Raw genomic sequence first — 115,174 nt, forward strand, 5'->3', positions numbered from 1 at the left:
GGCCCAAAGTGTAGGAGATAATTAACAGCTTTTCTATGCTCTACTGAGCTACAACACTAATGCTGGCTTTTCCCAAAGCTCCAGAGTGGCAGATTTTTTGAACTCTGAACATCCAGCAAGAAACTAGTCATTTTTTCCCTTGCATCAGTTGTTAGAGATAATAAAAAAGGCTAATACTAAACTTCAGTGCTGCAAGTTAAGACTGGATGAAATTTAGTGGTTCTTTATTAAAGGATAAATGAAAAATCAGGATGCTTTACATGGGCAGATTAACCACTGCAGACTTTTCCCCTATAGAAATTTACAGAGGACTGTTGAAACAGGCTGATAAACATGGAGAGGCAGGATGCCTTCCTCTCAGACAGCAAGTACTTCCCCTGAAGCCAGGGCAGGATGCAAACCTAGAACAATGCTCACTGTGCACATTTAGATTCTTGGAGATACAGGCACACACAGGGCAGCTGCGGAAAGATTTCCTATTTAAAACATGGCAAATTTCAAGTTTCCTTCTCATACTACTACTTACCAGAAAACCTGCTGTCCTTTTAAATCAATTCCCTTCCCTGACCATTTCAAACATGCTCATTAGTCCTAGATATGTTCTGGGACCAGTATGCATCATGCCACAGTATCACCAGTTTTTGCAGAGCCGATGAAACATGCCACTCTCAAGATGGAGCACAATGATCTGAAGCACTAGGATTTGGAAGTGGATCTTAGGACCTGGCACCATTGAACCTGTACTGTTAGCATCCACCAGCCCTTGCAGAAATTAGACGGTTCTTATCTTTCTGTAGGAGGAAGCAACTTTTGTCATTCACTCTCCAGAACAAGCTCTGACATTTGAAAACATGGATTATGTCACATTAAATGCCTCATTCATTGTTAAGTGGGCTCATCCATGCCTTTTTGCAAAAGAATGAAACGTCTCTTATCTACACCGGTTAAGAACAAAAGCCACATACTGAGTACCTGGCTCCTACAGTAAACCTCAAAGCACTTAATAAAAGCAATCCGTATCATCATTCATCTTTTACAGAGGGAGAAAACTTGAGGCAGAGAGAGGTGAAATGATTAGCCCGAGGTCACACAACAGCCCAGTGGCAACTGATCCTCCAATATGAGTAAGCAAAGACAGGTGACTAGGGGTTAGAATGGCTTCTTTACTATTCATTCCATCCAGGAAGAGTACACACCAACTACAGATGCTTCCTCAGTCCAACAAAGGGTTTTTAAACCTGAAAGCTTGCTAAGTAAAGTTTTTTCAACTATTTAAGTTGTCTAATAAAAGATACCAGATTCACCCAAAGAACCTCGTCTACAGGTTAGAATCACACCCATCAAGAACAAGAACAAGACATGCTAAAATTGGCAAGCAAACCAATATGACATCAAACTACAAGTCCTAGCTTTTCTTTTACTACTGACTATAATCAAGTGTTCGAAAGTAAGTTTCCATGCAGCCTTTATCCTGAATACTTGCCAAAGTCCAATGTATAACCAATTTGTAAAACTTTTCTATGAAGCTAAAGGCAGGCAAAGTTCTTTGGGTAAATCCAATATCTTTTATTAGACAAATAATAAAAACTCTTCAATAAAATAGTTGGACATTTTTTTCCTACTATTATAGTTGGTCTAATAAAAGATATCGGATTTACTCAAAGAATCTTGTATGCCTATGTTCTTAGACCAGCATGCCTACAACCTATCCCTCTGAAACTATGAAGCTAAAGGCATTCAGATACATGGTTAATTTTTGTGCTTATTGGTAGATTAGATGCCACGTACAAGTTAAAGACCCATTTCTAACATAGACATTACACAAAACACTAACATCATAAAGAACTAAAAAAATCCTACCAAGTTTTCACTGTTCAGATAATGCAATGGAAGTGAGAGCAAGAGAGAATAAATTGTGGCAACTTTCATAGTGAAGTTAGTTAAACATCCACTGCCCCCCAAACTGAAGCCAAAACCAACACTTATACTAATCCAATACTCCAGAACCCACCCCTGTCTAGCAGACTTTGCCCCAAATCAGTGACACCTTCTTGCTCTGACTACAAAGGATCTGGAGACTGGATCACAATTTGCAGGTGGTTTGGGATCTCAAGTAAAGAAAGAATGAGAACAGCTTCTCTGGTGATTATTGCACTGAATGACTAGTAAAGTTAAAATGAGGCTTGAAAGGTCTTAGGCAGACAAGGTTCTTTGGGTGAATCTGACACATTTTATTCACCCAAAAAACCTTGTCTGCCTATGCCCTTAGACCAACATGGCTACAATCTACACCCCTGCTTGAAAGGTCTGATTCCCCCCCCCCCAGGTAAAACTATGAAAGATACACTTCTGTAAATCCTCATACTTATTCAAGTATAGTAAATTTAAATGTTCTGTATGGTTTTCAGGGATTCTGTATGTGCTTTGATAAGGGCAGATTCACCAGATTGACTATAAAACAACACGTTTGAATAATTTCTCTTGTCTACTATGTGAACTCAAGCAATTGATGCCACCTCAAATTCCTAAGATGAGTAAAGAATGCAGACTAGACCCCCCTTTTGGTATTTAATGCAACTACTAGCTTGTGCAAGACTGTGCACATAGCTTTGTTTTCTATATATGCCATATCTTGAAATTTCCAATCTGCTTCTACAGTCAGCATTCTGTTCTCAGTTCCTGCAGCCTGCACACAGGTTCAACATGTTTAGACTCAGAAGGATCCTCTCAGACATGGGCAACTGGTGCTGCCTTAGTCGGGGGGGGGGGATGTGCCCCCCCTGCAACCAGCCCTGCTGACCGGGGGAGAGTCCCTCTGTGGCCTATCCTGCTGACTAGGGGGTGGGGTGTTCACCCACAGCCAGTCACTGCGGGAGCCATTCCAGGAGTGGCTGCAGCTATTGGCCAACGCTTGCAGGGGGGCACCAGTGCTCCCGTCTGCCCCCCCTGCCCATCACCTAAGTGGCAAGAGTGGCCAGACAGGGGGCGCACCAGTGCTCTCAGGGGTGCATGTGCACTCCCATGCATCCCCTATGTGTTGCCACTGCTCTCAAAAAATCCTCTCTCCTCAGGATCCTTTCAGAAAATCCCCAGAAGATCCTTTTAGACCTCTCAGAAAATGCCAGCTCTTATTTTTCACTCATTTTTTTACTACAGAAAAATAATACAGCATTTTTTCTGACAGCAGGTTAAAACAGTCTTAATGCTACGGATCCTTATTCATCTTCTACGCCATGTTTGCAAACCTAACAGTGCTAACATTGCGTGACGTCCCATGATGCCCCTGAAAGGACCTTAAGTCCTGAAGCACCCTGGGATGCCTTAAGCTGAGAATCACTGCCCTATGCTACAAGTTTTTCATTCATCTGAAGTTGCTTATTTTAGATTATGCATCGCTGATACTAATAGTAATTGCCATTCTGTGTATGGAAAAAATGTCACTACCTTGCTTTTAACTTTCTAGCACACCAATGCTCTCATTATTTCCCCACAAAATACACAACTGAGGCTATGTCTGATATCACAATGTCATTCAGAATCAGGCTCAGTCAAATCTAGGATACTACCAGTATGTTAGAGTCTATAAACAACCCTTGGCCACCCAAGATCCCCTTTCAGCATGGTCATTTGACTATAGATCAACAAGCAGCACTCCCTAGGCAGCCCAAAGTATGTAGCCCTCTCACCTCCACTGTAGCCCCCGGTTAGAGTTCTGCATCCTAAACTGGATGAACTACGCTTGCATCACCAGGCCCTTCTGCAGGTCTCCAGGGCAGTATTATTTTAATTCCCCATGCAGCAAGGTATTTTGAATTGTTAAAATAGTTTTGATCCTCCTAAATGCCCAGCCAAGCATTTAAGCACATGCCTTAAAGTCTTCTACTCTTTGTACTTCAGGTGCCCTCATGGCAACAAGGTGGGTGATATTAACAGCAATTAGGCAAGAGAATGAACTCTCACAGAAAAAAAAAAAAAAGATAAGGATGGGGACATATACTCACCAGTAGGAGCACATTCCTCACAGAGCCACCACTCCCTCCCTGACCTCATTATCCTTGCTCAAGGGAAATCTACTGAACACCTTCAAAAAGCAAACTTGGGAACAAAACTTCACAAGCTCACTGGACACCAAGAGCCAAGAACTAAACATTGATATTGGATTTATGGCCCATTATAGCTGATCCAAGTCCTGAATTCTTTCCACAAAAGGAAGGTGAGATCGACTCCTCAGAGAATCTCTCTCAGCTCAGCCCCTCCCCTATCTTGCACTTCACTTGCTGCACCTGGTTTCCTGTGATCAGAGACCTGACTGATACCTTGTATTTGGAAGCTTGTCAAACTTTATCCCAACTACATAGTTGGTCCAATAGAACATACAGAAATCCTTGCTTCTCACATACTTAGGTGACTTGCTTGGCTTGGCACAACAGAATGATCTATGGAGTATTTCGTGTACTTACATTGGGACAAAGAGGGAAAACAGTGTTTTATGAATATCAAGTGTGGCTGTTTCCTTATCCAGTGGCGTACTGCTGTTTGTCTGCACACATATTTAAATCAAAGGAGGATGAAAAGTGCTTCTATAACAAGGTAACAGGAACGGTTAAATGATAGCATAGGTAAGACAGCCCTGGGGACCCAGGCACAAATACTTTAAAATTGCAGTGGCTGGGAGACATCAGCTGGGAGTGGGGAAAAGTCACCTGGCTGGGTCTATTCAGCTTGGGATCAAAGGAGACCTAAAATTTCAAAGAGGCCTAAGGCAGCCAAAAGAGATAACATCTAACCAAAGAACTTTATTAGACCAACTGAGTAGTTGGAAAAAAGTGCTTAGCAAGCTTAAGTTTTTCTAATTTCTACCTTTTTATATTTTCACTAACATCCTGTCACTTTTTTAGCTTCTCCCATTCCTGGTTTCCTGATCTCCAATTATTCCCTTTTTCACAGACTTTTCCATCTTGTATTTTATCAGTTGTCTCTCTCCAAAGCTTTTTTTTCCCTGTTTTTTTCACCTGCTTTACCTTTTGTCTTGCTTACCCCTACCTACTTACATTTTCATTGACGCCCTACCACACTTTTAGCTTCTCTCATTCCTTGGAGTCTCAGACCAGCAGAGACTCCCTATTACTGATGAAGGGTGACTGCACCCAAAAGCTTGCCAAGAACATTTTTTCCAACTACTCAGTTGGTCTAATAAAAAGATATCACATCTAACCAATGAACCTTGCCTGCCTGTGCCCTTAGACCAACACAGTTACAACCAAAAAAAAAGGCCTGTGAAAAAAAGGGAGCTAGAGTGAGTTAAGAGAAGGCTGCCTAGGCTAGGGTGTTTCAGTAAAAAAAAAAGACCTGACAGGCTAGGAAGATACACAGAGAACAACTAGTAACTGGACAGATTCTCCCAATTCACGTAGGGAAAAGCAAGGCCTGCCTTAGCTAGTGATAAATAGGTTAAAGGCTGAGTAGGATTAGTATGCTATTCCTTTAAAATGCCCTTGTTTAACACAATGTTTTTGGGAAAAAAAATCATGGCCGGTTCTGAAGAAGTTGTCTTCAAGTCCTTTTAGTCAGCATCCATCACAGACTCCCAAAGAAAACCCTTGCAGGACCGGACTTCAGTGGAAGGAATTACAGGTGCTACCCAGTGAGTGGGCCAGTACCCCAGACCAGAACTCGGAACACGTGTAGGAGTGCATGGGCTAAAACCCTGAGGAGGGGTAGCAAATAAAGCTAGCCTAAGTGACCATAGCATTTTGGTAGTAGAGGTGGGAGACTGAAGTAGGAGCCTTGCAACAAGAGACAAACTACAGTAAAAACCAGCATTAGCAGAAGAAAAACAAGTGAGTTAAGTGTCAGGAATGCAGGATGGGGGCGAGGGGGAAGAGTTATGCAGAGCTTCTTAAAAGTCTGCTAGTACAGACTTGCTCAGAAAGAGCATTACATCCCCTAAAGATAAAGCAAGGCCCAAGTGATGCATTTGATATGCTTTCAACATCACCAGGCCAGTTCCAAATGACGACTCGGGACAGAAACCCAAATTACCTGAAGAGGCCGGGGAAGTGAAGGAGAGGTAGAATGGGATCTGGGACACTGGAGAAGGTCAAGTTCCTTGGAGACAGTTTGAGGATAGTCAGCTCCAAAAGCACAACATCCAGAGTATATGTTCTAAACAGAGCTGTGGATAAGTCTAGTCTAGATCATGTTTCTTGAGGTAGCAGAGACCTGGAAACAGGGACTTCAGGAGTTTGAGCTGAAGCATCAGATGCATGGTATTTGGTACAGGGTTTTCCTCTAGGCAGGCTTTATTGCCTCACTTCTGGGGCCCAAAGCTGGAGAGATGTACTGTCAGGTGGGCAAGGCAGATGATTTTGTACCCTAGACAACTGTGAATGTGCCACAATTTATGTTCATGCAAACAGTCCCAACTGATTCCCAGTAGAAGTTAATGACAAGTTATACACATACTTTATGATCCCACAATGCACCAGAGATGTGCTGCTTCAGAGCAGACTTGAGTCTGCTCTGCATGCAAACTGACACGCTGCGCTGTGTTATATGTAGTTGTGTAAGTGGCAAAATGTGCATCAGAGCGCACAAAATGGCAGCGTTGCGCTTGTGGACTAAAGCATCTTCTATGCATTTCAGTTCAAAAGCACACCACCGCCATTTTCACAGCACTGACGTGCATTTCACCACCTACACAACTGGAAGCATTGCAGCACTGGTTGCTTTTCAAAGTGCCTGGTGCTGCAGCACTTACACGTGTAAAAGTGCCCAGTGAGGGGATATTCAGGGAGTGACAGGTCAAGTATAAACTCAAAGGTTCTGGGGCAACCAGGAATGCAGGGATTCCTGAAAACTTCCCCATGTAACCCAGGTGTGTAACCAAGAGGGAGAGCTAAATGATACCTCTCAAAACCGCTTTGTAAGCTTCTACATCCAAACGTGTAACTGTGATGATACCGCACAAAGCACAGGAGACTGTTCTCCCACCAAAAATGTGGGTTCTCTGTACTAGCTCTATGTTAGCCTGATGAAGTGCCAGGAGGGGGAGGATGAAGGACCTCCCCAAGTAACCCCACTAAGAACTTCTTTCAGTGGGGGGTGGGGATCCCACAAACTGGTAAATGTCTGGATTATATAGTTAAAGAAAGAGGAAACTAAAGGAAACTAACAGAGCCTTACAAGAGAAGTAGAGCAGAAATAAAGATAAGATAGCCTCAAGAAGCATCCTAATCAAAGGAGTTGGATAACAACATATGATCCACCAGCTTGGGAGAGGAGTTATCTGGCTGGTTCCAGCATAGGATCCAAGGAGCCCTAACACCTAAAAGACCCTGAGGAACTGGAGGAGGAAGTTGCAGGTGGCAGTGCATTAGATCAAGCTAGGGGACTGCCTTGACTGCATCAGTGAAGAAAAACCCTCACAGACCTGGACTCATAAGTCACAGAGCAGGCTGCAAGCAATGTAGGATGTTTCTCCCAATTCAGGAGGAGAGTCATTCAGACACCCAAGAACAGCATTTTCCCCAATGTTACACCTTCACAAGGGCTAGGCTGAGAAAGATTCAATACAGGGACAACTGGTTTCAGGTTGGACAACTCTGTGACCAGCAAGACCTAGAAAAAGGGTTTATGCCATTGCCAAGCGCCCATGCACCGCTCCCCAGCCTCACCAGTTAAATAAAAGCATGTATAAAACTATACAGATAAAACACGTGTGTATCACCCTGGTAGCAAAAGAGGTCTTAAATCAAGACTAAGTTTCTTTAACATTTAAAATCTTCCTCTGAGAGTTAAGATCCCTAGTGCAAAAGGAGCTTTATAAGCACAAACACCAACAAGTGTGAAACAAAGTTGTTCTTTCAGCAAAAAAGGGGCATTTCCAGGAAACATGATGCTGGGAGGACAGGACAGATTTTATTTGCACCTGTCAGCATCTGAAGACAATCTTTCTGAGCAAATTGTGAAACTAAGTTCATCCTAAACTCAGTTGACTAAAATCCCAATGCATAGCAACAGCTGTACCATAAATTGGTACTTAGGCTGCAATCTGCTCCCTCTCCTCCATTTCCTGCCTCTAGCCCTAGACAGGGAACCTGTTTTCAAAGCGTATGTTTGGAACTGGTCATGGGTGTCACCAGAAGGTCTTTTGTTGGGATGGAGAAAGGTTGGTAGTAAAGCAGGAGGGAAAAAGTGATACACCTTCCAGCTAGGAATGAAAAAAAACCTTTGTGCATTAGGAAATGAAGGGCAGGGCATTTATCATCGTGTCCATTTTACATTTTGCTTTTCTGTCCCCAACTTCCCCTATACATCCAGATTTTATGCTACAGGTTCTCCTAGGAAATTACTCCATTACCCTTCTGCAACTCCCTCCCCACTGAAGATCCTTCAGGCCACCTTAGCTATCCTGCCTCAACTCAGTCAGCCCTCTGCTGTTGAAAAATGCTGTCCTATTCAACCTAAGATTGAGAATGTTTCCCACTTCATTTCTACACAGCTTTCCACTCCAAACTCTCCCATCCAAATAGTCCCATGATGCTTTCCCTCATGTCTCTACACCACACTTGATCATTTTGTTGCACATACTTGTGCTTGTTTATTGTACTTGGCAAGATTTTTCATTGTACATATGTCTTCAAGTAGCAGGCATTGCAGGAGGCATTGCATAATCTGAGGCTCTGTGCCACACTCACAGGTGTTTGAACCAATGGTATAGCCCCACTTCTTCACTAGTTCCTTGGAACATCCGACTCTGATAATTAGGCAGTTAAGACATCGCCACCTTTGCCATGGCTCATTAGCCCAATGGTAGGGACTCAGCTGCAGGAATGTCCATTTTTTTGCTGTCAGGTATTTTCTTCCCATGCTAAGGATGTGCCAGGATGCATCTCTACCCAACCACACACCTCCAACAGCCTCAGAAGTCTCTTCTCCCACTTTACTATCCATTTGTCTAATCTGAAAAAATAGGAACAAAGCTAACAAAGCACGTGAAGCTGGCTCTGCCATCCTGCTTTGAGGATTAGCCCCACAGAGGCTGGCATCCCCTGTTCTGTGTCCTTTGCTCTCAGAACTCTACTTGCGGTAAGGCTGGAAGTGGCTCAGCAGCAGCCAGGTGCTCCACAATGGCAGCCAGTGGCAGCAGGTGATACAAAAGAATAGAAAACCCAGATGGCACTTTGAGTCCATATGAACCAGTCACCCCTATAGCTGTGTATGAAGGAATAAAGGTGCAAGGCCCGCTTACAATTCCCAGCCTTACCTTCCTTTTATTTAACTGTATTAAATGAGGGGGAAATGCCCACAATTTAAAGGCTTGTTATGGCCTGCTTTTTGCCTAGATATATGCAAATAATTTTCTAAACAGACTGTGTACCATACAGCTGAGTTCAGTATCCAAAGCACCCTCAGTCACCACCTTTGACATCTCTCTTCTGAGAGGTTTACAAGGAAACAGACTTGCTGAAACTCAGCTTGTTAAAATGCTGCCAAGCCTGTAAAAAATAAATCATGCTTGATGGAAGTAGAATTGGTTTTGTTTAACTAATAAGTTTAGCATCCTATCAGGCCAAGGATAAAGCTCTGAACAAATCACAACAAGTGAAAATACTGTTAGCAGTTTCATAATTTAATGAAAAAGTACTTGTAAAAAGGGGATATCTGAAAAAGACTGAGTCCATCTTGGAAAACTGAATTCAATTTATATATATATAAATTACACATATATAAATTTAATTTATATATATATAAATAAAAAACAAAATGGAAAACAAAAAAATTAACAAATAAGGTTAAGAGGTAATACTTCAAACAGTTAGCCACCAAACACACAGTAAAAACTAGCAAATGCACTTTGGGGACAGTACTTGAGAACTACATAACCAAGAACTCCTTCATGTATCTATTAACATCTTGTAAATGTCTACAAGATAATTGCCCCAGCTGGAAACAATTGAGTGAGCATCCCCCAAACAGCAGAGACTCTGGAGTTGCTGAAGCACCATTTTCCCCCACCTTTGACAGATGTAACTACTGGGCATGAAAGAGCATACTGTTCTGCTGGCGTCTGAGATAAATATATTCCCAAGATGAGCTCCATACAATTTCATGACCAGTAAAGGACTAATAATAAATATTGAAGGAGAACTAAGAGAATCAGAGTTGGAGTACAAATGAACAGACATTTGCTTACTCATTCTGAATTACCCATGGCTTAGGAACACAAAGCATTTCCAATTAAAATAAAATATAAGGAAGCCTAAAAATGCTACTGCATATTTACACCAAAAGAAATATTTTGAAAATACACCTCTAGAAAGACAATTACACAGATATACAGAAAATCAAGAAGTGAAAGAAAACAATCATAAGGATGCATGAAGGAGAGAGCGCAGAACTGCCAAGTATATGTTTTTTATTTCATTAATGAAGTGTCCTTCAGACCCAGGTAGATAACTATTGCAGTTGGGAAAATTTCCAGTTCAAATAATCCAAAAAAGGTTTTGCTGTGCTTTCCCAAACTAAAATCCACAAAATGAATTAGGACTATGAAGGGAAAAAAAAGAAGAAAAATGAAGCTGCAATTTGCATTCTGTAGACTTCTTTACATTGGGTGTTAAATATCTGTCTTTGGGGTGAAATTTACTACAAGGCAAAGGAGCTTTATGTGGAGCTCTATGCAACATACGTCCCATTCCAGCCCCTGATGTGGGACAGGGCTTTACACATTTATGACTGAAAAATATATAGCATTTCAGCAGAACAATGCAAGTAATCTCTTGGTTAACACAATATCTGAAAAACATAAGTTTATTTTTATTCAAAAAACAAAGCCGGGTACAGTAATGAACAAAACAGGATATTTTCTGTGGTTGGTTGACTGTCTCCACATTAGTTTACAATTTTCATTGGCAAATTTTAGGACTGGCACACTGCATTTTAGTTTGGGAAGGAGCAACTAACTGGAGATTGATAAGCATCTTAACTGTAATTTAGTTTAGGCCACTAGTAATAAAAAATGTACTTTCAACTAACAGCTGGCTACATTTTTTCAGACCGAGATGCCAGAAGTTAAGGTTCCTAAACTTGTACTTCAGCAGCTAAGTTTGAAAATTTTGGCCTGTACAAAAAGATTTCTAGTTCAGCTTATTTAAAATATACCAGGTATATATGCCTCCAGATATGAAATCTCAGTTTCAAGAGGGACCTGGCACCATCCATGATCGCCTAAATTTAGGTGTCAAATAGCATTCTTCTTTGAAGTAGTACATCTACTTTTGTAAACACTATTCACAAAATTATCCATCTGTACTTGTTAGCTGGGTAAAATATTTACAAGTGCATCCCACAACAAGCAGTTATATACAGAGATTTAAAAAATTGAAGCACTAGAAGTTGTATATTTACAAAATAAGCAAATTATTGTAAAGGGAAACACAACCTTTAGCATGAGCAAAGAATGGGGGCATATTTAGAGGTCAGTAAGTTTGGCAGCATTGGTGATGTTTGCTTCCACCCTGAGAAAGGGTTCACAAATATCACTGGAGTTCTAAACATTCTGCTCAACAAGATCTCCATTTAGTAGTCACTTCGACCCCAATCCAGCCAAGAGCTTAAACAAGGGCTTTAAATTTAAGTGTCCAAGTATTACCGCTGAACTCTACGGGCATTTGTACACATGCCTGTGCTGCAGCACCAGGCATCTTTAAAAGCGCCCGCTGCTGAGGCACATACATTTATACAAATGGCGAAATGCACATCAGTGTAGAGAGATGGCGGCAGCATGCTTCTGAACTAAAACACATTGAAAGTGTTTTAGTTCAAAAGCGCGCCGCCATTTTCTTCATGCTGACACGCATTTCGCTACTTATACACAGCACCAAAAAAGCATGTGTATAAATGCCCTATGGGATTATTCACATGCTAAGTGCTCTGCTGGATCAAGGCCACACTGCAGGTGCAATGGGAATGCAGCTTCAGTGTCCACATTAGTCTCTTGCAGCATGTTACACATTAATGCAAGGACTCCTTTAATAGCTGTCTCCAACACAAAGCTGTCATCATTTATTGTAAGCACTGCCTTACACAAAAGCTGGCAAAAAGGAAGCAGTTCCCTGCTTCAACCTTTCCCAGATGTTAACCCTGATAAAACTCGTTGGATTTCCATAAGACCTTGCAGAAAAACTTGATTAACCACCTTAAAATGACAAGCCAATTCACAGCTGTAACACTACTCCAGTTGCTCTTTCCCTCTTTCCTACTGCATGTCTTCCTAACATGGTCTTGTGCTGTAGTCTGAAACCCTTTTGCACCAGCACACTGGGTTATGCCAAGGTTGAGTTACCCCCATAGAAGGTTCTAATCACCTTTGAACTGAACTGTGAGAAATCATATTTTTTTTGTTTCTACTGTGACAATCTCGACCAAAATCTTTACTTGGGCTTCCCCTCTCTGAGCTGCTTCTCCTTAATCTGACTTGTTCTTTATTCTCATCACTTTCAGCTTCAGAGTCACTCAGTTCCAAATCGGGGCAATACCCATCATTGTCCTGGTAAGGAGCTCCTTCAAGAACCTGCTTGTTCCACAAACGTTCTTTAGTTGAAAGCCTTCTTGTTGGCTTTTCACAGCATCGGAGATCTTCTGTGGTCCTCACCAAGCTGTTGGTTGCCTCTTTAAAGGACCTGCTAAAATGTTCTATGGTGGATTTTCTAAAGCTGCTCTGACTAGCCAAATGAGCAGTGAGCAGAGAATCGTGTTCATATGGCGTCTGGCTGGAGCTGTCTCTCTGAATAACATCCCCTGACCTTCCCATTAAACCATTGGATTTGACTAGTCTTGCATTCTCTTGCTGCATTTTTCCATTGCCAATTGAAGACTGTCCATGCAAAGCAGCTTGAAGTGCTAATGGTTTACCAGATGATTGCCCACGAGTAAACTCTGGTAACTGTACAGGTCCTAAATCCTTGGTTTCATTCCTAGACTTGCTGATTCCTCCCAGCAGCCCGTTACTTCGGTTGTCATGCTGGTACCTTGAGTAAGATTTCATTTTAATTTCAAATGACTCCTTTGACAGCTGCAAACTCCTTTTGTTGTAAACAGTGGTATTGTTGTCAGGAGAAAGGGATCTGTTGCCAGGTTTCAGCGAGTTATTTTTGCAATCCCCCAATGCTGATTTAGGCATTTTTAACTTCAGGGTGATTCTGGGAGGTGGGTAAAACAGTGCGTTTTCCAGTGCACTTGTCAGAGTATGGCCTGAGACAGGGAAAACAGAAAGTACATCATTTAAATAAAACAGAAAAAAGAACAAGAGTTATATTAAGGTCAGCTAGTTCCCCTGCTTACAAGAGATACATGCATTAAGAACTTTCAGACTAGAAGTTAATACAAAACTTCTACTATTAAGGAGAAGCCAATAAACTAAAATATTCCAAAGTATCCATCAAAGTAGAACTTATGTAGAAGCTTTAAAAGTTCTATTAAAAATATTGTACCCACCTTTTATATCTTTTAATCATACAATTGTATATTCCTGAAAAATGTCTTTACCCAGCAAACTACATTAGAGGCTGCCTGATATTAAAGAGATGCACACATCCACTAGAATCACTCCATAACTGTGTCAACAAGCTCTTCTAACTTGACAGAAGTAGTCAGATATTATTAAAAAAACCTTCAAAATTTATTTAACAGGAATTTTCAACATAAAAATACTCCAAGTACTTTTATTCTCTTATGACTTTTTTCTGACTTAATTGGCTGGAGGGGGCAGAGGGAGGAAAGGGAGGAAGGAGAAGAACCTTCTATATTAAATTAAACTTCTTCAAAGTTTGAGGGGAGATGGAAGAATTTTTTTAATGGTTATAGGATACCTTAGGAATCTTAACATTAAAACAATTCCCATAATATGAAAATTCCCAATTTTTTATTGTATACTGCAGGCATGACTTACTTTTCAATTCAAAATCATCAAACCAAATGACATACTCTAACTCAGTTCAAATGTAATGTTCATTATTTCATGAAAAATAAAGCAGCAAAGGTGGATTGTGGTACATCAGTGTTCCGGGACAGCAACTACCCATTACTACAAGTCAGAGTCCTTCACAGTATTCAGGAGTCCAAGAGAAAGGGTTAAGGAAACCATATTAAAAAGGCACAAGAGCAAGCTATCCCAATGCTAAGAAAGGACAGAAAGTATAGGAGGCTGGCCTGGCTAAATAGTGAACTATTCAGTAAGCTGAAAATTAAAAGGGAAAGCCTAGAAAAAGTTGAAATGTGGTCACATTACTAGGGAAGAGTACAGGAGTGACACAGACATACAGGCTGAAAATCAGGATGGCCAAGGCATAAACTGGGTTGCAGTTAGCAAAAGGGATAACAGGCAAAAACCCTCCAAATTCTACCAAGGGAAGTACAGACCCTTTATTGAATGGAGAAGGCAATCTAGTAACGGGTGATATAGAGAAGGCTGAAGTACTTAATGCTCTTTTTACTCCAGTCTTCAGGAATAAGGTCTACTATCCACTGACAAATGCAGTTAGATGCAAGGACAGAGGAGGACATAATCAGCTTAGTATAGTGGAAGAACATGTCTGGGATAATTTAGAGAAGCTGAATGTTGTTTTTAAGTCAGCAGGCCTGATGCATCTTAAAATACTGAAGGAGCTGGCTGAGTATTTCAGAACCACTGGCTACCTTCTCTGTAAAATTCTTGCTGAGAGGTTTGAGAATTCACAGAACTTGTGTTTGGTCCCAGATGACTGGAAAAGGACAAATATATGCCCACCTTTAAAGGAGGGGAAGGAGGAAGATTCAGACCACTCAGTCTGACCTTGATATCTGGAAAGATTATTGAGCAGGTCTTCAAGGAACCTACTTCTAAGCACCTGGAAAAGAACAAGAATCAGAAACAGCCAACATGGATTCTTCAGTACATCATGCCTGGCCAACCTGATTTCCTTCTATGATAAGAGAGAGAGGTTCTGTGGACAGAGGTAGAGCAGTGGATACGATACACCTTAATCTCAGGAAGGCTTTTGAAACCATTTCCCATAATAGTCTCATTTGTACACTAAAAGAAACACAGTCTATGTGGAAGTATTGTAAGGTGGATAGATAACTGGTTGGATCACCATGCTCAATGAGTAATCGTTAACAACTCAGTATCTATTCAGGGAGGAGGTAATGAGCAGCATTCCCCCGGTGTCTCTCCGGAGTCCAGTATTGTTTAATATCCTCATTAATAACTTGGAAGATGGGACTGAGTGGACCCTTAGCAAAACTGCAGATGACACCAAGTTGGGTGGAGTTGCAGGCACTCTGGAGGGAAGGCCTAGTATTCAAAATGACCAATAACTTGGGAGAAATGGTAAAAAATTAATTAGATGTGATTTAATAAAAAGGACAAGTGCAAAGTCCTCCACTTAGAACTAAACAAAACTGCATACACAAATGCAGACTGGGGAATGACCAGCTAGGCTGTTGTCCTGCAGAAAAGAACCTGGAGATAGTACAGGACAATAAGATGGTCTTCTTATAAAGACAGCCAATAGCATACTAGGCTGTATTAACAGGGGTATCACTTGCAAGTCAAGGGAAGTGACTCTTCTACTCTATTCAACAGTGATGAGGCCTCACCTCGAATGCTGTGCCTAACTTTTGGCACTGAACTTCAAATAGGCAGACAAACGGCTAAGAGTCCAGCGAGGAACAAAAACTATTAAGTCATGTTTCCAAGACCTCTAAAAGGAGACGCTGAAAGAACTGGGATTATATAGTCTGGAGAAGATTGAGCAGAGATTTGATAACAGTTTTCAAATACCCGAAGGGGGGTTATGCAGAGGTTTTGACTACCTCTGTGGCTGCAAGAGACTGCAAGAAGCAGTGGTCTTAAATTGCAGTAAGGGAAGTTTTTATTATAAGAGTAGTAAAGCACTGGAACTGGCTACCCAGAGAGGTTCTGGAATCTCCATCCTTGGAAGTTTTTAAGAATGGAGTACACAGGCACTTGACTGAAGTGGTTTAGTCAGAGATGATCCTGCTTTGAGCAGGGGGTTGGACTAAATGATCTCCTGAGGTCTCTTCCAGCTCTACTTTTCTATGATTCTATAGATAAGACATGTAGAAAGAAGAAAGTAAATTGCAAGTCTCAAGTTGAGAAACATTTATGAGTATGAGAATATTGTGGCTGTTGCACACTCCCTTCAAGCTAAAAACCTGTCTTCACTTGAAGAGAGAGACAAGAGGGCGCAGGATATGTTGGGGTGGGGTGGGGGTGGGGGTAGGGGGAGAGGGAATATAGAGCAGTATCCCTAACTGACAGACATGGCTGTGGTGCCTAGTTACTCTAGGGACTGATATCTACTGTAAACATAAAACCCCAAAACAATACTTATAAGAACTCCCTAAGCATGCTGATTTGAAGTTTTTAATGCATTAAGTGTCATGGGACATAGTGAAAGTATAGAATCTTTAGCAGATATGATTCTACTGTTACACTGTATTTATAAATTACCTGCAGCAATCTCCTGGTTAGTGAGCTGAGCTTGCAAGTTGAAGACTTGTTCGTGTACTTTACTATGAGACAATTTTAGTTTCTCTCTTCTGCTTACCATGTAGCATAGATTCCTTACCTACAAAGAATGAGACATTTTAGAATGCTTTCTTTAAGATGCAATTAAGACAGTTTAAGAATATTATGTTCAAGTTAGAATTGACAAAACATTTTCACTCATGCAAGAGTACAGACAGGAGCAATGACTGTAGCAATATCAAATGATGAGCCAATTGCAAAAACCATTGCAACTTTGTTACAGTGGGTTGACTAACTTCTCTTCAAGATACTACTATTTTTTGTCTGTCTTCCTGGCACATGCTACCAAGCAGCCACACCCCTTCCCTTTGTAAAGCAATGAAAAGTACATTTATCTGTAGCCTAGAACTCAACAGTTAATTTCTCAGAAGTTATTTAATACTTAAGAATCATAGGAAACTGTAAACCAAGATTATATAACTGCCTGGATGTTTTAGGAAATCATTTCCTTTAAAGATACCCTGAAAGTAATCTGCAAGTCCTGTAGTCCTATTTACATCTCTATAAGCAATAATCAAAGAAACAAATATGTTTAAAATTCAAATGTTTCTCCCTCCCCACCCCAAATTGCAGCATTTAAAACAAGGACCTAGCTCACCTGCAGATAGACATTCAAGCCTTTACCATTCAAGTGCTTACCCTCTCTAGATCCTGTCTCAAGTGCATAAACATTCGCATGCGGGTATGAATGCTATCTTCTTTTGGCTGCACCAACCCGTTTTCTTCATCCTCCTTGGGAGGAAACAATGGTTTATTAAAGTTACTTTTCCGCTTTAATTTCCAGTAATTATAGATGAAGTCCACAGCAAGCTTAGGAAGGGCCAGTTCTGCTGCAACATCTTCTACTTTAACTAGTGTGTAGAACTCCTCTTCCAGCTCTCTAAGTTTCTGAGCACGCAAACTGGTTTTCTCACTTTCTGTGTGCTTCTGGTCTGCCATGCTCTTAGGGTTCTCATCAACATCAGGCAGTGCATTCTGCTTATTTTTGCTATGTTTTAGGCAATATGACTTGAACTTGACCTCATCCCCATCGTCCAAAATGGTCTTCATCTCTAAGCTATGCTCAAAGGCACAGGTGACATGAAAGGCAGTAATGCAACTTTTTACAGAGCACTAGGAGTGAAAGAAAGGAGTCTGTCAGTTAACAGTAACACAGAAAAACAATTACATACAGCCCACATCCAGAAATAATTTATTTCTGTGATATAATTACCTTAAAAAAGGCACACCAGATTTTCAAAAATTTGTATTGCTCCTGAATTGAGAATCTCAGTGGTAAGTCAATTGTGCAAAATTAAAATCCCTCCAAGAGATGAGCTACTGTAGAAACTGCCATTTTTGTTTAAGGCATAGCAACTAAATCTCCTAGTATTTCATACCTCTTATTTGAGTCCAGACAAAACCAAATGTGAGGGAAATTAAGTTCCTGGGCTATTGATCCAGTATTTTCTACCTTTATGGCTGGTCAGAATTGCCTTTCCATTTGATACATTGCTTCAACAGGAATTTATAAGGTTCAGAAGTAAATTTTCTTCTTTTGTCTGGAAAGTGTTAAACGTCTGCGGCCATTGTGGATGAACTAAATATCTAAGGGCTTTTACCTTAGAACACAACGCAGGGGACACAACGGTGGGAGTCTACTACAGACCTCCAACCCAAAGTCAAGAGCTTGACCAAGAGTTCCCCCAGGAACTGGATGAGGCCACATGCTCCAGGACCATGGCAGTCATGGGTGACTTCAATTACCCGGACATCTCGTGGGAAGATCACTCAGCAAAATCCGAGCGGACCTCTACCTGACTCAAGAAGTCTATGGGCCAATGACAGGTAAAGCGCTGCTCGACCTGGTACTGACTAGTGGGGATGACCTAACTGGCAACCTAGTGATCAATGGGAAGCTGGGTGACAGCAACCATGAGCTGATCACCTTCACCATCCGCTGTAAAGCTGGCAAGTCAGTCAGCAACACAGAAGTTCTTGACTTCAGGAAAGCCAACTTGGACAAGCTCAGGAGGCTTGTCAGTAAGGCCCTAAGGGACCTCGACCCCAGGGGGAGGGGAGTTCAAGAAGACTGGTTGCTCCTCAAGGGAGCAATCCTCAATGCACAAGCTAATTCAATTCCATCTCGGAGGAAAGGCAGCAAGAGGGCACAGCAGCCCCCTTGGCTCTCCAGGGATCTAGCAGACCTCCTCAGGCTAAAAAGAAAGACCTATAAAAGATGGAGGAAGGGATTCACCTCCAAGGAGGAATATTCTGCACTGGTCCGGTCCTGCATGAAGCAAACCAGGAAAGCCAAGGCTGCAACTGAACTCCAACTAGCTTTGAGTATCAAGGACAATAAAAAAGTCCTTTTTCAGATATGTGGGGAGCCAGAGGAAAAGCAAGGGCAATGTTGGACCCCTGCTGAACCACATGGGACAGCTGACAACTGACGCCCAAAAAAGAGCCAACCTATTAAATGAGTACTTTGTGTCAGTCTTTCTTCAGTCCCATGGGATGCCCATGCCCACTATGGGACAGGGAGGTCTGGGTGAGGAAAATCCCCTGCCCTCCATTAATGCTAACCTTGTGAAGGAACACCTTGAGATGTTGGATACCTTCAAGTCAGCCGGCCCTGACAATCTACACCCCAGGGTACTCAAGGAGCTGGCAAGCATCATTGCCCAGCCTCTAGCACAAATCTTTGAGAACTCCTGGTGCTCTGGTGTAGTGCCCGAAGACTGGAAGAAGGCCAATGTGGTGCCTATCTTCAAGAAAGGGAGGAAAGTGAATCTGGCAAACTATAAGCCCATCAGCCTGACTTCTATCCCAGGGAAGGTCTTAGAAAAGTTTATGAAAGAGGCCATCCTTAATGGACTGGCCAATGCCAACATCCTGAGGGACAGTCAGCACGGGTTTGTTGCAGGTAGGTCTTGCTTGACCAATGTCATTTCCTTCTATAACCAGGTGACCTATCAACAACAAGACAAGACAGAAGAGATTGATGTCATATATCTTGACTTAAAAAAAAGCCTTCAATCGGGTATCCCATGATCACCTCTTGGCAAAACTGGCCTTGGGCCCACCACGATCTGCTGGCTGGGAAATTGGCTTTGTGGTCGGACCCAGAGGGCGGTCTTTGACAGAAGTCACTCGTCACAGGGCACCCTCAAGGCTCTGTCCTTGGACCCATATTGTTCAATATCTTCATTACTGATGTGGACACTGGAGTCAGAAGTGGACTGGCCAAGTTCGCTGATGACACCAAACTCTGGGGCAAAGCATCCACACCTGAAGACAGGAGGGCGATCCAGGCTGACCTGGACAGGCTCAGCAAATGGGTGGACGAGAACCTCATGGTGTTTAACACTGAAAAATGCAAGGTTCTCCACCTTGGGAGGCAAAACCTGCAGCATCCTTATAGGCTCGGCAGTGCTACACTGGTTAGCACTACAGAAGAAAGAGACTTAGGGGTCATCATTGACCACAAAATGAACATGAGCCTGCAGTGCGATGCTACGGTTAGTAAAGCCACCAAAACGCTGGCTTGCATCCATAGATGCTTCTCAAGCAAATCCTGGGACATAATTCTCCTGTTGTACTTGGCCTTGGTGAGGCCGTAGCTGGAGTACTGCATCCAGTTTTGGGCTCCACAATTCAAAAAGGAGGTGGAGAAGCTTGAGAGAGTCCAGAGAAGAGACACATGCACGATCAGAGGTCAGGAAAACAGACCTTACAATGACAGGCTGAGAGCTATGGGGCTCTTTAGCCTGGAAAAGCGCAGGCTCAGGGGTGATCTGATGGCCATCTATAAATTTATCACGGGTGACCTCCAGTATCTGGGGGAACGTTTGTTTATGACAGCGCCCCAAGGGGTGACAAGGTCAAACAGTTATAGTTATAAACTACTGCAAGACTGTTTCAGGCTGGACATAAGAAAGAATTTCTTTACTGTCCAAGCCCCCAAGCTCTGGAACAGCCTGCCATCGGAGGTGGTTCAAGCACCTACATTGAACACCTTCAAGAGAAAATTGGATGCTTATCTTGCTGGGATCCTATGACCCCAGCTGACTTCCTGCCCTTCGGGCAGAGGGCTGGACTCGATCTTCCCAGGTCCCTTCCAGCCCTAATGTCTATGAAATCTATAAAACCTTAAAGAAGGCAATCAAAGCTGTTCAGTGGGCTGCTAAGAGGGAGGTGTCAAAATACTAAACCAGTGGCTCCCAACCTTTTTTTTGCTGCGACCCTAAATCTGGGTCGTGACCCCTGCCCCCACCTCACTCATGCCCAGTGGCGCCAGCAGAGTCCGGGCCAGGCCAGGATTGCAGGAGCGGTGGTGAGAGCTGCATGGACAATGGAGTTCTGCAGGCAGGAAGGTCTGAGCGAGGGGCAGACGCCTCACAACCCCGATTTGGGTCATGACCCAAGGTTGGGAGCCACTGTACTAAACCATAACTACAGTGCCAGTTTTGGATTCATTACGAAGCACTTTGAAAATGAGGAGAACATTTGTTTACAAACACTGTTTTTCAGGCTGAGACACAAGAGGCATTACATAATTGGTTCATACCTGAATACAAGCACCAGTTTTCAGTTTGCATAAGCTACAGACCAAAGCCCATCGACTTGGTGGAATGTGAGACACTTTTGTGATCGGTTCCATCCTTTCTGGGCAAGCAATGCTCACCTGTAAGCAGAAAACAAAACAAAGCAGCATATAAAGCTTTGATTGAGACACTTCCCTCTAGTACATTAATGAAAAAAAAAGAACTGTTACCCAGATATCACAAAGACACTGCGAATGCACATATTCCAAAGCAAAAATCCTACTACGCTGCCAGGATAAACAGTCAGAGAAGCAGAAGTGGGAAAGAGGGCTTGGAGGGATTCAGAGAGCTTGGGAAATCTCCTCTCAATGAGGCTTATTAAAAAGCTGGGATGAAGCTCTCAATGATGGTTCTGCAGAACCCAGCAAGGAGGATGGTACACTGAGCTTAGCTTGTAGTTCAAGATTCAACTCTGCCAGTCTTTCTGCATGGCAGAGTACACTGCACCTCATAGAATAACCAAAGTGTACATGTGCATCTCATCTACCTACTTATAGTCTAAATGTCTTTAATCAAGAGATTTGGGTATTCTGAAATGCACTATGTAAAGACAGCTAGAAATTATTATTTCTCATTGTACTGCAGCACCTAAGAACCGTCATCATCACATGCTACAAGACTCTGGGCTAATTTTTTTGCATAAATGATCTACTGTATTTAGTATTACACCTTCTTACCAGTTTTCAAAAAATTAATATCTACAAGAAATTATACAGAAATGGAAGTGACACAAAATAAAGCACGAACATTTATCTGTGCTTATCTGGAAATACTCTCTGCAAGTAATGCTCGTCGATCCTTTACAATGGGCACGGCCTGCTTTAAGGCTGGGGCAGAACTAGACCTCTCAAGTCCCTGGCAGCAGTGAAACCTGGGCCTCCTGAAGTTCACTTAATTTGTGAAAACTTCTGTAAGGGGATAGACCAAATCTATTCACCCAAATTACAGATTATAATTTAATATACTTTAATATATTTTGAAGGAAAAAGCACAATTTTTCTTACTGAAGATCATTGTAAAACTTCACCCAAAATCTTGAATGTCAATTTTCATCCCTATTCTAGATGATCCATTTTTGTCCAGGATGGGCCAGACCAGCAGATATTACTACCAGAAGGAAAGGGAAAATTCTGATGAGACCAGAACAATTTTCTGGCTCTTTGTGCTCAGAACCGCAGATCCATTGCAACAGCATTTTCACAGCAGGCTGCCTCCATGCTGGGAAGAAAGATCATCTTTAAATTCAAGCCAGGGTAGGTTATCTCCTCCACCTCTTCAAAGGCAGTAAGGATGGAAACAGATGTCACCTTTGTGTCGCCATAAGATTTTTTTACTGCAGCCCACATCTGTTTGCTTATTGAAAAGAAACCCAGGCAGCATCACGCTACCCAGGCTCTTCAGCCTCCCTACAGCAGGGACTCCAGACTCAGGAGAGCCTGGCCCTTCCCCCCCAACCACAACAGGATTCCTGGGCAGGATCGGCCTACTCAGGCCTTCAAAGCACCTGCCTTACTTTCAGATTTGGCCAAGAAAAGGAAAATAGCATTAGTTAAGAATGAATGACTGTAACAGAGTGCATGGCTCAGAGGCTGGAGTGCAGCTGCAGGGGGTTAGCATGGGACAGCCTGCCTACTTAGGAGCCCTCGGCCAGCTGACAGAGACTACTGGCAGGCCCCAGGGAAAGTAAAAAGCTCCCAGGGAGGGTAGTTGAGGGAGAGGAAGAGGACGAGAGGAGGCTGGTATGCTGAGGGAAAAGCACCTTTCTTTCTCTCTTTCCTAGTTGGAGGAAAAACCCGAGGTTTTATTTTTGTTTGTTATTTATACATTTGTTAATGTTATCACTTGCTTTGTTTGATGAGGTGATAAGCCTTTTGCATGTAAAAATCAGACTGGAAACAGGACCCACGTGCTACCTAACATTTATGAGGAAGTTGACTCCTGGGTCAGCCTAATAGAGGGACACCCTACTACAGTGACCAAAATGGAGAACTTATCAACTTAAACATTGATGGCCAGGTGGCTGCCTAGAAAATTAAATACAAAAAACAGGACTTCTTTACCCTACTTCTGAAGACCAGACTCTGATGCCTTAACAAAGGAAGAATATTTCTTGAATTTACTTAGGAAATGAATGGCATGACAGTTATGAGGACTTCCTATTTCAAAGTGCAATACTGTGTCTTAAAAGAAAAGGGTCTTAACTTCAAATAAAAAAACCTTCTGATTAAAGCAGACTTCACTATTGCTACTAGCTGAGATGGATGAGTCATTTAGTGACACCTGCCAGTGGTTTGCTGTGTCCTTCTGTACACATCTCAATGGGGCTTATTTTAAGCCTGACTGGTTCTGCAGTATCTGACCTCTTCCCTGAAACAGAGACAACCAAAGATCCATTATTAAGTTAACCAAACCAGATTACTATCACCCATACAGTCAGCAAGGCATTGACAGTATTAGAACCACTCTTGTTCCTATCTTTCATATTGTTTTATGGAAGAACAACCATGGAAAAAGCACTAAGATACTATTTTATTTTTAAAGATACGAGATGATTGATCACCAGCTCTACAACTTGATTTGCAGTCAGGTAATTATTTCTGTATATAAAGAGCCACTCTGCTCATGTGACTTCTATCATGTAAACCATGCACCCACAGAATGAACCTCTCCCAGGGAAAAGTTGATCAGGTTCTTCCTTGTGAAAATCCCATCAGACACACTGACAGCTGCCTGACATTCTTCTAGACAATGCCTGGAAGAAGTGGTGTCCTGACGTCTCAGCAAGTCTAGCTGTTGATGAAGGCTGTTTTCTCTTTTTCTAGTAACTATTCTTTAAAGTGAATCAAAAAGATTTCTTAAAAATTGCCTGCATTCAGCAGTTGTGAGCAGAGAGAACAGACAACTGGTGCTAGATACTTAACAATGTATGAAAGAAGGAAAATGCATTAGGGATGCCCAGAATTACTGAAGAGGTACCAGAAACTCTGAATTAGAATTCCCAATAAGCAACAATATTTTTTTTTGTTTATTTTTAAGTTACACCACTTTCTTTTCATTATGGCTAGCTTCATTTTCTGTTAATATTTTTCTAAGATGCGCACTCACAGTGGACAACATCCATTCTGGATTAGGACTATGTCTAAATCCATTCCCCATAACTCTATGCCTGTGGTTGTACCAAGTCCCAGACACTCCAAAACCTGCACAGCAAATTTAGTTCCCCACTCTCCATACAGAAGCTTTATCAGGAAAATTGTTTAGGAATAAATAAGTTAAAAACCCATAGTATTGCTACTGTATTCCTTGAAAAGTCCTGGGAGCACGTAAAAGCTCAAATGGCAAAGATACAGGCTCTTACCCACTTGAAGAGCATAAGAATTTTTTCTGATAATGGTAAAATAGGAATATACCTGAAAACATAAGTAGGGGTTCACAGATACAGATTTTCTCAGCTGATACCAATAGCTGATTCTTAACCAGGCATATCAGCTGATACCGATCCGATAGCTGATTTACAGGAATGCATCAGGGCAGAACAGCACCCTGTCAGTAAGTCTGTGGGTGGAAAGGGGTGTGGGGGAAGCAAGGGGCACTGCGGGGGGAGGCGGGGCAGATCAAGGCCCCCATGGTGAGGGAGGGAGTGGGGCAGCAGCAGGAGCAGGAGCTGCCCAGCTAGGGCAGTAAATGCACCCCTGGGGCCAGGAGTGGGACAGAATCTCAGGTGGCTAGTCCAGGCAGCATGATGGGGGTGGGGGGTAGCTCCCTGTTGCTGTGCACACCCCCGGGGGAGACATAGGGGTCATGTGCACTTCCAGATTTCTGCATGAGGTGAGGGAAGAGACGCTCTAGTAAATCAGGAAATATATATTTTTTAATAAAATTTAAATAAGTTATAGTAGATGTTTGATTTTTTTTTAGTATGTGATGATTATTTTCCAGTTTCAAGATGGCAACCCCCACCCATGGGTGCATAGTGCGGAACCTTCTCACATTACATAATGGAGAGGGAGACGGAAATGGGAAAAAAAGCAAGAATTAAATCATGGGTCAAAAGGTCCATCACTACTTGCCAATTATTCTGTATCTGGCCCTCTCCAACCTACCTTCTGATAGCAGATGATGATGGCAGGGCATAACCTTCCGACAACAGCCTTGACTATAGTTAATACTTGTAGCAAACAGGAGTGACAATCCAATATCCTGTGTAAGGCACCCCACAACAGCAGCAGCAGCTGGTGGTAACGCTTGAAGACATGTCCCCCACCCCCCACCTGCCACTTGCAGCTGTAGCAGGAATCTCATCACATCTTACAAGGGTATGCAAAGTCCGACCCAAGTGCAGTTCCACAATGCTCAATACACTCTTGCTTGAAAGTTTAGGCTGAAAATAAGAAGAGCTTCAAACCAGAGAAGTGGGGGTCTGGAACAGTCTTCCAGTAAAACAAGAAATGATGGCCCTCTCCAGGAAGATGCTGGGGTGGGGCTCAAGGATAGGCTTTTTAAATACTGCTTTTTTCTACTAGATAGACCCAGGTGGGCCTGTGCTTTTCCTGGAGGTTTCAGTGTGAGATGAGAAAGGCTGGATGGTAATTACGACAGAAGTGGCAGCAAAAGGATGGTGGTTGGACCCAACAGCCATTTTCTATACATACAGGTGCTGGAGGCCTTTCTGTTTCGTCTCCACAACCCAGTCACCAGCTAGTTTGTTGGTACAGATGATTAGGACTCAGCCCTGGCATGCTGCCCTTCTGGCTTCACTTCTTATGATGGAGAGGAGAGGGTGGCTGCTGGGCCAGGAGCCAACTCTTCTTGAAGCCTGCTTTCTTTCCTGCTAAAGAAAGGGCAGCCAGGGCAACCTCCCCCATGAAGGGCCTGCAAGGCAAGCCATACTGCACACAAAACCTGATAAGCTACCAATGAGAGATTTAATAAACAGAGGAAGGGGAAGGAGAGATAGCCCCTTCCTTTTGGGCCTGGCTTTTTTTGGACTTAGCTCTCTCCCCAACAGCTACAGGGTTATGAGCCACAACAAAAAAAACCTCAAACAAGCGTGAGGGAACAGAGTTAAGTGGACAGCTATCCTTAACCACAGCTGGAAATTATACAGACAAGCCGCAACTCAGCCTGTTTTGGGAAAAAATCCAAACCTTCCAATTTTTAGACCAAGTCCCACAATAGAGAGGACTAGCTGGGGCACCAACTGCTTTGAAGTCAGAAAAAAAATGGAGGAACCGTCAAGGACATCAAGTCATTTCAATGCTGACCCAATAACCAGCTCAGCTACCTGCAGAACTTGGCACAAAGCAAGGGACACACTATTTCAAAAGCTATGCACTCTACATGTTTAGGAAACAAATACAACCCATAACTGAGACCACATTAGACTAAAAAAGTACTGTGACAGTCTTATACCCTCACTCTGTGGTGAAAAACTACTGCATCAGTGACTGAGCAGTAGTGTAAAATGCAGGACATCTCAAAACACTATACTAAAAACAGATGGAAAACTTCTAACCACAGTGCTCAGAAAAAATACACTTTACATATGCTCCTTTTATTACAGAGATGTACTCATTTCAGAGCCAACCACCTCCACATGAACATGCAACACAATGAAGTCAGAGAAGGATTGCAGCAGCTGTTAAAGACAGAATATAGCTCAGAGCACCTGCTATCATTGAAACCAGACACTTGATAAAATGGTTGGTGAATCCTCAATCAAGTAAACAAGAAGGAAGGAAACTGAAATAACTATTCAAGAACTGTAGCTGTATTGGCACAGGTCAGTAGCTTGCATCCGTAAACTTCCCTTGTAAGCCAGTCAGAATCAGTATGTCTGGAAAGATCTTATTACAATAAGTGAAAAGGACAGTTTAATTAATCACCAGTATGTTCCTCTAAGAAAAACATCCAAAGTTGGACTCTTCAAATCATACAAATCCCAGCAGAACTATATCCAGTATCAAGTTGCACTACTCAGTAAAATATGGCAGAAAAGAAGGTAAGGACAATGACAGGAAAGAAACTGTAAATTGAGCTTTACCTCCGGAATCCAGAGGGCACAACTCACATGTGCCCACTTTGTCCCTGTCCTGGTAGCTTTCATGGCACCTCCTCTCTTTGGACACAAGAGACACTGAGGATGTATTCCCAAAACACAAGTACGACACAGCCAGCTTCCTTCTGGAACCTTTAAGATTCCATAACATGCCTTGGAATAAAAGAAATTTGGGGATTATGATTATTTTTAAAAACTTACACACTATAAACTGCCAAACCACTTTTTCCCTGCACTCTGATGTAAATCAGTATGGCCCTTTATCAAAAACATAGGCCCTGGAGTGTACCAGTTTCCATATACAAACGTTTTTGCATCTAAATGTAACTGCTAATTTTAATGCCATAGAATGGCTTCAAAATGCAAAAAAAGCAACTTTGATTCCCAACTGTGATTAAAAATTGACAAAGATGGGCACCCAACTGTCCTTTGTACTCTTGAAAAATGTAATACTATAATTAAAGTAGTCAGGTGACAAGAGTTGTTTCCTACAACTTTTTAATGCCTTCTTCTTCTTAAAAGATGTACTATCATATTTACTTACTAAACATATGTGCACAAAACATAAAAACCTGGTTATAAAACACAGTATTATAAGTTCCCTAATTTTTGCATTTATTGACTTTCTAAAATTGTAGCTTAGAAATGTAACACTAAATTTAAAATTACCAATTCCCTGCTATTAATAAAGTTATAATTTGACATGATTCTGGTTAAAGTTTTGAAGGGCATGGAAGGCACATTTTTCCTTCATGTCTTTGCTGCAGATATTTTGTTCAAGATAGTTCTAAAAAATGCTTGCTGCCTTCTTTATACAACCAGATACAATACAGATAGCTATGTTGGCTGTTTCTTGACAACGGAAATAACTTTTGTTGTATTCTGGTAATAACAAGCATTCACTTTAAAAGAAAATTAGGTAAACCAACCAAAACACAAGATATGCTCTTTAGATTTTCACAGATTCCCAGATCTTGGATTTATAATTCTAACTTGGAAATGAGCATGCATTGCCAAGTTTGAAGAACTTATTAAATAAGCAAACTTTTAAACAACATGTTATTTTTCTTGTTCAAGCTGATAATTAAATGCAACTGTGATTATTTAGCTATATACATGAACCTGTATTAAAATAAATAAATCAAAATTTTTCAATTGCTAAAAAGATTTGATTTAATATTGAAATAATTTCCTGTGCGTAACAAGTTTTTCAAAAGTATTCCATGATTTCTAACAGTCCTGCTTCATTAGGATTACCAATGCCGGTGGACCATTAAAAGCAGTCAGGGTTTTAAACTCAAGATGGTACTAGAGATGCTCTAAGCAGCATTAGAGGACAGTGAGTGCTTAGAGAGCCTGCAGCCTATCTAGACTAAGGATCCCAACAGTACTCACTTTGGTGGATTTTTCTCCTATGCGTGTTGGTTAGCACTTGGGAGGCCTAAGGTTTTCAGTGTCCCCAGGCACTCAGTATACTGCATAAAGCTGGGATTCCCATAATGGAATATTTTAACCTGCTGACCTGGCTTTCTGATTCACAAGCCCTTAGTATTACAAGCAAGTATAAGGATAGGTGAAATATTAATTTTTAAATAAGGAGGAGCAAAACAGGGGGAAAAAATGGCTTTTCTCAGTTTATGTCACAATTCTTGCACTAAATGTTAAACTGATATGGAAATACTGTACATCAATTTTAACAGGAGAGCTAAAAGGAAAAAAAATAATAGCGTTCTTTTGAAAACCCACTGGAGGGAGCTGTGGTCTAATGACTTAGCAAGTCAGCTTTTTTTATTAAAAGTACGTGAAGCAGAATGTAGGGCAGTGTAGCACCTCAGGGACTAACTAGTGAGAGAGCTATGAGCTTTCGTAGGCAACAACCTACTTTGCCAGATGCTATAAACAAACTGTTTAACATGTGACATGTTATGTTCACAGCTATTTTTTTTTACGTCCATTACTATTAAACTACAATGCAAAAGACGCATTTTACCCAGTTTACAACATACTTTTAGAAGCTTAAGTCCAATTTCAAACTCCTTTGCTCCTTTGATTTTAGTTAGTTAATAATGGCTTCATTTCTTATTCCAGGAAGCCTAGACTAAGAAAAAACACACTGTTTTCAAAAAGGTGGCTAAAGTTTCATATTTAAAAGAAATAGTAAATAAAATGAGAGAGAGAGAGAGAGAATGAGAGGGAGGGAGGGAGACAGAGAAAGAGAGAGAGAAACTAAACTGTCTCAATGTCACACTTTCTTTCCTGTGGTTTATCTAAAGGGATACAGTATTCAGGATGTGCCAAAGTCTATTTTAAATCTCCCATAAGAATTTATGCTGCATGGTGGGGAAATCATAACAATTGGGAAGGTAATTTTGTGATCACTGTATGCTGCTCTTGCAAATCAAGAAAGCACAGAAAGTGATTCAGCATAGAGAACAACTACTTAGGGGCCTACACCAAGTTCCCTGAATGTTCAGTTAACTTTATCACAAAATATTAAGAACAACCGTGGTGTAATTTTGAAAGAGAAGAATATAATGTTTTTCAAGGCAGGATACTTTACAACCCAAGGTCAGTCCATTAGCGAGGCTAGACCTGTGCGATTTCCCCCTGAACTAATCTGGGTGCTGTATTTAAAATAATGCTTTCAATGCCATAAACATAAGGAATATTCTTAGTTTAGAGTAAGCTTGCTCCAGAAACCTAAGAGGACTGATTTAGAGTAAGCTTGCTCCAGAAAGCTAAGAGGACTGATTTTCAGAAAATTTATTTAGGAACCTAGATTTAGGCAATTCTTAAACCCGTACTCAGGCAGGTAGGTCTGGAAGTTTAGTCCCAATTAACTAGCTCAGTGGCTTTCAACACTTCTATACTCTAGGCACTCCTTCAAAGCTTTTCAGGAATTTAGCAGCACCCCATTTAAAAAAAAACTAATATATTTGGATGTTATAATATAAATAATTAATTATGCTATTAATTAAAGTGTTATTAATTGATTATACAATATTCAACCCTTCGGGCTGCTGGCAGAAAACAATCCTCTAGCTCTGCCTGACCTAGCACACAATGCCTCCCAGCGCAGCAGTGGACTCCCCACAAATAGCTCCAGGTCACTAGAAGGGATCAGGAACCAGTGTTAAATTCTTCCCTAGGGCAATCCCCCCTGGACACCATCCCCAAAATCCCAAGGGGTAGAGCTCAGGAACACCCAACCAGGAGGGATGAGGCATTGGGCTTCACCTGGGGAACACTGAGGGGGTAAGAGAAGCCATAGGCAGTGCCATCACTGTGGTCATCACCCCACCATGGAGTGAAATTTCACCACAAACTTTGGCTTTCAGAAGGCACACTGGAACCAAAACTGGGAAGAGTTACAGCAGAAAGACACACCTGCCTGTAGTGCATTATGAAGATAAGCACACTGCTTCTCCGACAACTCCTCCCAGTTTGGCTCCTATGTGCCTCCCGAAAGCTGAGACGCATGGCACAGTTCTACCTGGTGGCAGTGGCATCTATCTCCAGGCTGCCACCACCACAGGGAGAAACTGCCCTGAATGCCTCGGGGCACGAGGCATGTCAGAGATAACCTGGGAAGAGCTGAGCAGAAGGGTGCACTTGGCTGCATCATGTAATGCAAGCAGGCACACCTCTCTGCTATAGCTCTTCCTGGTTCAACTCCAGTATGTTTCCCAAAAACCTAGGCACATGGGACAGATGTGCAAGGCCAGCATCGCAGCACATCTGGCAAGTTCTTGCAGCACCCTGGTTGAGAATCCGTGAACTAGCTGCTCAAGATTTTAAGTATCATTTCAGTGTCTACACAGCCCTATCTGCCTTCAAAGCATTGTTTTTTAAAAACAGTAAAAGAATTATGCACAAGACCATGGAGGGGATCCTTGCTAGAGCTGGGATTAGACCAGCATGTATTGCTGCTGCGTGCAGACCACAAGTCTCTAATATTCACTGTGCTAGACAGTTCAATTTATTGTAGTGGCACTAGCACAGAAGTCCAGCTCAGCACTCAGGCAGTCTTCATATTTAGAAGATCTTCAGAATGCTCCTAACTGCTATTTAAAGCAAAATGAATGCAGAACTATAATAAAACAAATGAACATAGGGTAGTTTCAACATCTCTGCAGCTAACACAAACCTGATGGACACAGATGTTACATTTGTCACAAAACACCATATCATTCCCATCTTCACTGTCAGGGGACCGGCACACATCACAGATCACATCTTCATCATATTCTATGCCCAGCCCTTCTTCAGTTTCAATAGCATGGTTCATATTCTCATGACAGTGCCGTTCTAGGACTTCTATTGTCTTCTCCATTGTGTTCTCATCCAGGTGCCCACATCCTAAAACAGTGGAGAAGGGGAATTAGAATGCCTATGGCCATCTAGAAATAACGTTAAGATAAGGGAATACACGCAAGAAAAAAAATTATATCTCTAGCAACAGAATGATAGAACAGAACCTACTCTTCTATAGTTATGTAAAAAATGGTATTAAGAGTACCTTTACACTTTTCTCTGCTATTTTGACTTGATAAAGTTTACAGTCTAATTTCAAAACTATAATTACAAACCAACCAACCACATTTTAGAATAAAAAATGGTGAGGTATGGTCATTGCTCTTCAAGACCACTCCTTAAAATACACTGCCACATGAAAGATAATTGTTGCAATGTGCTTTTGAAAAAAAGTCCTCTGCTCTCAAGTAATTTTCTGTAAAGGAAAGCTCAGATATGTTGATACAAATGGTTTAAAAATCATTCAAATACATCCCAAGCCAATACAACCCAGAATGATCAGCATAATAACCATGAAGTTTATTTTTCTGATATATTAGCAGATGAATATGCCATAAGGAGGAGCGAACAATTCTGGATTTGTCCACATATGTTGTTCTCTTCTACTAAGTCTCTGTTTAAACTTCACACACAGATGTTTTGTCCCATCAGAATTAATCCACTATAAACAGAAATATTTTTTAAAAGGATCTGCTACACTAGTATCAGACCACTGCACTATCCTGGATGTTTGAACCATAGGTTTCTATTTAGAATGAAAGCTCCTTTAGGGAGTAACTGCATTTTCCTCAAAAGCTTTGTTGTGTGGGGGGGAATGCATACTTCAGAGAGAACCTCCCCTCCCCCACCTCTTTCTAGGATATTAAAATTGGTTCTTCCTGCCTGGACTTGTCCTTTGTTTTCTCAAAACTAAATCAAGAAGGATGGGAAAAAGTTTGTTTTGGTACAAATGGCAGAATATTTTTTTATTAATCTAGTAAGTCTACTGCTGTCAACATTTTCCCCTAACAGTGCTCTCCTAGATTTACTCTTTCCTTTGTTTTCTTCTATTCATATCCTCAAAACAACCAAACAGAATCCAACTTAAATGCATAGCAAAGTACTTTTAATGATTCATTTTTAAAAAATTACCCATTTCTGTAAGCTCCTCATTTAGTTCTTGAAGCCAAAAGATATCCATATCATCCAAGTCATAGCGACACACAGATTCTGCCAGTTCTAAAATGTTGATGTAACCAGGTTCTGCAGGTTCTTGGCTGGAGCAATGGATATACTTCCGAGGTCGGGTATAAAGCACTTCCTTTACCTTTTCTGCTACAACCCTAAATGCAGAGTTAAAAAAAACAAATAAACAAAACAATAGAAGTATAAAGGTTATCTATGATTACCATAGTTACTTGAACACAAGACAAGGTTTCTTCTTCCCCACAATTATGGGGAAAAAAGCTTTGGTCTTACACTGTCTACCATTAAACTGCTGCCAAAAGCAGCATGTGCTCAGTAACAGAACCCAACTACAAGTACTGGGTCTGGAGGTACTGCAATACCAGGCCAGCACTCTGAGGTTGCGTCCACACATGCAAGCATCTGCGCTTGCAGCACCTCAAATAGAAGCGGTGCAAATTTGATCCTCAGTGCATGTGCTCGGACATGCACTTTGTTGTGGAGCAAGTTGTGCCACTTGGGGCAAAATAACCCTGCTGGCTCCTCCTGGATCTGCAGCCAGGGGGAGCTACACAGGTGCTAGCCCCAGCAATATAAAAAGCTACCCTGTCCTGGCCCCAGCAGTATAAAAAGCTGCCCTGGGAAGTAGCTCAGGGCTACTCACTCTCAGGAGCTTCTGGGGCCCAGCCAATTGGTACCTGGGGACACTACCCCTTGTGCCAGCTGGACTGCTGAAGCGGCCTTGAGAGTTCCCTGCACCATCTACCCACTGCAGCAGTCTGGCAGTGGGGGCTGCCGCCTGTGCACCTGCCAGACCCAAATGGGGACTGAACAGCCAGTAGAGGCATCTGCCCCTCTGGACCAGCTACCAGTGGACTGCAGTTGCAGGGTTGGGTTTTGTGCGGCACTACTGCCATTTGTGCCCCTGCCTGGCCATACGGGCAGCTATCACCCGGAAGATGTTCTGGGTGTGGTGGCCTGCTTTGAACTGTCAAAGCATGTCCCTGTGGCCCCACTCGGCCAGGAGGCCAGTCACAGCCAGATAGGTCCAAAGTGCCAGCTCTGAGCAGGCAGGGTCCTGCCACTGGCCTCCCTAGCAGGAATTCTGGTATTCCCTATTGGAAAACTGAAAAATCCCCGATAAAAAAAAAATCCCCAAATCACTCTCTAAAATATCCGCAAATCCATGTTCCTCCACAAGTAAAACAAAAGACCACTATAAAGAGAGAGAGGGAGACAGAGACAGCAATCAACTGGACAATGTTTTACTGATACATCTACAGTGTTAAAGTAAGTCTCTTATCATAATAATAAAGTGAACTCTAAATACAAGTTTCATGGATTCATGAATATATATTTTGCTGCCCTCCCACAAAGCGATAGCTCCCACACAAGGCTTCAGCACCCCAACAGGGGGTTTATCCCCCACACAAAGGGTTTGGCCTCCCAACAGGGGTTCAGACCCCCAACAGGGGTTTTGGCACTCTCACAAGGGGTACAGCCCCCCCAACAAGGGGTTCATCCCCCACACAAGGGGTATGGCCCTCCCAACCGGGGCCAAATGGCCCCTGCAGGGGCTACCACCCCCCCCGTTAGGTCCACATGCCCCACCCCAGCCCCCCAATTGCTACCCCACCTGGCCCCATCCCCCACCAGCTGCTGCAGCCCCCCTAATAACTCCCCCCAGCCCTTCCCAATGGCTTCCCCACCCAGCCCCAACCCCAAGCCCCCAAGGCTACGCCCACAACCACAGGCACCATCACTTAAAAAAGAAACTCAGAAAAAGAACAGAAAAAAAAATTGAAAAAAAAAAAATGCCTCTGTTTACCAGAGCAGCTCCAGGGCACCCCAGGCAGCACAGGACAGCAGAGGGGCAGAAGGGCCCAGGCTGAGGCTGCTGGGGCTGTCAGCCTGCCCCACACTGTGTGGGCGGGGCTCCAGTCAGCCACATGGCAGCTACAACTGCCGGTAAGTGCCGGGGGGTTTTTGTTTTTTAATGTATGGGGGGCAGGGATGGGGGGGTTGGGGGGATAGGGTCAGACAGGGCAGGGGTTGGGGGGAGGGGCCAGTCCCGGCAGGCGTTGGGGACCTGACAGGGGGAAGGGCTGACCCTGGCAAGAGTCAGAGGCCTCAGGGGGGCTGGGGGAGCGGACAGGGCCATCAGGGGCCCCCCTCCAGTCCCTTACCCCATCCTTCAGCCCCCCCACCCCTTACACACCAGCACCAGAGCCCTGGTGCTGAAATATGCAGCCTGGCCAGCCACGTGTTTCAGCACCAGGGCGAGGGGCAACTATAAAGACACTCAGGCAGCCAGTGTCTCTATGGAGAACCCAGCCTCTGGTTGCCCCGCTTTTTTATACTTTTTTTTTTAGACCCCTGGATATCCAAGGGTCTAATTTCCTCCCTGCACTGCAAATTTGCAGCATGGGGAACATTTTTTTGTTCCCGTACGTCTGTTGCTCTGCCTCAAAGGGGTCTGAGACAGGGCAAGAGGCACGTACGTGCTCGTGTGGACACGCCCTGAGAGACCAAAACAAGCTCCGACACCCTTCCCTGGTGCCAAAAATGCTGATGGGAAGTTTTTCTTTTTTAATAGTACATTTTGTGTTCCAGGTCAAATTAGTGAAATCAGTTCCAAATCTTATCGATTGAGCAGAACTCAATCATTCCAAAAACTACATCAATTGCAAGGGCAGAACTCAATCATTCTAAACATCATGTATGGCACTACAACCAGCGAGCATCCTTGATCCCAGGTTCTCACCCTGGGACTTCAGATACTCCAAAATCTATTGGCAGGTATCCTATGTGCCAGACCCAAGCCCAGAGGTCTTAGGATTCAGATGCCCCCAAATACTACAGGCAACCATCCTCCATCCCAGACTCTTTAGTCTGAGACTTCAGATACTTCCTACACTTGATCTCACAAGAGGCCAAGAAGCCCTGGTGCCAAAAATGCTGATGGCAATTCACCATAGGGACAAATTAGTGGATCACATCTGAATAAAACACATGGTAGTTCCCATTGAGTGCAGTCCCCCCCTCAATCTCAATTCTTTTTCAAGTCATGGTGAGCCAGTACACTGCATACATTTAGACTTTCACTTCATTCCCACAGCTGAGCTGCACCTCAGGGAAGGAAGGGGGACATCTGGAGTACACACAGAGACATACTGAGTAATGCTGGGCTGTAGGGTCATCATGGCTTGAAACACTTGACTCCATTAGGTCCCAGCCTGATGAACTATATGGTAAACGATGAGACTTTTGGCTTTTGACTAATGTCATAGATAGTTTGCACTATATATGAATAGGTGTAAAAGTGATGCTTAAAAGTGTGTTTATGGAGTGGTACCTGTGCTAAAACTTGTACCAGTTTCAAAAAAGGTAAAAGTGCATCAATCAAGTCTATAGGGATCTGTAGTAATGTGTTACTTCAAGGTCAGTGTTATCAAAATTTGGCCCTCACTTCCATGTGCTCAGGGAGGACAAAGTTCTCATAGTAAAGAAGGGGGGAAAGGGCTGCAGGGAAAAGATGTTGGTGCAGGCAGAAGGCAAAGGGGCTACCTGACCCCCCACCATTTATTTTACCTTGTGTAGCAATAGGAGGGAGACAAATTCCAAGCAAACCTCTAATAAGTAGATTCTATATGGAAAACTGTAACAAATTTATATATTTTTCATATACAACATCTAATTATTGGGGGGGAGTGGCTTACATTCAGGGTCATCCTATATTCAAGTAAATATAGTATTTGTTCAGGACCTTTAGGTCGCATTGATCTCAATTAGTCTGATAACTGACAAGAATGCCAGGACAGAAATTTTAAAATGCAAACTCTGTTTAGGAACTGGCAGCTGCCAAGAAATTATGACCTTTTGGCTTCTTCTCACCTGGTATCAGTTTAGTGAATCAGAAAAATGGTTTATCAATACACCTTTGATCACACCATACTGATGTGGTGTGATCTTTCAGAACTTAATTTAATGCATGTGTGAAATAGTCTGCTAAATTATGTACTATGGTCTTAGAATGCATTGTTGGAAAAAACTAAAAATTGATTCTTATTTTTTTAGATACATTTTAAAATTTCACAAAATACCTTCAGGTTAACCACTTTGGACATTTTTTTAATTTGTAGAAAACATTATGTACCAATACCTGCAAATCTTGTTCATCTTTTTTCAGGATCAGTCCTCAACAGCTGAATGAAAGCCTCCTGCTAATTAGACTGCCAGCTGACAGACCAAAACCTGGTAATTTTATTTCACTGAAATTGGATTTGTCAGATAGTCTACGTTGATATTAATTTGGTAAAATGATAACCAATAAAAGTTTATCATTATATCACTATTTTGGATATACAAGAAGGATTGTACAGTCTGTTGCTAAGCGAACAGGAAAGCCAAAAAGAACACAATTCAGATATATGCAAGGCAGAACAACCAGTCCTTTAGAAATAAAGCTCACTTCACATTACGAAGTACTTTTTATGAAAAGGACTGTTACCCACATAAAAGCAGTTTATCTCCATATCTAATGCCAGGGGCTGTATGTCTAGAAGGACTTCCGAGGTAAACTGAACAGGAATGCTATATGTGAAATACACTGATTGCCACCTCCTGCTAATCCTAAAGAACAAAGTTGTGTGGAGGGAAATTAAAGTAAAATTATGTGCATTATGTTTTGTTAAACTACTTACATTTTGATTATTTTGCTGAACTCTCATGACCTACATGCTTCTTACTGGACAATGGGGGTTACCCAGTGCTAGCGGAAGTGTTTTTCTGCCCCATTTCTTCCTCCCCTATCCATTGGTTCATTTCTTTTCACCCTACCTTATCTATTTTCTATTTGTTCTGTCCAGGTCTACGGTAGAAGTTTTTGCTCTTACAGGAATACTGATTAGTGGTATTGGAGCTGTGTGATTTTTTTTAAGTCTTATTTTTGTACTGGCAACAGACCTGTCAGACATGTAATTATGCTGGGATAAGTGTTTTTGAAAACATGATTAATTTAGCTCAGTACAAACTAAGTTGGCAAAATCACTTTTTTGCTAGCATAAGCTGTGTGGTACCCAAAGGATTTGCCAGTACTTCTGTATCAGCCAACCTTTTCTAGTGTCAACATGGCTCTTTATCTTGTCTTCACAACTTCCAGTGACACAGGTTTAGCATGAAGGGAAAACAAAGAGGTTAGCCTCTCTAAGTATTTGGGCTTCCAGTAGCAAGAACACTGCACCTGAGCAGAACCATAAGCCGCTACCTTGGAGTGATGGTACAGAGAAATGTGAGAACCCTACTCAACCTGAGCAACAGAGCAGAACATTGAATTAAATTTCAGTAGTTATACAGTGCATAATGGGGAAGCAACTGTATTTATTATTCTTATTGTGTTCTGAATTAGCTAGATGTTTTCCTTTACTTAGGTACAGAAATCAATCCATATTAATTCTAAAAATAGAATTACGACATTGAATTATATTCAAGTAAGACCTGAATAACCACACTGTGACCAACATTTCTAAAAAAGTGCAAAAGTAAAAGTTAATGCCCTTAGCCTTCAGTTCAGTACCTAAAAAGAGTATTTTTAGAGATGTCCAAATCTTTGAGAACTCAAGCCCAGTGGACACAATGTTCATAATTCACTTGATTTAAAAAAAAGGAAATACTTCACACAGCTGGCTCATTTTGGGTTTCTAAGCCCAAGCTTAGCTTTCTACTATTCTTGAACATTTGGGTCTGCACTTTTATTAGTATAAAAGTATCACGCTGCATTTGATCATGTCTCAAAGGAAAGGACATGAGCAACCTTTTGGGAGGGTCTCATAGAAGACTGGAATTACAGAACTTCCAACAATTAAAGAGGCTGCACAGGGCCACCAAGGCCCTTAGTGGAGAACATGCTATAGATCATTAACCTTTACATAAGCTAACAGAAGAAAAATATGAAATGAAGTGGTAGATGCATGATCTTGGATGCATGACTAGCATGCCCCTTTTTATAAGATTCAAGAGAAAGTTTCCAGTCTCCTATTCAAGGGCACAAACAGGTTATTAAGACTTGGTGAGGAAGGGTTATGTACCCTGCACATAATGGTTTGCCCAGTCTTGGAGGCTCTTAACAGTCCTCTGAAATCTTTATCTGACTGACATCAGTCAGTGCTGGACACAGGATTCTGGCCAACACTAGAGTTACTATTAAACTTGATGTTATAGGTAGTTTTTTCTAATTTAATTAATGCTAATTGTGTTTTACAATTGAAATTGTATTCACTTGGCCACATTAAGGTAAATGATATCATCATGCAGTGCTCCAGCTGGTTGCAGAAAGGAACTTGGTATTTTTTTCCCTTTCCTTTTTTCAGATTAGATTAGATTTTTAACCCAGTTATGCAGAGTAAACACAGGTCTTCAGCCTTTAATACAGATTGGCCTCTTCCCATCTAATCCCAATTGCCTTTGAAGTGGTCTACAAATTAGTAGTATTTTAGTTCGAAAGAGTTTGGATTGGGGAGATTGGCATATCAGGTTTAAATATAAGAAGGGAGCAGGCTCTGATTGCAATGAGACGGTAGTTTGTGGAAGCACTGTCTCATTTTATAAAAACTGAACACGTTAGCAATGCTGAATAATAAATACCTGAGGGAAGGCTGTGGAATAGTGTCTGGACTGGCTGGGACCTGAACACCCTTTTCCCACTCCTGTTTCCATGTGTCCGCAAAGAGGTAATATTCATCGGGGTTAACATGGTGAGAATCAGGGAGTTTCATGGCACTAATGAGATCCTTCCGGAACACCTGGACAACAAAGAAATAAAGAAATAAAACTAAAATAAACCAATCTCTCATTTGGAAAGGAAAAAAAAAAATCAATGGTATTAAACAGAGTCTGAAAATAGTTTTCCCTGATATTATAACCACACTGCTAACATATTTGACATGGACAATTAGTTAATTTTCTTAAGGACTCCGCTGAAGACTCCCTCAACACCCATCTTTTCCTTGACCTCCACAGGAGTCACCGCATACCCTCCCAACCCCCGCTCTCCTGAGATCTCACATATTCCACTGAGAACCAGGAGACTCCCCGCATAATATGGCAGCCACACTCCTCTCCCCCCAGCAACTAATCCTATTTCTTTCCAGGGAGCCGCGGTGGCTTCTGCACCCCTTTACCTCTACTCCCAACTTGAGGGCTCCCTATAAACCCTGCTCATTCCCAAGTTGAATCTAAATAGCCAAAAATGAAAGGAAGCTAGGGATAGGATAAGGGAAGCCAAGATAAGGTAGGATCATTCTTCAGCATTCTTCTGGAGAAGCCAAAATCATGGAGCATGTACCAGCTAAAAACCAGACCCTAAGCAATCACCCAACATTGTTTTGGCTTAAAAAAAGAAATTTAAAGTTTCTTCAACTATTGGATGGTTACAACAGAACAAGCCCGTTACAACAGAATGTTTGGTTACAACAGAACAACATCTGTTCACCAAGACTAGGAATAATGGTCATCAACTGCTAGAAGATTGCTTCAGATTAGATGTTAAGAAAAAAAAATGTATGATTCACATGTCCAGAGTCTGGAACAGACTCCCCCCCAGAGGTGGTACAGTCATCTTCCCTGGAGATCTTTAAAAGATGACTGGACGTGCACCTCACCGGGGTCATCCAACCTCAGTAGTCTTTCCTGCCTTAGAGCAGGAGGGTTGGACCTGATGCTCTCATGTGGTCTCTTCCAGCCACTAACTTCTATGAATCTATGAAATCTTATGCATCTATGAACCCCTAGCCTAACATTTTTGGTTCTTATATACGGTGAATACACTGGTTTAAAGAAAAGGGCATACCTGCAGTTTGCATTCAGCAGACATTAACGAAGTATGCCAGTGACAAACTTTCATCCTCCTTGCAAAATGAGCAAAAGCAGGGACCATGGCTTGCTTCAAGGAGTGCCTGAGGTGAAAGTCCTGGCTGGTTGAACAGCAGTATGTTCAAAAGGGCACAGAGAACTAACTAAACCATCAAAGCCAAAGCTGTTCTAATAGGCAGTCACTCAAAGAAGAAAATAACCCCATGATACGACCTGCAGAACTTTTTTTATTTTTTTTAATCAACTGTGATAATTTTACACAGAAACAAGAGCTAGTTATCTAAATTTAATTAGCTCTTCCTAATCTCTCTTCAATCTGATGGTTATCAGTCATTACAAAAATAATAAATTCATAGACATTAGGGGCTGGAAGGTCTTTCAATTCTCCTCAGCCTGATGAAGGCTGACAACGAGTGTGTGCCCAAAAGCTTGCAAAGAAAAGATTGTTTTTTGCTGCTATTTAGTTGGTCTAATAAAAGATATCATCTCTGATCCAAAAGCTCTGTGTAAAACAAACACACACATTCCCAGTTTTATTAGCTTGCACCCATATAAAAGCGATTGTGAAACGTGCGAGGAAACACAACCATACAGTATTTTCCTCTTTTCCGAAGGACCTGAACTTTTATAGTAAATGTGCACCAGCAACAGGAACCCTGCCCTGTCCCCACATATACTTTTGCTGATGTTACCTACCAAAAAATGTTTAAAGTTCTTTTAACTTTAAAGGTCTAGCTGTTGATACTGCAGCTGGTGGGCTTTGCAATCAGGCACAATTTCATTATTTAATAAGCATTGCATGTGTGGTCATATTTTAAAATGATAATTCACTACCATGTCTGTGTCTACTTTAATAGAATAGCTACTGATAACTTGGGACATAAAAGTAGAGCCTTAGGATATACTGTGACAGCATTTATTTATTTATTTGTACATATGCAAGAACAGCAGCACATCAGGTAGGATACTGAACAGAAAGAGACAAATTAACAGGCCCCTATGGTTTTCCCCATCTACAATGCACTTGTTAGAAATAGTTTACTGAAGTAGTCTATGCTAGATTCCTCAAGTAGTCAACAAGTGTCTTCATAAAGAGATACCTTAAAGTCTTTAAAATGTTGGATCTACAATCACAGCCATTTAAAAAACAAACAGGCCTTACACAGGTTAGGTAAAAATCGCCTTACCTATATCACCATCACAAACACTCTGGCAAAATATAACAACCCAACTTAAGTCAGGAAGACTTCAGAGACTGATATCCGTGAACACGCAATGTTTCTCAAGCAACTTTAATATATTCAACACAAAACTGAACTGGTATAAATCACTTTCAAATGCACTTTATTCTTCTCTCTGCTGCAGTGGGATGAGTTTTCTTTTAGAAGCATTAACCCGGCATATTCAAAAGTTCTCCAAGAAAACAAACAACAAATTAATATGTATTTATTGGCTAAATTATTGGAGGTAATGTTATCTAATCTTACCCAAGATGATGCTTTACAAACTACCTTGTAAGTTACTGGCTGAAATTAAGTACTAAGCAGACTGATTACCAGGGATCCTGGTTTTCTCTGATTAAAAAAAAAAAAAAAAAACCAACCCAATTTTCAGTTAAAAAAGCAACCCCAAATCCACATTTTTTCCAAGATTAAAATGAAACACCACTAATATGTAGATAAAAGTCAAAATATATCTATATATTAGTGGTGTTTCATTTTAAATCATGGAAAAATGTGATTTGGGATGCCTTTTTTTTTTTTTTTTTAAACTGAAAATTGGGGATTATTTTTTTAAATCAGACAAAACCAGGATCCCTACTGATTACTTAAACCGGAAGGAAAAGTACTAGTAGAAGAGTCAGTTCTAATGGCATTGACTTAATGTGAATTCATCTGTTGATCATCTGCCACATGTGAATTGTGACCTCTGTATTTTTAGAACAAAGGCCTGGACCATTTTCTTCTTTGTTGCACAGCACCAATTACATCACCAATTCTAGAAAATATGCATATCGACTGGATTTACAACAGCACTGTCATAGAAGGCCAGTGAGGTATAAGTTGGGGCAATGTATGGTTAACATCAACTACAAGGAACCCAATATCTGACCAATATTTCCTTAGTATACATTTTTCATGATAGTTACAGCACTATCCTAGCTATTCAGGGATTTAAAATGGTTACAGAACGGTCTATAATCTGCATGGTTGTCCATCACCCTCAGTACTGCCGCAACCGATCAGGCACCCTCCTCCAACAACAGAGTGGGAAAGCTCCCAGCTCAAGAGCAAAGACAGATCTCTAGTGCCATATTTCTTTCTTTGTCACTTAAATAAAAAGAAAACTCCGATGAAACCTAGAAGGACTTCAATATTTGACCTCAATATCATCAGCTGCCAGAAGACTTGGCAAACGGAACACTCTTTCAAAAGGGACACAAGTCACTGTTTGACAAAACTGCTTTTCCAGGTACATGATATAAGCAAGCTTTTTAAATTAACTGCCTTCCCTCCATTGCCCAAAACCACTAAGCAACTATTTCAAGCAACTGTGTAGGGTCTGCCCTCTTGGAAATGTGGAATGGCTTCTCTTCCTTAACACAGAAAATAGTCATCAATTCCTCAGGTATCACAGCAAACCGCAGGTTTATAAAAATTTTTGGAGATTAAAATAGGAGCTCTGTAGAAAGACATGCACACAAAAATACCAAAGAAGCCTTTATTCAAATGCAAGTTAATTCAAACAATATTACAGTACCAATATCTGAACCACAAAAATTTTAAATACGGCTTTGATACGTTTTGTAAATTCACGCTTACTAGACAAAAAACTTGAAAGTAAAATATACTATTAAAATAACAAGGAGGAATAACTTTTTTGCCACACCTACATTCATCTTGTTGCTTACAATACAAATACAGTCTGACATTTCTCTCATGCTCACGTACATAAATGCAATCAAAGGTCTCATAAAGTACTAAGGTAACTACCTAAGTTTCTTGGTGAGTTACACTTAAATGAAAATCTCAGAAGTGACAGGGATGCTCTCATTTCAGACTATGCACTTATTGGCGGTGTCTAAGCAAGCATGGATATGTGGAGCTGCAGACCTGTCTGTGGCGCCACACACCATACATGCAGGTGTTCCCTCCACTGTTACCTTACAGCACAGGGTGGGGTTTCACCACGGGAGATGCCAGGGTCCAAAAACTTACACCGAAATAGTGGGGCAGCTCACATGGCAGCAGCACGTCCCATCCAAAACCAGAACCTAGCCAGCTGGAGTCAGGCTCTAGATGCCAACCAGGCTTTCTGCCACAGCTGACATCCTTGGGGCTTCAGGTAAGGTGCACAGTTACTGGGCCCAGCCTCCCTTACCTAACCTGGAGTAACCTGCCACGCACCAGAGCACACGTGATATGGGCATGTGGCAGGAGGTGGCTACTAGTCCCAGTGGAAAACATCCACGATCATCTGAACGCACCCACTGAAGCCTAACTGGCTTCTGCCTTCAGAACTCAGTATTCACATGCCTACAATATAATGGTCCTTTAGTGCTTCACCCCCCACATTTATCTTTCACAGAGGGAAGGATCCATTACTTCACCACTCACCTTCTCTCTCCTTTTAAATAACTTGTAATGGTGAAAAAAAATCCAGGTTAAAGAGGAATAGAATGGGAAGAAATGTTTTTAAATAAAACACATGTTAAAACTATCAAGTCTCAGTTCTGATGCTAGCCTTTCCCAAGCACGATAGCTGGAGATAGTCCAATGAGCAGCAGCAGAGGATGTCAGAATGTTTTGAACGTGCTACCCTGCAAATGTTAGATCCTGAACATACTCACTCCATATCAAAGACAAGTTAAACCACAGTGCTCTGGTTTTGCCTCTTTCATAAAGAAGTGTCCCCCTCACCACAAAAAAACCCCAAACAAACTTATTGGCACATTTACATTTTTTACAATAAAGAATACCTGTAGAAGAGGTTGATGTCATATATCTTGACTTCAAAAAAGCTTTTGATCTGGTATCCCATGATCACCTCTTGGCCAAACTGCCCAGTTGTGGCCTTGGCTCCACCACGATCCGCTGGCTGGGAAATTGGCTCCGTGGTTGGACCCAGAGGGTTGTAATTGATGACAGTCACTCATCATGGTGCCCTGTGACCAGTGGGGTCCCTCAAGGCTCTGTCCTGGGACCCATACTGTTCAACATCTTCATTAATGATGTGGACACTGGAGTCAGGAGTGGACTGGCCAAGTTCACCGATGACACCAAACTTTGGGGCAAAGCATCCACGCCAGAGGACAGGCGGGTGATCCAGGCTGACCTAGACAAGCTCAGCAAATGGGCAGATGAGAACCTCATGGTGTTTAACACCGAAAAATGCAAGGTTCTCCACCTTGGGAGGAAAAACCTGCAGCACCCTTATAGGCTCGGCAGCGCTACGTTGGTTAGCACTACAGAAGGAAGAGACTTGGGGGTCATCATTGACCACAAGATGAACATGAGCCTCCAATGCGATGCTGCGGCTAGTAAAGCGACCAAAATGCTGGCTTGCATCCATAGATGCTTCTCGAGCAAATCCCGGGACGTCATTCTCCCTTTGTACTCGGCCTTGGTGAGGCCGCAGCTGGAGTACTGCGTCCAGTTTTGGGCTCCACAATTCAAAAAGGAAGCTTGAGAGAGTCCAGAGGAGAGCCACATGCATGATCAGAGGTCAGGAAAACAGATCTTACGATGACAGGCTGAGAGCCATGGGACTCTTTAGCCTGGAAAAGCGTAGCCTCAGGGGTGATCTGATGGCCACCTATAAATTTATCAAGGGTGACCACCAGGATCTGGGGGAACGTCTGTTCACCAGAGCGCCCCATGGGATGACGAGGTCGAACGGTCACAAACTCCTGCAAAACCGTTTCAGGCTGGACATAAGGAAGAATTTCTTTACTGTCCGAGCCCCCAAGCTCTGGAACAGTCTGCCAACGGAGGTGGTTCAAGCACCTACATTGAACACCTTCAAGAGTAAATTGGATGCTTATCTTGCTGGAATCCTATGACCCTAGCTGACTTCCTGCCCTTTGGGCAGGGGGCTGGACTCGATGATCTCCCGAGGTCCCTTCCAGCCCTGATGTCTACGAAATCTATGGAAGTTTTTCCCACCTTTTTGCCAACCTTGCCTTTTCGTTCATTCACATGCCTGTCCTTTCTGCAAAGCTGCTTGACAAGCACTTTCTGTGATCTGTCATGGATAGCATCGTACTAGTCTGCCTAGGTGACCTTAGAGGAACCAGTTCTTCAGAAGAATAATCTGCAGCTCTGGAGTACCTTAGCAGCCACCGGTTCAGTCATTTGACAATGTCTGCACAAAAAATACAGCACAAATACACATCCTGAAAAATTCCTCAATGCCCAAAGGCAAATCCATCCCTCCTTTCTTAAAAAAGCACCCTTATATCTTGCAAAACTAATCACAACTATTAGCATCTTACAAATCTTCCTTAAAGTACCATAATTTTATCATAGGTAGGCAAGGTTCTTTGAGCGATATCTTTTATTAGACCAACTGAGTAGCTAGCAAAAGAGACTTTTTTTTTGTTTGGTCCTTAAACCAACACCAAAAAACCCAGCATAATTTTATCATACATCACAAAAATGTCTTCCATTTTTATTATGTTATTTCTTCTGCTCTTACATCACACAAATTTACCATTAATTTGAAAGTTTGGTGTACTAGCTATGTAGGGGCATCAGAGAGGTAATATTCCCTTTTCAAGAAGGGGGCTTAAGCATAGTAAGCTGTATCTTTGCTCCTGTATGGAGAAGCCTTCTAGAATTCAATACAAACTGACAACAGAAGATATAGATAGATATATAAACAAGTTTTAAAAGAATTACACACCTACTATCGCCAGAGACTCAAAGTAGTGCTTGGAAAAACAAAGTAGATTATAAAAAGTTCTGTAGTGACTCAAAGCACAAAACAGAGGATGTGCAAGTCCTGTTTAACATGCAAATCTGCAGGAAATTTCCCTGGGCTAACAGCTTGAATTTTATAGAGCTGCTAATACCACCTATGGCTAAAGTTGCCTGAGACTTCTCCCTATAAGACCTTATTTATAGCTGCTTGTAAATCTCTGATGTGTGGTGGCCAGAACCAGAGGGGTTACTATCATGAGCAATAAATATATGTTTTTGGAGACATCCAGGCAATCGTCTAGCAGTTAAGATTAGCTAATGCAAAGCTTGCAAGTTTGCAACCTGCAAGTGGAATTTATCTGTCACAATTTAACCAAAGTGTTGAATCTTACTGTTTGCACTGATCATGGGACTGACTGGGCCCCCAAAATAAGCAAATCTACAAGATTAGTTAATCTAACAGGTTTTTGTTGTTTTTTCTTTTTTTTTTTTTTTAAAGATCAGCCATAATAAGATCTGACCACTTAGTATAATTAGCACATTCCAAGGAATCCAAAGAATAAGAAACCAAGGGGTTGAGCTTGGGCATAGTAATGCTAATTTCAAACCTCAAAATAATGTGGTATAATTTGCTTCTTGGGTGAACCCAAGTTCAGGCAGTAACCTTTCATGATAATTTCTAACACTTTTTAATCCCATAAGGTAACAGCTATAGGGCAAGACTGTGAGTGCCTCTAAAGCCAACAGATTAGCATCAAATAAGACATAAAGGAACGTGCATGTCAAGTAACCGGTTTCAAGGACGGGACAGAAGGACCATCGCTGTACCAAGCCTGGACCCCGGACTCCCAGTGTGAGCAAGGACCGGATCCTGACTAAGGGACCTTCCCGGTGACCCCTTGGACAGCGTTGATCAGGGATGCCCGACTTCACTGGAACAACTTGGCACGCACCTGGCATACAGGTACTGCCGATAAGTTGCCAACCCTATGTGGGAACTCTTTGTCATTTTGTCTATCTGTTGTTATTTACTATTAGCTCTTTATTATTGTACTATTTGTTTGTCGCATTAACCTTTCTGTTAACTGTTGTATGTTAAGCTATAAGTAAATTTGCCTTTACTTCGCTCCCAACTCACCTCCTCAATCCCGAACCCAGCAGCTTAACGGCTGATACACTCACAGCACCTAGCCGGCCTGTGACAGATATGCTGTACTAGTTTACTCTGAAATTTTCCAGACTGGGTTTTTTCCTGAATTCCTTTTAAAGTTGAAGCTGAAATAGTTTCTTAGAACAAAGGTCATGGAAAAAATATTGCTTACCAGAAATATTCTTACCACCACCTACATACCAAATATTCTATAGGATATAGTACATAGTCCAAGTGTGCGCATGCTCTCCAAGGGATGTAGAAGTTGTCTCTGGGGCCAGTCAAGATCAGGCTGTCAGAGCCAGAAGCACAGAGCCAGTCTGGCAGGATACTATATGCAGCGCACACCCCATGTTGGCCCTGTGCTGCATGCAGAACCTGTATGCTGCGTGAACTGGCCTTGAGGCTCCCAGTGCATGAGGTGGGGTGGCATGGGCCACATGCAGCCCATGCACTGGACCCCACTAATGTTGCATGCAGCACTGGGAACATGGCAAGATGCACCCCATGCAGCCCCACATACTGCATGAACAGCAAGTGCCACATGCACTGCCTGCAGTGCACAGGGTTTTGATCCTGGTTCAGCTTACAGACAGGCCCAGAGAGCCTCATCCAGTCCATAGGATTAGATGAGTTTGACACCTCTGCTCTACACTGTCCTAAAAGCTGGTGCTCAGGCAGCATGAAAGAGAAGGAAACAAACCAGAATGGACTACAATGTGAGGGAAGGGGAATGGGAGTAGCAAATGTTCCTGTAACCACTATAACATTCCTCAGGAAAACCTAGAATTGAACCTTCCATTTCTACATTTCTGCTATCCACAACAGGTGCAGCACCCAGCGCCACAGACAGGATTAAAGGCTTATTACTGGTACTAATTATTTCATTAATTCAGATGGCAGACATGCATGCTGTAGGTCTCTCACCTCCTAGGCTAGGGACAGACATTACACATAAACCGGTTTAAGTGATCAGAAACTGGTTTAAACATGTAACAGAACAGACATTCAGTGCACATAAACCAGTTTCAAAATGGCTGAAACCAGTTTGAGACAAACCTGGTTGAATGTATCATCAGATTTGACCAATTTGGCTCGAACTGTTTATGTATTGTCTGTCCCAGACCCTGTGCTGGGTTAAGTTAAACCAGACTCCCCAGCACCCCAGCATCCTTTCTGGGCAGGGCTCTGCTCTGCTCAAGCTGGGCTGGACCGGTGCCTCTGATCTCTAGCCCAAGCAGGGAAGGGACATGGCAAGACACCAGGCAGCATGGACCTGTTAAGGTAAACTGGACAGGAAGGGGATTAATTCTTCCCTCCTTTTCCTCCTCCCCTACTGCAGTCAGGGTCTACCTGTCAGCTGGGGAGCAGGGGGGAAGGGGTTGTGGTGGTGGCCCCTGGGGCTGGCAGACCCCAGCTGTAGGACAAAAGGGTCAGAGGGAGAAATTAACCCTTCTCCCTGCCCCCTTCACCTTAATGGGGCCATGCTAGGATGGTTGTCCCATGGGGCAGGGAAGGGGGGGGGGCTCTATTTTGTGCTAGGGGGGACTCTTACCCCAGGGTGGAGAAGGGGGCTCTGTGGGATACAGGAGGGAGACTACTCCTCCTCTCCCCCCAGCCTATGTGTCCCCTCCACCATGTCTGTTAGAATCACCCCAAAGAAACAAGAGAAGCAACCAAGGAAGAAATTCAACAGGCTGCTTGTAAGACCCAGCTAAGTGTGATAAATCTCCAGCAGTGCCTTAGTGAGAAACTCTGACTTCCCTGATGTTCTTGATGCCACTGCAGGCCTCAAGAAAACCATCCACAAAGTATGTGAAGAATCTCCAGGCTTCTCCACAAAGGAACATCAGGACTGGTTCCATAAGAAAGACAGGGAAAGTCAAGGTCTCACTGACAGAGCCCTCAAAGCTTGGCCGAAGGAAATCAGCTCCAAAACAAAACCAAGACACTTATCACTACTTTAAAGCTAAGTCCCAGAGGAAAATTTAAGAATGAAAGAATACATGGAAGGAGGACAAAGCAAGATTCAAAAGTCCGTCAAGAGTTGTAGTTTCTTCAGCACAGCCAAGCTATCAATGCGACAGACACATGAGGAGCAGTCTCTCTGATGTCCAAGGATGGAACAAGCACTGACAGCTCCACCATCGATGCACAGTAGAAGAACTTCCAAGAGCTGCTGCACCAAGATTTTAATGTCAAAGAAAAACCACCCAAGCCAGGGTTAAACAACCCCTGGCATACATGCCACTTAGTGGCACATGCAGACATTTTCTTTGGCATGCCAGGCTGAGAAAAATGCTTTAAATTTTAAGTTGCTACTCCGGGCTCTCTGAAGAGGCCACAGCTCCCAGCACCATAGGAGGTACCGGAAGCAGGGTGAGGAGAGGACACGCAGGGACACAAGGATGCTGTCTGCGTTCTGCTGACGCTGCCACCATGTCTGTGGTGGTGCTCAGAGTTTCACAAAGCTTCACAAACTCAGCCATAGGCACCTAGGCCTCAGCACAACACAGACTGCATCCCTGCGTGTGCTGCCCCCAGCCCACCCCTGGTGCCTGCCAAGGCACTGGGAGCTTTTACAAAGCTTTATGAAGGGCTCAGCACCACCACAGACATCATAAGTCCCTACCCTGCTGCATATGAGGGAAGCATGTGGCTCTGTGTGACAGATAGCTGGAACCAATTTCTGTGGTTTGCAAACAGAGTTTAACATTGCATATTATTCACTTAATTTTGCTCTGTTAAATTGATTCATATTCAGTTTTTGCTCTCTCAAACCAGTTCATATTAGTCAGCTTATTTTGCTCTATTAAATAATTTCTTATTCAGATATTCACTCTCTTTTAAACCAATGCATATTTTCAGTTGTTTACTTTCATAAAACAGTTCGTATGCAGTTTATTTTGATCTCCCTACTTTGCATTCCTAGATTTAAACATTTCATATTGCTCACTTTTTTGTGCATGTTTCTGCTCTCTGATTGCCTTCTTGAAAGTACTTATAAAGATTTATACACACTTCAAATAATTTAATTCCTTCCGATTCTCTGCTTTCTGTTTGCCTGTTTACACTGTTTGCCCCGCATTTGGTTTGCATCAACTTCAGGAAATGTTACAGTTAGAAGACATACAAAAGTAGTATATGACGTTTTATTTATTGTCACCAGGGTTAGAATTTTTAGAAAACCTGGTATTTACTATAAAAAAAGCAACATTATGATTATTAACTATATTAAATATGCAGTCCATCCTGCCATGTACTGTTCGCCCACATTTTGTTTCTTCTGGTGCGCCAGCACCTTACAGGGTAGATATCGCAGTTTTTTCAGCGCACTGGCCAAAAACATTGCCTACCCCTGATTCAAACCATGGCACAACACCCATTAAGGACTATGTCGCAGATCCACCAACTTAAAGAGCCCTTGAAAGCCATTAAGCTGATGAAGAACAACAAAGCATGTGGTCTTGATGGAATACCAGCTGCAATTTATAAGTAAGGTGAAAAAAAAACTCACACCAATGACAACTCATTATTATAAAACTCTAGAAATGAGCATATTCCCAGTGACTTGAGAGATGCCAGAATCATATTCAAGAAGGGAGGTAGATTCGAGTGCCGTAATTACTGTAGTATTGCACTCCCGTCCATAGGTGGGAAGATCCTTCCTCACATTCTCTAGATTTCCTTGCTGAGGAGATCCTGTGCAAATCCCAATACGATTTCAGGCCACTCAGATGTACAACAGATATGATCTTTACTGCTAGATCACTGCAGGAGAAGTGCTGCAAGCAACACCGAGATCTTTACATGGCCTTCATTGATCTGACTTAAAGCCACTGATTCAATAAACAAAGAGGCCCTATGAAAAATCCTAATGAGATGCTTGCCAAAATTTGTTACAATGATCAGAGGTGGTCAAGATTACATGGCAGCAACTGTGCTAAGCAATGCCTTAGAAACAGACCCCTTCAGAATAGAACTGGAGTCGAGCAAGAGTATGCGATCACACCAACACCCTTTTCCATCTTGCAGCTATTCGAAATCTCGTTACTGAGAGACTTCCATCTGACATCAGTATCCGTGGACAAGAATCTTTTTAACATCAACTGGTTACATTCCAAATGCAAGATAAATAACGACGCTTCCATTACTGATATTCAAAACCCTGAAAATTGTGTCAGGTGTTACCACTCAACTGAAGACCTCCAGGTCACTCATGATTGCTTGTGAAGTGGATAAAATGCTTCCATTCACTGCCAACTTCACAGAAATCAAGACCCTTTAACAGCCCATCCCAAGCCAACCAGTTGCACCTCCACATAGCACTATTAGAGAGTAATCTTTGCAAAATCTTTGAGCATTTCACCTGCCTTGGTACCCATCTTTCCCAAAAAAGTAAAGGTAGATAATGATATTCAGCATTGCATAAAATCTGCTAGTGCTGCCTTTGGACATCTCTGAAACTGCTTGCTCGATAAACATGACATGATGATCCAAGCCTACTTCTCACCTAGTAGGCTGTCATCCCCACCTTGTTGTACGAGTGGCAGCTCGTGTCAAACCTACACAGTAAAGGAAGGAGTGGGGCAGGGCTGGTGGTTGGGGACACTGCCCAACCAAAGCAGCACACAGTGCCTGGGCCAGAGCAGGTGGCAACGTGCAGCTGTGAAGCCCAGCTGGGGAGCAGGACAAAGCCATGGGTGGCTCATCCAAGAGGGAAGGGGTGGGGAGGGGTTCCCCACCTCTGCGTACACTCACGGGGAATGGTCAGACCCATAGGCAATGCATCAGGGGAGCACAAGGGGCCTGTGCCTCCCCAGATTTCTGTGCCCACAGCAGGGTATGGGGCTGCAGCCTGGCACCAGGCAGAAGCCGCCTCCACAGCCTAGCAGGGAGTTAACTCTTACTACTACACCCCACCCCCCCTTCTCAAGGGAAAACTTGATACAGTTACAGAAATAACCTAAGCAAAGCAGAAACACCACAAAGCAACAGGGCGGACAGCCACAGCTGAACCTGGTTAGCGAAGGTGCAGGAGAAGGTCTGACTTTCCATAATAAAAAACCCACCCCCAACATATGTAAGTATTTAGAATTTAATTTGTTATAGTGATTGAGGTATTGGGAGGCTTCCAAACTGCTTTGAAATTGTACGTATATAAAAAAAAAACCACTGTGTTCAACTGAGCAAGTGCAAAGAGAGAAGCAAGAGCAGCAAGCGAGCACAGAGAGAGAAGAGAGATATTTGGGTGGTTTTATTCAGAGAATTTTGGATTTTTTTTAATTAGAGAAAACCAAGATCCCTTGTCATAAGGATGCCAAAACAGGTCTTATACTCCCAACTCATAGATAGAGATGAGCAAAAGGAGAGATTCAAGGATACCTTGAAGGCTAACCTGAAGAAAGGCGGTATTGACATCAATACCTAGGAGACTGAATTCAAACACTGAATCATCCCCAATGGCACCAGATGTAAAACAAGGCATTGATCATTTTGAGCAAACATGTCTCACTATGAGAGCAGGTAAATGACAGAGATAAAGGGAAAAAGAGACTGTCATCCTCATATCAAGGGACTGCCACTGGCACCAGCTCTGCCATCAGATCTCAAAGGGGCCAAATTATACTGATCACCTGAGTTTGTGGAGGAGAGAGGGGAGTTAATATAGTATCACATTTTTTTTTTTGCAGTTTAGTTTTATATATACTTTTTAGTTGCTCTAAAATATCTATTAGAAGAACATTACAGTTTCAGAGTCAAGCACTAAAACATTAAAAAGGACCCAAATTCAATCTCCTGGGCAATGTTCATTAAGCCCATTCCTGTGGACACCTTGCAATGAGTTGAAGCATGTTCCCACAGGACAACTGCCTGCCTCATTTAATGGGAAGACCAGACCTGCTTTAGGGATGAATCAGGGTCACGCAATGAAGCAAATGGGTGTCTACAGGATTCCTAAATTATTTGCTGAGGAAGTTGGAAAGTGTGTAATGAATTAAGAAAGGTTAAAGAAAGAGAGAGGCTGCTGTAACAATAAAGGAAAGTGAATGTTCCCTTGAAAATCAGATTCCATTCCTGTCTGCCAAAGCTCTCATGTGATCCCAGGCAAATCTCATAAACCAGAGTATCCACAGATTGTTTGCCACTTCATTTATAGAGCCTAACAGCATGCTCAGCATAACAGACAGAAGCGCTGCACACTCACAGTTGCAACTAAATCCAATGAAAGCACCTCTCTGAGCAAATGAAGGGCTAAAAAGTTGGAATACTCCATGTTAAAATAAAAGGGTCAACACCACCTCAAACCAGACAACCAGAACTAGTACAAACTTGACACCAGCTTCTGCGTCTCGGTGCTCCACCTGTAAAATGAGCATGATGCCACCTTACCTCACAGGGTTAGGACAGGCTACATTTAAGTGATGCTCATTAACAGGGCTTGAGAAGTGTATGAAGTCAATAGGGCCGGGGACCATGAGGATGTCTGGCTGGGATGTAGGCAGCAAGGCCTAAGGGTAGGCCCTTAGGCAACCAGGAGGTCAGCAAAGCGGGGATACAAGCTACAGGGGCATCAGGTTGGGGTCTGGAGCGGTGAAGCAGACAACATGGGATGAGGTCCAAGGAGAACCAAGAGTGAGATCTGCGAGACCGTCTGGGGTGCGAGCCAAGATCAGAAGCCAGGAGAGTCAGAGAGCCAGGTGCTGAGTTGCATCTTCTTTTTAATGTCTGCTAGTAGTCTTAGTGGCCAACACGTTGCAGGTGCAGGCCCTAGGATTTAAATCTACAAAAGTATTTAAGTGCCTAGCTCCCACTGAAACCAAAATGTTGAGAAGTTCAGAATAAACACTGCCCTGCTTGAAAATAATGGGAGTTAGTCACCTAGCGTACTTTACAGATGTGGAAGCCCCACTTCTCTGATGCTGGACCCAAGTTCCTACTGACATCACTTAGCTTGCCTTAGTGATCACTGATTTTCTTGCCATTTGCTTCCTGTCTCCAGGCAATATTTTTTGATGTACTCAGAACTAATTCCAGGAACTTTAATAACAAACTATATTCTAGTCCCTGGTACCTCACAAAATTCAAGCATGCTGTCTGTTAATTGCTTTTACATTACAAGTACCAAAAGCAGGTATTTCTCCTATGTTGCAACAAATTGCTTCACACCTAAAGGCATCCCTAGTGCCTCTCATAGTCTGTAACAGCCTCATTAGTCAACTGAACGTACTTTATTCAATGATGTCTACGTAGATTGGGGAAAAAGAGACTCAACTGACACAGGCATCTGTAAAGTAAGAAAAAGAGCCACAGAAAGCTGCCACATACCCAGAGATATAATAATTGTTCTGAATTTCCACCCATTTCCCCCGCCCCACAAAACCATCCAAAAGCCCATTCAATCCATCAAATTTCATGTGCCACCCCTCATCACAATGTAGACATATTTTGAAAAATTTGAAGCAGATTACAGAAATATTTTTCCAACAGGCCAAAGCACAAAGTAACCTCATCGTTTACTTTCAAAGGATTTTCTAATTTCTCAGCAAACTAGATGTCCAAAATGAAGAAGTCAGCTACAAGCAAAGCTCACTTAAAATTTAAGTTGTTAAAAAACCCCCACATACACCATCCTGTAACCAAAATATATTATGAACTTATTGTATCAACATATTAATAACATGAATATTTCTTATCTTTGCATAACATTTATATACACAGCCAAAGACTGCCTGCTGCTTACTAAGTTTCAGGTTTTGCAGAAATCGTACTGCTTTAAATGCTCCCTGGGGGACCAAATATTTGCAGTACCAAAAAAAAAGTATATGAACATGATTCACTCATGAATTAGGTAGATCATTCAAATGCATCCTTGTAAAACATAAAGGGTTTAGCAATAATCCTCCTTCAGCGTACTGTCCATGAGTCAGATGAATGTGCCCTTAATATCTGTTTTCAGTGTTTCAAATTCTTGTCATCTCGGTATTTAAATTATTAATTTCTATTTGAAGATCACTAATTTATGCTGACTGGTTAGCTATGGAGTCAAGCCAGATATTTTCTACCAAATTTTAAGTAAACTAGACAAAGTTTCTGAATTGACACCCTGACTTCCCTGAAAATTTCCATGCAAAAATGTATTAAGACTGGCATAAGGAGTTCAAATAAACTACAAGAGTTTTCAAAAACTTTGGAAAATCAAGGAAATGCAGCATTAAATTTGCAGTTCTCAAACAAGGTACCTGAAACATCATGACTGCCCTATAAGGCTATCCAAAGAAAAACCTCATAGTCGCTCCCCAGCCAATATTATCTATGTTTAACTTTCTCCATTATTACAACTGATAATTTTTTAGGGCGTGGCCATGCTGCTTTATAGCCTGTCTCATTCCTGGAACAACGAATCACTATACAGGATTTTATCTAGAAATCATTGTAGTCAACTCTTTTCCATTGATAAATATTCAGAGACAAATGCAAGAAGCCCAAACTGACCAGATGTGAGATAATTATACACTTGAATTTTTAAAAATTATGAATAAATAGACATGCATACTCTTAATGTCTCTACAGATAGAAAATCATCTTTGAATCTTACTAAATTCTAAGCCTCAAGAACACCTCACAGCAATGATTTTCGCTATGTAATGATGTGTGGAAAAGGGTTTTCTTTCTACAATTTCAGATCTCCCACCCTTTAAGTTCATTCTATTTCACCTTTTCATTAGTACAAGACAGGGAGAATAGAAGCTCTAATTCTGTCTTCTCAATATGATTCATTATATCATATACTCTTATTGTGTTCCTTCAATTCATCTCCTTTCTATGCAGAAACAGCTCCGTCTTTTCAATCTCCCTTCATATGGAAGTTTTTCCATGCCTTGGAGCATTCTTGTCACAATTTTCCATACCATTTCTTATGAACCATAACACATTGGGTTTTTTACTGCAAATTGAGTGAAGACTGAAGCATGCTGTTTCAAAGATACCAGATTCCAAAACTAAGGAAGCCACCCTTCCTCATCTCAACTCAAGTTTAAAAATCTTAAGGCCTGGCAAATCAGGCTGCGTGAGAAACAAGATTTTACCTACAAGAGAAGTTTTGAGTATTTGAGAATAGTTAGAGAAGATGCTCACAAACAGGACACAAATGCCATTTATTTAATTAAGGAAGTCAGAATTACTGGCGTAAAAGAAAGGAACATGAACAAATCTTTTTCCAACACTTATTTATAGCTTTGACTTTTTAGATTTTCTGCACCATCAACTCCAGAAAAGTCTTCTACACAGCAAGCAGAAATGATTGAAGAGACCAGTGCCATTTTTTAAACTGACACTGTCAACCTGAAGAGTCAAATTTCTATCTGAAAATCTATCTGTACTTACTGCTCTTACAAGTGATCTGTGAAATTACCATAAAAGATTTCTGAAGGAGAAAAAAAGTTATTTTCAGACTTTATTTCATGTATTTGTCAGCTTCATGTGAAGTCAATTTCACTGTTCTAGCGAAAATCATCTGCCCATCTCCAAGCACCACTACAAGGCGAGCTGACATCAAAGAACAGTAGCAGAACTGAAATTAGAGAGACTGCTAAAAGCCACATTGGGTGTATCCAGATGTGTGTGGACATTTGGTTTCCTGGGGACAAGTAGCAGAAGTGCACCTTGCACTGCAGCTACTTGCCCCAGGAAATGCCCGTGCCATATGCGCTTTAGCATGCAACAAGTTGCCCCGGGTGAGGTACAGGAGGCTGGTGGCCCCAGAAGCCTTACCTGGGATCCTGGGGGTCTCCTAGGGCCACAGCTACAGTGATTCTGCTGTGAAAAGCCTGCCTTGCAGCCACAGCACGGTTATGGGCAGCCTTAATCCACTTATTAGCAGCATACATTGCCCGAGCCTGCGCTGTGCTGGTTTTTTTTTTTCCCTTTTGCGGTTGGTTTTTTTTTTGACCCTGGACACACACATACACACACACACACACACACACACAAAACCTGCAGAAGGAAAAAAAACCCAGAAAAATGCCAACACACCGCACTCTTGATCAGTGCATCCTTGCAAAGCAGAGAACACCAGACTGTGCAGTATGTGACACTGCAAACGTCTTTGTGGTGCCACATGACCATGCTCATCTGGATGCGCCCATTGGTACAGACTGTGGAAAGAATGGAGGCTGAATTAAGCTAAGCCAAGTCCAAGATTTTACTTAAATAATGTTTTTTTTAAAAAAGAGAGACAAGTGTCTACGGGAATCTTTTTTTAAAAAACTACAATAAATTGCAAAAATCCAGTTAAGTTGGCAGCATCCAGCATCCCTTTTAATACTGTGGGAATAAAACAGGATTCCAAACACTTAAAATGGCTGGTTTGATAAAAGTTCAGAGACACCCCCCTTCTTTCTTTTTAGCCAGACTATATTGAGACCTCTTTTGAACTAGGAGTTTCATAGCTCCAGAGTTAAAATTTAAACTTGAAGCACATTTTCACTGATCAATTAAGATTTTGCATATTTAGTTGCTAAATAGACATATTCAGTTACTAAAAGGCAGAGGATTGTAGCAGGAGAGACTGAAAGTGGGGCTGACCGTAGCTCCCAATAAATTCCGTATGTGAGCAATACTGTATAGTTTTGAACAGAGAGGATAAAAATCAACAATTAAAATCAAATTTTTTATTTAAATCAATTTTTTTTTTAATAGTATTTTATTTTTTAAGATGCTCTTTTAAAAACATAAAGCAAAATAAACATGGTTTTAATTTAAGGTATATTAAAGCTCAAAGATATCATCATGGAATACGGATTATAACTTCTAATTATATACTATTTGAGACAATAGATTCACGTAGCTCTTTTAGAAATGTTTTATAAATAGGTCATAACAGGTCATGGACTATATTACGGGCCCAATCTTACGGGGTTCCCAGAGGCTCCTCTATAGATTAGTAAAAATTTAAAAAACCCACTCTATCCAATGGGATGCAGTGCTCAGTCTACAACAGGGGTGGGCAAAAAGTGGCCCGTGGGACAAATGCGGCCCACCAGGCCATTCTATCCAGCCCATGGGGCCCCTAAAAAATTTAGAGACTTAATAGTTGTCTGCCCCTGACTGCCGGTCCTGCAGCCCTCGATGGCTTGCCAAAACTCAGTAAGCAGCCCTCCGCCTGAAACAACTGCCTGTCCCTGGTCGTGATCCCATGAAGTACCTCTGTGATGCTTAGTTTCAGTTCTCAGACTGTGTTTTGGTGTCTCCAGAGAGAACATCATTGCTGACAACAACATATGGAGATGAGAGATAACAGACCTGATTACCTACCTATCACCCCTACTGTCTCTCTGCAAGTATTTCAAGTTTCTCATGTTGACCTGGCTCAAATAATTTATTTAATTTTTGTTAAAACATTCCACATTTATAACTAAAATAGTTAAAAGTTCAAGAATACGTTTGTTTTGTTAAAATATTATACATGTTTCTTACTGAAGAAAAATATCCAAAATACATAATAAGCTTGTTGTTTTAGTTAAATAAAACAATTTAAATATGTCTGCCGGTTTTGGTGATGGTTGTTGTTATCCTCCTAATACAGTGTGGCAAAATATTCATAATTAATCTAGTGAATTGGAGATAGTTCACCTCCCAATAACATCACAAGTATCTGATTCAATTAGCTCTGGTAAATAAAATAACCAAATCATAATTCAGTTTCCTGAAGTAGCTGCAAAATTAATCTGAAAGAATATCAAAATCATAGAATAAATCACTACTTTAAAACATGCACCTTCTAAAAATGAAACCTACATCTCTCCCCAAGTTGTGAATAATATGTATTAAGGTTATATCAAACAAGAATGCACTTTTTGTAGAAAACAAAAATTAAACCAAGGCTTCTGGACCAGTGACATAAATCATAATTTAAAGCAGTTTAAAATCATATCTACCCTGGTTTCGAAAAATCTTCATATTCACTAGATTAATTCAGGGAGGAGGAAGAGAAGGGCAGGTAGAATTGGTCACAAGGGGTCCACACAATTCCCTTTGTCTGCTTTAACATGCAACAAAGATGTCACACTTGGAGATACTTTCAAACAGGCAAGCTGGCCAGCAGGGGCTAATGGAACAAAGTCTTACCAATAAAGCCACAGCTGTCAGCTATTTGAGAAATACTTGTGGAAAGACTGTGCTACAGTATTGCTTGCCAACTGGTGCGTCTACAGCTGCTGCCACCTTTGACAGTCACTGGAGCCTGGTTCTACAGCACCTGAACTGGAGATCTATGAAGAGCAGTGAACATAGGTTGCTGTACGGTCAGCTGTATTCAGCACTACCAAAGCAGGGGATTAGGCACCTGCAGCTAGTCTTTTCTTGCTACATATGCTTCTGCTACTTGAGGGCCAAAGTTAAGAGCGGTGGTGTTCAAGCTACAATCTGCAGGCCACCCCAGAGCAGGAGCTCAGCAGCTCTGTGTCCACTTGGATAAGGGCCAGACTGCACATTCAGTACTGGGGGGACAGCTACACAGTGTGGGGAGAGAGCACTAGGGGTTGCCAAAGCCCTGCCAAGCCACCCAGCCCTGGGCACAGAAGCCAGCTCAACACAGGGACCACAGCTGTTTATGACAGAGCAGGCACCCAGACTCATTGCTTTGGGCTGCCAAGCCCTAGTGATTTCCAATGACAGGAGACACTCTGCCCAGGGATGCTAGGGTGGGAAGGTGATTGAATCTGCTTCAGGATGGGCACCAGTGCTTGGAAAAGAATTAACTCAGGGACCAAGTGAGCCCAGCCCACTCTTCCTTTCCCAGGGCCATGGCCACTATTCCAGCCCTGGATCCTGTACCAACTACAGCTCCACTAAGGACATGGGGCTTCCTGGGCTGCTGCCACTCCATCCTTGTGACCTGCTGTCACTGCTGCCCAGTGCAGGCCTGTGCTGGAGGCAGTCATTAACAGTCCTGCTGCCCACAGCAGAGGGCATGGGTCAGACATGCCTCAGGCTCTGCATTGCATCCTTGGATTCTGCCCATAAAAATGGCAGAGCTAGAGACTACAAGGGAAACCTGGGGAAAGATGTTGGTGCCCAGCCAAGAGCCAGTACCCTTAGGCCCCACCTTGACATATTTACAGTACCTGACAAGAACCAAACCCAGCTGCATACCCAGCAGCAGGCCACCTCCTTCCCCTTTCTCTCCCTCTCCCTCTCCCCTCCCCATCAGAGGGAAGTGGTGTCCCATGATGCAGCCTGGTCACAAATCCCGGGTCCACTACTCTAAAATATAGAAAACAGAATTAGAGGGTTGGGCTGGGGAAGGGAAAAATACCTGACAGGAAAAAGGGAAGAGGTCTATGCACATCCTTGCTCTGGACAAGAAGAGCAAGAGATAAGCTACACAGTAGAATTATTCTCAGCCTGGGAATAAAGAGGTTTAATGTTCCTGAGAAGGTAGAAGATGGACTGGATGACAGGTCAGGTGCCTGGTTAAGTTTGCAGGAGAAATGGAGGATAGGAGTAAACTGGTAGCAGATGTATAGGGAGGGCAGGCAGTGGCAGGGGATGGCAGAAAAGAGTGCCGTTTATAGGGGAGATGTTCAGACCAAAGAGACCACTGTGCACAAACAGCAAACATGGCTCTTTCCTTTCTTGTCCTTTAAAATGGCCCAGTGCTTCATTCTGAAAGGGGAAGGCAGCATCCCCTTTATCAGTCTGCATTACCCTCCAAAAAACCACTTCCCCCTTTGACACTCACTCATCACCAAAACAGACAGTTTTTCACTTTCAAACTGAATTAACCATCGGGGAAACGAGATAGGGCTTACCACCTGCAGCCCTGACAGTTACTTAAGGCAATAAAAGCAACACTGCCTCCATGATACAATTCAAAGCTTCCTTGTTTGCATCCTGGAAATATAGAATTTCAAATTTAGACATTTACAGTTCACAAGGACAATCCTTCTTCCCTATGCCCACCCCCCAACTCAAGGTTTGAGACAAAAAAATAAAATAAAATAAAATAAAAATGATACATATTAGCCAGATTCTTTGCATCACAAATCTAGACCTTAACCATTTGTTCTCACCTCAGCAGGTTTCTTTTGTTCATTTGATGGTGTTTTTGATTTGCTCCTGTACTTAGAACAAGAAGAAAAGGATGTGGAAGGACCTGTTTCAAGACAAACAAAATAGTTTTATTTCTTTATTAAAGAGGTCAGTTTGTAACCCACTGAATTTCACATAAGTCCTCCATCAATGACAAGACACTTTAACTACCAAGAAATCATCTTCCTTAAATAGCCACATGCAAAACATTCTCATGAAATCTGTAGATCTGATCATAACGCCTGCTATTTGTTCTTTCTGAGACTAGAAAGAATGACACATTGATCACATGAGAGCACCCTGCTTGGCCTGACATGCACAAAGTCCAAGTAAAAATGCAATTGCCCTTTTACACTTCCCATTCCATAAAGGCAATAAGTAAGAAGGGGTAAGAAGTACAGAAAGTCTGTTGAAGGAGGAAAGAATAAAAACAGTTCCAAGAATAAAGAAGAGACTACAAAAACAAAATAATGTTAAATTAAGCTGCCCTGGCGCACAAGAGTTATGATATAATACCCTGACAGTGTACGGCAACTTTCATTGGGATGCTGGGTCATTGTGTGAAACATTTATTAAATCAAAAGAAAAAATACAATTTCATTACCTAGAAAGTATAGATGGGCATTGTACTTCACAAAAACTGATAAAGCCCATGTCCCAAAATATCTGCATACGCCAATATAATAGAAAATCCAGCAACTAGGGATGCACCAATAGGGATTTTGGAGGCCAACACCAATAGCCATTTTTTTAGGAGGCATATAGGTCAATAGTGATCCAATTTCTGATATAGCATGGAGAGTTGTGTGCAGCTGGTAAGTCTGTTGTGGTGGAAGGGGAAGGGGGGCAGATCAAGGCCCCCGTGGTGAGGGAAGGAGTGGGTCTGGGGCAGGCTCTGCCCAGCCAGGGCATGGAGCTGCAGCTCGTCCAGGGAGCTCAGGGAGGGAAGGGGGTGGCTCCCATCACTGCACACACCCCAGGAGGGCATGGGGGGAGGTATGCCCCCATATCTTCATGGGGCACAGCAGAGTGGGCTGCAGCCAGGCTCTTTCCACTCGGGGCTGGGTCGGGCTGCACTTGGGGTGGGCAGTGGTGACACTGGAAGGGGGCTACGGGGAGGCTGCAACCCCCCCACAAAATTTGCCATAGCCCCCTCAACCCCTCCTCCCAGCGCCAACACCGCACACCCCAAGCACAGCACAGCTCAGCCCCCGCCAGGAAGAACCTAGCGCAGCCCCAGCCCACAGCCACGGCTCATCCAACGCAGATCCAGGGGGCACTGGCCCTCCCAGGATACACGCAGCAACAGGAGCCACCCCCCACTGAACAAGCCATAGCTCTGTCCCACACCCCACCCCAGTGCATCCCCAGCCCCACTCTCTCCCTCACTGTGGAGGGAGGGGCGTTGATCTGCCCCCCCCACACACACACACTCCTTCCCTTGCACCACAACAGACTTACCAGCTGCACACAGGCTGTGCTCCTCACCACCTACCTACTGCGCAGAAGCTATGTGCATGCACAGGCCATTTATAAGCCAAATCAGGCCCATTTCCAATACAGCCAATTTTCTTTATATCGGTGCCAATCCAATATCAGACCAATGTATCAGTGCACCTGTAGCAGCAACCAACCAAAGTATTCAAGGAATCGTCAAAATGTACATTACAAATCTTGGTAACCAGTCTTACCACTTCAGGAGGTTTCAATCCTAAAAGCTGATTTGTAGAATGAGGGGGGCAAAGGAAGCAACTCTGTATGAAGTGGCTGACATTTATTTAATGCCCAATTGATATGATCCAGACTAGGGGTGCACCAATAAAGATGTTCTTGGCCTATACCGACAGCCAATTACCACAGGCAGAAGGAGAAAAAATTATTGCAGGGGGGAACTGAGTGTGTAGGCATGCATGCACAAGACCCCCCAGCAGGTAAGTCTGTGGGGGGAGAGGAAGGGGGAGGGCAAATCCAGGTCCCAGCAGGGAGGGAGAGAGCGGAGCTGGGGCAGGCCCTGGCTGCACCGTATTCCCTGCTTGCCCAGCAGCAGAAGGCACAACTTGCCACCACCACTGCTGCTGGATGGGCAGGGCATGCACGGCCAGAATGCAGCTCCCAGGGCAAAGGCTGAGTGGAGAGCCCCAAGCTCATAATGGGCAGCCTGCCTCTCCCCCACACACAATCAGGCCTCCACTGGGGGTGCGAGTAGTGGCAGGGAGCCGCCCTGCCTCTGCCACACTCTGTGCCCCTGGACAACTTGTCCACGGTTCCATCCCACTCCCTGGAGTCCCATTCACCACCCTGCCTGGGCAGCGGCCCCAGCCCCTACCTCACTCCCTCCCTCACCATTGAGGTCTTGGTCTCCCCCACCATGCCCCTTCCTTCCCCCAAACCCTTTCCCCACCACAGACATACCTGCAGGGGCACTGCAGTCCACACTGCCTGGCTGCATTCCTGGCTACATGCATGCTGTGGTTGCGTGCACGCATGCAGCACCTAGGGGCCCCGGCCAGAAGGCATATTGTATTTATCAGTGACGTTACTGTCTACACCAACCAAAATAAGCTGATAATGTTACTTTTCCTTTTATCAGTGCCAATCTGATATGCAACCAATATATCAGTGTACTTCTAGTCTAGACACACATCACATAATAAAAATAATGCTGAAGTACACCAGTTTAAAGTATCTTATCTCAAATCGCTCAAATGGTTATCTACTTCTGCCATCACAAGTTCTCCATTGAGACACTGTCTATAATTAGCCTCACAGTCTATAAAGTGTTCACTTCATAGATTTGCTTTGTAAATCAGTATTTGGTTAAAAAATCTACTAGTAAAGGGGAAGGACGTATACATTTATACTTAAATTCTGCACTAGACTCAAACTCTCCTCCTGAAATTATTAATCATCTCTAACAATAAAGCTCATAATACTGAAGTCTAGAGAAAACAAAAGGCAAATAAATCAAACTTAAAAAAAAAAAAACCAAAACATTACAGGAGATAAAGCAGTTTACCTCCAAACTATAAAAGGAAACCACAGGGGGTGACAGACCAAGCAAAGACTGGTACGTATTACTTACTCTCATTGTCCGAACTGTCACTGGTGCTTAGATGCCTGTGGCGTTTCATCCTGACGCATCCTAAAGAGAAAGAAAAAAGTTGATAGCAACCATTCCACAAGACAAGCAAAGTCTATGCGTATCCTGCTGGCTCACAGGACAGACAAGGCCAGGCTCCTCTTTCCAAGTATGAACATTCTTTGCATTCTGCCACTAAATTCTGTTAATGTAAACTACTCTATGAATCTCAGTTTGCAGTTTTACTTATAAGATTAGATACCTACTGGACTGCACTGTGATTAGAAAGAGTACAATTATTAAAAAAAAAAAATTAGAAGCAAGTTCAAACTGCCAGCTCATTCTCAAAAAGCAACTAAGGCTGTTCCATGAGACTCAGTGTCCCATCTGTTCAACCAAAAGAGTTGCCATGGTGGCAGTTACTAACTGAGAAATGGGTGGAGGCTCAGAAATAAGATGACTTTATAAATGATGCTGGGAGATGAGCATAGCTGCCTTCAAAAAAAAATACTGTATGCCAATGTAAATATATAAAGGCATATTTATACGGAACACTTTATATATAAAAGTACAAAACACACGTAAGAACAGGTCACTTAAATTAGTAGATCAGAATTTTATTAAAAGATCATCTTGGATACTAGAAATGCCCTTTGAAAAGTGTACAAGTAATCAATTGAAGGTGTTAAATAATTATGATGAGCCTACTACTAATCTGATAATCAGCCAACTAATGATAAATTTATTTTTAAAATGTTTTACACACAAATATAAAGATTAAGGGAGAGGAAGGAAAAATCTAACCCAGAAGGTAGAGTCAGCATAAACCTAAATACACTTTTAAAGGTCTGTATGCCCAAGCGAAAGCTATTTTTACGTCTGCCTCATAAAATACATATAAAACATTAGGGCATTTTGCTAATTAAAATGAAACGGAAAGGAAAAGTTCTATAGGTTTGAAAGAACAAGTGGGTAGACTGAAAGGAAGGGAAGATATGTGTTTCTAGTGGCTAAACACCATTCAGCAAGAATAAGCATGAAGTCTTTATTTATTTTTTTAATGGAAGAGACAAGGATAGTAGCTTGTAAAATTTAGGGACCTTGGATATCTGCATCTCAATAATATAATTCCTCACCAAGCTTAACTGAAAGGTATAATAATACATAAACATGTTTGCTGTACTGGAAATGGTTCTCCATTCCTGACACTAAATGAGACTTCCTTCCTATAAAAACTAATGAAAATGGAGCAGTGAAATTTGTATTAACACTTCACATTAGGGTTCAATGGCTCTTGAGGGTATCCAAAACCCATGGGACAAACAGGGTTTCCAAATGAGGACAGCCTGTTTGAAAAAACTACAAGGAAATTATTTAAGTACTATTTCTAGCAGAATTGTTACACTTATTGGAAAATTTCCACCAGTTTTATGTTTAAGTTTTATGTTTGAATTTACAAAAACTATTTTTAGATGTCCTTTTGAAGCATCTTCTCTTTAAAGAGAAGTCTTTTTTGTTTTTTGTTTTTTTTAACACAAACTAGGCTATTTTTAAGGTAAGAACACAGAGACTTGAACTCGAGGCAGCATTTGTACAACTCTGCATAGTAATAGACAGTGCTTATTCCATTACAAGCCAGAACAAGGCACAGTTGCTAGCAAAGTTAATATAACAACACATGCCTCAGAGTAATATTCCTAAACATAATTATGAACTGCAGAGTCTTGGGAGGAAAAACTAAATCATAAAACCTCTAGATTTTTCACATTTTACCTGATTCTCACCATGCAATGACTACTTGTTTTAACTTTAATTAGCCTCATATGGCTCTACACAGAAACAACCAGCTGCATTAAGTAGCAACAACCTTCCACAACACCAGATCTTAACATGATGCTGATGCACCAGATTTTCCAACACTACAGATGTCAGCTATGGATTACGTTGGCATCAGTCAGGTCAGGGAACTATCACATGAAACACTCTGGCTAGGAGAGGGATGGGGACTAACAAGTGGATGGGTTAGTCGAGCTCCTATTTAAATAAGTTTTGAGGTGTTATGTTTGTAGGGATGCTAGATACTGTGTTACGTTGTTGGGTAGCTGGCAAGGTGGCTACTGAAGATTACCTCAACCCAGGAGATGGAGTTTAAGGTATTAGGTTTGACCAAACAGGCCTCAAATGACACTTGTCTCTATTTTTAGACCTTCCTATGTGCCATACTGAAAAATCAAGAGAGATGTTCAAGCCCTTCCAAATTAAAAGAGTAGGTTCCCAGTGTGACAGAGTGGTCTCTGAAGCAGCCACTCAGCTTTCAAACATGCTCCATTTGGTTGAAGTCTCCCAGGTTGTTGAACTACTGGCTACGTTAAAAAACTTCTCTTTTTAAAGACGCAGGTGTTAAAGTGATCCTTCTAAGGATCGACTAAGCATTAAATCTTTTACTAAAAGTGAAATAAGGAGTGTGAATGCACTCTTCTGTTCCCATGCTCACCTCAAACTTTAAGTATTTGTTTTAAGCTAGGGATATGCAGCTAGCTGGAAGTCTGGGCTGCACACAGGCTGCAAGGCCTTAACTCACAATCACACTCCCTCCCTATCCCACCACTGTCCCCTGCTGGTGCCACTGGAGTTTCCAAGCTCCCCCTCCCTCTTCCAGCTTCAACATCCTGCCCCCACCCCTGGGTGAGGGACAGGGCAGCCTGGCTGACCAGACCCAGGTGACTTGCAGGGCATCCATATGATGCACCAGTGGGGAGGTTGCAGCCAGGGATGGGTCCTGTAACACGTGAGCTGGAGAGATCTGTGGCACCTGGCACACGGGGAGTTGAACAGACCTGTTCTGAAACACTGAAAGCTTGGGATTCACACTTTTTGTCCATTACAAATCTTCAGAGACAGTTATAAAGCCGTCTTGTGGCTGTGCTACGAAATGCAGCTGTTTGGAGAGCACAAACATTCAATTAAACCAGGTCAAATGTCATGTTAAAGGATACCATTGTAATGGGGGTAAATCCACAAAGCCTGGACTTGTATGTCTACCTCTAGCACAGTGAGACACTAAGACAGGAGATAGGAATTTAAATTACAGCTTACACAGAGAAGTGCAAACTGGAGTGGCAAGTTCCAAGAGTAACAGCTACTTTCATGTATAATTTAATCAAAGAGAGCAGTTAAGTGTTGAAGTCCACAGCATACTTCCAATGACAGGTCCGTCGTTAAAAGGGATACCTTTTTTTTTTTTTTGCCTGTTAACTGGATTTCTTGGAACATGCTTGTAACAGCTAAGGCAGGAGATTTATACCTCTATTACAGCAAAAGACTGAAAAAGTAGTTACTAAGGGCATCCCTTTGCAGCAACATAGTTGGATTCCAGTCCAAGTCTAAAGTAACTACAACAGCTCTGAACAAAAACCCACACAACTAAACAAAGCAGGTGGATATAAAAACTTGCCATCCCCTCAGCTACCTTGCCACCTAATGCAACAGGAATTGTATGTATTGCCATGCCACAGTACTGAAACACAAGAGAAGAATAAAAGTACTCCCATCTTGGCTGCTCTTCTGTAGCTGAAGTTATTCTGTCTGGATAACTCAAAGGAAACATGTTTTTAGGAGTGAATCTCCCTGACTGTACTTGTGAGAGCTCACAGGCTGGGACCAAGCCAGTCCCAAGATCAAGTCCATAATTGCAGGGTGACCCTCAGAGAGACGGGCCAAATATTGTATCCCAGTGCACGTTTAAAATTTGGGCTGCTAAACTAAAGGCCTATAGAAAAGGCTAAGAAATTGCCCCAAATAACTTGTATAGGAGACATTTTGGCTGCTTACACATGTAAAAAAATTAATTAAACCAGCACTTGACTTCAGACTCCATGAATCCCTACACCAAACCCAGTGGACGCCCAGAAGAGGCACGACATCAGTTGAACCCAGCTCACTCAACTTCTATACAGATTGGGGTCTTTATCTAATAGCTGACTGAACTGGCTTTAGCTAAAAGCACCAGAAAGCACCACTAAAGCACCCAATCTAAACAAACCCTGTAAAGCCAGATCAAACTAACACACTGCTTCTTCCAGTAAAGCACGGTTGTTCCCCCTCCTTCCCCCTGTCTGGCAGGACCTATAATTCCCATCTACCACAAAGCTAACAGTGGTATAAAAAAAGATATATTCACCCCAAAAGGGTGACACCTCAGCATAGCTAATTTTCCCAATACCATTCTTAAGCAACCAATAAAAGTTCTCATAATTCAAATTTCTTTAGGACTTAGAACAAATACCACTATTGAGACCATTTTGATCAAAGTCACCAGTAACACACTGCCAGATGGTTTTCAAGACAAACATGACCTGTAGGTCCAAATCAGTTTGCTGGATGTGACAACCCTAAGGTAATCCCTGAAAGCTATGCATAAGATGCAACATGTTCTGCAAGTTCTTAGTGTAGACCTACTGGGGATAACTGGTGCCTCTTGATCAAGCTATTTACCATAAAGGGTAGGACCCACTGAAAAGGATGCAAAGTAGAAACCAGGTTCCCATGTCTAGGGTCACTGATTTCACCTGAGAAAGGCCTATTTGTCAAAATACTCAAAAAAATATTCAATAGTAAAGAGAACAGGAGAAACTGAAATCAGTGCTGAAAACAAGAACTGCCAGGCCCAGAAACAAGAACAAAAACAGCCACAAGTCAGCTGCTACCAGCAAAGAGGAAAGGGAACCACTGGACTAGTAACCATATATACAAGGCTTCCCCCTGACCACCCCTCCCCAAATCTTTACCTGCAAAAAACAAGTTGTAAATCTACTGTCAAACATTATTAGTTGAGCCACTGCAATTAGCAAGATTACCCTGATCTTTTTCCAATCTTGTAATATCAAACTGTAATATGCAGTATGTCAACACAGAAATTTCACCAAAAATGACAAGAAATAATCACGCTTTTTCCTTCAGTCTGGCCCCAGCTGTTAATATATTCCATACTGGATAAATGACCTTTTCTTCCCATACTTCAAGAAGGGCTTTCTGTTCAAAAACAAATTTAGAAGGCATTTAGTCTCAGCCATGGACATCACCTTTAACACGCACGCCACTAAATGGTACGCAGTCAGAGGTAGAATAAATGTGCAAACAGAACAACATGGATGCACTCCCCAGATGAGAGGGACAACACTGGGCCCTTTCTAAATATGGTTAACTCTTACTCACACAAGTTGTGATCCTACTTGGAGAAATTCTGCTCTGGATTTTGAGTGTTTATTTTTGCTCTCAGAAGTGTTTAATGGATCCAAAGCTCATGTTATTAAGCAGAGGTGTTATTAAGTTTGAAAACCAAACAATAGTGCAAAGTAAGGAGGGCACGGGGGATGCAGCCACTAAATGAAAATCTCACCTTCTCAATCTCCCGACTTTTGCATAATGAATAAGCCATAATAATCACTGCTTTGGTTGTGAGGACAAAAAGCATGTGCAGTCATCAGAACTAAGTCATTAAAAAATTGAAAGAGAACACATTTAACAGGACTGTTATTTAACAACAGAAGACCAAGTGGAGAGGGGCAGAGGAGGGTGGAACAGCTGACAGTCAATCAATTGTAGCATAACACTCAAAGGGCCCCAGCACAGACAACATGGAGTCTCATCACTGGGGAACTCTTAAGTGGAAATCACATGCAAGACATTCTTGAGGAATACAAAGAGGGAGCCAGCACTACAGAAGTTTCCTCAACCATTTTAGTGTTTAAATAATATTAACCTTCTGGCCAGCTAAAATGTCCTCTGAAGTGTTCAATGATTTGCCAGAAGGGGCATCCCCCATGTATATTATTATAACAGGTCACACCTTGGGGCAGCCAAGTCACCCCCTAGCAGCCGCCTGGAAACTACCTTGCTCACCCCCGCTGGCCTCTCATGGTCCTACCCTTTTATCTTGCCATTCTCACTTTGCTTGGGCCCCAGTTCCTGGTCTTGCCCAGGGCAGCCACCCCAAGTTTCCCAGTGCAGCATGACAGTGGAAGCAGCTCATCGCAGCAGGTGAGTGGGCTGGCTACTTGGCGCATTGCATCACACCCCATCTTGCGAGGGCCTGGCTGCTGGTAGCGATGCTAGGACCGCAACAGGAAGCTGAGGAGGATGAGGATGTGTGCCCTCCCTCCTCAGGCTCCCACCAGACCAGATAGGATCAGCTGCATGCCCCCAACAGCTCATCAACACTCCCTTAAGTGGCCCTCCAGCCCAAATAAATCACCCACCCTGGTCTAGTAAATTCTACTATACAGAATTGCAGGCTCAAAAGGTTAACTAATTTAGAGGCAAGATAAAAAAGACAGACATATTTCTAGACACTTGAGACAGGTTTGTGAACGGGAGAAAATGGAAGTCCAAAACACTGTTTTAAGGTTGGCCCAACTTGTGAAAAACCGATGTTAGGTCATTGGGTAAAGGAGGGGTCTGAAAGCAGGAACTCCTTATTCAAATCCCAGTTCCACCAATCCCTATACTGTAGGCCAGATCATCATGAAGCCTTCTTTACTATGTAATTTTGAACAAAACATCTGACACCAGTCGATTTCTTTCATAAGGAAAATGGGGATAATGTGATGTTTACCATGTACTTCAGAAAAGTAATTGCATGTGAAATCTTACTCCTTTTCCCATCTTAAAAAATGAAGTAAAATTTTTCCCTTGCCTGTACACAAAACAGAATTTCATGCCTTGGATACTAGAACCAATCTACACTAAGAAACATCAGTCCAACCACTTTGCACTAAAAAGCAGTAACATCTCATTCTTTAAAAAAAACAAAACAAAACATAACAACACTATGAAGCCACAAAGCTCATAAAAGAGGACTTTAATGAAAAAGTGGTTCTTCATAAGTCAGTGGAAAAAAAATGTAGTTTCAACCTGGAATAGATCAGCTCATGCTGCAAAATAAAAGCAAAACAGTCTCTCTCTTTTTTTTTTCTTATCTGCATTAAAGATTACTGAACCTATTGGCATAGTATGGAAATCAGATGTACTCCATGCCATGGTGGGGTGTTACCAGTGAATTCTAAAATTTCAGTTGCTGGAAATGTGGTACTGATTTAACCAGGATAAATTCTGAAAAAAAAACTCTGAGGCTAATGCAACTCACTGATTCATACCAAAATATAGCTGGGTATACTGCATCATTCATACACCAATCTGCTTTTTAAACCCCTATAACAAAATCTGTAGTACTGTATTGTATAGGTCATTAATTTCACTAACCAACCACTGATTAACAGGCCTCCTCCAATTGTTTTTCTAAGGCTACCCATAGTGATTTGGGAAAACCTTTTACAATGTAATATTTTTAGAAAAAATATTAAGTCAGAACAGAAGTTTGTGGTTTTAAACATGACAAGGCTGCTTGGGTAAATGTAATATCTTTTATTAGACCAACTAAATGGTTGGAAAGATTGTTCTTTGCAAGCTTTCAGGCACAAACATCTTTCTTCCAAAAGCTTGCAAAGAATAATTTCTCCAACTATACAGTTGGTCTAATAAAAGATATCACATCTACCCAAAGAACCTTATCTGCCTAAGTCCTTAGACCAGAACAGCTACAACCAACACCCCTAAAGCACGGTTTTTAAAAATGTAATTCCAATTTAAAAACACACAATCACTTACTTACAAGTGGATGTGGGCCTCCTTGCACCAAACAAATATTCAACTGGAAAAGTTGGACTTGCACCATGCAAGCCTGAAAAGATTTGGAACCACTGCTCTTGAGCCTGTCTATGCAACAGTCTCTCTTTCTGTACATGCTTCATTGTGTGACAAGGCAAAGACAGACCAAGCAAAGCTTTCTAGTAGCTCAACTCTTCAGTAGAAGAAAAAGGACAACACCGGTATATACAAAGTTACAGGATTTTAGAAGAGAAAAGTCATGACTATGGCAAAGCTATTGCTACAGTTAAGACAAACAACATAAAGGAAGTTTGCAGAACACTTCAATTGACTTCACTGATCATTCTTAGATAATAAAGGGCTTAGTCTGTCTGTCTGTCCCTAATGCTCTTGGAGCATTCTGATTGGTTAGTGGAACAACCGGGGTGTGAAGCACAGCCATGGCGCGGGGATGGAGTGGATAGAGCAGGGGGGCGAGGCCAGCAGCCACCACCTCCAAGGAGTAGGGCCAGGGGAAGGGGGTGAGGGTGAGGCCAGTGGTGATGGAGGTGGCAGAGGCACAGGGTGCTGGCGGAGGGGACAGCGAGACAAGCTCCCCGGCCCCCACTTCCGGGAGGCGGTGGCATGGGGTGGTGGGTGGCGGCGCTCCATCCCTGCCCACCCCACCATCATTCTTGATGGGCAATTCACTAGTACTTGCACTAAGAACTGAAAGCCAAATCTTCTGGGAGATGGCAGCCAAGGAGATAAATGGGGGTTTTCAAGTGAATCAGAGAGAAATAACTGGTTCCAAGCCCCCTGTACACCATCCTCTTCCATGGGAAAAATTCAGAGCAGTCCAACAGCTGCCATAGAAGTTGGTAGTTTCCCCTCAAGAAGTTAATTGCCAGCTAGGAGATAAGTGGATACAACATGCTTTAGCTACACCTACGATGCTGATGCCATACCTCACAACGGATACTGGGAGTTGTAGAGGCAGTATTGCAGAAACCAGTTAGGCTGGCTCTACACGTTCACGAAATTCACCCACACGGAGAAAGCCTCCAGGACAGATGCAATCAGTTACTCTTTCTTATTTGTTTCATAAGATGATAAATTCTAGGCTACCTGACAAAAGTTAGCAAAAATCTCTAATACTCAAAGGCCAGAAATATAAAACCATACCCAGCAAGTACTCGCTCAGCAAGTCCAAGTCTAAAAGCAACACCAGCTTTGACACAAGACAAGGCACTGTTATATTCAGTGCGACAGAGCTCTGTCAACTCTGTCAGGACATTACACCCACTGCTGAACAGAGTGGATAAAGACCCCAATTAAGTGAGGCTGCTCATGAACCCTCCCCATAGGCACACAACCCCAGCAGATTACTATGTGCTCTGCAACAGGACTCTAATTATAGAAATCAGTGACTACTAACTAAAAATAGAACAAGCATAAGTTGAACCAAGACAGCAGACTACATGCATTGAAACAACACTTTTTTTTTTTGTTTTCTATCTTATTTTAGGTACTTTAATGGCACTCACTGTTATAATTGTCAGTATCAGAGAGCCTCACAATAACCCTGTGAGTTAGGTAGGTAGGTCTTACAATACCTGCACTACAAATGGGTAAGAAACACATGAAGACCAGTTTGCCCTAGGTCACACAGGAAGTCCTCAACCAGACAGGTAATTCAAATTCGTGTCTGAAGTCCTACACAACTCTTCTTGCCATTACGCTACCCTTCCGCTATACATAAAGCTCGCCGTAAAAAAAAATATGCCTCTATCACCTCACCCCAGGGTATTCTAGGAACTGGCACAAGAGGTCTCAGATGCCTTTGGCAATAACATATAAAAAGTCATGGGAGACTGACAAGGTACCAGATTGGACCAGAAAAGGTTCAACATAGTGCCCCTCTTTAAAAAAAGATAGACCTAAGGAATTATAGATTGGTTAGCCTAACCTCAATACCAGGGACATTACTGAGGCAACTGATTAAGAAGGCCATTTGCAAGCATCTGGAATATAGCTAGATTTCAGAAAGGCTTTTGATGGAGTCCACATGACTGTCTCAAAAAGAAACTGAAGAAATGAGGACTAGATAAAACGAATGCAAAGTGACAGATATCCGGCTCAGCAACTGCAAGCAAAGGGTAATTACAAATGGATCCATGTCAGAATGGTATGAAGTTTCATGTGGAGTCCCACAGGGGTCTGTCCTGGTCCCAGTCCTGTTCAACGTGTTTAATGATTTGGGTGCTGGAATAGAGAGCTACCTGAACAAACTTGCAGACAGCGTGAAACTGCAAACAACTGAAAACACCCTGGAGGACTGGTACACAATATAAACAGATCCTGATATACTGTAAAACTGGCCAAGAGTCAACAGGATGAAATTCAGTGTTGACAAATGCAAGGTGCTACACCTCAGAAAGGAGAAAAAAAATAATCAAAACACAAATGCAAAATGCGTGTCAATTGGCTTGATTGCAGCACTACAGAACAAGAGTTAGAAATAAGAAGAAACAGATTCAATGCAAGTCTTCATTTCGATGGCACAGCATACTACACATACATTTTTTTAAAAAGCTAGCAGATTTCGGCTGCATCACCAGAAGCCGTAGGTGTAACACACAGAAGAAGACAGTGTTACTTTACTTGGCACTGGTTAGGCCTTGTCTAGAATAATTTGGAGCTCTGCATTTTTAAAAGGACATGGAAAAGTTAGAGAGGATCCAGAGGCAGGCAGTGATAAAGGGTTTGGAAGGGAAGCCATATGAAGAGGGGCTGAAAGTGGCATATTCAACTTTCAGAAAAGGCAGGAGTCTTCAAATATCTAAAGGGCTGTGCCATAAAGAAGAGGAAACTGCAGAGGAGGACACATAGCAATACCTATAAGTTGCAGGAAAGTAGGTTTTTATTGGATATCAGGCAGGGGTGGATTAATGCATAAGCCAGCAGGGCTTGGGCCTAAGGGCCCCCGAGAACAGGGACAGGGGCCGGAGCCCACACTCCCCAGTCTGAAGGGGAAAGTCCTGAGAAGCACTGAAGCACCACTGCACGTTAAACACGAGGAGCCAGCAGGAGACAGCAGCTAGGAAATCATATGACCGCTCCCTGGGGACACCGGCGTGAGGCAACAGCGAGGGTCCCCACCACCCCTGCCACTCACTGCCCAGCTGGTCTCTCTCTCTCCTATCCCTGTAAGGAGCCTGATCCTGGCCTTCCCTTCCTCCTAAGAGTCAGGTCTCAGGCAGATAGCTGTGGATGGGCTGCCAGTATGCATGCAGTCCCCTTACAATACTGGAGCCAATTCCGCCTGGTCAGAGACACTGCATGAAGCTCCCTCACAGCTGGCTCAGGGGAAGAGGAGTGACCAGGAATCCAAGCGCACTGGAGCCTGCCTGGTGGACACATGCCACTCACGGCAGAAAAGTGTGTGCATGTACCCCCAAACCACCAGACCCCTTCACAGGGCAGCATGCAGTGCTTTAGTCTTGCTGCCAAGGGCTGCTTTGGGGTGCAGAGAAGGGGAATCCCACTGCCCCAGGGATGCTTCTTATAGTTCTTGACCCAAAATAATGCTGCCAGAGAGGGGCCTGCATCTCTCCCAAGCAAAGGCTCTCAGTGTGGCCTGTATTTTTGTAGTAGTTTACTGTAGTGTAGGTACAATGTAAAACGTGCATTTAAAAAAAGCAAATCAAACAAGAGTCTACACGACCACAAAACTAAAACAGTCCTTTCGTGTTATTATACATTTATGGCGATCCCATGCATCACAGTCATTTTCCTAAGGCAATTGTTTTATTCAGTTGTGTGTGTGGCAAAACACTAGTTAGTTTTGAAATCACATGTTGTGCTTTATTAATGCATTGTGTAAACATTTAACAGGTCAGTTTATTAATGCTTTTTGATACATTCATGTTTATAATGGGGTGTGAGCGGCCTCCAATTTTCTGTTTGCCCAGGGCCCCAGTAAATCTTAATCTGCCACTGATAGCAAGAAAAAATTCTTCATTGTTAGAACAATTAGGCGATGAAACAGATTGTCTAGGATAGTTGTGGCATCTCCTTCGTTCGAGGTTTTCAAGGAGCGTATGGGTCAGGAACGGTCTAGGAGTAGTTACGCCTGGCATGTGCTGGGAAGTGCAACAGCTGGAAGCCCTGGAGCCCACCACACATGGATCACTGGGAGATCGCAAGAAGAGATTTGCAGTCCAAAGCAGATAATTATTGGAGAGAACTATGCTCCACAATAGAAATATAAAAGAGAGCTCAGCAATCTAGAGTTGTTACAAGTAGGCTTAGTTATACATACATACATAGTAAAAAGAAGCTGCAATAAGTTTATAGAGGGGATTCAGAAAGTGGAGTTCTGGCTCTCGACTAGAGGGTGTGATTGATGTGTGGAGTTGTTCACTGTCGTCAGGTTGCAGAACAGAGTAGCTGTTTGGTCTTTCCCATGCTTCTGGGCTTTGCTGGTTGCCAGATGGAGCCAGGAAGAAATGTTATCCCTTCCTGTTATCCCTGTTTTATCCCTTCCTGTATCAGGGATTTTTTAAGTTTGTTTTCCACAGAAGCATTTGGCACTGGCTGGGGATTTTGACTGGTGTGGGCCAGTGCTGCTGCTGGGACTAAAACCCTAACGTTCTGTAGAGGAGCAAAGATAATTAGCTCACGTACGCTGTCATGTAAACGCAATTATTCTGCTTCCACTCCTGAGGTATTAGGATGCAAACTTAGCTGTCACGCCTGGCAAGAGGATCACGTGTGGGGTTTGGAGGAAGCTGGTTGCAGGCATGACATGAGGCTGAGCAGGACCTGGAGCTGGGCCACAGGAACACAAAGGACAAGAGCCAATGTACTAGAGCACTTATCAATCCTCTGCAATGTCAGTACAAAGCCAGCAATAGTTCTCTTAAATAGAGAAGTAGGCAAATTTACCAGGCAAGGGAAAAAATCAGAGTATTCTTAACATTTTCAAGCTGTTTTTAAGACAAACTAAATAAAAACACATACACTTTACATTCATCAAGAAGTACTAACCATGAACCCTTCCTTCTCTGCTAGAAGAACCCAAGAAATAAATTACTGAAAGGGAAGAGGAGCAAAAAAGTAACTTGAATGGTTCTAGGAACCCAAGAAGGTTCTTTCTTTGCAGTGCAAATATTCAAGTCCAAACAAAGAAGTATTAATAGTCCAAACACCAGCCAATGTAGGATCACTAATGTAACCAGCTCCGTACATACCAAAAGATGTTTGACTCTTAATTACTTCCTAGAATGTCATATTTGCTACAAAAACTGAAAGTGTGCTCCTTCCATGGGTTTCAGAATTGTTTTAGGAAAAAAGGGCAAGTAGGTAGACTCTGTTTTTAAGCATTGCTTGTCATTTTACCAGTGTGCCACTAAGATTTGGGGCCACACAGAGCCATCCACATTCCTATTTCCCCTAGTCACATCAGAGTTCAACAAGAACTTCCACTGAAGAACTTGCTCTTCACATGTTTCAGGCCATCTTTCAGAAAGCGAGAAAGAGAATGCTACAAAGAACACGCAGTAACAAGAAAAAAAGGCCACGCTAGTTCTCGTCTGAAAAAAGAAAGTGCATACAAGGATTTCCCTTGACTTAAAAGGAAAAAAAAAAAATCAAGTCTCCAGATCTGAAAGTGCACTAGTTAAGACAACAAGCTTTATAGCTAAGATTTTTATAAAGCAAAAGTTCTTGGCTAGTAGCATTTTTTTAAATTGCGCGAGGTTTAGCTTGGTAACAGATGGCTAAGCAAAACATTTTTCTTTTAATTTATAGCCACTTAATTATTCCTCCTTGTTTTTCTCCAAGACTATCACTCTGGGAATATTAGATTTCTTTAACTTTCGGGAAATGTTATAAATAATTATTTACTCAGTTCCAGGCCCACTGTTTAAGAATCCATAACACTGTTTCCTCTAGGTATTATATTTCCATTCACCCAGGTTAGGATAATTGGCATTCTGTTCTCCAGTGAGATATTATCAGTCTATTATCTCAAACATTTCCAAGAAAAATCTCAATTGATCCCATTTCTCATCCCCACTTACACAGGAATAACTCAAAATATACAGTCAATATTAACTGTTGCATGTTTGTATTTGAAAGCTAAGTAGTAGTTTAAACACTTGCTCCAAGAGAGCAACTACGAGTGCAGTCCTAACTGAGATACTACAATTTTTAAATGGCACCTTATTAATGAGATCTATTTTCAGGGTCATGTTTTCCTGATTCCAGTGGGGGGAGGAAGGGACAATGAAGATTTACAGTACTTTACTGCTGTTAGCACTTCAGAGACCATTTAAAGAAAAAAAAGAAAAAAAAAAGATAAATTAGATTCAGGTCTTAGTTCATCAAAACATTACTCATGAATTTATCATGTAAAATCTGTTATGGCAGTGAGACTACATATGAGCAGACTAGGAAGTAATAAGCATCTCTGAGGTAGAAGTTATTGAGATAATACCATTTTATACTCACTGTTAAAACAGAAACACTAGAGCACTTAAAAATAGTAGCCCTAAAATATGGAAGTTTGCACTGTTTGCTTTGCTCTCTGTAGTTTGAGCTGCAAGTTAAGTGCCTAGACATCAGTATCATTTTCCCCAACAGTTAAAAAGCAAAAGTAAGCAATATTTTGTCAGGGCAGGATTTCGGTCTCACTCACGCTCGTATACGGATACAACAGAGAAAACAATTCTGTCCAGCATGCAGGGCTCAAATAAGGCTCAATAATTAGATACAATCATAGCAATGTTGACACCAGATCCTCAGAGCAGTGGCTTTGTATTTTAATCCTTTTAAGTATCTTTCAGAAGGGAAAGGGACTGGAGAGCTGAAAAATGCATTTCCGAAAACACATATGCAGGCTACAAAAAGTTTTGCCCCCTAATAAACAATTAAACTGTCTCAAAACTGTAGGAAACTGATTGCATAGTATCTGAACATCTGCAAGAACTTTATCTTAACACATAATGGAGTGTCAGGTTTCAGACAAAATACTGTATTTGCTTGTATACAACATGAGGTGTTGTCTGTCTGTCCGTCCGTCCGCCCACCCCCCCACCTACACACACATTTAATAAGGGGGAAAAGCCTCATCGTGGATTTGAGTACTAGAACTGGGGCCAGACCTGTTGCTGCTACATGGTTGGGGCTGGGATGCCTTGAGGGGGCACACACCAGGGGAGAGCATGGAAGTCTATGCAGTGTGTGTGGTCAAGCGAAACAGAGGAGACTGCAGTGGGCAGCAAAGTAGGAAGGGGAGCGGCTGCATCTCTGACTTTGGCTAGGGGCCAACCTGGCTAGGGGCCAGAGCTGGAACCACCACACAGGGTAAGTAGTGGGAAGGGGGAGGCAGTAGCCAACAGATCTGGGCAGGCACTGGGGCAGGGGGGAGCAAGAATGGGGACAAGCAGGAATGAAGCCGCTTGTCATCCCCTCCAGCCCCCCGCCAACTTGCCCCCTGCTGCTTCTTTCCCCGATGCAGAGGAAGGATGGGGGTAAATTTAACCCCCCCCCCAATAATTGGATTCTATACATGGAAAATTGTAACATATATAATTTTCCATGTATAAAAAGTCTAATTATTGAGAGTCATCTTAAATTCAAAGTCCTCTTGGATTCGGGCGAATAGAGCATATAGCCAGCTCACAGTAACAGAAGCAATCTCCACATGGAGATGAAAACAGAAAAGGAAGGGAGGTAAAATAAGCCCATTAAGTCACCTCATTTCTCTCTCCAGGGCTACAACTGTTCCTGGAGAGTATAATTAATATTTGCCAATATAGTTTAGACATCCGAAGTGATGCATTTCTCAAACAACTTACTAGAAGCCAAAGACCTGACTGACTGCACTAATTCCTACCAAAACACTAATACTTCCAAATACTACTCAGAGTAAATTTTGACTCAACATATTAGGCATCTCTCATAGTACACAAGGAGAGAGTCAAGTTTCTCTCCATTCCAAAAAGCCAAGACACAGACTCTGAAAGCTCTTAAAATATAATCACACCAACCGAGTCTCAGGAAACAGAATCAAGAATGAGATTCCAGTTCTCATGCACTTCACTGCATCTATCATATCACATCCTATCTGATAGGTAAAAAACAGCCTATGTCTCCCTCCAAGTATTTCAGTCAGTGCCACAGATCAGAATCCTCAGTTTACTACTGGAACTTCTGCAGATTAGGATCCAATATTTAACAGCTGCTTTTGTGGTTTCCTTTATTTTAAATCTACAAATGTTTCATTTAGACCTATACACCTTCTACAGTCTAGTACTTTTTCCAGTAACAAGTATTTTGGTAAAGTCAGTTCCTCCTTCACTTACAAGCCAGAACATGAGGTAGGTCTTTTTCTCTGCCGATAGCACTACAAGCACCTAAAAAAATGAACAAAGTGCCATTTTAGGGTATTATGAATGACATCGGGAGTGGTGGCGTGAGCTACAATTTAGGTTTTGGCAGAAGTGTGAAGGATGTACTGATTTTGTTAAATATATTAAAAAAAATTTTAATCAGATTTTACAATCTAGTATCAATGAAAGCCCTAATTACTTTAGGTTCTGCATTTAAGAAAGTTCTGTAAGAATAAATAAAACATGATTTATTCTTACGCAAGAAGTGTGCAACTTGAATTAATGTTTCCTTAAAAATGAGCAAGAAAACCAATAAGTATCATATTTAAAATACATTATATTGAGCAATTAAAATGGAGCTATTTTGTTGTACTAAATTTTGGCATGAACGGTATACTCTCAATTGCTACAGATTTTTGTAACGATTACACCAGATCCTCTCAGATAAATATTAGAAATATGGAATGCAGGGTACCCGTTTTCGATATCTATAGATTTATTCAGCTGACAAAAGGGTTCATCTCTGCTAACAGAAAATGAAATCTTTTTCAAGGAACTGATTACCGCTATGAACTGGATCTCTGGATTAATACCCGCGTAAATTATATTTGACAAAAAAATAATATAGACAGCATGGACTATGCATTCCTCAATACCGTTTTGCAGGCTTCTCCTTTCAGGTAGTTCCAAATACCTTCATATGGATTCTGAATATAGTGAATAGCCATTTAAAAAAAAAAAAAAGCAATGGTGGCAATAATAAGCATTCTTCCTCCCTCCCCCCAAAAAACTCTCAAAATTCAAACATTTTCCTTTCTACTTACAAAATTATGCATGGAGATATACCACTGATGTGGAAAAAAAAAAAAGTTACCAGAGTCAGATCTGAGACACAGGAAAACATTTATTCAAGACAGCCAACATGTAGGCTGGGTCTAATCCGAGTTAAAATACACTCGGACTCTCCTCAGCAAAATCCTGTAAAAAAAAGTCCTGCTTCCAACAAGCAAATTATAGGAGACCACGCAAATAGACACAAAGAAATTGATAATCATTAATATTGCCAAGGCAAAAGGAAATTAAATGAGCGTGCATGTGGCCAGAAGTTCAACACCATGCTTCCTTTGGTTTGTGTTTCTCTTCCCACCCCCCCAGAAGTAAAAAAAGAGAGAAATCACCAGTTTCTTGACTGGCAAAGATCTTTTTTGCTTAGACCAGGGGTTCTTAACCTGGGGTCCAGACCCCCCAAGGGGTCTGTGGATAGATTTCAGGGGATCCATGAACTTGGATGGGAAAAAAAAAAATTACATCTTTATTTTCACTAACCTCTAACTGAAATTTAGCATTTCCTTCAATTATGAATGTAGGCAAAATGAATATATTTTGATAAATGTATTTCAATATAATTGGTTTCCTCTGTAATCCTATGTACTTTATTTTATGCATTTAAAAACATTATTCTGAGAAGAGGTCCATAAGCTTTACCAAACTCCCAAAGGGGTCCATGGCACAAAAAGGTTAAGAACCCCTGGCTTAGACCATAACTTCTCAGTCTTTTCAAACTAAGGATCTCTCTCTCAATTTCCCCCCTTACAACTTCCTCACAAATCAGCAAGTAAAAAAACCTCTCTCTCTCAAACAAACTACTACAACTGATCTCTCAAGCTCTGAAGGTGTTGACTACTATGAAGTTACTCTAATAAATGTTACATTCTTCTATTTGACACTGTAATCAATTCTAAAACCTCATGACTCTCCTTGACTGCTGGCCTTTCACAACCCTCACACAAATCCCCTCTGTGAAATATACTAGAAAAGGAAAAGTACTATTTTTTAGTTGGGAGAAGAGGAGACTGAGAGGATTTAATAGCCGCCTCCAGCTACCTGAAGCGGGGGAGGGCAAAAGAGGATGGAGCTAGACTGTTCTCAGTGGTGGCAGATGACAGAACAAGGAGCAACGGTCTCAAGTGGCAGCAAGGGATTTTAGATTAGATATTAGGAAGAATTTTTTTCACTAGGAGGGTAGTGAAGCACTGGAACAGGTTACCCAGAGACCCAGCTAGACAAAGACTTGGTTGGGATGATATAATTGGATGGTCCTGCTTTAAGGAGGGGGTTGAACGCACTACATGAATTCCTGAAGTCCCTTCCAACTCTAATGTTCCATGATTTTATGATTCTAAATACAGCTTTGAGAAAAGACTCGTACTGTTTTTCAACCTGGAATAACTTTACTATTGAAGTTAAACTATATTCAGGGGATTTGAAATTAAAAATGCAAACAAGCCATTAGATACAACAGCACAAACTGTGTCATAATGCTGGTACAAAATTAGAGCTGGTGCTCTGCAAATGAACCAACAAGTAAACCAATGTAGTATTTTGTGCTTTGTTCATGAAAAGACTTTCCCAATTAGATACCAGTGTGAACGGTAAGATAGAAGACAGGTAGGTACTTGCACAAGTAACCAGACCTTCAATTCCAGTTTCACTGTTTTCAGTAGTAGTAAGATTGAATTTTTTACATGCCACAGAACAAACTCCATCATCTGCAAGGCCATCACAAAACTGTTTCATTGTGTTAGTTCTTACAAACCAATTAAAAAATAGCAAGCCAAGTTCTTTATGCATTTGCTCATATACTCTAACATTACAAATGGAGACTGGGCTCCCTCTACACATTACACTTAAGGTATGATTAACCAGGTAATCACGCATTAAGTTGTGACCCAGCCACACATTCAACCAATTAACAGCATAATAAAACAAGCAATAAGCTACAAAGTTATTCCACAAAAATGTGTAATAACTTGGTAGCATTTTCTAATCACACCATTAACTGAACACGCAGCCAAGTGCTCTACTGTGGCTGGGAGCCCCATCAACTGAGGGGCTCCCAGCCACAGGGGTGCACCACCTGCCAGCCCCACAGCTGAAAAGATTTGCCATAGTGGCAGCACTCTCAGTGCTACCTCCACTGTGAGCATTGTCAACTTCAGGGCTTACAGCAGGGAAAGCACTGCTGCTGCAAGCCACACCAGCTGCAGAGCTTGCAATGGGGCAGCATCGTCAGCTGTGAGGAAAACACTTCTGCCACAGCAAGCCTCGTGTATACTGCAGGGCTCACAGAAGGGACAACGTGGGGAATACTAACCCAATGCAAGCCCTATCAGCCGCAGGGCTAGCAGCCATGAGGACTGGTGTATGCCAGGCTTCCCCTACACTGGTAATATGTCACTACGAGATCTAATGCCCAATCCCACAATCACACCTCCCACCATGCACACATGGGCCATGCGCAGCCAAGAGCAAGTCCCACACCTGACACGGCTCTCAGTCCTGGCTGCGCTACACAAGCCCGATCAAATGCAGGACTTGCACAGCACAACCGAGACCAAGAGCACCATCTACATTTATTTAGCAATTAACAAGGTAATTGCCAGACAAGTCTAAATGTGCAGAGGACAGTCTAAGACAATAACTCTTCCCTCGTAAAGAACTTGGACCACAAGTCAGAATATTTGTGACACTATGAATTCCTATTTGAAATTTCTAAGTTTATCTTGCAAATTATGCATAAGTGTTTTCAGACCCAGCATTGCAAGGCACCCTTAACAGGATTTTGTTCCACCCTGGTTGAGAATTATTGCACTAGGTACTACAGTACCAAAAAAGGGTGAGAAATGAAGTCCAGAGAAACAAGAGTCAGCTGTGTGAAAGGTGTCTAAACCACTGCTTAGGTGGTCACAATACAAAGTTTAAGAGGGATCGACTTCATTCTCTTTTTTTTGCTGATTCTCAAATAAAAAGATGTAGAAAGGACGTTCAAAAGTTCATTTACTCTAACCACCACCTCCAGCCACTGATCTTTGATCCACACAAAAATCCTCCTGGTTTAGGCCAGTCTAAATTAAGTCTCACTATTTCTTAGAGCCACAAACAGGAAAAATGAATTAGGAAGATGAAGAGACTGACTTACAATACAAAATTAAAAGGCGTGAGGCTTTATATGAAACTTCACAGGACAGAAATGTGCATAGAAAGGTGAAATTAGGTCCTTTACATGTTTGCAGGCTCTGATTATGCCTACTCCACTGGCAGTAAGAGAGCAACAGAACATATCACTGGAAATAGTGGAATAAAAAATAATTTAGACTGAACATTAGTAGCTGTTGCTGCTGGGAAGTTTCCCTAATCTATTTTTCCCAAAGGAAGAGGTAGTAGGGGTACCGGCTTATGACATGCAACATAGATTGGACAAAATAATAGCAAATGCGATGCCAGGAGAGGGTACTCTAGTGTAGATCACTGGTCCTCAACTTTTTTCATACCAGAACCCATTTACAAAGATGCATGGCCAGCCCTGACCCAGTCCCCTGGCCCTGCCAGTGTCCGTCACTCCCAAGACACAGCCCCTGGGCCAAGATGGTGCAATCTACAGCCCCTTGCCCTCATCAGCCCTCAGGCCAGAGAGCAGTGCTTGCAACAGCTCATGCAGGCAGCAGCAGAGTGAGTACAGACTCAGCACAGACTAGAGGGAGAAGGGGAGGCCTATGGCACCCCCTACCATGGACTGCGTTTCCCAAGCTGTGCCAGGCAGCCTGTTCACGGCCTGTCCTGCCCTCTGAGCAGCATCTCCCAGCCACCCTGCCCCGAGTATGGGTGCTGGCCCCAGAGCCACCAACCCAGCTACACAGCTCCCTGTCTCCCCCAAAGGCCCCTGCCCCCCCACCCACTCCCACAACCCAGCCTGGCTGCATGCCAGCCATGTGTCTGTGCACATGCAGATGGAGGTTCGCACACTGCCTGCAATCACCCCAAGCAGCTCCTTGCAGGCTGGAAGGCTGCCAGCCTACAAGGGGAAACCCTCACATTCCCACATTTTTCTGGGACTTGCTCACAGCCCTTTCAAATATTTTTGCAACCCATGGGTTGAGAAACACTGCACTAGATGACACAAGGCACCTTTTCCCATCTCTTACTTCCATGATTTGTATAACTATATTTGTGTACATCTTAAGTGGAAATCTTAAAATAAATGCCTAAATGATTCTCAAAGTGTGAGAACATCTAAAACATGGTAACAGATGTTATGATTTTAATGGCATGGCTATGCTGTACTTATATATTTTGCAAAAAAATCTCATGACCTCAAGTAAGCAAAAAGTGACCAACACTAAAAACAAGCGTCTGCTTTTTCTGGATCCTCCAAACACAAATACTATGAAAGACTACATCTTGCCTATTACATTTACACAGTGTCTTGAGTAATAAGTGTTTTTTGTTCACAGCATAGCTCAGCAAGTTTGACAGTGACATGCAAATATTTTTCCCTTTTCCCCTCACTATGGTCTCCCACTCATCTCAATTTCAATTCCCAGTACTAGCATAATATTCAATTAATTAGCCTCCCAGCTTCATTTACCCTTTCTTCCAACAGACACTATTACTTTCAATGTCTCAGAGTTCTCTCCTTATAGGAGTACCTATTTGCTTCCCATCCCTCTACCTGTCTATCACTCTGTCTTCTCTTAGCTCTCTCATCCCTTTTCTTGCATTGAATTGTCTGCTCCAACTTCCATTCTGTATCGCTCTGTGAGCGTGCCCCTCCTACTATTTCCAAGCCACTTGAATCCCACCCTTGTTTCTCTTGCAGAATTCATTCTGCTCCTGTTTGAGTACTGCCAACACCATGGAAGAAAGTTTCAAAACCAGGTACACTCCTCAATTCTTTTGTTTTCTACCGACAAGCAATAGTGCTTCTCTCACAACCACTGACCCACCCTTTCCCCATTTCTCCCTCTCCATACAGGTTATTGTCTTCTTCCAGTTTGCCTATGGGCCTGGAATATGGGAATAACCTTCCAAAATTCATGTGCAGAATCTCTGCAATCTGGTCCCTGCTGAAACCCCACTTGTGCTGTAGTGCTGGTGGTACAAGTCACTTTTATTTTCCTAACAAATCTGGAAATTAATTTGGAATAATGTATGCAATATGGGGTTGGAGGAGGAGGGCTGGCAGAAAAGGGACTATGTAAATATAACTATACAGTACTGAGACATGGCCAAGCCCCACTACAACAGGTTGTGCCTCTGCCATTTGTCTTTAGACTGTAAAGAAGAACCACATTTTCCTTTCAGTTCCGAAAGGATCTGGCAAACTGGCAATGCAATTAGCAAACACCATAATTTTAATTCCATACCTTTGCATAAAAAGCCATAAAAACAAAAGGTTTCTGCAACCAATATCTAAGTCAAGACCTCAAAAACAGGAGCATTTCAAATAATGATTTAAATAAAATGGGTGCATCATCCTTTTATCCCAGCAGCAAAGATCACTGCTAAGATGAAAGCTCAGCAATTTGTGTTTGGGATTTGATGAGTACAAGACCTTAAACAATCCCATTTAGCTACCAGTTCTGATTTAAAACCAATTCAATATGCCATAGAGATTCTTTTCTTCCTGGTCTCCTTTCTTTAGGGCAACTCGGCACTAAGCCACAGACAAGTACATCACCATCAGCTTGCTTTACACTTTCACAGCACAGGCCATCCATATCAACAACTAATCAGCATTCAAATGGATGAGAACAGATGACCCCATGGACTTCAGTCGGACCAGGATTCTGGCAAAGCAGTGGATCTGCCAATTTTGCTAGCTGCAGAAGCCTAAAAGACACCAATGAGCTTTCTTTGTTTCAGGCCTCCCAACTTCACTGTGCCTCAGACAAAACACAACACTGCTTCCTAGACTAAGTTATGGTACAAGACAGCCTTTGTTTTAAGATGCCCTCTGTGAGGAAAGCTCATTTACAAGAGTAAACTGTGACTTTTATTAAAATGGTCTTAAACAAAAATAAATGTGGGGGCCTTCATGGTGTCCTCCTACTCCCAAAGAAAATATCAAAAAGGTTACAAGACCATGATATATAAAGCAGATCTCTTAAAGCACTCAAATTCCACTGCAGTCCAACAATGTCTATTGATTCTATTTCCATTTCTGCTTTAACCCTTGAAATCAAGCCTGCAAGAACCTCAAGACAGAGGTACACACATCAGCCTCGAGACAAACATCAATCTTTAGAACTATCATATATACTAGAGCCCGTAATAACGCAAGAAATATTTATGAACCTCAGGAACTCAGTACAATGATGAAAAGGTTATTTGTGCTTAACCAGGAGCCCCACAGAAGAGTTAACTCTGCAGGGGTCAACCTTTTCAGCAGGTGGGCCACAAATTAGCCCTGCTCTCCCTGCCCGATCTGCTGCTGCTCTGCCCGTCTCCTCCTGTGCCACCTTGATGCAACTAACACAGCGACAACATGGAATTATTGTACCAAATCTTATATGCCATTATAGTATATACCAAGGTCTGAAAGGACTCCACATTTCTGAAAAACAAAGCACATGAAACTGAAAATTTACTTCGAAGAGAGTAGACAAAAAGGCACATCCACATGTAAACCCAATCCTTGTTCATGTTATGCCATATCTGCTTGCTTCAGTCAAAAAATCCTCACTGTTTTGCTCCTGTCAGCCCTGCAAAAACTAGCAGAGCTGGATTCCGCTCTCTTGTGTATTAGCACCACCATTACATTTCCCATTCTAATCAGTTATGCCTATGCAAGCCAATTAAAGAAAATGAGGTTGCACAGGTGTCACCGAGGTCGTTATTGAGTCCATCAGGATGGCAGTCATACCCCTAAGGGGAGAACTCAAGAAACTTTGTTACAGGCATGGCAGATGATGCTTGATAAAGAAAAAATTTGGCTTTCACACATGGAAGGTTGGCTTTTTCCACACTAAAAGATGTTTGCCAGTGTAGCTACGATGATTTAACAATCTCTAATACAGGCAAACACTGAATTTGTGTAAGCTGGTCTTAACAGCTTAAGCCTGTTTCTCCTTCTGCATGTCTTACAACAACAAAAAATTATTGTAAAACGAAAAATTGTGTGAACAAACTTATCTAAAACTATTTTTAACAATTTTGAATGTAAACAGATTCAAGTTCATACTGTTCCGTTCAGCTTTTATTTTTTCTTTTAAAAGTTAATAATCATTCAAGGCCATACGTAACAGTTAAGGCAGGTCAAAAATTGATAGAAGTTGACAATTCAACAAGAAGGTCAGTTACACAGGACATGCAGTCTATGTGTGGACACATACCCCAAAAAAGATTTACACAATGCCTTACGAAAGCAAAGCATGACAAATATTTGGTACAGAAGCAGAAGTAGGATCCTCATCTAAACAACAAATAGAGCACACCTTTCATTTAATAACAAATTCTCATTTCTAAGCCTACTAACATTTTTCAGTGAATGGCACTGCATGCACCCCTGCCTCTTTCCCTGCCACAGGCAATGTGCCTTCCAGGAAAAGATACAAAAAGGCAGGGGAATTCTTCTAGCTATGCTAAAACATTTGCATATATCTTATTAAAAAAAAGGAACAGGTATATTTCCAAGAACATTTCCAGGCTGATTACCCCATCTTGCAGGTCAAAATTTACATGGTACCCAAAAAGATTTCTGGCATTTCCAAAAATGGGATTTTCTAATAATTTGACAAAAATATATTTAAACATTCAGTATGAAAGTATTGATATTGCATAGGAAAGACACAAGTCACAGGCAGGGCTGGAAAAGTAAATACAAAATCAGAGACAACAAATTCAAACTGGCTTTTGCTTTTAAATACTCTCACATTTGCTTTATTCTATTATTACCTACTCCCACGTCAAGATTATAAGTGGTCCACTTGACTTCTGATGTGCAGGAAGACAATGAGAATGAGAACTGACTTGAAAAAAAAACCTACTAATAATGAACTAGTGCCTTTGAAAGCAGTTTAGATGCCCATGCATTCTGAGTAATACTGAAATATCTTGAGCTCAGGTGTCCTCTCTTCCATGATTTTATTTCCACAATGTTCTACCATTTTTATGCAGATGATGACAACAAAAAGATGTAGGACAGAAACACAGATATCACTTGAAGAGAAGAAAAGAACTAAGGACTGAGGGATGCCAAAAACATAGTCCACATGCTAGATCTGGCCCATAAAGCTAGTTTGCCTGACCTGCTGGGCACAGGCAACATATGGTGGGGAAACACAGTGGAGCACATGACCCGCCAGATTTCTCCACTGATAGTGGGGTGCAGGGCTGCACTGCAGCGAGACCAGAGCTAGTGCTTGGCAACAACAAAGGGGGCAGCACAGAGGTGTGCCCTTCCCACTTGCAGCACCACACTACTCAGCTACTGCAGTGGGCAGGATGGTGGGGGGCCAAATGCAGTCAGAGGCAGACACAGTTTGCTGCAGAATCAGGGGCCACTGGGTCCCCATGGACATGGCCCTCAGCAGCACAGGTCAAGCAAAGACTGTGCTAAACAGCTTTTTCCATCTAGCAGCCACTTGCCTCAGTATTGCTGTCCCTGCTGATCCTGTACCATGCCAGATCCAACCCAAAAAGGAGCCAGGGGTCTGTGTCCAGTCTGCAGCATGGGACAAGTTCAACACCCCTGGACGAATCCAAGTACATTTTAACCTCTTCTTCAGGCACTGGATGCAATTAACCACCTCTGCATTGCTTAACAATCATGCTGGCTAGAAAATGGAAGTGTTCCATGGCTTCTCTGAACAGTTTTATTTAATCTGTGCGTGGGTCCTGTTCTGCTTAACTAATGCCATCCAGATTTCTACTGACTGCAGGATGCAGGAGAAATGTCAACAGCATGCAATCCTTGTAGTCTTTCTGACAACTCATTCAACTGCCACTCAGTAAAGTCTCTTATTTAAAATGTTGCCTTTTGATCCAAGTCATCTTTACACCTGGGGCAAAATTTATGCACTTATCACGGTGGGAAAAAGAAAAAAAAAAAATACCCCTCAGAGCATAAATCCTCCCTCCCCTCAAAGTCAGACAGCTGTGACCTGCATAGTTTCACAGATTTTATAGACATTAGGGCTAGAAGGGACCTCGAAGATCATCAAGCCCAGCCCCCTGCCCCAAAGGCAGGAAGTCAGCTAGGGTCAAAGGATCCCAGCAAGATAAGCATCCAAATGTTTCTTGAAAAAGCCCAGAGTAGGTGCCTGCACCACTTCTGGAGGGAGTCTATTCCAGGCTTTGGGGGCTCAGACCATAAAGAAATCTTCTCTTATATCCAGCCTAAAACGGTCTTGTAGGAGTTTATGACTGTTGGTCCTTGTTTTTTCTTGCAGCGCTCTGGTGAACAGATGTTCTCCCAGATCCTGATGCACACCTCTTATGTACTTATAAGCAGCCACCAGGTCCCCCCTGAGCCTATGCTTTTCCAGACCAAAGAGTCCCATGGCTCTCAGCCTCTCTTTATAAGGCCTACTCTCTTGCCCTCTGATCACATGCATGGCTCTCCTCTGGACTCTCTCAAGCTTCTCAACATCCTTCTTGAATTGCAGAGCCCAGAACTGGATGCAGTACTCCAGCTGCGGCCTCACCAAGGCTGAGTACGGTGGGAGGATAACATCCTGAGGTTTACTTGAGAATTTGGTTTGCTTTACCAGCTGTGACACCACATTGGTGGCTCATGTTCATCTTGTGGTCAATCAGGACCCCCCCCAAGTCTCCTTCAGCCGTGGTGCTAGCAAGCATAGCACTGCTAAGCCTATATGTATGCTGCAGGTTCCCACCTCCCCACCTCCACTCCAGGGTAATATCTTACCTTTATCAGTATTGAACCTTATCAGGTTGGTATCTGTCCACTTAGTAAATTTATCCAAGTCAGCCTAAATCATTAGCCTGTCCGCAGGTGTGGACGCTATGCCCCAAAGTTTAGTGTCACTGGCAAACTTGGCCAGCGTGCTTCTGACATCCATGTCCACATCATTGACAAAGATGTTAAAGAGAACTAGTCCAAGGACAGAGCCTTGGGGCATGCCACTGGTCACAGCACACCATAATAATTTACTACCATCAACCACTACTCTCTCAATCTGACCTCAGAGCCAGTTTCCCAGCCATTGGACTATGGTGTAGCCAAGGCCACAGTTAGCCAATTTTTCCATGAGGAGGTCTTGGAACACCAGATCAAAGGTTTTTTTAAAGTCCAGATATATGACTACAATCTCTTTTCCCTTGTCCAGGTGATATGTCACCTGGTCATAGACGTAGATGAAATTGGTCAAGCAAGACCTACCCACAACAAACCCGTGCTGGCTGTCCCTCGGGATGCTGCCCTCAGCCCACTTATCCACAAGGGTCCCCTTGACAATTTTCTCCAGAATCTTACCAGGGATTGAGGTCAAGCTGATTGGCCTGTAATTCCCAGGATCTGCTTTCCACCCTTTCTTGAAGGGCAGAAGTTGTGGAAACAAAAAAAAATAATTAAATCAATCAATCTACATTTTTTTTTTTAGGGATATTAGATTTTGCTACCACTTCCCACCCCACTCCCAAAAGACTGAACAGCATTAAAGCAGTACATATTTTCCAACATTCGGATGCTTAAAGCCATTATCAGATCATCCATCACTTAATGGTTAGACATCATCACTGACATTGAATTTTTAGTACTTTCCTTCCCATTTTCTTCATTTTTCAGCATTTAGTTCTGAATCTTCAAGTTCAAATCTGTCATGCAAGGCAAAGTGCTTCACTTGTTTCCCCAAGATTTCTCATTTCATGCAACATTGAAAAGGATTATACCGTTATCATAAAATAAGATTGCAACTTCATTATCAAATTCAAACCTCTGCCTTTCAGTTGTTTAAATGACAATCAATTTGATTTTTGTCATTTCTGAGTGCACAGCAAATACAAGCTGCTCTTGAATGAAGCTGATATCGCAGAGCTCCTGGAACCCCCAAACAAGAGCTTTAACACAGCAGCAGTGACTAAAGCATCAGTATTTTCTTACTTATGGGATCACGCCCTGACTTATGCTCAGTGTCCAAGATTAAATTGATTCATGAAGAATCCAGGAAAATGGGCCCTTTCTTCCTTTTACCCAGATTATTTGACAACTCCTGATGATACTTGTATTTTCCTTGAGAATAATCATTCACTTTCATTATTTCCTTCAACAGTATTCAACCACAATTGCAGGAAAGGAATCTCTTTCCATGCACCTATGGGGATACATTTCTCCCCTCCTTGATGCAACACACATGGATGATCTATATTCAATTATTTCCCCTTCTTCTGTCTTCAACCCTCCTCTTCGATGTACAGTTCCAATGCCTTTCTTGTGTTGCTTAAAGCTTTCCTAAGCAAAGAGTGTGAAAACTCAAGACTATCAAAGTACGCAGAATAGTACACAGACGAGTGAATGCTTAAGCCCAAATGCAGATAGGATTAACTACATAATATGGCACCATTATGAACAATGAATCCAAGTAGAAGCAATTTGATAGTAAGGTATGCAAATCAATGCTAGAAGGATATCAAAAATAAGAAACAAGGCTGCTTAAAAGCAGAACAATGAAGAAAAGCCACAAATGATCCCACTGGGGACTTGTAATGTTTATACTTGTCAAAGCAGATAACTTTCAACTATGGCCATTTCAAATCTCAAAGAACTGGTATAAAGCAACCGAAAGATTTTTTTTTTTTTATTCTGCTGCATATAGTAAATGGTGGGGGCATCAAATATTTGGTGCAATAGAATAATAAAAATTGTTCTCAAAACCCTAATGCTATTTATATACCATTTACTAGGCCAGTGATTCTCAGCCAAGGTGCCCCCAGATCCTGTCAAGGATGCCGTGGGGCGCCACACAATGTAGCACTGTTAAGTTTTACAAACATGATTCACAAGATAAAACCACATATTTCAAATAGAAATCCATATCTGTGGTCTTTCTGAATTCTTTGCAACAGAAAAACTGCCCTATTTTTCTGTAGTCAAAAAAAAAAAAGCGAAAACTAAATGTGGACGTTTTCCAAGGGGTGCCTCGAGTCTGTCCAGGGCTTCAAGTCCATTCAGGGGTGCCTTCAGTCTAAAAAAGGTTGACAACCACTGTACTACACTTACTTCCTGAGTTGGCAAAATCATTTTTAAAAAATGTGTGCATATATTTTAATGAATAATTCTGGGTGGTGTGCATGAACTGGGAGGGCCAAGTATTAAGTAAGTAAATTTAGCACTATAGGCCTTTGCTTTAGCTGTCTCCACTATTTTCATCCATTCCCATCTCTCATGGGCCTTCATCCCCATTCATCTACATTTAGGTCTGACACTACATCAACTAGCCATCTTTGTCCTGTTCATCCAGGTAGACTCTCCCCCTCCGGTACACCAAAAAGCACTTTCTTTCATGTCCAGATCACTTCCATTGTTTCAACATGGCCCAGCACTCCCCCTTCCTCCTGAGTCAGAGCTGGATCTTTGTACTATTGCTATAACTCATTATTGGGTCTTCTGCACCGTTCTTCAGTTAGGGGACCACACCGTGATCCCATAACAAGATAACTAAGCTTCAAGTCTGTAAAACCACAGCCAGGTCATATATAATGTACAGCAGTCAAATCTGAGTTCTCTCAAAAGCAAACAAGATGCTACTAGATACTACTACCTGTTGGAAAGAACTTTGCCACTGGTTCTCAACCTCATTAGACTTGAGGCACCCCATAGAAAATGCCAGCTCTTACTTTTCCTTTGTTTTTTTGACTACATGAAAAAAATAGAGCAATTCTTCAGTTTTAAAGAACCCAAAAAACCCAAAACAGGTCAGCATATTACTGACACTGTTTTCCTATCTAAAATATGAGCTTATCTTGTGACTGATTCCTGAACACCTAACAGTGCTAATAATGTGGTACCCCATTTGAGACTCACTGAGCTATGCAGTAGGTTCCACAAATTTCATTATTTTTGCAAACAACTATTAACCTGAAAGTTGTTAAAAAGCACTATTCATCATTTTCGCATTTAACACAATTTCAGCCCAATCCTGAAGATAAAATAATGCCACATAATCAACCCTATATTACATACAAGAAAAGACTGAACAATTCATAGCCAAGCCATTCATTGAGACTTCTTCCTTCAGCTATTTTGAAACTATTCCAAAACATCTGCATTCAAGAAAAATGACCCAGAAGAGGACTAAATTTGTCACCCTTATTAATCAGCAATCTGAAACCAATGCTTCTGTTGAGATCTTTAGTTATCTGTATAATCTTATCCAGTTCCCTCCCTCTGGAGATTTTAGAGACAGGCATAAACATGTTGTCAACCAGTTAGACATGTCTATAAAGGAGGTTGCAGCTCTACTTAAAATGTAAGAGCACATTAAGAGCATCATATGCACAATTCAGTCTCCAGTTTGGTAATCAATCAGAGTACTGCATTACACAGCTGAAATGACAAACAAGGGACTTAAACTTTGAAAACTTTGTAGTGCTTTCCTTCTTAACAAGCCCCAACAAGAGCAGCAATATTTCATCTGGGAGCACGCTGTAATAAGTCGAACTAAGTCATAAATTTATCCTCCTAACTTACGCTGATACTCTGAACAGGACAATTTAACCCCCAGTCTAAGCAGGACAACCTACTGAATAGACCAAGGTCCCTCCCATTTCCTATATCAAACGAATGCCTTAAGGATACCTCTAAAATGCAGGAGCTTTCAACATGCCGAAGATCATGTGTCCAATCTGTTCCAATCCCCAAATTGTCATGTCTCCTACAAACTGAAATAAGATCTCCAAAATACTGTAAGCTTAACTGTTGTCTAGGGAGGAGAGGCTTGAAAGGGAAGTGAAATATGGAAGAGTGAACAGCCTAGGGAAAAAGGGAGTTGGTTAGTAATTATACAGACATAAGAGGGGAAAAAAAGGCAACAGCAGGGTTTAACCTCTCTCCGTACAAATCAGCACCTGACGATCACTACACATTTAAACTACCTTGCAAGCTACTCATTGAATAGTAAAAGTGATTTCAAATACCAATAAAATGTATCATTTCCAAACACATTTATTTGGGGTTTGAAGGAGGCATCTTAACAAAAAGCAAAGTTGTTTTAGATTCACATTAGTATAAAACTTGAGAGAATTAATTTAAACAGCAGACCAAGAATTTTTAAAAACAAGAGCCAAAGGCTAGACTCTTCAGATCTGTATTTAAGGTGCCCAAATAATCTGACAATTTTTTAAGAATGCCAGATACTGAGCAACTTGCATCAACTTCTTGGAGTCTTGCTCCTACCCGACCAAACCTCTACCATGATTCAGGATGTAACATTCTGAAGATGCAAATAGCACCTGCCGACTTCCTTAAACTGACACATCCTCAAAAAGTTGTCATTAACTTGTTAACTTCTTTTTTAAATAACCAATGCTCAAAATTTGATTTTGTTTTCCAAATATGTAATGTTTCAAGTGTTAAAACTTTTCAATATTGAGAAGCAAGGAGAGACAGGCAGACAATATCAGGCTGTTTTCAAAACCCTACTGTAGTGAATCGGTTTATCTATAACTTTCCAAAAAAATACAGGCACATGGTCAAGTGACAAATTTCGCCAATGATCACCAATGATCACATTTACTTTTGCCTGCACAGAAATCCTTCTCCCTATAATGAATGCCTAGACCAAAATTCTGTAAGCTTTGAGGTAAATTAGAAAGTTGCAGCATCTGGTCCCGGTGTGCTCCAGTAACAAAAGTTTAGTTCAGAGCCCCATAAGGCCATGCATCTATACTCCAGGTTACTGAACTGCTTTTTTTCCCCCAAAAAAAAAAAGTGTGTAGGAAAAATTATTTCTTTGAGTTGTGCCAAACAATTCGTATAGTATTTTCATTCCTAGATCCCAAAAGGTGTTCTATAAAAGCAGACTCACGCCGTCACCCCATCCCTAAAGTTGAAAAACGAGAATCCATGATTTGCCAAAACATAACACCAGGAATTAGTTGTGAAGGCAGGAAAGGAACTGGTCTCCAGACTCCATGCCATTCGCTATCCACCACAGGACAACAAAGCTTAAAATTTTTCCAAAGACTGTTACAACAGCTTCTCTCCAAATCCATAAATAGTAGGGGTGTGTGGAAAGGGCTGTATTGATTCAGATTCAGCCCAAATCAGGGGCAGCAATTTGATTCATTGATTCAGATCACTGTACTGATTCGATTCAGCTGAACCCAAAATCGGAAGATTTAATGCTGATTTGGAGAATCAGCGATTTGGCCATAGACACAGCTTTAAATGTTTTTTCTACATACCTCAGGGTACCAGGTGCGGCTCGTGAACACTAAGATGCTGGGATGGATGGAGTGTCCCACAGGAGCACAGGGGATGAACCCAGAAGTGGACCAAAAGTACTTCCACGCTACCCTGGCTCAGCAATTGGCTGCAGGGGGACCCCAGGTGCCCCCTGACCCAGGGAGGCACCAGTTGTCGAGCCCGGAGGGGGAGGCGCCAGCGTGCTCCCCAGCAGACCTGGAAGTGGACCGGAAGTCCTTCCAGGACACTTCCAGGTCTGCTGCTGAGCACACTGGGGACCCCCCTGCGCTCCTGTGGGACACTCTATCCACCCCACCATCTCAGCATTCATGAGCCACCTGGTACCTTGAGGTATATAGAAAAAACATTTTTAAGCTGTGTCTATGTCTGAATCATCGAATCTTTCCAAATCTCTCCAAAACGAATTAGAATCCTCCAAATTGATTCAGAAAGATTAAAGGGACTCGTGATTTGATTCAGATTTGGAGATTGAGCCACCAAATCGGGCCGAATCTCCACTGAATCAGCAACTGAAGCTTTGCACAGCCCTAATATATGGACTGGTTTTTTTAATTCAAAATGTGCTTGTTTTAAAAAAAAAATAATTTGTCATCAGAACACTTTAAAATTCCGTCAGCTTTCACACCTCCACCCCCTTGGGACATCTACTATCATACCAATGGGGAATTAAAAACAGCATTTAACTTGTAAGAAAATGTGACTGTAAAAACCCTAACATTAAGTCTAGCACTCCAGAGCCAAAGTATTAACAAACCAGGCCTTAAAAGTAGTTTTAAAGTGAGGGCTGTTCAACTGGTAGCCCATGGGCTGCACGCATTGCTCCAGCTGCAATAGTAGCTATGATCTCCCAGTTTCCGCTCCCACCTCTGGTTTCCTCTCCCTGTCCCTGCACCAGGAAGTAGTGTGGTGCAGTACAGTACAGCCTGCAGTGCCAAGGGAGACTGCTGGGCAGGACACCCATGCAACATGGTGCAGCACGGGAGCCTGCAGCTGGGGAGCTGAGGATGAGGCCAGGATGGCCCCACACATGGTGCTGCAGGGAGGGGAACCCAGCAGCATGCAGCCCAGGGGCAGCAGCTCACATTGGTGCAGCCCATATGGTATGAAGCCCTGGACCTTCGAAGTTGGCCAATCCTATTTCGAGAGGTCTAATAAACTATATCTTTAATAACATGGACATGAAGGTATCCCAACTCCTACATTTCTCAAAACAGCTTTTTTTCTACATATCCAGTCTTCTAAGGTCCAATCTGCACAGGGAGTGCACGATTACACTGGTGTCCCCAACCAAAGTCCCAGCAACTTCAACAGCAACACTCAGAAACACTTAACTCACACTCTGCTACCTGTTGCAAGCTCTTTGCGACAGGCTGTGCCCAGCATGTCACTGTAGCTGTTAAAGAAAATTCCAGATAATATGCTATTTGAAAAAAACCAAAAGTCATTTGTAAAATTCTGAAACCAAAAAGTATATGACCCTATTTAAAATAAAAATGGAATTTGACAGTAAAGAACACAGCCTCAGGGATCCCAAAAAGTCAGACACGCAAGCTTCCTGGCTTCCCAACTAAGTGACCGAGTTCACAAGAAACAGACAGAAAGACAACAAAGGGCTTCACCTCAAGTCTGCGTCAAGATCCTCTAGTCCACAAAGGATTCCGCCAACTTCAAAGAGTCCCCATTGGGCATAAGGGGCCTTGCCAGTAGATCCCACTGCAGGAATTCAAGTAGCAGCTCTTTTGAAAATCTTTGCTTCAGGTGTTTCTTCCTTCTGGAATGAGTAATACAACAGTCTGGACAGCCGTTTTCCCAATCATCAGAATCTTGGGGAAGTAATTTTTCTAAGAATAACCTAAAACAGAAAGTATAAGGAGCAATGGTAACAAGTTTTGCCAAATTTTACTACAAATAAAACCTGAAGGTATTTGTTTCCCTACATCTTCAGAGGGGTTTCTTTTGTACTGTAATGTTGCCTTCATATACAAGGCATGGTAATACCTGGTCTAACAGCTGGAACTTAGTGTAAAATTAACATAAATCTTAATGACAGCAAACAGTTTAATAGCGCATTTCAAAAACATTTTGCTGCTGGAGCATATTTTAACTGGCACTTAGATTTTTTAAGTTAATTTAAAGAAAAAACTTCAGCTTTCCCTCACCTTTTGATTATGTTTAAAGGGAATTCGAGGCAGGCCCAAGAACTCCATGCACTCAGACCCTCCCGTTCCTCCACACGCACATGCTGCCTCCTGCATTTTCAGCTTCAACTCTACCACTGTCAAGATACCTCGGTATATAGGGGATTACTAGATTCAATGAAGCTCCACCCTGCATCACAAAAGGCCTCGTGTACCCATATGATGCAAGCAGCACAGTGGATCAACAAAAGAGTGAATTTGGCCACATGCAAAAACAATGCCAAAAACACAAAGAAAACCTAAGAAAAGAGTTCCCCAATTTTTCAACCCGTATATCGAATTGCTTAGCCTAGTAATGTTCAGGAATAAATTTAAGGATGATGCTCGTCTCCTTCCACCAGGAGTTTTAAATAGCATTCTGGGTCACTTCTTCTCACCACCAAAAATGCTTCAGGCACAAGAAAGTTCTGTTTGGTTTTCTAAAGCAGTGGCCACATTTACTCTTCCACAGCTCGACCTAATTTGATCATTCCAATCCAGGCAGCCACATGGGAACTTTCTTCTACAGGTCATCATGCAACAGAATTACACAACGAGCAGTACTTGCATTACAGAAGCAGCCACTGGTTGTACCGTGTGAGCATAGAGGCAAACTAAAACAAAAGCTCAATAACAGCAGCACAATACAGAGGACAGGGAAAGATGCTGCCTGGAAGGTGAGAGAAGGAAGGAATCGTGGCCTTCTAGCTGCTAATCCCAAAATGAGGGACTTGCATTAATAGATCACAAGAGGCAGTTTATACACACAAGAAATGTCCTTTCCTGGTCAGATCATAAGTTCAGGGGACAGCAGATGCTGGCCAGGGTGCTCTGCTTGGTGTCCCCTCCCCTTGTCAACAAAATGGAAAATATCAACATGCTCCTTTATAAATCCATGGTGTGACCCCACCTTGAATACTGTGCCTAGTTCTGGTCCTCACACCCCAAAAAGAATAGAGAAGAACTAAAGAAGGCACAGAGAAGGGCAACAAGGATGATTAGGGGCATGGAAGAACTAAAGAAGACAGACTAAAGAGGCTAGGCCTATTCAATTTTAAAAAGAAGAGATCCTTGATTCATAAGGGCTTATAAAACACAAAATGGCAAAGAAAGTAAACAGGGATTTACTATTCTACTACCTCTCCACTACAAGAACTAGGGGTCACAAAATGAAACTAGGAGGTAGTAAGTTTAAAACGAGCAAAAGGCAGTTCTTCCCCCTCCCCTCCAGTGTGTAATAGAAAGTGCGGAACTCCTTGCCACCAGATGTTGTGCAAGTTGAGTGTTTAACCAGATCCAGAAAGTGACAGGACACATTTTTGGAAGAAAAGGGGCATCAGAAGCTACGGACCACAGAAGCGAGGGATACAGCCTCTGAATTAGAGCTTCCTGCGCCTGAAATTCTGGAGGCTGCAAGTGGGGAGAGGAAGAGTGGAAAAAAGCCCTGGCCATTCCTAGTTCACACTCCTTTTCAGCATCTACCTGTGACATTGCACTAGGCCTGGCAGCGCTGTAGTCTGACCCACAAAGTGGCACTTCTTATGTTCTTAACCCATGACCCCAATCCCTCCCCCATTTATTTTATTTGTCCCCTGTATTTCATTGCTGTGTCTTCAGCCACCTCGCTAATAAAGTGGGGGACATTATTTTTCCACGTGGCTATCAACCCGCTATTCTCCCTACAGCAAACAGGCCTGGCGTACACCGGGGCCGAGCACAGCGGCTGGACGCAGGGGCCCCGCCACACAATCAAAGGAAACCTGGAGAGAAACCAGCGATAGAGCCACTCCACATTTTCCAGCACTAACTCTGTTGCGATAGCTAGCGAGTCCTTTTTAACGGGGTGACTATGACTTTGCAGGGGCGACCGGCTTCAATGTGCCGCCCTCTGCAGCGGGACCATGCCCCTACCAAGGAGGGGCACCGCAGACCTGGGAAGGGACCCTGAGGGCAGGACACCAGCGAGGTCCCAGGCTCACCTCAGCAGCAGCCTAACCCACTCCCCACCCCACCCCCATACAGGGTGAGAATTAAGAGGGTGCCCAGGGGCAGGCTGATCCATGAGAGGTGAGAGCCCCTTGTGGGTTTAAAAATCGTAAGGGGTGGGGTCCCCCTATGGGGCTGCTCCTTCACTTAGGTGGACTCAGTCAATGAACCGGTTTCACTTTTTTCCTCACAGTCCCCTCCAAAAGCCGAAGTGTAATTTGATCCCCGGGTGTAGAGCAAGGCTAAGTCCCGTCCCCCCCGGGCTTCCCTCGCGCCGCCAAAACTTTCCTCGGGCGAGAGCAGGGAGGGGAGCGCCGGGGCCGCCCCCCGCCGGCCCGCCCGCCCGCGAACAAAGGCGCCAAGCGCCATGGGGGGAACCCCCCCGCAGCGGGCGCGAGGCCGCACAAAGGCGGCGGTTGGCGGAGCGGGGCGGGGCGGCGGCTCCAGCGCAACTTTCCCCCGGCCGGCGCGGGGGGGCCTTTGTGGACACACGTGCTGGCGGCGGGGCACTGCGAGGGGAGCGGAGGGGACGCCGGCCCGCGCCCCCCCCCAGACACCGCCGCGCCGCCCCCCGCCCCGGCTCCCCCGGCGGGCCTTGGCGCCAAGCGGGGAGGCCGAGCCCCGCGCCGCTCTCACCTTGTGGCTGCGGACGGGCGTGGGGTGCTCAGGGCCGCCACCTCCGCGCATGGCCCGGGCGGCTCGGCTCGGCTGCGGGCTGGGGCCGGGCTCAGGGCGCAGGCGGTGGCTGCATGCCGACTCCGTGTAGCCCGGGGCCGTTGGCTCCTCTGCTCGCGGGCGGCCGCACAAGAGCCCTATTGTATTATTGACACCGCTGGCGCCCAGGCTCCGCCTCTTCCCCTTCCCTCCCTGCCCGCGCCGGCAGCTTCCTGCCCGCCGCGTCGCGGCGCACCGCGCCCCCGGCTCCTCCGCTCCCTGCCTGGCGGCGGGGGACAATCAACCCCCGTGCCCAGCGCGGGGGGACGGGCCCGGACCCCCCTTTGCTGCAGAAGGAAGGATGGCCCTGCCCGCCCACCCGCCTCAATCTGCGGCGCCCGCGGGCCTGGCTGCCCCAGCGCTAAACTCCAGCGGCTGCTCGCCTGGGGGGAGGATAACAAGCACGTGGCGGGATCCTGCCTAATGAGGTGCCGCGGGAGAGGGGTTTTCGTGGCTCCCAGTGCCATCTCCCCCTGCTTTGTAGGGCGTATGGGGGGTCATGCGCCGTCCCTAACAAGCAGAGGGGCAAGATGACAGCGCGCCTGTCCCACTGGGCGCACAAAGGCGCCCAGTTGCCAAGCGGATCCGCAGCGATCGGCGAATCAACAACACCCCCCCGGGCCTGTAACAATGCCCGTCCGAACGTTCGGCACTGCGCTCAGAACGTTCAACATTCCTCTTCCGAACGTTCAACGCAGGCTCTGGAACGCTCAGCGCGGTCCGAGCCCGGCTGGGGGGGAGGGGCTCCGGCCCCCGAGCGGGAGCGCTGCTGCACATAACCAGCACTTAATCTGCTCTCACCTCCCACCTGAAACATGTCCGGCACAGCAGGGTCCCAGGACTCCCCCGCCACAACAAATCACGACCGGGAAACGGAACCAGCGCGCGGAGTTATTCTGCGACTGGTACCTTTCCTGCGGCAGGCTCAAGTGCAACACGGCCTCGGCTGTAGTTAGCTGGCTGACTTTCTAAGGTACTGGGCATGCAAATGAAGAACCGTAACGGCACACATGAGTGAACAAGGCTGTTCACATGCAGTTGCTTTTTATATAGCTGCCATATCAGGACCTAAGCTGACAGTCAATGACTCATAATGTTGCTAGCAGTGGGCTGTCACAGAATAAGGCTCCAAGGGTTATGCATGTTAGTCAACATATTTAAGTAAAAGGCTCTATGGACAGTGGCTCTGAGCCCTGGCCAAGCACTGAGTCCATGTTAGAGGAAAGCCAGTTGGACAAGAGTGGGTAACAAACAAAATGCCCTCCTCCTTGGCTCTGAGCACTTCTGCAAAACAGCAATATTTGCAACTGAAGCAAAGGGTAAATAAAGCACAGTCTAGATTGCCATCCTCACCTCCACTTGACAAGCAATGATGGCTGCAAGAGGATGCCCACCTGACCACCTTTTCCACAAGAGGCTGGCAACTACTTTCAGCTACAAAGGCAGACTCTATTTTGCATACTTTCCAATGCTAATAAGTAGCAATTGTGTCCTGCGTTGCAGGCCAATTTAGCCCATGACCATGGAATCAAAGCTTCACCCTCTTCCTTGGCTTTATCCTTACCCCTCCCATGCTGGTACTAAAATACTGATTCCATTTTACAGTGTCATAGGTAATATAAGAAGCCTGGGGCAAAGCAGGATGGAACTAGAGTCTTGTACTCCCTAGGTCTTGTATTATATCTCCCCCACACACATGCACCCATGAGCGGAAGCTTGGAAGATAGAACTAGAGTGCAGCCAATTCAGTCAAATCTAGAGCAGCCTTGTTAGCCAGCTTGACAGATGCCTGTAAACTTGGGTGTTCAAGGGGCACTGAGCCCTACCTTTGCTTCAGTGACAAGGCCCAGCAGTCAGTATAAAACAATCCCAAAACTGCTCTTCACACCTAATTATACCACAGTAATATGGGTGCAATGCACACAATGACCCATCTTCTACAGTGGTTGTTTTGTACAGTAGGCAAGAGATGTGGTAAAACTGACCCTTTAGTTAAACGATATACCCTCTGCTAAACAATATGGAAAGATTCTGTTAGGCAGAAACCACATTAAACGGTGGTGATAGCTCTGTGGTAAATGCTTCATGCACCAATGATCACCTCGCTTACATTCTGTTAATTAAAGTTTGTTTTTGAGGATTAAATCAACATTTCATACCTCTGAGCAGCTTCAAACAGCTGCAACTTGAAATAAAATGCATTTTTCTTTAATGCCCTCACTTGTGGAATTTTCTACACCAAATTAAATGGCCTGGAGCAATGTTCATAGGCTGTACTCATTCCTAAACTAATGATATGTTTAAAGATTTAAATACAGTATTCAAAGAAATATGACTAAGTTCTGTCTTTTAGTCAAGTAAAGAACATTAGATTTGGTTAGTTCTGGACTTCTGTTCAGTATGGCTACAGTAATTTGGATTTTTTAAAGTTTTATTTATATTTCTTCTGCCATCATGATCTATACAGTTGAACTCATAGTACTGTATTTAACAGCTATGGATTTTAAATTCCCTTCTTTAAAACAATTGTTTCCTTAATAAGTTTATTGTGAAGATTGTTGTATATATGGCACACAGAGCAAGATGAAGCCCAAGGGATGTGGGAAAAATTGTGGAGTAAAGTCACTAGGACTGCTCATTTCAATAACTTCCAGTGTGATGAAAGCTTCAGTAATCTGGCATCATACGTGGAGTTAGAATAAACATTATACACTGCTTGAGATGGACTTGCAATAAACCTTTTTCAGTCTCTATGAGAAATGCAGCTAAATGAACACACAAAAAGCAGATAGCATTCTGCTGTTCTTTTCTAGAAGACATATGCAACACAGTTTCCAAGTTCTCTGCTGAAAGGATGAACTACAGATGCTCCAAAGCACCTAGAGAATATGAGGAATTCGCAGAGCCAGATGTTAACATGCTGATAAAATATAGCACAAACACTGAAAATCATCCCCAGGGAAGAAAGCTCTGTAAAAAACTGAAAAAACAAGAGATGGTGAGGATGAAATAACATATATATGTATACCATACTGGGGCTGAATAGAGTAATTATTCAGCTGTACAAAGAGTAGGCTCCACACAGTATATTAAAAGTATATAAAGTCTGCACTGAAATAATGTTTAACATCTGAGAAATAAGGTCATTCAGAGTTAAGGGTTGTGGGGGGGAGCGAGGGAGGTGAAGGACCTGTTCAGTGAACAGTTTTGGAAAGAAATGGGGGAGGGGGAGAATAATTTTCTACAAACTGCAATCTGTGGACCGAAGCAGAGGTGATTAGATGCCAGTGACATACAAATACCACAAACTCAGTCATCTGAAGTGAGACTTGAGATACACAAATGTTGCAGTTCAACATATGTCCTTTCTTCAAGAGCATTAATGTCAAGCATGAATGCCACCAAGACTCAGTTCACTGGTAAAATTAGTTGCAGTTGGTAGAACTTGATAGCGTGCCCTTGAAACCAATGAATGAGCAGTTGACAGTGATGAGCAAGATGTAAAAAAGACACTATACTTGACTTTATTTTTGCTTGCAGTGATTTTCTTTGACATAATTAGAATGTTACAATAAAACAAAACTACTCACCAATGAAGAGCTAACAACTGCTGTAAGTTTAACCCTGGAAAGATAGATGGAAGAATCAGAGAAATGTCACATAGCTTCTTTAAAACCTTTTGAGGCTGAAATTCTACATCATTAGCAATAGAAGAAAAGATGGCAAAGACAGACAATTACATGTCCAAGTCTGAATTCAACACCATCAACACCTCTTGGTATTACTGCTCAAAAAGTGGCCTCAAGTTTTTAGAGGAGCCATTCAATGTTGCTGAAGTATACTTTGTGGAGAAGAAGAAAATCCAACACGTGAAGTCTCTTGGAAGTCAGAATATGGCCAGAAAGGCCTCAGTTTCAAGCACGGCCATTCACAGTGTCCAGGTGTGTTAGAGTACTCCCAGGTAATGGAACAGATTTGCTCCCCTACAAACACTTCCAAGGACCTGAAAAATAGTGTGTCATCCTATTCATAGACATTTGGGCTGGAAGGGACCCCAGAGGATCACTGAATCCAGCCCCCCGCCCCAGGGGCAGGAATTCAGCAGGGATCATAGGATCCCAGCAAGATAAGCATCTAAATGTGTTCTGAAGAAGTTCAAAGTGGGTGCTTGAACTGCCTCAGGTGGCAGTCTATTCCAAACCTTGGGGGCTCAGACAGTGAAGAAGTTCTTTCTTATGTCCAGCCTGAACCGGTCACAGTGGAGTTTCTGGCCATTCAATCTAGTCATCCATTGTGGGGCTCTGCGGAACAGTTGTTCCCTCAGATCCTGATGAGCACCCCTGATAAGCTTATAAGTGGCCACCAGATCACCCCTGAGCCTGTGTTTTTCCAGGCTGAATAGCTCCACAGCTCTCAGCCTCTCATCATAAGGTCTGTTTTCCTAAGTCTCTGATCATGCGCATGGCACTCCTCTGCACACTCTCAAGTTTCTCCACATCCTTTTTGAATTGTGAAGCCCAAAACTGGACACAGTACTCCAGCTGAGGCCTCACCAAGGCCAAGTACAGGGGGAGAATGACGTCCCAGGATCTGCTTGAGAACGATCCCGTTGACCACCACCCGCTGGGTCCTACCACTGAGCCAGTTCCCCAGCCAGCGGATCGTGGTGACGTCAAGGCTGCAGTTAGTCAGTTTAGCCAAGAGGTGATTGTGGGATGCCAGGTCAAAGGCTTTTTTAAAGTTGAGGTATACAACGTCAATCTCTTCCCCCTTGTCCAGGTGATAGGTCATCACCTGGTCATAAAAGGAAATGAGATTGGTCAAGCAAGACCTACCCGCAACAAACCTATGCTGGGCATCCCTCAGGATATTGCCTTCAGCTAGTCTGTTAAGGATGGCCTCCTAGATAATCTTTTCCAAGACTTTCCCCAGGATAGAGGTCAGGCTGATGGGCCTGTAGTTTGCCGGATCTACTTGCCTCCCTTTCTTGAAGATAGGCACGACATTGGCCCTCTTCCAATCATCAGGCACTTCACCAGAGTGCCAAGAACTCTCAAAGATCCGTGCCAGGGGCTGAGCTATGATGCTCGCCAGCTCCCTGAGTACCCTTGGGTGTAGCCCATCAGAGGCCGGATGCCTTCAAGTCAGCCGGCCGTCAAGGTGTGCCTTCACGAGGTCATCTTCGATGGAGGGCAAGGAATCTCCCTCACCCAGGCCTCCCTGACCCATAGTGGGCAGAGCCATCCCATGGGGCTGATGAAAAACTGACGCAAAGTACCCATTTAGCAAGTTCACTTTTTCCTGGGCATCAGTTGTCAGTTGCCCCGTCTGCTTTAGCAGGGGTCCAGTGTTGCCCTTGCTTTTGGTCTGGCTCTCCACATAGCTAAAAAAGGACTTTTTATTTTCCTTATTTGTAACTAGCTGGAGCTCCATCGCAGTCTTGGCTTTCCTGATTTGCTCTCTGCAAGTCCGGACTAAAGCAGAGTATTCCTCCTTGGTGGTAGTTCCAGTCCTCCATCCTTTATAAGTCTTCCTTTTAAGACACAAGAAGTCTGCCAGTTCCCACAGAGCACAGAGTTTATGTATAACTTTCCTTCTACAATTGAGAATACAATAGGAACAACTGTCTAGGAATGCTGAACTTTTTTGTTGTACTGCCAACAACTCTTGAAGCTAACAGAATTGAGGCAACATCCTTCCTGAATATACTGTAGGTGAATATGGGCAGATCCAGGAGTAAGAATAAGAGGTGTAACAGGTTGTCTCTCCTTCAGCCAGATCCAGGCACCAGTTTGCTCATAATGTCCAGTCAGCTCTCAGTTCCAGTCCATTTATTTTACAGGGGGAACACTTGTCCCCACAACAAACAAGGCAAGAAACAACAAAAGCAGCACGCAAATAACAAAAGCAAAACCTCTGGTCTTTCTTCAAACCTTGGGAGAGGGGCAACCCAGGGTCGGTGCTTGTCCCTCAGCCCACCAGCCTCCTCTGTCTTCCTTTGCTACCCCCCCCGGGGGGCTTTTAAACTTCTCTTAAGACCAACTCAAATCATACCTGTCACTTGACCCAGGGCTCCTAGGCAGGCAGGCTCCTCCCTCCAACTCGCTGAACCTGGACTTCAGCCCCTGGGCCATGCACTTTGTTACAGGGGGATGCAGCAGATGCCACCTACCATTGAGCATGGAGGTGAGGCATGGCTGGAGCCCCCAGCATGGCAGGGGACACCAGAAGTGGGGCCACACAGGGATCAGAAAAGATCACCTGCTATAGCTGCCATTCCCTGTAGAGCCTGGTACCTGTGCAGCTTCTCTGTGCTGAAGCAGGGCAGGAGCATCCCTGACAATCACACCACAACAGGCACAGATGCCTATTTCCTGTCCTTGCTCTCTGTCAAGTCACTTCAGATATCCCGCACTGGCACAGAGACTTCAGTTGTGGGAAGCAGCTACATAGGCTGCTGGGATTGGCAAAGGACAGTGACAGGTGGGGGTAACCCCCCCGGACCTTCCTTTTCCTAATCCACCAGCTGGCAACAGGGACAAGAAAAGGGAACCTGTGTTGCCACCTGCTAATCCTAGCTGAGCCCAGCTCTCTGCAGCCAGGAACAGAGGAGGAAATGGGGAGGTTTGCAGGAAGAGAAAGGGGAAGGTTCTGCTAAATGCCAGAAAGAGGCCTTACCCACTATGGGAATTCAAGAGCAGTCCCTAGCTGCACGAAACTGCTCTGGCACCCTTGTTGAGTCAATGCCTTGGGACTGGTGCTATGCTTCCCCCCTTTACTCTACAGGTCCACCCTTCCTGCACCTGCTCCCTGCCTGCACCCCATGCCCCTGCCAGCCCCAGCCCTCCTCTCCTCCAGTCAGACCCAAGTTCCTGCCCAGAGTATTCAGAGGACCCAGGCATTCAGGGCCATAAAGAACAGAAGCAGCAGCAGCCTGGCATGCCTTCCAGAGAGCTCACCCCAGCACAGAGTGCAAGGGAAGAGGCAACTATGCTACTGCATGCCCCTTCCCACCTTCCCCCAGATCTGTCCCTTGTAGGTGAACAAACCAGCATCACAAAAGAATCAAGGATAAGCTTTTACCATTGGATTCACATACAGAGAAGAAATCTCAGTTGCAGCTCTCTTACCTAAAGAAAAAAGTACCATTGGTACCATCAAGTACCTATTACTATCTACAGGTATATTTCCTCCTCCTCTTCATTTGAAGTTAGCCCACAGGCAGAATCTATTAAAGCATTCCATGGACTTGTGGATCCATGCCCTCAAAGAGTGAGAACATTATTGCCAATTTCTAGTGCTCAAAAAATGGCAAGTCAGCCACACCACCACACCCAAAGGATAAACACTGTTTCTAAAATGGAAACTATTTCTAGGTGCTGTTAGGAGATGAGCCTTCAATAGATCCATCAAATAAATCAATTCCAATACAACTGCAAAAGCTGAGAACACTGGTGAGGTGTATCAGCTTCTCACCTAGGCAGCAGGAAATATGATAAAGGCTTTGATTTTTTCATAGATTTCATAGACATTAGGGCTCGAAGGGACCTCGGGAGATCAAGTCCAGCCCCCTGCCCAAAGGGCAGGAAGTCAGCTGGGGTCATAGGATCCCAGCAAGATAAGCATCCAATTTACTCTTGAAGGTGTTCAATGTAGGCGCTTGAACCACCTCCGCTGCCAGACTGTTCCAGACCTTGGGGGCTCAGACAGTAAAGAAATTCTTCCTTATGTCCAGCCTGAAACGGTCTCGCAGGAGTTTGTGACCGTTCGACCTCGTCATCCCATGGGGCGCTCTGGTGAACAGATGTTCCCCCAGATCCTGGTGGTCACCCCTGATAAACTTGTAGGTGGCCATCAGATCACCCCTGAGCCTGCGCTTTTCCAGGCTAAAGAGTCCCATGGCTCTCAGCCTGTCATCATAAGATCTGTTTTCCTGATCTCTGATCATGCGCGTGGCTCTCCTCTGGACTCTCTCAAGCTTCTCCACATCCTTTTTGAATTGTGGAGCCCAAAACTGGACGCAGTACTCCAGCTGCGGCCTCACCAAGGCCAAGTACAAGGGGAGAATGACGTCCCAGGATTTGCTCGAGAAGCATCTATGGATGCACGCCAGCATTTTGGTCGCTTTACTAGCCGCAGCATCGCATTGGAGGCTCATGTTCATCTTGTGGTCAATGATGACCCCCAAGTCTTTTTCTTCTGTAGTGCTAACCAACGTAGCACTGCCAAGCCTATAAGGGTGCTGCAGGTTTTTCCTCCCAAGGTGGAGAACCTTGCATTTTTCAGTGTTAAACACCATGAGGTTCTCGTCTGCCCATTTGCTGAGCTTGTCCAGGTCAGCCTGGATCACCCGCCTGTCCTCTGGCGTGGATGCTTTGCCCCAAAGTTTGGTGTCATCGGTGAACTTGGCCAGTCCACTCCTGACTCCAATGTCCACATCGTTAATGAAGATGTTGAACAGGATGGGTCCCAGGACAGAGCCTTGAGGGACCCCACTGGTCACAGGGCACCATGATGAGTGACTGCCATCAATCACAACCCTCTGGGTCCGACCATGAAGCCAATTTCCCAGCCAGCGGATCGTGGTGGAGCCAAAGCCACAACCGGCCAGTTTGGCCAAGAGGTGATCATGGGATACCAGATCAAAAGCTTTTTTGAAGTCAAGATATATGACATCAATCTCTTCTCCCTTGTCCAGGTGATAGGTCACCTGGTCATAGAAGGAAATGAGATTGGTCAAACAAGACCTACCCGCAACAAACCCATGCTGGCTGTCCCTTAGAATGTTAGCCTGGGCCAGTCCCTCAAGGATGGCCTCCTTAATAAACTTTTCTAAGATCTTCCCCAGGAAAGAAGTCAGGCTAATGGGCCTGTAGTTAGCCGGATCCACTCTCCTCCCTTTCTTGAAGATCGGCACCACATTGGCCTTCTTCCAGTCTTCGGGCACTACACCAGAGCGCCAGGAGTTTTCAAAGATCCGTGCCAGGGGCTGGGCTATGACGCTCGCCAGCTCCTTGAGTACCCTGGGGTGCAGGTTGTCAGGGCCAGCTGACTTGAAGGTATCCAGCTTCTCAAGGTGTTCCTTCACGAGGTCAGCATTGATGGAGGGTAGGGGATCCCCCTCACCTAGATTTCCCTGTCCCATAGCAGGCATGGGCATCCCGTGTGACTGATGAAAGACTGACGCAAAGTACCTATTTAATAGGTTGGCTTTTTCCTGGGCGTCAGTTGTCAGTTGCCCCATCGGGTTAAGCAAGGGTCCAACGTTGCCCTTGCTTTTCCTCCGGCTCCCCACATATCTGAAAAAGGACTTTTTGTTGTCCTTGATGCCTGAAGCTAGTTGGAGTTCAGTTGCAGCCTTGGCTTTCCTGGCTTGGTCCCTGCAGGACCGGACCAGCGCGGAGTAATCCTCCTTGGAGGTGAATCCCATCCTCCATCCTTTGTAGGCTTTCCTTTTTAGCCACAGTAGGTCCGCTAGGTCTCTGGAGAGCCAGGGGGGGCTGCTGTGCCTTCTTGCTGCCTTTCCTCCGTGTTGGAATAGATTTAGCTTGTGCACTGAGGATTGCTTCCTTGAGAAGCAACCACTCTTCTTGAACTCCCATCCCCCTGGGGTCATGGTCCCTGAGGGCCTGACCGACTAGCCTCTTGAACTTGTCAAAGTCAGCTTTTCTGAAGTCAAGGACTTCTGTGTTGCTGACTGACTTGCCAGCTTTACGGCGGATGGTGAAGGTGATCAGCTCGTGGTCGCCGTCACCCAACTTCCCATCAATCACTAGGTCGCCGATTAGGTCGTCCCCCGTAGCCAGTACCAGGTCAAGCAGCGCTTTGCCTCTTGTTGGCCCATAGACTTCTTGAGTCAGGTAGAGGTCATCGACGCACGAGAGAAAGCTTTGCGCCCGCTCAGATTTAGCTGAGTGATCTTCCCACGAGATGTCCGGGTAATTGAAGTCACCCATGACAACCAAGGTCCTGGAGCAGGCGGCCTCAGTCAGTTCCTGGGCGAACTCCTGGTCAAGCTCGGGACTTTGAGTGGGAGGTCTGTAGTAGACTCCCACCGTTGTGTGATACTTTCAGTGTTGAGAGATGCTGAACATCATAAATTTAACAAAAAAAACGTAGCCTGCTGACTTCAGTAGGGCTTCTGGCACAAAGAGTTAAAATACTTCTACATATCCATGTATTTGGACCTTAAGGAGAAAAAACAAAACTCAGCAGCCACGCACCTTAAAAGAGGTCTCGTTTCAAAAGCACAACAGGATACTGCTGAGGAGCCTTGTAACTCCAATTTTAAAGTTGTTTCCAAGGGTGGTGGTAGGCATATTAAAGTATTAGGCAAATGTTGAGGGTTTTTTTGAAAGATTCACAGTCAGTAATGCACCACTAGTCATTCTAAAACCTCGTATTACATTAGAGTAAGAATGAATCACACTTGACAGATACTGGTCACATTGCTTAATGCACTGTTGGAAACTGCGCAGACATTATCTAGAGTGATCAGATTAGCATGAGGAACAGTGTCAAAGAATTCATCTTTTTAATACTGTACCAAACCATTTGGGGGAGAGGGGGGAAGGGATAGTAGACAATTCATATACACAGAACATTAGAAAGATTTTTCTAATACAGTGGTTCTCAGCCTCCTTAGACTCAAGGCACCCCTCAGAAAATGCTAGCTCTTAGCTTTGTTTGTTGACCATGAAAAATAATAGAGCAATTCTTCTGTGGCAAAGAAATCAGAAAGACCACAATACTCCAGAATGCATTTGACACCAGAATCCTATTTAAAAAGTCTCTGGGTTTAATTTTTTAAGTTTGGTGAAGGTGTTTGCTCACCTCACAGTATGAATATTGTGTGGTGCCTTTTGAAAGATTTCACAGCACTGCCAAGATCCACCCTTGCTGAGAAACACTACTCTAACATACCCCAAAGACTTTTTTTGTTCACTTATTCACGTTCAAAGCTTAAGTAGGCCCCAAAACATACCAGCATTCTTCCAATAGCAACTGCCCATTCTAATTAGAATAGAGAGACCCTTCCCTCTTCTCAGCTCCCCTTAAAATTATTCTAGTTATTCTCAGTCCAGGAGTCAAATAGAAGCCAGCCTCAAACCTAATCTTCAGCACTAGCAGCATGTGCAAAGTACTTATTTCAGTTACAACTGAGTGTGCTGTGCCTTATGCTAGGTTTGACACCCCTTCCAAAGGGAAGTATTCCTCAGTACTTAGAGGACTATAGAATCATAAAAAATTAGGGATGGAAGGGACCTCAGGAGATCTAGTCCAACCCCCTGCTCAAAGCAGAGCCATCCCCAAAACTAGATCATCCCAGCCAGGGCTTTGTCGAGCCAGGTCTTAAATACCTTCAAGGATAGAGAGTCCACCACCTCTCTGGGTAACCTGTTCCAGTGTTTTACTACCCTCCTAGTAAGAAAGTTCTTCCTAATACAGGCAACCCCTGCTTAATGCTGTTTCACCTAGTGCTATTTTGCTATAACGCTCATTTAAAATTGATACATGATTTCACTTAGAGCTCAGTGAGTTAAGTTATAACTATCTTGGATCATTAAAAACAATTGCAGTCACCATCTTGGGTCATCAAATACTTTCGGTTTCACTTATCACTAGGTTTTTCAGGAACCAATTAAGAACGCTAAACAGGGGTTGCCTGTATCTAACCTAAAACTTCCCTTCCTGCAACTTAAAGCCATTGCTCCTTGTTCTGTCATCTGTTACCACCGAGAACAGTCTATCTCCATCCTCTTTCAAACGCCCTTCATGTAGTTAAAGGCTGCTATTAAATCCCCTCTCAATCTTCTCTTCTCTAGACTAAATAAGCCCAGTTCCCTCAACCCATGAACAGCACATGGCCCCACAGCTGGGGGGGCACGGCTGTGCCAGCAGCAGTGGGAGCGTGGTGGCCACGGTGGGAGCTCAACGGCAGTGAGCAAGCAAGCTCCTGCAGATGCCGCTGGCACTGCTCGGGGGGCAGGGGAGCACCAACCAGCTGGCAACAGGGACAGGAAAAGAGAACCTGTGAGTTGTCCCCTGCTCCTGCTAATCCTAGCTGAGCCCAGCTCTCTGCAGCCAAGAACCAAGGAGGAAATGGGGAGGTTTGCAGGAAGAGGAAGGGGAGTTCTGCTAAATGCCAGAAGGGGCCTTACCCACTATGAGAATTCAAGAGCAGCCCCTAGCTGCTGCTGCATACACCACCACAGGGCTGCTTCTGCTACTGCGATACAAATTCTGCAGGGGTGAGGAAATTGCTTTGATATCCTTGAATCAATGCCTTGGGGCTGGTGCTATGCTTGCCCCCCTTACTCTACAGGTTCAGCCTTCCTGCACCCACACCCTGCCTGCCCCCCATGCCCCTGCCAACCCCAGCCCTCCCCTTCTCCAGTCAGACCTGAGATCCTGCCACAGTCTTCAGGGGACCAAGGCATTCAGGTGCACAGAGTGCAAGGGAGGTGCATTGAGATGGTACACCCCTCTCCCCTTCCCCAGATCTGCCCTTGTAGGTGAACAAACCAGCATTACAAAAGAACCAAGGATAAGCTTTTACTATTGGATTCACATACAGAGAAGAACCCTCAGTTGCAGCACTCTTACCTTGGGTGCATCTGGTCTGGCACCATGGACTTGTACACATCCAGCTTTTCTAAACAGTCCCTAACCTGTTCTTGCACCACTGTTGGCTGCTCACCTCCTCCCCAAACAGTGCCGCCTGGTGCAGTAGTCTGGGAGCTGACTTTGCCTGTGAAGCTGGAAGCAAAAAAGGCATTGAGCACTTCAGCCTTGTCTGCGTCCTCTGTCACTAGGTTACCACTTCCCTGATCCCTTTCTTGCTATTAACATACTTGTAGAAACCCTTCTTGTTACCTTTCACATCCCTCGCAAGCTGGAACTCCAACTGAGCTTTGGTCTTCCTGACTTCATCCCTGCATGCCTGAGCAATACTCCTATAATCCTCCCTAGTTGTTTGTCCAAGTTTCTACTTCTTATAAGCTTCCTTCTTGTGACTTAGTTTACTGAAGAGTTCCCTGCTAAGCCAAGCTAGTCTTCTGCCATACTTGCTAGTCTTCTTGTGCATTGAGATGGTTTGTTCCTGCACTCGCAGTAAGGCTTCTTTAAAGTACAGCCAGCTCTCTTAGACTTCTCTCCCCTTCAGACCATCTTCCCACAGGATCCTGGCCATGAGTT

At 43.1% G+C, this 115,174-nt stretch overlaps 1 protein-coding gene across 2 annotated transcripts; it reads right to left on the reverse strand.

Moving 5' to 3' along the window:
* Positions 1-9,618: 9,618 nt before the first annotated feature.
* Positions 9,619-102,123, reverse strand: JADE3 (jade family PHD finger 3). 2 transcript variants are annotated; one of them, XM_090064670.1, is made up of 12 exons: positions 101,900-102,123; positions 98,720-98,871; positions 64,836-64,895; positions 61,735-61,817; positions 39,362-39,519; positions 32,687-32,877; positions 31,389-31,600; positions 27,227-27,394; positions 21,147-21,263; positions 17,237-17,710; positions 16,520-16,637; positions 9,619-13,257 (listed from the first exon to the last, which is right to left on the reverse strand). In XM_090064670.1, exons 3-12 carry the CDS (start codon positions 64,882-64,884, stop codon positions 12,368-12,370), a joined length of 2,460 nt encoding a protein of 819 aa, XP_089920796.1. In that variant the 5' UTR covers positions 64,885-64,895; positions 98,720-98,871; positions 101,900-102,123; the 3' UTR covers positions 9,619-12,367. The 2 variants fall into 2 exon arrangements, with proteins under 2 accessions (XP_089920796.1, XP_089920788.1); XM_090064662.1 differs by having other exon boundaries at positions 98,720-98,952.
* Positions 102,124-115,174: the final 13,051 nt, after the last annotated feature.

Source organism: Crocodylus siamensis, chromosome 1, assembly GCF_052110815.1.
Source record: "Crocodylus siamensis isolate JL-2025a chromosome 1, ASM5211081v1, whole genome shotgun sequence".
NCBI classification, from domain to species: domain Eukaryota; kingdom Metazoa; phylum Chordata; order Crocodylia; family Crocodylidae; genus Crocodylus; species Crocodylus siamensis.

Excerpts from the sequence above, each read along its gene's own strand:
- JADE3 (XM_090064670.1), bottom strand. The coding sequence starts at position 64,884 with ATGAAACGCCACAGGCATCTAAGCACCAGTGACAGTTCGGACAATGAG. Across the intron at positions 32,878-39,361 it reads ATTCCACAGCCTTCCCTCAG|GGTTGTAGCAGAAAAGGTAA; the intron begins GTATTTATTATT and ends CTCTGCATTTAG. Across the intron at positions 16,638-17,236 it reads TGAGACAGGATCTAGAGAGG|GTAAGGAATCTATGCTACAT; the intron begins GTAAGCACTTGA and ends CATTCTTTGTAG.